This window comes from Vombatus ursinus, unplaced genomic scaffold (assembly GCF_900497805.2).
Source record: "Vombatus ursinus unplaced genomic scaffold, bare-nosed wombat genome assembly UNPS02014768.1, whole genome shotgun sequence".
NCBI lineage: Eukaryota > Metazoa > Chordata > Mammalia > Diprotodontia > Vombatidae > Vombatus > Vombatus ursinus.
In genome coordinates this window covers 34,797,275-34,941,453 of record NW_020954546.1, presented here as the reverse complement: position 1 = coordinate 34,941,453, position 144,179 = coordinate 34,797,275, and the positions used below count along the sequence as shown (strand labels likewise).

The window sequence follows — 144,179 nt, the reverse complement described above, 5'->3', positions numbered from 1 at the left end:
GGCAAGAATGGAGGGTTATAGTAATAATTTTTTAAAATATTTTCCCAGGTTTTGGAGCTATGGTTTTGAACAGTAGCAATTATCTAACAAAAGAGATAATGATAGCACCTACTTCACAGTGTTGTTGTAAGGATCACATGAAATAATACACACACATATATTTGTGTATGTATGTGCGTGTGTGTGTGTGTGTGTGTGTGTGTACATAGGGGCAGCTAGGTGGCACAGTGGATAGAGTGCCAGGCCTGGAGTGAAGAAGACATCTTCCTGAGTTCAAATATGGCCTCAGATGCTTACTAGCTGTGTGACCCTGTGTAAGTCTCAGTTTGCCTTAGTTTCCTCATCTATAAAATGAACTGGTGAGGGAAATGGCAAACCATTCCAGTATCTTTGCCAAGAAGACCCCAAATGTGGTCATGAAGAGTTAGACATAACTAAAACAGCTGAACAACAAAGTATATGTATATATACGTAAATGAATATATAAATATATATGCATATAAACTTTTGCAAACCATAGCACCAAAAGGGCCAGAATTTAAGAATACCTCGAAGGACCAAGCTGTGTCAATTGATAAAGTTAAAGCAAAGAAAATAGTGATAGTAGGATAAAAAAATTTATTTCAGAATTTTTATATCTGTTTGTAATTATTTGTATTTAAGGTGCATTTGTACAGATAGGAGAAAGAAAATATTATCAAATATATTTCCTTGTAATCACTTATTTAGGAATCATATTTTGCGTATTTTTTGTGGTTGTTGCTCGTTTGATGCAAATAGGTTTTGTTGTTGTTTTGGTTTGGGTTTTTGGTTTGTTTTATTTTCTTTTGTTTTGCCAATGAAGCCTACATCTCTGGTTCTATTCCTACACTTGGTAGTGTCACAAGCATATCTCCTTTTGGCTAGAAGAACACCAGTGTCTTCAGTCTTGGTTGCTATAACTTCCAATTTGCCACTTGAAGAATTGGCAATAAGCCCCTCACCTTTTAGATGTATTCTCCACAGCTAATGTTTGAATTACAGACTTTAAAAATATATATTCTCCATGTGTTTGAAGAGAACATGTGGAACATATACATAGGCCATCTCTTACTTGCTGCTTTCACTGAGTAACTCCTTGCTATTTAGTTAAGAACGACAACTCCTGCCTTATTCTTTTGCTACAATAAAATTATGCCGGGCTTTTCCTTAGGGTTGTCCTCTGAACATCTGGATGGAGGGTCCTCAGTAAAGTTCTAGACTTGGATCTCTTAGAGATCAGTGGTCTGAAGGTCAGGACCACAGGAGGCTTCTCTGGAAATTTCAAAACCAGAATTTCTTGCACTAGCCTATATGTCTTCATTCCTTCTGAATATTCTGTGCAATTATGATGACTAATCATAACTGTGCTGCGCTTTGGCTTTGCAAGTGTCAAAGAAAGATCCAGGGATCTTTAGGTTCCCTAGTAACATTGCTTCTAATATAATCTTTTCTCAAGCAAGGGACTGTGTTCAACAAGAATTTGTTTTTGGTGTCCACTGTTGACCAAATTTTCAGGCCAAATTTGTCTGGCTTGTTTGACTTATATTGAATAAATTTACAGGTGGAGAAAATCATGCAACCATTCTGAGTGGGTCCGCTACAAATTTATGTTACATATTCTCTATTGGGCCCTCATGGCTTCTAGGCAACCCTACTCTGCCTCCTTTTATCAATTCACTATCCTACTCTCACAATGGCTCTTCCAAACCTTTTCATCCCTCTTCAAACTTCCACCAATAATACCAAGAGTAACAGTAAGACTTTTGACCCAGCAATACAGTTACTAGGTCTGTATCCCAAAGAGATCAGGGACAAAAGAAAAAAGAAACTATATGTAAAAAATATTTGTAAGCAACCTTTTTTGTGACAGCAAAAAAAAATTGGAAATTGAAGGGATGTCCATCAATTGAGGAATGACTGAACAAGCTGTGTTATATGATTGTGATGAAATACTACTGTGCTGTAAGAAATGACAAGCAGGATACATTCAGAAAAACCTGGGAAGACTTATATGAGCTGATGCAAAGAAGTGAGCAGAACCAGGAGAACACTATACATAGTAACAGCAATATTGTAATCGTGATCAATTGGGAATGACTTACCTCTTTTAATCAAACACAGTGATCCGAGAGAATTCCTTAGGACTTCTGCTGAAAAATGTTGTCTGCCTCTAGAGAGAGAACTGATGAACTCTGAGTATAGGTTAAAGCTTAATTTTTTTCACTTTATTTTTCTTGGGTTATTTTTTTGGGGGGAGGTGGAGTTGCAACATGACTAATATGGAAATATGTTTTGCATTATCTCACATATGTAATTGATATCATATTTCTTACTTTCTTGATGGGTGGGGGAGGAAGAGAATTTGAAAATCAATTTTTTTAATGAATGTGAAAAATAAATACATAATAAATTTTTTTAAAAAGAGTAACAATAAGACCAATGAACTTTTCTAATTCATCTAATGTAATGGATCACTTAGTGTTACCTGTTACTCATTGGCCCTCAACATTTGTACATTTCTGAATGTTTATAAGCATTCACTAAATAAATAAGGATTTATTTAAATTAATAAATAAGGATTCACTAAATAAATTTCAAAAATAAGAAACAGGACTTTTCTTAATGAGATGGATTATAGAATATGCAGTAGTATAATAGTATTTAGCTGTTGCAAATATCCTCACACTGCTTGAGAAGAAGTAGCTTGTTGTCAAGAAGAACCCTATTTACCTTTCAGATAGTGTGGCTCCTCATCTCTTTTGTCATGAACTTATATCAGACAAGAACTATATTGCTCATTACCTTTTAGATTGTCAGGTGCAGATAGAACTTCACTGATGGAATCTTCACTGATGAGTCACTCCTGTTACTGGAATCACAAGGAATACTCTTTCTTTGCCTTACGAATTGCATTATGATATTTACGCCATCAAATTCATCATCTGAAAGTTCACCATTGGACATTTCTTATTAGGTCTAAAGTCTGTTCATCAGAGTCTCTGAAACATTTTATCAGTAAGGGGGCTATATTATGACAACCAAACTATAAATTCTGAAAATCTGAAAAACCAGAAGAAAAATTAGTAAAATAGTAGAAACTACATGGAAAGATAAAGTTTTATTTTACTTTATAAATAGGTTATTCACAGGTTTTATAAATGTTTGATGAAATCTCCTGATTCTCCAAAGAAGAAACACTACTATAGGCAAAGAAGTAACCCAAAAGAAATAAATGCTGGAACATTTTCTCATATTTGCAACACAAGTACAAAGTGTTTAAGCATATGCCTTATTTGATGCATCTGGTCCTTATTGATAAAACCACGTGATTTATTCCTTTTGTTATTTGAAAAGTCTTCTTATTGATAACGAAGATATAGAAGAAAAATCATGAAGTATCAAGTACAAATACCTAATCTTTTTTTGAATTTCAAATGTCTAAAAAAATTGTATCAATTGATATACCTGATCCTTCTCATTTTTAAAGTGCTATATACATGCTTGTTATTGTTGTTATTATTATCGTTATTATTTCACTTCAAGGGGGTTATTTGGATCTCCAACGCAGCATCTTTGTGGGACCCTTAAAGTGTTCCCAGCCATCGACTGAAACATTATAACCAGTAATTTTATAAGGCACTGAACCAAGGAAGACTTGGATTTAAACTTCCAGTTTTGTCTTAAATCTGGCACCTAAGCGCTCTTCCAAAAGGATCCTGACATTGTAAGAAACAATGGAAAAGAACAAAGAACAAATTATTAACATAGTTAAAAATAGGCCCCGAAGGGACAAGAAATCCACACTAATATCAACTTAGACAGCAATTACTTGTTCTCATCACCTTAAGTTTAGCTGTCTAAGTCATCTGCTTCTGAGAAGCATTTTGCCCTGGTAAATCTGAGTCAGAGGGGCTCTGTCCTACTCTGCTGTCCACAAATTGTCTGACTCGATCCACTTACAATGAGAAAAACATTTCCATGAATCAACATCCTGGAGTTTTAACTTCAGTGTCAGTTGTTAATAGTAGCTGAGATGGATAGACACTCCCACCTTGTTTCTAAGGCAGATTTGCAGAGGTATTTCTTCCTGTAGATACCCTCGCCAGGTTCCAAATTGTGCAATCACCCTCATGGCGATTTCCTAGGTAAAAAATATGGAATACTTCATGAGTTTTCCTATCATCCTTACCCAGGTGCCATGCTAATTTTCTCTGTATCATTGCAATTTTAGTATATACGCTGCCGAAAAAAGCACTGAATGTACCATTTTTTTAAAAGCAAGTGGTATGTAATCCTTCTTATGTGTTCTACTTTGTTTATAGAAATGCCCTTTTTTTGGTGTTTATTAAGTTCTCAGAGCCCATGATAAACATGTTAAATTTTACATAAATACTTTTGGAACTAACAGACCTCATTTCACAAAACAATAGCAAAGGCTGAAAATGTAACTTGTTTAATATGAGTAAAAGTGGTTTATCTCTAGATAGAGCCTATGAAATGACTAAGATTGAAGAGCAGAATCAAAAAAGCACTCCACGGTCAACATCTATATAAAACCAATGAATAATAAATCATCCAAGGAACATTAAAAATTATGGAATTGTGCAGATTTCTTTTTAGATGTTGAGAGATTTAAGATAGCAATTTGAGATCAGGTCATTGCTACCAGAAATTATAGAAAAGTTATCCTCCAAGAGCCCAGATGTGTTCTTTTTTAAAAAATTTATTTAAATATTTATTTTTAGTTTTCAACATTCACTTCCACAAGATTTTGAGTTCCAGATTTTCTCTCCATCTCACCCTTACCCCTACCCCTAGCATGCATTCTGCATACTCCCCCTAATCTGCCCTCCCTTCTACCCCCCCATCCCCTTCCCTTTCTATTTTCCTATAGGGCAGTATAGATTTCTATACCCCATTGCCTGTATATCTTATTTCCCAGTTGCATGTAAAAATAATTTTAACATTTGTTTTTAAAACTTTGGGTTCCAAATTCCCTCCCTTCCTCCCTCCCCACCCACTTTCATTGAGAAGGCAAGCAATTCAATACAGGTTATGCATGTGTAATCACGCAAAACACTTCCATGGTAGTCATGTTGTAAAAAACTAACTGTATTTCCCTTCATCCTATCCTGCCCCCTGTTTATTCTATTTTCCCTTTTGACCCTGTCCCTCCTCAGAAGTGTTTGCTTCTGATTACCCCCTCCCCCAACCAGATGTATTTCTTGATTCAGATTACATTGTAATGAAGTGGTGGAAACTGTATAACATACTGCAGGTTCTAAAAATGTAGGACCTACCAATAACTTGTTCATCATTTGTACTCAAAAAGGACCAATGACATCAAGAGGGTGATGTCTCAACTTGGACTGAAGTGAGGCAGAGCTGCTCAAAGTTGCCAACCTCACTCTGTCCTCCAGAGTCATCGAAGTTCAGTGACAAGACAAAAGTCAAGACAACTGGCAATGGCCCAAGATGAAGTGGATGACCTTGACCTTTCTAAATAAAGGTCTTTCCCAGGCTTCAGTTTGTCTCAGGCAATGCCCATTCAATGACTAGAGGCTAGGTAATATTTCTTAGCTGTATGACTTTGGGGGACCCTCTCTAAACCTCAGTTTCCTCACCTGTAAAATTGGACTGAGATAACCTCTAAGTTACCTTCCAGGTAGGAACTGATGGTAAATGTTTAACAACTCTCTTTCCCAACTCACCAGGAAAAATGTTTACTTTTTGTCTGGTGCAGATGATTTCATATGATGTATTTTATGCAGAGGCTAGATGATTATCTGAAAGGTATAATAAATTAGAGAGTCCTTCCCTCATTTCCCTTAATACTCAATTAAAGTATCAGCTAGAGCCTTTCCTAGTGCTCTGAGATGCTAATGTTTTTATTCCCTCAAGGTTTTCTTGTATCTTCTTAATAATGATGATGATGATAAAGACTGGGTGTCCCTATATCATTCAGGCTAGAAGTACAGGGGCTTCTCACTAGGCTGATTCCACTACTTGTTAGTATGTACCATATTAATGCCAAACTTACACCAGATGGACATGGTCTACTGCAGCTCAGAATTCAATCATCAATAAACATTTATTAAGCATCTACTATATGCCAGGTACTGTGTTAAGGCTGGCGATACAAAAAGAGGCAAAAGATAATCCAGTAACTTAAAAGACAATCAGTTGGTTAATATTGTACATCATAAACTTTCTATCCTTCATACATTATTGGATGATAAATCACTGTACTACAGACACATACCCAAATTATCCTTGAAAATTCAACAGATATATTTCCTTAATAATTAACAAAAAATAGGTATATTGGGATTTTGTATTCTGTATATTTTTAAGCTGATCTTGTGATTATATATAGTATACTATAAAATGTATGTGAAAGCTTGACCTATCTGTTGGCATGCCCTTATTAAGGATGTTCACAATGCAAGTGTAGAATTTTTAAATTTGGCTATTAAAATAGCAAAATGTTTATTAAAAAAAAGAAATTAGTATTCCTCTAGTTTTTTTTTTCTTTTAGTTAGGCAATGGGGGTTGGGTGACTTGCCCAAGGTCACATAGCTAGTGAGTGTTGTGTGTCTGAGGTCAGATTTGAACTCGGGTCCTCTTGAATCCAGGGCCGGTGCTCTATCCACTGCGCCACCTAGTTGCTCCCCTCTAGTTTTTTTGTGTTTGTTTTGTTTTGTTTTTAGTATATCTTTACTTGTTTAATGAGTGTTTTGTAGTTGTGTTCACATAGTTCCTTCATATTTTGGCAGGTAGACCCCCATTTATTTCTGCTTGTTTTAAAATAATTATTAAAATTCCTTTGTCTCTTCCTGTTGGATTTTTGGTTATGTACAGAAATGCTGATCATTTGTTATATCCTACAAATTTGCTGAACCTGTTAATTATTTCAATAGTATTTTGGTTGACTCTAGCATTCTCTAAATAAACCATAATGTCATCTTTTTCAGATGACAAAAAGCTAGAATAAAAAAAAAAGAAAAAAAAAAGAAAATTCAACAGATAGTACTAGAACTAGAGGATCATTACAGACAGAACTATTAACCACAATCTCCTGAACCTAACATTGATCCACAAGAACTTAAGAATAATGTTTTCAATAGACGTCACCATACCAAATAATGATGATCCCTAAGCTATGTGGAATGCAAAACTTTCAAAATATGGAAGAGGTCAGAATCACATGGGAACAAGATGAAGTGCATATCATCCCTGAGTGCTGTCTGCTATTAGAATTGTCTCAAAGATGTTTTCAGTGGGTCTGCAGAAGATGAGCTTACATTCCAATTCTTTTATTACATAAAGCAGTCATTTATCAACCTTTTCAAGATTCCACAGATCATGATAATAAAATAGTAGAAAAGCAACTTGTTCCCAAACTGTTGAGAAGAGTGTGATAACAATGATGACAACAATAAAAATGACAACAGTTTTAGAAAGAATACAAAAAACAACTCTCACAATAGTAACAAAATATCCAACCTACCACCCTATGGTAGTTATAGAAAAATTAACACTTACTCTTAAAAAAAAAAAAGACTGATAGATGTTCTCAGAGTACATGACAAACAGGTGAAAAAATTTCAGAAACATTTTCAGGACACCACTTCACAGAGCAATAGTAAAGGTTGATATAACTGTTACACTTATAACAGATATAAATAGTCAGTTTTATTGAATGTAACTGATATTAGTCTGCTAGTAAATGAAGCTTATGAAAAGTCTAAGATCTAATAATGGAATAAAAAAGCTACCCATTGGCAATATCCGTATGAACTCAACTATATGTCAACAAAGAAGCACGGAACAAATGACTGAGTAAAACAAATTGGTCTACAAGAAAGGGTTCATGATAATGATATAAGATTAAGCCATTGCTACCCATCAGTCAATAAACATTTATTAAGCTTCAACTATGTGCCAACCACTAAAATAAATGCTGGCAATGCAAAGAAAGGCAAAAGACAGTCCCTGCTTTTAAGGAGCTCGCAGTCTAAGGGATGAGATGATATGTAAACAACTACGTACAAATGAACTGTACAAGCAATAAATTGGAAATAACAGGGAAGGTACTAGAATTTAGAGGGATTGGGAAGGGCTTCCTATAGAGGATGGGATTTTGGTTAAGACTTGAAGGAAACTAGAAAAGTCAGGAGGTGAAGATGAGAGAGTACTTCATGGATGGAGGAAAGCCAGTGTAAATGCCTGGAGTTGGGAAATGGGGGTGTCTTGTTTGAAGAACATCAAGGAGGCCAGTGTCATTGGAGCAAAATGTATGTGGGGTGGGTGGGGGTGCAGGGTGCTATAAGGAATAAGAAAATTGGAAAGGTAGAGGTGAGAGCAAGTCATGAAGGACTTTGCTAAACAGAGGATTTTATATTTGATCCTGGAAGTGATAATGAGTCAATGGGGTTTATTGAATAGGGGAATGATATGGTCAGACTTGTGCTTTAAGAAGATCACTTTGGGCCTTGCCATACCAGATCTCAAATTGTATTTAAAAGCAGTAATCATCAAAACAATCTGGTATAGGCTAAGAAATACAATGGTAGATCAGTGGAATAGATTTAGGTATACAATACACAGTAGTAAATCACCATGGTAATCTAGTATTTGATAAACCCAAAGATTCAAACTTTGGGGACAAGAACTCACTATATGACAAAAACTACTGGGAAAACTGGAAAACAGTTTGGCAGAAACTAGGTGTAGACCAACATCTCACACTGTATAAAGATCAAAATAGTGATACCATAAGCAAATCAAATGATACCATAAGCAAATTAGGGGATCATGGAAGAGTTTGCTTGTCAGATCTATGGATAAGGGAAGAATTTATGACCAAACAAGAGATAGAGAGCATTATAAGATGTAAAGTGGATCATTTTGATTATATTAAATTTTTAAGTTTTTGTACAAACAAAACCAATGTAGCCAAGATTAGAAAGAAAGCAGAAAGCTGGGAAACAATTTTTACAACAAGTAATAAAGTAATAAAGTAATAAACAAGTAATAAAGGCCTCATTTCTCAAATATACAGAGAACTGAGTCAAATTTTATAAGAATACAAGCCCTTCTTCAATTGATAGCTAAAGGATATAAGCAGACAGTTTTCAGACAAAGCAATAAAAGTTATCTATATTCATATGAAAAATGTTCGAAATCATAGAGAAATGCAAATTAAAACAACCCTGAGGTAAAACAACCCCATCAGATTGGCTAATGTAACAAAAAAGGAAAATAATGTTGGAGGGGATGTGGGAAAATTGGGACACTCACACACTGTTGGTGGAGTTGTGAACTGATCCAACCATCCTGGAGAGCAATTTGGAACTGTGCCCAAAGGGCTACAAAATTGTGCATACCCTTTGACCCAGCAATACCAGTACTAGGTCTGTATCCCAAAGACATTTTTTTTACTTCTTTTTTTTCTATTTCTTTTATTTTTAGGCAATTGGGGTTAAGTGACTTGCCGAGGGTCACACAGCTAGTAAGTGTCAAGTGTTTGATCTGGGGCTGGATTTGAACTCAGGTCCTCCTGACTCCAGAGCCAGTGCTCTATCCACTGCACCACCTAGTTGCCACGACATTTTTTTTTAAAAAGGAGAAAAGAACCTATTTGTAAAAAAATATTTATAGCAGCTCTTTTTGTGGTGGCAAAGAACTGGAAATTGAGGGAATGTTTATCAATTGAGGAATGGCTGAACAACTTGTGGTATAAGATTGTAATAGAATACTGCTGTACTATAAGAAATGATGAGCAGGGGGCAGCTAGGTGGCGCAGTGGATAGAGCACCGACTCCTGGAGTCAGGAGGACCTGAGTTCAAATCCAGCCTCAGACACTTGACACTTACTAGCTGTATGACCTTGGGCAAGTCACTTAAACCCATTGCCTAGCAAAAACAAAAAACAAACAAATGATGAGCAAACAGATTTCAGAAAAACCTGGAAAGACTTACATGAATTGATGGAAAGTGAAGTGAACAGAACCAGGAGAACATTGTGCACAGTGACAGCAATATTGTACGATGCTAAACTGTGAATGACTTAGCTATTCTCAGTAATACAGTTATCCAAGACAATTCCTAAGGATTCATGATGAAGAATACTATCCACCTCTACAGAAAAAACTGATAGAGTCTAAATGCAGATCAACACATACTATTTTTTTTGCACATGTATAACCTATATCAAATCGCTTACCATCTCGGGGAGGGGAGAAGGGAGAGAAGGAAGGAGAGAGGAAGAGAATTTGAAACTCACTCAAAAAAATTTTTAATTGTTTTTATAAACAATTAGGAAAAATAAAATATTGGGGTTTTTTAAGTACACTTTGATGGCTGGGTGAAGGATAGACTGAAGCGGGGAGAGACTTGTGGCAAGGAGATCAACCAGTGGGCTGTTTCAAATAGTCCAGGCATGAAGTGATGTGAGCCTGCTCCAGGGTGTGGCAATATCAAAGGAGAGAAAGGGGTACATACAAGAAGTGTTATGAAGGTAAAAATCAATAGGCCTTGGTAACATATCAGATATGGGGGATGAGAAAGAGAGAGAGAGAGAGAAGGGGGAGGGAGGGGAAGAGGAAGAGAGAGAGAGAGAGAGAGTAAGGAGTTGATGGTGCCTCCAAGAATAATAGGGAAGTTTGGAGGAGGGTAGAGTTCAGGAGGGAAAGATAATGAGTTCAGTTTGGGGACATGTTGAGTTTAAGATGTCTATGGGACATCCAGTTTAACCTGTTCAATGGGTAGTTAGAGATTAGAATCTGTAGGTCAACAGAGATATTAGAGCTGGGTAAGTAGACCTGAGAATAATCAGCATAGAGATAATTGAATCCATGGTAGCTAATGAGATCTCCAAGTGAAATAGTACAGAGAAAGAAGAGAAGAACAGAGAAACCTATTGGGCACCCACAGTTAGTGGGAGAAGGAGCAGTCAAATAGGTAGGATGAGAAACAGTAGAGAGGAATGTCATGAAAGCCAGAATTTATGGAATGTTTATTCTTTAGAAGACTAGACTTGTAAATGAATACAGATTTTGGGAAGAAAAGTAAAAAACTGTGCAACATATTACTGAAAGTTGCAAAAAAGTTAGCACCTACTATATGTCTAGAAAGACATGATTGAGTAGCCAGTTTTATATGTAAGAAGCTTGCTAATCTTCATAAACTAACAGGTGACAAATTGCCATACTACAAATGCAAACCTCAAAATATCCCAAGAATTCAACAAATAAATCACTAAAATTGGAACATCATTACAGATAAAACTTTCCCACAATTGCCTGTACATAACATTGACCTACAAAAATTTCTAACTGTTTTAAATAGATACTGCCATTCCAAACATTCATAAACTCCAAACTACATGAAACCAAAAGCTCTTAAACTATAATAACCTAGTGAAAGAAATCAAAACCATATGGGAACAGTATTCATCAACTCCATTCTCCTTGTCGGCTACAAGAGTTGTCCCAAAGATGCCTTTAATGAGTCAACAGAAAATGGGCTTTCAGCTCAACACTTTTCTTAAATCACATAATCAATTATTTTCTCTACTTTTATTCTATAGTTCACTAAACATTAAATATAAAACAAAAATACCAGTATAATAACTTGCCCTGGGACTACTTCTATCTGAACTTCAAACATAATTATGAGAATTTATCATCGTCATTATTAATCAGCTATTTTTAATTAATTGATACACACCAGCTATTATTATCAATAATAATAATAGCTGATGTGTATATAATGATTTAAGATTTGTAGAATGCTTTACATTCATTATCTCCTTTGAACCTAATTTTGAAGCAATTACAATTTTAATTCTTATTCATGAGGTTTCTAAGCACACAGTTGTATTTTCTATTAAGGTATGATCTACCTATAGGGAGTCAAACATCACAATTATCCTAATAGGAGTATACATCTTACTTTTTTTTTTTTTTTTTTTGGTGAAGCAATTGGGGTTAAGTGACTTGCCCAGAGTCACACAGCTAGTGTTACGTGTCTGAGGCCGAATTTGAACTCAGGTCCTCCTAACTCCAGGGCTAGTGCTCTATTCACTGCACCACCTAGCTGCCCCTCATATCTTACTTTAAATGAAGCCACATTATAATCTAGTTTTAAGACAAAAATCATATCCGGATTTACAGTCACAAATGGTATCATTCAAAATCTTAATTTTCCAAAGGGCCATTAGCTGCCAGCACCTCAAATTATAGAGCACACACTCCTTTCAGTCAGCTGAGTTCCAAAGATTTATGGAAATTGTAAGCACGATGATATTATGTCTGTATATCCCTCATATAAAGATTGGAACACATCCTTCTAATGTCTTTCAAGGACAGAATTTTAGTATGCTATACTCAAATATAGCAGCAGCCTATTATTTAGGGGCAGCTAGGTGGCTCAGTAGATAGAGTACCAGGCCTGAAGGCAGGAAGACTTATCTTCCTGAGTTCAAATCTGACCTCAGATACTTACTAGCTGTGAGGCCCTGGACAAGTCACTTAACTCTGTTTGCCTCAGTTTCCTCATCTATAAAATGAGCTGGAGAAGGAAATAGCAAACTGCTCCAGTATCTTTGCCAAGAAAACCTCAAATAGGATCACAAAGGGTTGAACACAAGTGAAATTATTGAACAGTAACATGTTATAAGGGCTATTAATTTGCAGATAAGAGCAGCTAGGCTAGTTCTAACCCACTCTGACTAATCCCCAGGGTTAAGGTGTCACACAACTCCTAGTTTTCTGGACACCCAGAATTCTCAGTTCTAAGACCTAGTCTGGGACCAGGGGTGACTTGACTATGTTCCACCCAAACCCTTAGGATACTCACCAGGTCTCTCTGTGCTAAATAATCCTATATAGGTCACTCCCAACTGCCTCAATCCTGAAATCACAGAGACTTAGTCAGCATCCATGGTCCAGGTGAGCCTTTTGTTTCTCTGTTTGACTATCAGGGAGTCCCACTTGTGACAACATATTGTTGATCAAGAACAAACCCAAACCTAAGAAAAGTTTTAGAAAGAAGTTCAAGTCATCTGGGGAAAGCCAAAATAGGTAGCACCACTCCCCCAGAGCCTCTGTGTGTTTTACATTATATAGAGTTCAAACAAAGAAACAACAGCTGATTGGCCAGCATAGAGGCAGTTTCCAGAATGGGCATTTGGGTTGTTTGAAATGTATAATGGGAGGAAACTCCTTACATTCTTTGCAACAATCTCCAGATTCCCAGGTTTCTGGGGTCAGCATGACCCTAAATTAAGCAACAAATCTGATTTCTAAACAACAAACAATTTGATCTCTAAGCCATGTAGGGTTAGGTCCACTCAATGCAATAAAATTTTCCCACAGAGCTAATGCTTATAAATTTGAATCAGTTAACTACATATAGAATAGAAATGAGACCTTTATCATAGAATCTTACTGCAAAGATTTTTTCCCATTTACTTGCTTCTCTTACTGTTTTAGTGAAATAAATTTTCTTTGTGCAAAAATTTCTAATCAAAATCATCCACTTTAATTCCTGTGAACCTCTCTATCTCTTGTTTGGTCATGAATTCTTCCCTTCTCCATAGATCTGACAGGTAAGTTTTTCCTTGCTCCTTTAATTTTTTGACGTCACCTTTTATATAAAAAATCACTTACCCATTTTCCCAAATAGAAATTAATGACTCCATAAGATAACAAGAAATATTTTAAAAAATCAAAAAAAGTGGAAAAAGAAAGGTATCTCAAGGCAAAAGCAATTGATCTGGGGTGGGGGGAAGCTCAAGGAAAAGTATTTTAAAAATCATTGAACTACCTAAAACGTATGATCAAAACAAAAACAAAAACAAACAAACCTAGACATCATATTTCAAGAAATTATAAAAGAAAACTGCCCAGATCTCTTAGAACCAGAAGATAAAGTAAAAATAGGAAGAATCAACTGGTCACCTCCTGAAAGAAACCCCAAAATGAAAACTCCCTGGAATATTATACCCAAAACACAGAGCTTCTATGTCAAAGAAAAATACTGCAAGGAGTCAGAGAGAAAGAATTCAGTGACCAAGGAGCCATAGTCAGGATCACACATGATTTAGCAGCCATCACCATGAAGAAGCAGAGAGCTTGGAATATTAGATTCTCAAAGGCAAAGGATAGTAGTCTTACAACCAAGAATAATGTACCCAGAAAAACTGAGTATAGTCTTACAAGGAGGAAATGGTGTTTTAATGAAATAGAAGGAGATAACGTCTAAGCATTCCTGAGGAAAAAACCCAAGTTGAGTAGAAACTTTGACGTTCAAACAAGAGGAACATAAAAAGATAAACATAAGCAAATAATCAAGAATAACTAAACAAGGATATACTATTTACATTCAAAAATGGTAGTACAAGTGTCCCCTCAGAACTCTAATTTCATTAGAGGACATAGGATTCTAGAAAGATATAGATTTTGGTAATGATTTTTTTTAATGTTTTGATCTTTAAAAAAGAAAGAAAAAAAGGTGTGGGAAAGCAATACATTGGTGAGAGGGCTAAGGGAGTGGAAAGGTAGGGGAAATTATCTCAATTAGGATACACAAGTAGAAAACTACAAACAGGGAGGAAGGGGTGGGGGAGTGGGCATCACTTGAACATTATTTTCTTCTTTCCCTTTAAATTCTTCCTACTGCCTACCTTTTCTACTACTGTAGAGAACAAAACCATCCTCTCAGTTCCTTGGTCTCACAACTCAGGAGTTATCCTGGATTCTTCACTGTCTTGTCCCCCATATCCAAGTTGTTGCCATGCTCTGTCAATTTCCCCTTTGCAAAATCTCTCAAACATACCCCTTTCTCTCTTCTGATACTTGCATCACTCTAGTGTAGGCCCACCACCTCATGCCTTGATTGTTGCTAACCTGCTGGTGGGTCTGCCTACCCCAAGTCTCTCCCCATTCCAATCTATTCTCCATTCAGTCATTAAAGTGATTTTCCTAAAGCACAAGTCTGATCACATCAAACTCACACACACACACACACACACACACACACACACACACACACACACACATACACACATAAACACACATTCAAGCTCCAATGACTTCTGACTGCCTCCAGGAGCAAATGCAAAAATTTTCTATTTGGCATTCAAATCCCTTTATTACCTACACTCTTCCTATCTTTCCAGTCTTCTTGCACTTTATTCCCCAACATGTATTCTTTGACCCAGTGACACTGGTCTTCTGGCTGTCCCACAAATAAGACACTCCATCTTTTGGCTTTGGTCATTTTCTCTGATTGTCTACCATTCCTGGAATGCTCTCTGTCCTCCACTCTAAATACTGACCTCCCTGATTCCTTTAAGACCCAACCAAAATATATATATATATGTGTGTATATAATATTTTATTATAATAAACTTTATTCTTAATTTATTATTATAAATTATTATATATTATATATATTTGTTTTCATGTTGTGTCCCCCATTAGAGTGTATTCTCCTTGAAGGCAGGGATTGTCTTTTGCCTCTTTATATCCTCAGTGCTTAGCATGGTGCCTAGCACATAGAAGGGGCTTATTATATGTTTTTGATTGATTGACCTGAAGTGATCCAAGGAGGGAAGAATGCACCCAGAAATAAACTTTACTTAATAGGGAAGTAAAGAGGAAAGGGGAGAGGGGAAGAAGGGAATAAGAGGAAGAGTAGATTAAGGGAGCCATTAATCCTAAGCAACACAAACTAATCACAGAGGATAGTGTGCTGAGGTATTTAAAAAGAAAGAATGAAAGGATAAGAACTTTAGATTGGGCTCTGGGAGGGCAAAAAAGAAGAGGGGTAGGGAAACAGAAGTAGATTGCAACAAATCTAGAGCACTGGTGCTGAACACACTCCTTTCTCATTACCTTCTTCTTTATAAAAAAGAGAGCAGGAAACAAAGAGAAGGAAAAGTATAAGAAAATATGATGGAAGGGAATACATAATTAATTATTATAACTGTGAAAGTAAATGAGATAAACTCACCAATGAGATGGAAGCAAATAGCAGAATGGATTGGGAAGCAGAGTCTAACAATATTTTCTTTACAAGAAATACACTTGAAATATAAAGATTTACACAGGGTCCAAATAGGGTACAGGAGCAACATCTACCATGTATCAACCAAAGTTTAAAAAAAAAAGGCAGGAGTATCACTCATGATCTCAGACAAGGCAACAGCAAAAAAAAAAAAAAAAAAAAAAAAAAGGTTTAATTAAGAGATAAAACAGGGAAACTACATTTTGCTAAAAGATACCCTTGATATTGAATTAATTTTAATATTTAACATATATGACATGAATGGCATATTATCTAAATACTTAAGGAAATGTTAAATAAGTCATAAGGAAGAATAGACAGTACAATTATAACAGCAGGGGACCTTACCCCAATGCAGCCAAAATTAGAGGAGAAGCAAATAAATGGTAGGGCCAGCTAGGTGGCACAGTGGATAGAGTGCCAGGCCTGGAGTCAGGAAGACCTGAACTCAAATCTAGCCTCAGACGTTTACTCGCTGTGTGACCCTGGCTAAATCACTTAACCCTGTTGCCTCAGTTTCCTCATCTGTCAAATGAGCTGGAGAAGGAAATGGCAAACCACTCCAGGATCTTTGCCAAGAAAACCCCAAATGAGATCACGAGCATCAGACATGACCGAAAAACAACAAAAGTAATTGGGTTGAGGGATGTAAGTCTTCGCAGCAGATTTCTAAAAGTCTCATTTCTAGGATACACAGAGAATCTAATGGCCTTTTCTCAATCTTCATTCTTCTTGACCTCTCTGTAGCCTTCAACACTGTCAATCACACTCTTCTCCTAGATAATATCTTCTCTCTAGGTTGTTGCGATGTGCCTTTTCCTGGTTGTCTTTGTACCTGTGTAATTACTCCTTGTCAGACTCTTTTTTCCAGATCTTTATCTAGGTCATGGTCTAACTGTGGGCATCCCCCCAAGGCTCTGTCCTGGGACCTCTTCTCTTCACTAGCTAAACTATTTAACTTGGTGGCCACATCATTTTCCATTGATTCAATTATCATCTTTATGCAGATGACTCAGATCTACCCATCCAACAGTAACTTCTCTCTCAACCTCCAGTTTCACATCTCCAACTGCCTGTTGGACATCTTGAACTGGATGTCCTGTAGACATCTTGGATTCAACATGTTCAAAACTGAATTCATTATCTATTATACCCCCCCACCATCCCCACCAACTCCTTTCTTCCTAACTTATTTATTTTTGTCAAAGCTACCATTATCCTTCCAGTCATTCAGGCTCACAACCTAGGTGTCATTCTGGACTCCTCACTTTCACCCTCCATATCCAATCAGTTGTCAATCCTTTCATTTCTACCTTCACAACTTCTCTCACATATGCTCCCTTCTCTTCTCTGACACTGCTACTATAAGTGGAGGGCCTCTCAATTCTCTGAATCTTCTTGAAGACAAAGTCTGACCATGTCATCCCTTCCCCATCTAAGAAACTCCAGCAACTCCCTATCATCTTCAGGATCTCATAAAATCCTGTTTGTCTTTTAAAGACCTTCATAACCTAGCTCCTTCCTGCCTTTAAAATCTTCTTACATCTTACTCCCTTCCAAATACTCCAAGATCCAGTGACACTGGCCTCCTTGTCCTTACAAATGACACTCCATCTCCCAGATCTGAATATTTTCACTGGCTTATCCCTAGGCCTGGGTTTCTGTCCCTCTTCATCTCAGTCTCCTGGAATTCCTGACTTTCTTAAAATCTCAGCTAAAGTCCTACCTTTTACAAGAAGCCTTTTCTTATCCTACTGCATGCCTCCCCTATCCTTTGTTTGTACTCAGTATTGGTTTGTTGGGGGTCTTGGGGTGTTTTTTGGCACATTATCTCCCCAATGGCATGTGAGCTTTTTGAGAGCAGGAACTGTTTTTTGTATTTTTTTTATATCTCCATGCTTATCATAGTAGTTGACCAACTGAATGACTCAAAAATTTAAGAATAAGAGACATTTGCCAATTGATAAATGATCAAATGACATGAACAGGCAGTTTTTACAGGAAGAAATCCAAACTTTCTACAGCTACATGAAAATGCTTCAAATCATTAATAATTAAAGAAATTCAAATTAAAATACCTCTGAGATTATACCTTGTGCCCATCAAATTGGCAAAGTTGGCAAAAAAAAAGAAAATGATAAATGTTTGAGGGGCTATAGCAAAAGAGGCACACCAAAACACTGTTGGTGGAGCTGTGAATTGGTACAGTCAGACTGGAAACTAATTAGAAACTAAGCCCTTTGGGCCTATACCCCAAAAATTAAAAAAGAAGAAAATGTCCTATATCTAAAAAAATATTTACAGCAGCTCTTTTTGTAATAGTAAAGAATTAGACACTAACAGGGTATCCATCTGTTGGGGAATGGCTGAACTGAAATGATGGTAATATTAATCTAATGCTCTACTGTCATGCTGTAAGAAATAATAAAAAGATGGTTTCAGAGAAACCTCAGAAGACTTGGATTTGCTGATGCAGAGGGAAGTGATTAGAATCAGGAGACCGATTTATACTCTAACATCAATATTGTAAAAATTAACAATTTTAAAAGATTTTGAAAGAATTGTGATCAACATAGTGATGAACCATGATTCCAGAGAACTGATGAAGAGGAATGCTATCCACCTCCTGAAAAAGAGGCATTGGGGGTAGCTAGATGGCGCAGTGGATAGAGTACCAGCTCTGAAGTCAGGAGGACCTGAGTTCAAATCCAGCCTCAGACCAAACACTTAATACCTACTAGCTGTGTGACCCTGGGCAAGCCACTTAGCCCCAATTGCCTAAAAAAAGGAGGTGATGGACAAAAAAATGCAGAACATTTTTGGATATAGCCAATATTGGAATTTGATTTTCTTTCTTTTTTTTTTTTTTGGCTGGGCAATGGGGTTAAGTGACTTGCCCAGGATCACACAGCTTGTAAAGTGTTATGCGTCTGAGGCTGGATTTGAACTCATGTCCTCCCGAATCCAGGGCCGGTGCTCTATCCACTGCACCACCTAGCTGCCCTGAATTTGATTTTCTTGACTAAGCTTTTTTCTTTTTCTTTTTTTTTTTGGTGAAGCAATTGGGGTTAAATGACTTGCCTAAGGTCACACAGCTAGTAAGTATCTGAGTAAGTCTGAGGCCGAATTTGAACTCAGGTCCTCCTGACTCCAGGGTCAGTGCTCTATGTACTGCACCATCTAGCTGCCCCCTCTAACCAAGCTTTTTTGTTAATTTTTTTTTCTTTTTTCTTTTCCCAATGAGATGATGGTGGGAGGGAGGGGAAATACTTGATAGTTAAATACAATAAAATTTAATTAAAATATGTTTTAGGGTGTCAGAAGATGGAGAACATCTGAAAACTCACAACCAATAAGCCAGCTGAGAAAGAAGTTGAGAGAGACCTAGCATCTAGCATCAGGGGTGTGCTGAAGCCAGTTTGAACCGGCTTGCAATAACCGATTGTTAAATGTTCAATGTAGGTATTTACACTTTGAGAACTGGCAAATGGTATAAATCGTGGCTCAATTTATTATTTTGTTGATTGTTTAGACTTAATAAAATGATAGAAAAAATATTAATAATACAAGTTAAACTTAAAAGTGTATCAAGTGTACATTTTGTCCCCCAAAGAACAGGCTGTTAAATATTTACCAGCACCCTCCTGCTTGGCACTGAGAAAAACAGTAGCATGATGCTCAAGTTTGTTGTCGTAAATTAGAGGGAATAGAGTCTGTGTATCAGCTCTTGACACCTCTGGAACACACGGGATGGTGGACCGATAGTGTTCCTATACCAAGCAGTTGAGAAGTAGCCAAATTAGTCCCACAGAGTGGACAGAGCCCTACAAAGACAATGTTATCTCAACTACGTGATACCCATAGGGGAACTAGTTGAACTACCAATCAGAAAGGAGGAAGTAGTATAAGACAGCCAAGGAATGAAACCCCATTAAAACCAGTTGGAGATGGACAGCTGCCCCAGGAGGAAGAACCACATTGAAAGATTCTGGACCAAAGTCCTAACCGAGGGAAAATCAATTAGAAAAAGCAGAAGACTGCCAAAGCTGCACATAGGACATGCATATTTGGTTAGAGAAGAGGGACAACTCAGAATCAATCTACCTTCTGCATGCTATTCCATCAATGGAGATCCCAAAAGGACAGAAGCCCACTCACCTAAGGACAATATATTGCCCTGTTTGCCCTCAGTCACCTATAGGCATAGGCACAGAATTTACACCACCGTCTAATGTGCCTGAAGATAGTTTCTCCCTCGCCAGGAATGGAAGAGCATTTAGAACATTCGGAAATGTCAGCAAATCATAGTAGAGGCATTCAGATTATAGCAACAGCAGCTAAGCTGGCATATGAATATGATATAGAGAATGCTGGAGGATGTCGCATATAGCACCCAGTATCTGTTAGGACAGAGCAATGTAGGTAAGAAAACACTCCACTATTAGTAAGGTAAATTGACTGTGCGTGACCACTGTTTATTGTGGATTGTGTACTATGAAATTGAGGTTTGAGAATTTACTGACATTCTGGAATTTGTAAGTCAGAGGGACATACATTCCTTCTCACCCCTGAGAGAAATATGAACTATCACAATCTTTGAGCTAGAAGGTAGAGTTGAGTAGCTTTGGAAAAGGGACATGCAGTTTGGGGGAGAGTGATTAAGATAAAGAATTTGGCATGAGCTGAGCAGTAGCAGCAATGGCAGCCTCTTCAGCACCTCTTGGGATTAAATGAGCCAATGACAGAAGCATCAACTGAGTGGACAGTGGATGATCAAAAAGAGAGAGAAGAGATGAGCTGGAGAGATCACTGTGGGAGGTCAGGTCCCTGCAGGTGTTTTGGAACAAAGAACTTGGACTGAATCTACTGGTTATTATTATTACCTCTTCAGGACTGAAACAAGTTCCAAAAGGTCTATTCTTTCCCCAACTCCCATTCTCATGCCTATCTGATAACAAATACTGTTACATGCCTTTTTCTTGTTATGTACCTTTTCTCATCTTCAACTCTTCATTCTTACTCAACCCCCATATCTTATCATTTTCCAAATCTTGCTAATTCTACTTCCTCAACATATCTTACAATTGTCCCTATCTCTGGCCTTAATCACCTCTCATCTGGACTACTGCAATAGCCTCCTAATTTCCTTTCTTCTAGTTCCCACCCCCCCATTTAATCCATCCTCCATATGGCTGCCAAATTGATATTCCTAAAGCATAGGTCTGACCACGTCACTCGTTGGCTCAAGTTGATGTCTTTCATTCATTTTAGGTTAAAATACAAATTCCTGTTTGTCATTCAATGCCCTCCAAAATCTGATTCCAGACCGTCTTTCCAGGCGGATCACATATTATTACTCACATTCAATCCCCTCACACATTCAATGACTCACTTTTTGTTCAACATGCAAGAAATGCCATGTCTCACCTCTTTGTCTTTGTGCAAGTTGCCTTCAGTGTCTAAAATTTTCTCACTCCTTACCCCCAGCTCTTGGAATCCTCCCTTCCTTCAAGGTTCAACTCAAGCATACTTTCTTCAAGAAGTCCTTCCCTATTCCTTTAGGTTTTGGTGTCACCATGAATTCATCATGTGTTTATTTTGTATATAGCCTGTATTTATTTACCTCTGAATGTAAACTCTTAGAGATCAGGGATTTTTATATTTATATCCTCAGTATCTACCTGACACATAGGGCGTGATTAATAAATGTTTCCTGATTGATTGATAGTTTGAACAATACTCAGCTGTGAACCAGTATGTTCAACCACCCATAGTACGCAATGGATGCAGCTGTCTCCGGGTTGTGTTGTACCGTCACTCTTCCTGAAGTTCTTCTCAGCTCCCAGCAGAGGGCTCCAAGCAGCCAAGAGGCCAAGCGGGGTGCTAGTTGTTTGCCTCAGCTTCTCTAATAGAATTTCTGTTGTATTCTCTTGCTACCTCAACACAATCTATACCCTAACCCTCCCTCCAAGTGAAGTTTTCTCTCAAGGGTAGAAGAATGTTCCCAGAGATGCTTTGTCTATTCCAGAGACTGGGATTTCCCCTCATTCCTGCATCCAACTCTAGCACAATGCCCATGAGAACACCACTTAGTGTTTTTCCTTGTGACACAGCTCTGCTAAGTGTTTAGTTCAAGGGTGTAAGACCAGTCAGGTCTGAGGCCCACTATTCCTTCCCACCAACTGTTTGTTTCCTTCCAGCTCCATCTTCTGTCTCAGCCTCCAGAAATCTTTCTTCTTGGACCTTGCATTTCCCTTGGGTAAAGATAAACACAATCTCATTCCATTTCCTAGGATCCTACCATATATAGAATGTAAAGGATTAGTGGAGAAAGCTGAGATTAGTTACTCCCTCTCCCAAATCCAAGATCCTGTTATATATAATTAGAGTACATTCATAAAAGTCTCATATCCCCCTTCAAGATTAAAAGCTCCACCAGGGCAGGGATCCTGTTTCATTTTTTCTTCTTCTAGTGATCCCATAATCCTGTCCTTTGCTACTATTGTAGTAAATGGTTGTTGAATGAATGAATTGAATGTTTCTATCTAGTGGAAGATAGGAGAAAAATAGAACTGGTCATCTAGGGAGAAAACAACTTCATGTAGCTGGGAAAATCAAATCAAAGTTCCTTCTTTTTTTTTTTTTTGGTGAAGCAATTAAGGTTAAATGACCTGCCCAGGGTCACACAGTTAGTAAGTGTCAAGTGTCTGAGGCTGGATTTCAAGTCAGGTCCTCCTGACTCCAGAGCTGGTGCCCTATTAATTGCACCACCTAGCTGCCCCCCAAATCAAAGTTTCTCATCATCATTGCTATCATCCCCTCTTCCTTCTTCCCCTCCTCTTCCTTCTTCTTTCCACCCTTGGTTTTGGCTCCCTTCCCACATATCTTTCTCCCACAAAGGATTGAGGGCCACTTTGTATTTTTCTTTGATTCATGACTTATTCTAGCTAAAAAAATTTATTACCAAGTAGACATTCTACTGGTGATAAACTTCTCCTTAGTGAGATTAGTCCTTAGACATCAGGTTCAGTCTGTCATTGCAGCCACACTTGAAACCTATTTAGCTTGATAGTGCTTTCTTTTATCTTATATAGATACCAAGAACCTAGGGTCCCCTCTATACCACAATGAGGCATCCTAATATGATGTTTGTGGAGGTTCTTTCATCATTGTTCTTGATAATAGCAGTAAAAAGCAACTAAGTCTATCCACATTTGCCACATTCAATATCCATTAGTCATCTCTCCTCTGAGTTTAATATTGGTCATCTGAGTTCAGCTTAGGTGGTGTTTTTATTTACATTTCTGTAGTCATTATGAACAGATGGCCTCATAAAACAGTGGAAAGCAGGGGAAAGAGAAACAAGTGAACAGGAAACTTGGCTTGGAACCCAACTCAGCCAGATTCTCTCGGGAGCATTTATTTATAGATGAAACTGGAAGACAACAAATATGAAATGAAGTAAATTTAATAGAATTACAATAGTGAGTTCTCATTATGGATGATAGTAGACTACATTTGGTCCCCAATACATCAGTACCTAACATGTCAGGGAGTAAAAAATGGCACTGAAGGGGGCAGAGCCAAGATGGCAGAGAAAAGGCAGAGATTCAGCTAAGCTCTCCCCAAAACCACTCCAAACAACTTTAAATAATGCCCCCAAAATAAATTCTGGAGTGGCAGAACCCACAAAAGGATGGGATGAAACAATTTTCCATCCCAAGACAACTTAGAAGGTTGGCAGGAAAGGTCTGTCACACTGGAATGAGAGTGGAGAGCAGCACAGGCTACATCCAAGTAACCCAGCATTAGGCCTTGGGGTCTACTGAGTCCGGGATGGCAGTGGCAGTTTCTGGACCTCTCAGCCCACAGATGGTAAGGAAGTCAAAAAACTGGTCAGAAGGAGATTACAGAGGTCCCTTTGCTGGCACTGGGGACAGGACTCTGTTTCATTGTCCACACTTGGATTTGGGTCACACTCCTGGGTCTCAGTCCCATGGCGAGGAGAAGCACTAGCACCAGAGCTTATGGTCAAAGGGGAGCTGGGACCCTGGTCAGAAGAAAGTGCTTGTGGTCACTTACAGACCAGAGTATGGTCCAGAAGAGCAGTAAACACACGTCTCCCTAGGTCATAACACCTTGGAAGAACCAAAAACTTACAGGTCCCCAGAATTATCTCTGACAACACCTGCACAAAAAAGCCTGAAGCTTGGGACAGTGCCCCCTCTCATCTAGAAGCAGAGCTCCACTTTAGCATAGAGTTAAAAGTCAAGAAATAGGCTGGGAAAATGAGCAAACAATCGAAAAAGATCCTGACTCTAGAAAGTTACTATGGTTACAGGGAAGATCAAAACACAAAGTCAAAAGAAGACAACAAAGTCAAAACTTGTACATCCAAATCCTCAGAGAAAAATATGACTTAGTCTCAGGCCACGGAAGACCACAAAAAGGATTTTTAAAATTAAGCAAGAGAGGTAGAGGAAAAATTGGGAAGAGAAATGAGAGTGATGCAAGAAAATCATGACAAAAGAGCCAATAGCTTGGTAAAGAAGGCACAAAAAAGTGCTGAAGAAAATAACACCTTAAAAAATGGAATAGGCCAAATGATAAAAGAGGCACAAAAATCCAATGAGGAGAAGAATGCCTTGAAAAGCAGAATTGGCGAAATGGAAAAGGAGGTACAAAAGCTCAATGAAAAAACCAATTCCTTAAAAATTAGAATTGGGCAAGTGGAAGCTAATGACTCCACAAGACATTGAGAAACAATAAAACAAAATCAAAAGAATGAAAAATATAGAAGAAAAATGTGAAATATATCATTGGAAAAAACAACTGACCTGGAAAATAGATCCAGGAGAGATAATTTAAGAATTATTGGACTACCTGAAAGCCATGATAAAAAAAAAGAGCCCAGACATCATCTTTCAAGAAGTTATCAAGGAAAAGTACCCTGATATTCTAGAACCAGTGGGTAAAATAGAAATAGAAAGAATCTACTGATCATCTCCTGAAAAGGATCCCAAAATGAAAACACTTAGGAATATTATAGCCAAATTCCAAAGCTCCCAGGTCAAGGAGAAAATATTGTAAGCAGTCAAAAAGAAACAATTCAAATATCATGGAGCCACAGTCAGAATAACACAAGATATAGCTGTTTCTACATTAAAGAATCAGAGGGCTTGGAATATGATGTTCTGGAGGGCAAAAGAGCTAAGATTACAACAAGAATCACCTACCCAGCAAAACTCAATCTAATCCTTCAGGGGAAGAAATGGACATTCAATGAAACAGAGGACTTTCAAGCATTCCTGATGAAAAGATCAGAGTTGAATAGAAATTTTGACTTTCAAATACAAGATTCAAGAGAAACATAAAAAGGTAAATAGGAAAGAGAAATTATAAGAGAGGTAATAAAGTTAGACTGTTTACATTCCTACATGGGAATTGATACTTGTAACTCCTAAAAACTTTCTCATTATGAGGGCAGTTAGAAGGAGTATACATAGACAGATGGCACAGGTGTGAGTTGAATATGATGAGATGATTATCTAAAAAAAAAACAAAATTAAGAGATGAGAAAGAGGAAAAGGGAAAAGGGAGATAGAATCGGGTAAATTATTTGACATAAAAAAGGCATGAAACAGCTTTTACAGGAGAGGGAAAGATGGGGGATGTAGTGGTGAGTACATCAACCTTACTCTCATCAGAACTGGCTCAAAGAGGGAATAACATACACACTAGTTGGGGATAGAAATCTATCTTACCCTATAGGAAAGTAGGAGGGGAAGGGGATAAGAGAAGAGGGAGAAAGAGATAGCAGGGAGGACAGAGGGGAGGAGGTAAAAGTCAAAGGCAAAACACTTTTGAGAATGGACAGGGTGAAAGTAGAGAGAAAGAGTAGTACAAACAATGGGAAAATAGCATGGAGAAATACATGGTAATTATATCTGTGAAAAAATAGTACAGCAAGTTTCTCTGATAAAGACCTCATTTCTCAAATACATAGAGAACGAAGTCAAATTTATAGAAATAAGAACCATTCCTTAACTGATAAATGGTCAAAGGATAGGAACAGACAGTTTTCAGATGAAGTAATCAGTTATCTATAGTCATATGAAAAAATGCTCTCAATCTCTATTGATTAGAGAAATGCAAATTAAAGTAACTCTGACCTATCACCCCACACCTATCAGATTGGTTAGTATGACAGAAAAGGAAAATGACAAAGGTTGGAGGAGGTGTGGGGAAATTGAGACACTAGTACACTGTTGGTGAAGTTGTATACTGATCCAATGATTTTGCAGAACAATTTGGGAATTATACCCAAAGGGCTATAAAACTGTGCATACTTTTTGACCCAACAATACCACTACTAGGTCTGTATTCCAAATAGATTTTTTTTAAAAGGGAAAAGGACCTATTTGTACATAAATATTTATAGCAGCTCTTTTAGTGGTGGCAAAGAATTGAAAATTGAGGGGATGTCCATCAATTGGGGAATGGCTGAATAAGTTGTGATAAATGATCGTAATGGAATACTATTGTGTTACAAGAAATGATGAGCAGGATTCTCTTAGAAAAACCTGGAAAGATTTACATGAACTGATGTAAAGTGAAGTGAGCAGAACTGGAAGAACATTGTATACAGTAACAGCAATATTGTATGATGATAGACTGTGAATAACTTAGCTATTCGCAGCAATACAATGATTCAAGACAATTCTGAAGGACTTATGATGAAAAATGTTATCCATCTCCAGAGAAACAACTGATGGATTCTGAACGCAGATTGAAGCATACTTTTTCTTTATTTTTCTGGGGGGGTGGTTGTCTGTTTTCTTTCACAATGTGACTAACATGGAAATATGTTTTGCATGACTGTACATGTATAACCTATATTAAATTGCTTGCCTTCTCATTTGAGGGGGGAGAATTTAGAATTCAAAAATTTAAAAATATAAATGTTAAAAGAAAGAAAGAAAGAAAATTACACTGAAGAGGACAACAGAAAGAGAAATTGAACCCAGACCAAGTACACACTATAAAAATTTGTGTTGGGGTTAACCAATTTGGAAAGCACTGCAGGATTAATTTTCAAGATCAACAAAGAGGGGAAAACATAAAATGACAGAAAAAAATTATAGTAGGTTTTTAATAAGTGTTTGCTGAATTCAATTACCAAAAATTGATCTAGAAAGGACCTGCCTTCTGAGGCTCTCTATTAATACCTTCATTTTATAGATGAAGAGACCACAGCTTGCAATGCAACTTGTCCAAGGTCACATTGCTAATAAGGATCAGAATTGAGATTTGAACTGAGGTCTTCTTCACTCCAGCACAAGGCCACTTTCCACTGACTGTACTTTTCCACTGTACCATAGATCAACAGCCATCAACTTGGGTACCAACTTTCAATAAAAAAATCCGTAAGAACTATTCTAGAAAATAATTTGGAATTATGTGAGAAAAGTTATTTAACTATTCATACTCTTTGACACAGCAATCTCACTACTAAGCATTTACTCCCAAAGAGATCAATGACAGAAATAAAGATACTGTATGTACCAAGATAGCCATAGTAACACTTTCCTGTGAGCAAAACACCTGGCAAGAAATTGCGTGCCCATGGATATGGGAATGGGTGAAAACACTGCAATAAATAAGTGTAACAAAATATTATCGTACTATAAGAAATTAAAGATATGAGGAATTCATAAAGATTTGGAAAGATTTAACAAAGAAAGATCAGATAGATGATAAAAAAGCATTTATTAAGCTTACTATGTGCCAGCCATTATGCTAACAATGAGAAATACACACACACACACAATTACTAAATTAACGTAAATGAAACAATGCTGCTTCCCTTTAACAGAATGACAGACTGATAGGATTCAGATTTTTTAATCTTTTAATACTAGGGTTGGAAGGGTACAACTAGGGGAGCAATCTCTACATTGACCACCAGATGGCGTTCCAAGCCCCTAAACCACAATTAGTCAGTCAACAAGCATTTTTTATTAAGCTCTTACTATGTGCCAGACATTGTGCTAAACTCTGGGAATACAAAGAGAGCACACACACACACACACACACACACACACACATACACAGAGTCCCTGCCCTCAAGGAATTCACAATATAATGCGAGTGACTACTTACTAACAACTATGTACATACAAGATATGTGTTGTTCATTTGTCCTTCCTTTTTGAAGAGGACTGATGACATAGTGAGGTGACATCTTGACTTGCTGGTGAATTGGATTTAAGTGAGGCAGAGTTGCACAAAGTCTTCAATGTCGCTCTTCCATAGTCATTGATGTCCAGTGGCAGGACAAAAGTCAAGATGACTGGTGATGGCTGGAGATGCACTGCCTTCAATGTCTGACCAACGTCTAAGTACTCCACAGCACCTGCTTCAGTTGCCTTCATGGCTCCTGGAACAAATTATTCTCATCTGCCCATTCTGCCAGGGAAAGTCTTCACATGCTTGAGGTAGACCTCCCCCTAACTCATTGATGGGTTTGAAGCCTGTCGTTTAACCTCAACCTGGTTTAGCCCATCTGCAGGTGTGGCCACTGTACGTGTTATAGCTACTTGGAGCCATAGGTGAGAGTTAGGTGGCAGGTGAATAGTTCTAAAAAGGGCTCGGTAAGCGCTCATATGAGAGGTTACAGTCTTTCCTGAATACCCCAGACACCCCTACAAGATATATATAGTATAAATGAAATGTAGTCTCAGAATGGAAGAGGAATTAAGCATGCTCTGTGTCCTGTGTTTCTTTTCAGTCCCTTTGCCCATATGTAGATAGAATCTGCCTAAATCCTGTGTCTCTCACCCTTTTCTTTTATTGCCTTAGCCTGAGTTGTTTGTCTAACTCATATTCCAAACAGTAATTAATCATTTATTAGCTTATGTTCACACCCATTCCACCGAGAGTCTTATCTCTTTCACAATTTTTAGTAATCCAAAAAATTACTCATTCAGAACTGATGCTGAGGGAAGTGAGCAGAACCAGGAGAACATCGTACACAATAACAGCCACAATGTATGATGACTAACTTTGATAGACTCATCTCTTCTTAGCAATGCAAGGATCCAAGACAATTCCAAAGGACTCATGATGGAAAATGCTGTCCACATCCAGAAAAGGAACTATGGAGTCTGAATGCAGATCAAAGCATATTATTTGCTCTCTCTCTTCTTTCTTTCTTTCTTTTTGGTTTGTTTTTTCTTTCTCATGGTTTCTCCCAGTGGTTCTAATTCTTCTTTACGACATGACTAATGTGAAAATAGGTTCAATATGAATGTGTATGTAGAACCTATATCAAATTGCAGGCTGTCTTGGGGTGGGAGGAGAGGAGAGATGGGGAGAAAATTTGGAACTCAAAATTTTACGGAAGTGAAGTTGAAAAATCAAAATAAATAAATTTGAAAAAAGAATTACTCATTCAGGTTTAGATTAAATAAATTCTTTAATGCAAGGAAAATGAAATTGACAAATGAAATTGACCCCAAGAGTGGTCCAACCATTCTGGAGAGCAATTTGGAGAGCTATGCCTGAAAAGTCACTAAACTGTATAAAGAAATTTGTGAAACCACTGTCTCTGAGCCCTGAAGGAAAAATGATCAGTCCTTCAATGTGCCAGAGGAAAAGAAAGATGATCTCTGCTAGCTTTAACACTGTTCTGAAGAATTCTGTAGATTAATCCCTGGTGTAAGAAGAATCCTGGTTTTTTATCTCAGCCTCTTATGGACACAGGACCTCCTGTGTACTCCTGTCAACTTTAATGAGTCAACAAGGAAACCAGAGAGTTCTGGCATCATTGAAGGGCTTCATTATGTCTCTTAATTAGAAAACTGAACAGGGTCAGAGGATAAAGGAGGTAGGAATAAGGAAGAAGCTTTAACCAAATGTCTCCTTTCCCATCCCCAACCTAAGTCTCTTCCCAAGGCCCATGTACCCCACAGGTGAGGCTAGAAGCAATCAATCAAAAAGAATTTATTGACAATCTTATTTCTTGACCCTGACCCACCTTGATTTGATTTACATATCATAGGTTGCTAGTTACTTAGCTGAGGTTGCTCCTGGTATGTATGGAACAGGGTTTGGCACATTCTCAAACAACCTAAAATGGCATCATCCATGTAGGAAACACTTGGGACCTGTTCCTGGCAGATGGGAGACCTGGAGCATCCATAAACATTTGATGGTGGCCCACCACATAGTTGGAAGCATCTTTTTTCCATTGACTGTGTAGTTGCAACTGGCTGTCTTTAAAAGTACCTGACTGAGGTTGTCTGACTTCCTGTCTGAAGGTGAAGGACTCATTCCTTCTCAGCAGATGACGCCATTCAGTAAGGGAAGAAGGTCATAGGTCCCAAGCATCAGCCTTAGGGTTTTGGTTTGTCCTGTTCAAGTTAGTTGCAAGGAGTGGATTCCTTGAGCCAGGATTTCAAGGTATGGGAACCTTGAAGCTCAGGAGTCTGTGCATGATATTTTAGCCAGTGCAGTAGGGAAGCTGTAAGTAGCAACAGTCCAGGAAACTAGGCCAGTGTGGCTTGGGACTTGAGCTTGGTACCTTGAACTTGATAACCTGCAGTCACCTGGCACTGTCATCTGATCATCTGACTTAACCTCGTGAATTTAAGATTAAGAAACTAGCTTTGATGGTACTTCTATATAAAGTCCTTTGAGTGCATTTTCCTCCTCCACTTCAAAAAACCAAAACAAAACCAAAAAACTATGATGGAGTGAGGTACCTGAAAATTCAGACTTTACTAAAAGTAGGTAAGGTATTCCTGCCACTTGGATGTTAAGGATGTTACCCTTTAGTTTTCACTATTGTAAATGCAATTTAGACTACATGCCAATTGAGGGAATTCTTTGAAGGCTATTCTGAGGAGGGAAAAAAGACTGGGATCCATTTGAGTGGGGGAATAATCTTCAAGAGATTTATGAATTATTAGAATATCCACACTCCTAAAAATAACAGGGCAGGTAGGGGGCGCAGTGGATAAAGAGCAGGTCCTAGAGTCAGAAAGACCTGAGTTCACATGTGACCTCAGATACTTACTAGCTGTGTGACCTGGGCAAGCCAAAATGAACTGGGGAAGGAAATGTCAAATGTCACTAGTATCTTTGCCAAGAAAACCCCAAATGGGGCCACAGAGAGTCAAACATGACTGAAATTACTGAACAACAACAAAGTAAAAGGAGCAAGGGAAAACACCGAGTAGTATAAAGAGGCTGGGATATGTTGGACAATTACTTATGACTACATAGTAGAAGTGAGATGGCATTACAAGTTTTGGGTGCCACCCTGGTTGAGTTAGCAGATACAGCACTTGGTTTTTTTCTTTTTAAAATTGTCTTTTATTTGGCTTTTCTCAAAATTATTTTAACATTTCTTAAAATTTTGAGTTCCAAATTCTGTCTCTCCCTCAGTCCTTTCTCTTACCTATTGAGAAGACAAGCAATACAATATTAATTATACATGTGAAATCATGCAAAACATATTTCCATATTAGCCACATTGTAAAATCAAAAAGCAAGAAAAATAAAGAATGAAAAATTACACTTCAATTTGTACTCAAAGTTCATCAGTTCTCTCTCAGGAAGTGGATAGCATTTACTTGTTTGTTTGTTTTGGTAAGGTATTTGAGGTTAAGTGACTTGCCCAGAGTCACACAGCTAGTAAGTATTATGTGTCTGAGGCTGGATTTGAACTCAAGTCCTCCTTACTCCAGGGCCGGTGTTCCATCCACTGTGCCCCATGGATAGCATTTTTCATCAATAGTCCTCTGATGTAATTGTGGATCACTGTATTGAGGACAGTAGCTAAGTCTTTCACAGTTGATTGTCATTACAATATTGCTGTTACTGCGTACAATGATCTCCTGGTTCTGCTTACTTCACAGATGTAAGCACTTTAAGTAGCAGCTCAGACCTCTTGGTGCTAATAGGAAAGATGATACTCTGTGGGACCCAAACTATATTGGGGCTGGGGAGTGGTTCAAAAGTAATCTGAAATGGTAGAGGAAAAGTTTAATATATGTCAGGAAAGTAAAGGGTGTAAGAATGTGATACAGAGAAAGAAGGGAAGAAGAAACATTGAATCTCCAAGGCTTTTCCCATAGACGATGAAGGACCCACTGAGGAGGGAGCAGCATTTCATGCTGTGATGAAGGATGATGAGGATTTACAGCAAGGCAGAGGTCTCCCAGGGTCGCAGAGAAGTGTGAGAGATGGGTCTTGGCGCTGGGCAAGTCCCTGTTGCAAAATACCACACTGGTGTTGTGTGTCGCCTGACCAAAACTACAGGGAGCCATGCTGTGTGCCTAGAACATGTAGCTGCAAAATGATTGTGAGCTGCTTAAGATCAATTAAGCCAATTCATGGCAATTTACATAAGCACAAATCAGGTTGCCAGAAGGAATCTTGGGGGAATTGCCAGGGATTACAAAGTCCAGGATGAGAGACTAAAGAATTTAGTAACATGGGTAGTGTTTTCATTATCGTTGCCAATTAAAAATAATGATTTAAAAAGAGATAGCCAGATTTGAGTAGTGAACAGCTGGTTGAGAAGATAGTGTCTTAATTAGATTTTTTTTTCTTACTATGATTTAAGATATAGGAATTGCTTAAGTTAACTTAGGTTAAGGAGAAAGTGTAGCTAATGGAGGCCAGTGAAAACTTTTTTTGTAAAAGATTCTAAATGTAAAGGATTTTAAATAGTAAGTAAAAGGGAAGGGGAAATCTGCCTATATAGATATCTTTAGATGTAAATATGTGTGTGTGGTGTTATTTGCTCACACATCTGGCTTGGCAGATAGACAGATCTATAGATATATAAATATTTCTACATAGATAACTCTATCTCTCTGCCAAACCAGAAGCCAGAGAAAATAATAGATGTGACATAGGAGCAATATCAGTGAAGAAATAGCATGGCACAGTGGAAAGACTGCCAGGAGAAACTTGGTTTTGAATGTCACCTTGTATACCTGCTATATGATAGAAGGGAAATAATTTTACTTTTTTCTGCCTCAGTTTCCTCATCCTCAAATTTAATACAACATAGTTGTTTTGAAGCTAATACTTTCTTAAAGTACTATGTAAGTATGAGTTATTATTAATTAGAAAACCATTAATTCACAAGAGATAATAGTCAAGAACACAGGCAGCAATAAACCATGCCCTCAAATGACTATACATTGATTTGCAAAGTATATTAATAAACAAGACAAACAAGAAATGTTCAAACAGGAAAGCAAATTCAACCTTATGGGCATTGATAAGACTTGATGGAATTTGACTCATGGCTAAAATATGGCTATGGAAGAACATACTTTATTCAAAAGTAACATATTAGGTTAAGGAACTATGGAATAAGATTATATATTAAAAGATATACCCCTGGGAAGAAATCCATGAACCAGAGTAGAGAAGCATGGTAAAGAACGTCAGTGTGAGAATTAACAGAGGGAGAAAAGGAAGTAACATTGAGATGGGATTGTAGTGGAATCCATTAGCCAAAAGGAGGGAATGGATGAAGAACATGGTGAGCAGGTATGATATGATAGTGTTGAGGAATTCTACTATCTGAGCATCTGCTGAGAGCAGAGCAGCAGATAAATTACTGTTTTACCTCAATGATCATTTCATTCCTCAAAAGAGGCAGCTAAGTGGATAAAGTTCTGAGCCTGGAGTCAGGAAGACTTGAATTTAAATCTGGTCTCGGATCCTTATTGGCTGTGTGACCATAAGCAAGTTACTTACCTTCTGTTTGCCTCAGTTTCCTCAACTGTAAAATGGAGTTCACAATGGCACCTTATTTCACAAGGCTATTTTGAGAATCAAGTAAGATAATATTTAAAAGGTGCTTATCACAGTGCTGGCACACATTAGGCACCTAATAAATGTTTGACCCCCCAAAAATGGAAGAAGCAATAAGATGAACTACCATTCTAGACCTGATTCTGACCAATAAGGAGAAACTTGTTGCTGAAGAAGAAATGATAGGAGCTTTGGCAGGGACTGACAGCTCTACTTTACAGCCAGATATGCATCCTAGATTTAGTGAGCGGATTTTGTAGACATTAAAAAAGGGGATACTTTCAAGGATGAAATTCTGCTTATACAAACAATTCTGACAAAGAAGAAAGGGGGGAACTACTTACAGAGATACATATGGATATATAAGGAACTCATCCACAGGGATAGATAGAAACAAAATCAATTAATATCAGTAACACTAAAAGAATGAGCTGAGGCTAGTGAAAAAAATTCATAATAACAAAAGGACTATTTTAAACCATGTTGGGGGAAGATTAAAGACAGAATGGGACAATGATAAGAGAAAACTGAGAGAAGACAGAACTTAACTCTTTTTTATATTATTCTTTTTAAAAAGCTATATCATTTTTATTGATTCCTTTTATTTTTATATCACATTGATTATCAAATATTTCCTTCTCCCTTCTCTACCCAGAAAGCCATCTCTTGTAACAAAGATTTTTTTTAAAAGAGGAAAAAAAGCAGCTCAGCAAAACTAATCAAGCTATAGACTATGTCTGACAATATATGCAATGTTCCATATCTATCTTCCCCCACCTTATAATGAAAGAAAGGAAATGCATTTTTTCATTTCTTTTCCAGAGCCAGGCTTGGTCATTATCAATTCTTATTCTGACTTTGTCTCTTCCACCATTGAAAGTCCAAGAGAAGCATACTAATTTGCTGTTGGTGGAGCTATGAGTTGGTACAACCATTCTGGAAGGCAATTTGGAATTATACATTAGGAAATGTAGGTAAGAGTTTTTTAAATGATGTCAGTAGAAAATTATCTTTTAAAAAAAGGCATGGTGTATAGAAGATATTGTAACTTGATAGTGCTACTGTACCTTGTCTTGGTCAGACTGTATCTGGAGTATTATGTTTGTTCTGGGCACCACATTTTCAGGAAGATGTTAACAGATTGGAACATATCCAAACAAACACAATCAGGATAGGAAGACTAGAGACCATGTCTAAAGGATCAGTTGAAGGAACTAGAGATATTTACCAAGGGGAAGGGGAGACTTGAGGAGGCATGACAACTGCTTTCAAGTATTTGAAGTGCTGTCTTTTGGAAGGGAGATTAAATTTGTTCTGCTTAGCCTCAGAGGGCAGAAATTAGAGCAATGGTTGGAATGTGCAATGAGTCAGATTTTGCTTCAATGTAAGGAAAAATTTCCAAATGATTAGAACTGTCCAAAAGTAGAATGCGTTGCCTCTGGAAGTGGTAAATTACCCATGACTGGTGCTATTTAAGCAAAAGACAGATGACCATGTGGTGAGAATGTTGTAGAGTAGGTTCTTGCTCAGATATCAATTGGGATAGATTCCCTTTGTGGTTCCCTGCACACTTCCAACTCTAAGAGTCTATGGCTGTATAACACCAACTAGTTAGCACCCTAATGCCTCAAGCTCAAATAGATTACATCTTACCTTTCCTCCAGCATTCTCTGGTATCCTTAAGGGGATTGGAGGTGTCTAGGCTCTCTACAAATGGCTCCATTTCCCACTGCTGGAATTCCCCCAACTGTGGGGAAGTCCTCTGTACCCTGGCTCCATTTAATCATCAACAGGTTAGTTTTCATAAGAAATATTTACTTTAAGGGGCCAGGATAGTCATTGTTATAATGGAATAACACTTCTATGTGAAGTAGAAGGGGTATGGGCATGTGTGGTCGAATGTCATTCCTTGAGAACCAGGGAATAGGAGAAGTGGGTAAAGGATTTCAAGGACAACTTCTGTGAGATGTACATGAGAAAGCTGTTGAGAACTGAGTGAGGGAATTGCCAAGCAGGAGTAAGAGTTTAGGTGAGGTTGGACAGGCTGAATCTGGAAAGGACCAGACTAGTCTCCAGACTGGCTGAGGGGCCCAAGGATAGGAGCAGAAATGGCAGTTAGTAAGAGTGATCCAGGGTAGGCACAGTAGGAAGTCAGGGAAGTGAGGATTTTGAGACTAGTGAGAAAAGCCTTAATCAATTAACAAGTATTTATTAAGCACCTATTCAGTTAGTTATTCAGTCATATTTGAATCCCATGGACAACATGTCCAAGGGGTATAATTGGCAAAGATACTGAAGTGGATTGCCATTTCCCTCTCCAGTGGATTAAGGCAAATATAAGTTAAGTGACTTGTCCAGCATCACACAGTTATTTAATTTCTAAGGCTGGATTTTAACTCAGGTCTTCCTGACTCCAGGCCTAGTGCTCTATCCACTGAGCCATCTATCTGCCTCCTATTAAGCACCTACTATGTGACAAGCACTTGTGGATACAAGGCATTGGGGATATAAGAACAAATAATTAAATAATTCCTACTTATAAGGAGCTTACGTTTTAATGAGGGAGTCGACAAATAACATATAAAAATCTGTTTAACATGAATATAAAATGAATAAATAACAATACATACAAAGTAAGAAATGCAAGATGGTTTGGGAAAGAAGGTTCTAGCACTTATCTAATGTCTGGAAAGACTACATATGGAAGATAGTGCTTGAGCTGAGTTTTACAGGAAATGATGGACTCTATTACAAGGCAAGGTAAGGAGGGCCTTCCCAAGCATGATGGACTGCAGGTGCGAAGGCATGGGAAAGGTGACAGAGCATCCTGTGTGAGGAACACAGAGAAGGCTGGATGGTGGAGTGTGGGAGGAAGAATAATGTCCAGTGAGGCTGGAAAAGTGGACTAGGGCCAGATTGTATAGGTCTTTCAAAACTAAATAGAGGTTAGACATTAGGTTGGGAGCACAGTATAGCTTGGAGTAAGATAAAAATCTGGGAGAAGGGACAAGGGTTGAGTACAATGTAGTAATAACATGGTTCAAGTTTGTTGGAAGGTTGATCCTAGAAATCCCCACCCACTTCTGTAAAGGGACAGAGTCTCAGCATGGGACCCAGGCTAGGAATTCTTCTGTCCCCATTGTATTCCAGTTGGGCAGTATACACAAGAAGAAAGAGAAATGACAATATAATGACATAATTGGGTTAATGACAAGAATACCCTCTAAAGACAGCAACAAACTAAGGTTCTCCTCCTCTTGCTAACTGATGCTAAGCTTATTTTCCTTCTCCCTCTTTCTAACAGTTTGGAAAGATTTTTTCCCCTCTCTCTCTTTCTTTAATTTAAAAAAAATCTAATCAGAGCCCAAATTCCTGAGCTGATATCAAGAAACCAAAGCCAAGCGAAGCAAGATACAAATTGAGTAACTGTATGAATGTGTTACTGTATATCTGTAGTTCAGTGATTGAATGTTGCCCAACATGTCCAGTCAGTGTTTCCCAATCACTCCCTCTTGTTGGGGGTTTTGGCTTAGACCACAAGGGGGGGAGGATTACAAAAGGACAGAGTTACGTGGCTAACCGAGCTACAAATTCTATTTGGAATTCTTTGGCATGCCTTTTGGTATTCTCTCTGGAATCTGGATGGAGCACTTTCAGAGGCCATCACATTTTTCCCCTAGCGTGATGGAGTAGAAAGAATGTGAAACTTAAAGTCAGTGGACCTGGGCTCAAATTCTGTCTCAGACATTTACTTGTTGTGTGAACATTGGCAAGACACTTCTCCCTCAGCCCTAGTTTCCTGATTTATGAAATTGGGAAAATTATACTTGTACTACCTGCATCATAGGGTTTCATGAAGAAATCACTTTTCAAACCTTAAAGTTCTATGTAAAAGTTTAGTTATATTATTTCTCAGCTCAGAGAAATAAGAGATCTTTTCTTGAGGATGCCAGCTACTCCACCATCTCCTACTTTCATAGGGGGAAACTGAGGCATGTGGAAAAGAAATTAACAATCTTCTTCCCTTCCACATATGAGAGGCAGTATAAGGTAAGAGAGCCAGTCTCTGAGTTAGGAAGACCTGACTTCTGCCTCTAATTCATACTGGCTGTGTAACTCTGGACAAGTCACTGAAACTCCCAATACTAATGTGTGACAGGTAACCCACTAAGATTATCCAGGACAGAACTGGAATTTGCTCACCACAGGAGCCCACTGCACTGACAAATCCCAGGTCTGGATCATAAAACATTCCTTCCCTCAGCTTCAACTCATACATCCTTGCAGATATTCCCTAAACCTGTTTTGCTAGTATTTACCTTTCTTCTGAACTCCAAACTTAAATCTCCCCCTACCTAAGGAAATCTTCACTTAGTGTCCAAACTCAAATTCAACATGTCTGAAACCAGATTTATTACCTTTCCCCCTCCAACTTCTTTTCCTTCCAATTTCCTTAATTCTAACAATGGCTCAATTTCCAGTGTTCAAAACTTTGATGTTATCTTTGACTCATCTCCCTCCTCTTGTGCTCTTTAGTTCTCATGATCAATCAGTTACCAAGAACTGTTGATTTTACCTCTGCAACATCTTTGGCATCTATCCCCTCCTCTTTATTCTTACCGCTATCATCCTAGTGCTCATTAACAGCTGCCAGAACTATGAAAAGATCTTCCTAACAGGTTTTTCCACTTTTATTCTCTTCCCACACCAATCTACACTTCATACTACTGCCAGATTAATGTTCCTTACAGATGCACATCTTTTTTATTCCTCTGCTCAAAAATCCTCAATGGTTCCCTGCTTCCTACAGAGTCAAGTTCAGATTCCTTTGCCTGCTATTCAAGGCAGTTTGACACTATCCTACTTTTGTACTTGTATCTCACAGGAGACAAATGGTATAGTGAAAAGAATCTTGGACCTAGAGTTGGTAGATTTAATTAGCCAAACTAGAACATGCCCCTCATTTTCCTACCTCATTGCCCTTTTTCTTGAAATATCCTCTCATACTTTTCTTCACGTGCTGAATTTCTAACCATCGTTTAAAGCCCAACTCAAATGTTATATCCTCCATAAAACCTTCCCTAATCTCCCATCAGTAAGGATTTTCCTTCTCTTACTTCACATATCACTTTGACTTGCAACTCATTAATGTATTTAGTGTATTATGTAATATATTATCGCCATCTATATTTGTGCCTTGTCCCCATACTAAACTATAAGCTCCACAAGGGCAGGGGCTGATCATGTCTTTTCTAAGCTTTGTATCTTTCCCATTATCTAGTCCATGATAGATGCTTAAGAAATATTTGTTGAAGTTGTGGTATATAAATGTAATGGAATACTATTGTGTTATAAGAAATGATGAGCAAAGCAGACTTCAGAAAAATCTGGAAAGACTCATATGGACTGATGGTGAGTGAAGTGAGCAGAACCGAGGAGAACGTTGTACACGATAAGAGCCATATTGTTCTCTGACTAGCTTTAATAGACTTAGCTCTTCTCAGCAATGCAAAGATCTAAGACATCTCCAGAAAGTCTCATGATGGAAAATGCTATCCATATCCAGAGAAAAAACTATGGAGTTTGAATGCAGATGGAAGCATACTATCTGCTCTTTTTTTTTCTTCTGCTTTGTTTTGTTTCTTCTTTCTTGTGGTTCCCCATATTGGTTCTAATTCTTCTTCGCAACATGACTAATGTGAAAATATGTTTAATAAGAATATATATGTAGAGCCTATATCAGATTGCACACCATCTTGAGGAAGGAGATGAGGAAAGGGGGGAGAAAATTTAAAACTCAAAAGCTTATGAAAGTGAATGTTGAAAACTAAAAATAACTTAATTAATTAAAAAAAACTTAAATAAAAAAAGAAATGTTTGTTGAATGGTTGAGTGAATCAACAAATGAAGCTGCCAAAAAGAAATGTCTTCTGGTTATTTGTCTGAAATTCAGAGCAAGGGTGAGAAGTAAGTCAGGAAAGAATTGATGTATAGATGGAAAGAAGAACCAGCTATTTTTATGAACTCCCAAAGTCACCTAACAGCCCCTTCTTTCTGCCCTCTCCCTCCAATACTATAATAAGCACAGCAGTGCTAAGGAATTAAGTCTCATGGTCTTATTCTTAGATTATTCCTTAGACCTCACCCTTAACCTTTTTGAGATGTTCTTTAGACTATGAGGCCATTGAATATATCATGCTTAGGAATTGAAGCTGAGAGCCTTTATCATTGGAACTAGTCCCACTTTGTTATAGTATTTTGGAAATAGTTTTCAAGGGAATTGGATTTAAATAGTCAAGGATTAAAATTGTTCTGGATTAGGGCTCATACTATGGAAACAAAGCCCTGCTACTCTTTTGAGCTGTTCTGTGGCTCTTGGGCTCAGGATGATTTCTAGCAGACTGAAATTGTTGAGGGCTGTAGGGGCACTGTGAGGACCTTGGCTTGAAGGGAGACCTTGAACCTGCTAATCAGTGGATTTCATCAGTGTATCCCCTCTCACCTACAGATATTCTACCTGGATTCATTTCCCAATGAATAACATACTCCTGCCATCTCTTACTCTTTATCCCAACACTGAACTCTAGTTTACCAAAGAACAAATATTTCCCCCCCAATCCTAGCTATCTGATTCCTCATTCTCTTCCACTTCACTCCTACTCCCACAATGTCCTACAACAGATCTGCCTACCCTTTCCACCTTGCCCTCTGGGACTCCCACTCTATAATTAACAAACTTCTTATTTTAGACCTTTCCTTATTCCTTTCATCTTCTGGAATTCATTGAAATCAGGGTCCTCCCAGATGGCACTTTATCCTTTGTATCCTTTCCAGTATTGTTTGAACCTTCACTCATATTCTCCTAATCACTGGCATGGTGGGTAGGTGGCAATACTCCTCGTTCCAGATCGCTACATAGTGTTCTTTCCCTCTACTCACCATTACTGAGGCAGTTGACAAGTCAACAAGTATTTATTAAAGGTTTATTATGTGACAGGCACTGTGCTGAGTGCTACAGATACAAAGAAATGCAAAAATGCATCTTTATCTCAAGGAGCTCCCAATCTAATGAGGAAGCAATACAGAAACAACTACGTATGAATAAGATATACATACCATTATCCCTTCCACATCTCGGCTTTCTCCATTGTGGGTTTTTTGTGTTGTTTTGTTTTGTTTTCTGGCTAGGCAATGGGGTTAAGTGACTTGCCCAAGGTCACACAGCTAGTAAGTGTTATGTGTCTGAGGCTGGATTTGAACTCAGGCCCTCCTGAATCCAGAGCCAGTGCTCTATCCACTGTACCACCTAGCTGCCCCCCATTGTGCTTTTGATACATCACAGGTCACAAGAAATTAAATGGGTATTTTGGGGGAGTTTTGTGGAAGCCACAAATGACACAGAAAAAGTTTAGAAACTCAGAAATGCATGTATATGTATATTTATATGTATAGTATTGTATAATATCAGCATATTTTTTCTTTTAATACCACAAATATATAAAATTTCTTTTTTAAAGTTAAAATAAGTAAAAAGTCAAAGTTTGTGAAAAGAATGTGAAAGCCAGCAGATGATACACAGATTTTCCAGCTCACAAGGGTGCTATGCCCCTAACTTCCATGGTGTAGAAGAGATAACTGTACACACACACACACATACATACATATGTTATATATATGAGATAAATTAGAGATAAAATAAAATATAGAGATAAATTGGTAATCTTAGAAGCAAGGCATTAGCATTAAGATAAATTGGAAAAGGCTTCTTGCAGAAAGTGGAATTTTAGATGTTAGCTGAGACCTAAAAGAAGCCAGGAGAAAGCGAAGAGGAGAAAGAGAATTTCGAGTATCAGGAACAGTCAGTGAAAAGGCACAGAATTGGGAGATTAAGTGTCATGAGCAAAGAAGAGTAAGGAAGCCAGTGTCACTGGATCATAAAGTATGTGGTAGGGAGTAAGGTATAAGAAGACTAGAAAGATAGGAAGGAGCCAGGTAATGAACAGCTTTGTTTTTTTGTTGTTTTTTTTTTTTTTTAGTGCTTTCCAATTTCTGAGATGTAAATGTTAGAATTGAAATGTTAACAACTGGCTTTTGAAAGACAGTTTGAACTGGTTCCAGCATCTCCTTACAGACAGGCCATTCATGTAAATAAAATCAAGTTAAATTAGTAAGCATTTTTTAAGCACCAACCACGTGTCAGACACTATTGTATAGATAACAGGGAGAGTTCATGTATTCTATTAGGACTCATATAATGTCAAGATATGTAGAGGAAGGAAAGGGTGACACAGGATATAGAAGCATGGATGGATTGTGATCTGCTCCATTAAAGGAAGTGTCCACATTGAGATCACAGATTGATCAAAGTTTTATGAAGGACATAAAAGCCAAACAGAAGATTTTATATTTGATCGCAGAGATCCCAGAAGCCAGTGAAGTTCATTGAATGGGGGGTGGGGGGTGATATGGTCAGAGCTGTGCTTTAGGAAGATCACTTTGGCAGTTAAGTAAAGGATGGGCTGAAGGAGGGTGAGACTTGAGGCAGAGACCAATCAGAAGACTATTGCAACAGCTTAAGCACGAGGTGATGACAGCCTGCACCAGGGTGGTGGCAGTGTCAGAGGACAGAGACAGAGGTATCTACAAAGAAATGTTACAAAGGTAAAACCCACAGGTCTTGGAAATAGATTGGATATCAGGGTGGGAGGGTTTGAGTCGAAGATGACACCTAGATGGTGAGCCTGGATTCCTGGGAAGATAGTGGTACCTTTGAAACTTTGACAGTAATAGGAAGTTAAGAAGAGGGGACATTTTTAGAGGAAAAATAATAAGTTCAGTTTGGGATATGTTTTAGATGTCTATGGGACATTCAGTTTGAGACACTCACAAATGTTATACTTCCATGTTCAAGAATGCCCAAATTCTTTTACCTAATCAAAATTTTTCTCATTTTATTTCTCTTAATCCCTTACTTTTTTGGGGGGGGGCAAGGCAATTGGGGTTAAGTGACTTGCTCAGGGTCACACAGCTAGTGAATATGATGTGTCTGAGACTGCATTTGAACTCAGGTCCTCCTGACTCCAGGGCCAGTGCTCTATCCACTGCACCACCTAGATGCCCCCTCCTTACGCCTTCTGAATATATATTTTTTATTCTTAACATCTCTTCATTCCTCAATACTTTCCCAGGACATGAACTCTGTTCTGACTACACACTCCTCCTTTCTCATTCACCATCCCTTGCTGAGCCAGTTCAATACTGCTTTAGCTTCTACTCTCAAATCCCTAGATTTTTTTATCCTATCTCCAGTTATGACCTTCCAAATTTTAACCTTGGATTCTACAGTCTGCCTTCTCCACTCATATTAACATTTGTAGTGGTGATTAGTCCACTACAAATTTATGTCATTTAAGCTCAACTGAGCCCTGGCTGGAGCAAGGAAATCTTTCTTCTCCTCTCCAATTAATTTTCTATTCCACTTGCCATAGTAGCTGTTCCAAACTTTCTCTTATCTCAAGACTTTCCCAGAACTCCATACTTCTTCCCTCTTGGCTGAAGCCTTAGCCTCATATTTCACTTGCTCTGATCTTCCTCCTCATCTCAAAACCCCCAGACATCATTGCCTGATGTTGACTCCTTCACTCCACTTCCTGATGAAGTTACACTTTTCCTTGCAAGGCCAACCTCTCTGTTGTTGTTATTGTCATTGTTGTTGAGTCATTTCAGTCATGTTTGATTCTTCTTGACCCCATTTGGGGTTTTCTTGGCAAAGATAATGGAGTGATTTGCCATTTCCTTCTCTAGCTCATTTTACATATGAGGAAACTGAGGCAAACAAGGTTAAGTGACTTGTCTCAGATTATACAGCTAGTAAGTATATGAGGTCACACTGAACTCAGGAAGATGAGTCTTCCTGACTCCAGACCTGGAGCTCTATCCACTGCCCCACCTATCTCTCTATAGGTACCCTTGATCCCATTCTCTCTCGTACTATCGAGTAACTGTCTCCACCATCTCTATACTCACAGTGTTTTTTATTTTCAGTCTCTTCCCATGTATTGATTCTTTCTCTGCTAACTACTACTCTCTTTAAGAAATCCTCACTAGATCCTACCATCCCTGTCATCCATCATCCTGTATCTTTCCTCCCATTCTCAACTAAACTCTTCGAAAAGGCTGTCTACACTAGGTGCTTCCATTTCCTCTCCTCTCATTTTCCACTAGACCTTCTGTAATCTGACTTCTGACCTCAAAATAGAAACGGCTCATGGTCAAAGGATACGAACAGACAGTTCTGAGATGAAGAAATTAAAGCCATCTATAGTCATATGAAAAAATGCTCTAAATCACTATTGATTAGAGAAATGCAAATCAAAACAACTCTGAGGTACCACATCACACCTATCAGATTGGCCAACATGACAAAACAGGAAAATGATAAATGTTGGAAAAGATGTGGGAACATTGGAACACTAAGCATTGTTGGTGGAGTTGTGAAATGATCCGACCATTTTGGAGAGCAATTTGGAACTATGCCCAAAGGGTTATAAAAATGTGCATACCCTTTGACCCAGCAATAGCACTTCTAGGGCTATATCCCAAAGAAATTGTACAAATGGGAAAAGGACCCACATGTACAAAAATATTCATAGCAGCTCTTTTTGTGGTGGCAAAGAATTGGAAATTGAGAGGATGCCCATCAATTGGGGAATGGCTGAGCAAGTTGTGGTATATGAATGTGATGGAATACTATTGTGCTATAAGAAATGATGAACAGGCTGACTTCAGAAAAACCTGGAAAGACATGTATGGTCTGATGTTGAGTGAAGTGAGCAGAACCAAGAGAACGTTGTACACAGTAATAGCCACTGTGTGATGACTAATATTGATAAACTTAACCCTTCCCGGCACTACAAGGATGTAAGACATCTCTAGAGGCCTTGTGATGGAAAATGCTATCCACACCCAAAGAAAGAACTATGGAAGCCAAATTGCTATTTTTTTTCTCTTCTGTTGAGTTTTGTTTCCTCTTCTGATGGTTCCTCCTATTGGTTTTAATTTTTACTTACAACATCACTAATGTGAAAATGTTTAATATGAATATAAATGTATAGCCTATATCAGATTGTGTGCCGTCTTGGGGAGGGTGGTGGGGAGGAAGGGGGAGAAAAATTATAAACTCAAAAGCATATGGAAGCAATTATTGATAAATCAAAATAAATTAATACAAAAATAAAAAAATAGAAATGACTCTTTCCAAAGTAACAAATGATATTTATTACTAAATCTAATGGCCTTTTGTCATTCCTCATCCTTTGTGAGGATCTCTACAGTATTGGGCACTCTTAACCACCTTCTTTTCCTAGATAGTCTTTCCTCTCTGGATTTTCATGACATTATTATCACGTGGTTCTCCTCCTACAAGCTTGAACACTCTTTCTCAGTCTCCTTTGCTGGATCTTCATGTCCACTAACTTTGTCCACCTAGGACTTTTTCTTGAGACCTTTTCCTTCTCTTTTCTCCCCCTATTATCTCACTTGTTGATTCATCAGTTTCCATGTGTTTAATTACCATCTCTCTGCAGATGACTCACCAAGTTATCTAGATAGCTAGCCCTTGTCTCTGTCGTGAGCTCCAGTGTCACATCATCAACCACTTATTAGGGCATATCCCACTGGAGTAGTCACAGGCCCTAGGCTGTGTAATGATAGAAGGACAAGTACAAAGTTGATGACTTCCACTTCCTTTCCTCTCACTTCTCTACATCCCGGCTTCCACTCTCCTGTTTCAATTGATAGTAATCTCTCCAAAGTTACTAATGAACTCTTCATTGCCTTTTCTAATGGCCTTTTCTTAATCCTCATTCCTGCTTTACTGCTGCGTAGCCTTTGACACTATTGATCACCCTCTTCTTCTCGATACTCTCTTCTCTCTAGGTTTCTATGTTGTTGCATCAGTTCAGTTGGGTCTGACCATTTATGATCCTATTTGAGGTTTTCTTGGCAAAGCTACTGGAGTGGTTTGCCATTTCCTTCTCAAGTTCATCTGACAGATGAAGAACTGAGGCAAACAGAGTTGAATGACTTGCCCAGGGTCACATAGCTAGTAAATGTCTAAGGCCAGATGTAAACTCAGGAAGATGATTCTTCCTGACTCAAGACCTGGCTGCTGTATCCACTGTATCTACCTACCTAGAGTTTCTATGACACAATTCTATCCTTCTCCCTGTCTGGCCACTACTTCTCAGTTTCCTTTGCTGCAATGCAGTCCACTAAAGGTGTTTTTGTTTTGTTTTTTGGTGAGGCAATTGGGGTTAAGTGACTTGCCCAGGGTCACACAGCTAGTAAATGTCAAGTGTCTTGTTTGATACTGGTTTTGAACTTAGGTCCTCCTGACTCCAGGGCCAGTGCTCTATCCACTGCACCACCTAGCTGCCCCTCAAAGGTTGTTTTGTCTAGGGTCTTCTCTTCTTCTGTAATATTTTACTTGGTGATATGAGCTCCCACAGATTCAATTATCCTGTTGCAGATGATTCTCAAATCTACTTTCTTTTAAAACCAACAAAGCCCAGGAATAAGTTGTTCTCACTGTTTGGTACAGAGTAGCTCACACACAATGACACCAGTTAAAGTGTTTTTTGTTAGTATAAAACTCATTTTGTGCCAATTTTCACATGTTTATTTAAGTCTAAATGAGAAGTGAAAAGTTTTTTTTTTATACACTGAGATGCAACCAACATGTTCAAATGTTTGAGATCCCACAATGTTAGATCAATTTCAAGTGTCTAAGGCCAAATTTGAACTCTGGTCCTCCTGATTCCAAGGCCGGAGCTCTATCCACTGTGCCACCTAGCTGCCCCCTGGCACATTATCTTTTGAGAGAACTGCAGTTTCCAAGATCATTCAACATAGTTTTAATTCACAAGGATAGCTCTATTTTGTAATAACACATAAACATTTGATCACTATATTTCTCACATCTTTTCTTGCGAGCACTAAATTATTTTTTCTTATCTTAGTAGCATTTTGTTTTAAAAATCTGTCTTCATATGAACACTCAGCAGCAAAGAATTTGTTCCCTGCTGATTATCTATTAACAAGAAGTCTTTAATTTGTAGTTTTAAAGATTAACTCCCAAAGTTTTCTTCATGATGCTTTGACTATTTTAGGTTGTTCTGTTTCTGTTACTTTTGTGTGTCTGTGTTTGTGTGTGTGTGTGTGTGTGTGTGTTTTGTTTGTTTTTACTTTTGCATTTAAGACCGCTAAATTTGATTTTTTTTTGCTAAAAAAAAAAAGAAAAAACCCTCTATATTCTCTCTCTCTCTTTACCCCAACTTGCATATCCAACTGCCCATTGGATGTCTCAAAATGGAAATTACATTGAGACCTTAAACTTGAAATTTCCAAAACTGAACTTGCTCCCAAACCCTCCCAGTTTGCTGTGGAGGACATCCCCATCCCCCTAGTCATCCAGGTTTGAACCATCCAGGTGTCACCTTCAATTCCTCACCCAACCCCCCCCAACCCCCATATCCAATCGGTGGCCAAGTCTGTTGGTTCTACCTTCATGCACTCCCTTCTCTCTTCTGCCAGAGCCAATACTCTGGTGCAGCTACTCACCATCTCATGCTTGACATATTACAATAGACCTGTGGGTGGTCTTTCTCTCATCACTCCTCACTTCAAACCATCCTCCACTCAGCTGTCAAAACTGACTCTCCCAAAGCTCAAATCTGACCATGTCACTTCCTTATTTAATAAATTCCCATGGCTCTTCCAGGATCTTAAATAAATTCCTTTGTTTGGTATTCAAAGTCCTTTATAATCTGTCCTTCTTCTATCTTTCTAGTTTCTTTTCTTTTTTTATAATTTTTTTAAATAGTCCGACTTCCAAAAGCTTATATATATATATATTTTTAATGTGAGGCAATTGGGGTTAAGTGACTTGCCCAGAGTCACACAGCTAGTGAGTGTTATATTTTTCTGAGACCAAATTTGAACTCAGGTCTTCCTGACTCCAGGGCCAGTGCTCTATCCACTGCACCACCTAGCTGCCCTAATCTTTCTAGTTTCTTACACCTTACCCCTGGGGAACTCCGCAGTCCTGACACTGGCTGGCATCCTGGCTGTTCCTTTCACAAGATACTCAGTCTCCCAACTCTTGTGTCTTTTCACTGGCTGAGCCCCAGGTCTGGAACTCTCTCCTGTCTGTCTCTTGGCTTCCTTGGATTCCTCTGAGTCCAGCTAAAATCCCATCTTCTGAAAGAAGCCTTTCTTAGTCTTTAATCTTAATGCCTTCCCTCTACTGCTTAAAATGTATATATGTGTGTATGTGTATATATGCATATAAATATCTGTGTATATATGTGTATGTATATATGTATATTTTGTGTATAGTCATTGGCATGTTATCTCCTCATTAGACTAGTAAACTCCTTGAGAACAGGGGCTGTTTTTTGCTTTTGTTTCCCCCACTGCTAAGCACCGTGCCTAACATAGTAGGTACTTAATATGTGCTTGTTAGCTGATTGATAAAAGAAAAAAAAAGCAGTAGCTACATGCCTTTGACACCAACCCTAACTCTAACATATGGTCCAAAATCAAGAAGTAAAGCTGAAAGAATGAACAAACAAACAAAAGAACTATTATAGTGACAGGTAGTCCCAAGATATAAACCCAGAATAAGAATAACTCCAAAACATCTACAAACAAAACCTCAAAGAAAAAACACAGTTTCGACAAAGGTTCAACTAGGTTTTTGGAAGAAAAGGTGAGATAGTTTAAAAAGAGCCAAAAAATTACTTTATAAATGAAATGAGAATGCTAGAGGAAACAAGTGGAAAAGAAACAAGAGTGCTAGGGGAAAGAATTGGACAATAAATGAGAGGTGGGTTAATTAGTCATTAACCAAATAGAAGTTAATGACTTCATGAGACAATGAGAAATATTAAAACAAAGTTAAAAGATTAAAAAAATAGAAAAATGTAAGGTATCTTATAGCAAAACCAATTGACCTAGAAAACAGATTGAGGAGAAATAATTTAAGAATCATTGGACTACCTGAAAGCCATAACCAAAAAGAAGTCTAGAGATCATAATTCAAGAAATCATAAAAGAAAACTGCCCAGATCTCTTAGGATCAGAGGGCAAAGTGAAAATAGAAAAGATTTACCTCCTTTAATCTTTCTCCTGAAAGAAACACCAAAATGAAATATCCTAGCACCATTATAACCAAAATCCAGAGCTCTTAGGTAAAAGAAAAAATACTACAAGCAACAAGAGAGAATTCAAGTACCAAGGAGCCACAATAAGAATCGTGTGAAACTTTGTAGGCACTATTATGAAAGAAATGGAGATTTTTGACCAGGATATTCTATAAGGCAAAAGATACAGACTTACAACCAAAACTAGCTTATACAGCAAAACAATTGTTTGTCCCTCGTTTTCAAAGAGGATCACTGACATCGCAGGTGACGTCTTGACTTCTTTATGAATTGGATTTAAGTGAGACAGAGCTGCACAAAGTTGTCAGCCTCATTCTCTCTTCTAGAGTCACCAAAATCTAGTGGCAAGACAAAGGTCAAGATGACTGGAGATGGTCTGGGAGGCAGTGGATTAACTTGGTGTCTTCTATGTCTGACCAAGCTGTAAGTGTTCCATATCACCTGCTTCAGTCATCTTCATGGCTGTTGGAACAAATTTTTCTTGTCCATCCATTCCACCAGAGAAAGTTTTTACATGCTTAGGGTTGACATCTCTCTAACTTACCAACAGGTTGGAGGCCTGTCAGTTACCCTCAACCTGATTTTGCCCAACTGCTGAAAAGGTTTATTGGAGAGTGGCCGCTACGCATGCCAGAGGTGCTGATCCAGGCATACCTCACAGGCCCCCAAACAGTATAATCACCCCAAAACACCCAGCAAAACAGGATAATCCTACAGAACTATGGATCTTTAATAAAATAGAGGACTTCTAAGCATTCCTGATGAAAAAAGCCAGAGTTTAGTAGAAACTTTGAAATACAAAAGAGAAACCTCAAAAAGGTAACTATAAACAATCATAAGGGACTAAACAAGAATAAAGTGTCTATATTTGAATGTAGGTAGATATATAGATGGTACACATGTTGCCTCAGAGAATCCTATAATCATCAGAGGTCATGAAGTGAATCTAATAACAGAGAGGGCTTGGGAGTGGTTTTTATATTTTTATGATCTTAAAAGGAAAAAAAGGAAAGAGAGGGGAAAAAGAATACCTTAAGAGTGAAAATGTAAAGGGATGGTGGGGGAAATTAGCTTTCCTAATCTCGTTAAAGAAGTAGAAAACTACACAAAGAAGGAGGAAGGGGTGGTAGGAGTGGGTCACATTTAAACCTCACTTACCATCTGAGTGAAGTTAGAATCTCACTCACCATCTGAATGAAGTTAGAATCTCACTGGTCAAAGGAGGGAAGAATTAATTCATACACACAGAGCTGGGTGCAGAAATACATTTCACCCAATAGGGAAGTATGAGGAGGAGAAGGAAAAGGGGTAATAAAAGGGAGGGTAGGTTTAGTCCTAAGCAAAACAAACTTTAATGACAGCCAGTGGGTAGAATTCGAAGAGAGATTTAAAAGGAAAAAACAAAAAACAAAAACAAACAAACAAACAAGAAGGGAAAATTCTGGGAAAGCAAAAGAGAAGAGAGGCACAAACCTAGAGCAGGGATGCTAAGCACATTCCTTCTCTCTTACCACCTTCTTCACAGAGAGAGAGGGAAATTGATCAAGACAATGACCAACCACAATTCCAGAGGACTCATGGTAAAACATACTACCCACCTTCTAACAAAGTGGTGATGGACTCACGGTGCACACTGAGATAATATTGTATTGGACATGACCAAAAAGGGAATCTGTTTTGCTTGACTATAACTATTTGTTGCAAAGTTCTGGTTTTCTTTCTTTCTTTCTTTTTTAATGAGGGGAGGGGCAGGAGAGAAAAAAGGTAGATTTTCATCAGTTGAAAAAACAAAATTAACTTTAAAATATTTGTAATGGGATGGCTCTCTTAAAAGAGGAAAAGAAATACTGAGAGAAATATTGGCGATGTAAAAAACAAAATATATTAATAACAATTTAAAAAAAAAAGATTCAACTCAAATATCACCTTCAGTAGGGAGGTTTTTCCTAATCTCCCTAGCTGCTGGTGCTGTCCACTGTAAGGTTACTTTGTATTTACTTCATATGTACCTTGAATATACCTATATATTGGCTACATTTACTATATTTTGGCTACATTAAAATGTAACCTCCTTGAGCGCAAGAACTGTTAATGCTTTTTTTTTTTTTTTAAAGCGCATCGTCTGGGCAGAGTAGGTGCTTAATATTTGTTAACTATGCTGAGCACTGTGCTAAGTATTGGGGACACTACAGAAAGGTAATAAATGGTAGTTGACTGATTAAAAACTGAGTTAGTGTTGGACACTGTAGATAATAAAGCTTAAAAGACAGGTTGCTTTTCCTTTGACTTGAAATCCAGAAAGGTCAGAGAGCAACCCCACCCACTCCCTGGATAAAGCCCATATTTACCTAGTGAGCTAGAGGAATCTGATCCAGGAACTAGAAGCTCAGAAAGTCTACTCCCCTTCTCCAACTTCCTGAAGGGCCTTTGGAAGGTATAAGGAAAGGCTTTTCCTTATTTGGAACCCGAAGTTACAAGAAATAAGCATAGACGTGTATGTATGTATATATATATATTTGTGTGTGTGTGTGTGTGTGTGTGTGTGTGTGTGTGTGTGTTCCATGGGGAAAAACAATTAACAATAATCCCTTAGAAAGAGATGAACAGGACTTTGCTAGCAACCCTTTATCATTGTTAAAGGGTGTTTGAGGGGACGTGGGGCTTTTAGGAGCCCAGCCATCCTTATCTAGGTTCAAGTCACTGAGGTTCTATCTCCTTTCTAGCTAGGAAGGGGGTGGAGTGGCATCAGCTGTTTGGGTGCGTGAAAGAAATCTGCTCTCCAGAACTGTTTTGACAGCTTAGAAGAAAATATTGTGTAGAAAGAATCTGTTCTCCTACAATTTCATCATAAATGGACATTAATGGTCTTTCTTTCCTTTTCTTTCTTCCACAGTATTATTTCCAATACAGCCATCTCCTCTAAACTTTGAACATGTGGGCTGGGCCTACAACCCAAGAAGTGGAGTCTTTGGGGTGGGGGAGGAAACTCTGTGAGCTTTGAGATCAGTCTTTGTCCCTTGCTCAGGGAGTGACCCTAATTATGCTGGGAAAAGCAGCTGAGAATTTTTTGTTCTAGACAGCCCCCATGGTATGTGCCAGATTTTGTTACTGTTGCACATAGTGTCAGCTGATAATTGAAAAGGGGTAGAAACTTGGAGATAACATGGCAGATTTCCTTTAAGAGGAAGCCAAGGGAAAAGGAAAAAAAAAACAAATAATGTCATAGTGGCAATAAATAATAAAAGGCAAGCAGGATTGGAGATTATTTTAATTATTTCTCTTCTCATTGGGAAACTGAGTAACAGAGCATTGGACAGCTAGACTAAACACCTGGATCTCTAAACCCCTGATCAGTGATGTAACTCAATTTAATTTATCTATAAAATAGGAATGACCATATATATATATATATGTATATACATATTATCAAACTACACAAGGAATGGAGATAGAGGGATGGGTAGGTGAGGAAGACTAATTGACTTGAAAGCTTACTGAGATTTTTAGAGAATGGAAGCCAAGTAACCTTCCAACATTATTTCCCCAGGTTATGTCCAGGATAGAAAATTTTACTCTGTCAGACAAGCCCCAAGGCTTTTGTCTAATGACAGGTCATTATCGTTATTAAAGAATAATGTATTTGTAAACAACAAATAAAGAGATAAATCATAAATTATATGTTAGGAAGAGGTCAAGGCAAATTGTCCCACCCCTCTGACTATTTCATCATTTCCATCTTCCTACTTTAAGTTCTTAACACAGTATGATATGCCCATAATACTGAAAAAGCTTCATAATTAGTCTCCTTCCCTTTAACATGATTGTACCAATCCTCAGACTAATTTTCATAAAAGAATTGTGATGATTACAGTATTTCTCTACTCAACAATCTGCAATGCCTCCCCATTCCAACTTGGTATTTGGAATCTACTATAGTCTGATCCTTTCTGCCTCATCTCCCACTGGGGCTCCTCAACATAAATGGGCAGCAAAGTGGCTCAGTGGATAGACTGCTTGGGCAAGAATCAGAAAGATCTGAGTTCAAATTTAGCCTCAGACATTTACTAGCTGTGTGACCCTGGGCAAGTCACTTAAACCTCTGTTTGCCTTAATCCACAGGAGAAGGAAATGGCAACCCACTCCAGTATCTTTGCCAAAAAAACCCCCCACAGGCAGTATTGGTGTGCTATGGTCCACGAAGAGTTGGACACGATTGAACAACAAAACCAGGCTGCTCTATTTGCTATTCTATGATAGAAACTGCATTTCCCTGCCTCTGCTCAGCAGGGCTCACCACCCCCATCCCTCACATCTTCACCTTTCAGAATCTTAGCAAATCATCATGAAGCAATGTAAAATGGTTCTCTAAATTGCCTTTTCCAGCTTAAAATGATCCCTCCCTCTTCTGCACTTAATTCCTGTCAAATAAATTCAGCGTCCTATCTCCATGTGTGTGGTTGGGTCTCTGCTTCTTAAACTCCTTAAGTTTTGTAAAAATCTTGAAGACGGCCCCAGGCTTTAAGGCTCTACTTACACAAATGAGCCGGCATTTATTCACACAGCATCTTTCCTCTCTTTTACCTCCCCTAGCTCCACCTCAGGAGAATGGAATCTCTTTAAAATCCGGAGCTGTTTTGGTTTTTATCTTTATAGTCCCCTCCCCCCACCCTAAACCAGTGTTTTACACCTTTCTTGGGTCCAAAGGGTAGGGAGTTTCCAAAGAGGAAGTTTATGCAGATTGGCTTCTGTGCTGCAATTTAGAATGCTGGAGCTAAGTGACTTGTCCAGGAGTCCCCAGCCAGAGTTAGAACCAAAACTTGATAGTCTCAGCTCCAGATCTGGCTCCTTACCCACCGCATCTTACAGTCTTTCACATAGTAAGTACTTAATGAATGCTTATTGAATTTGTTGTATCAGTTTGTCCTACATGTACGACCTTTTTTTGAGCATATATTTGCATTTGGGTCTTATCTTGCTTCCTAGATTTTAAGCTCTTTGATGGCAGAAACTATTTCATGCAACTTTATGCTCCAAATGATGCCTTGCAGAGATGCTCAATAAATATACATTTTAATAATATTTTATTTTTTCCCAATTACATGTAAAAATAATTAAATATTTTTAAGTGGGTAAATCAAGGTTGAGTTTTGAGCTACCTTGCAGATGGCATTCTCTTTTAGAAGAAGGTTGAGAAATCACAATATCATAGATTTAGAACTAGAAAGGACCTCAAAAGCTAGCTCAAGTCCCTCATTTAATTGGCGAGGAAAAGGCTGCCCAGGGAGATGAAGTTACTTGCCAAAAATCACACAGGTAATGCCAAAGGTGGGATTTGAACTGTGTTCTCTGGTTCTAGAGCTGATTGGTATTTCCACTGTACTATATTCAAACTTTAAAAAAAAAAAAATCAGTGTTGGAAGATTTTTTCAATTCTTTACTTTTTTCTTCTTATTCTAGCTTCATTCATTTTAATTGTGCCAATGCACTTCATTTCCCAGCTCTAAGAATTTTCTCTGATTGTCACCCATAGAAAGCTCTCGTTTCTCATCTCAGCTTACTGGCTTCCCAGGCTTCTTTCAAGTCCCGGGTGAAATCCCATCTTCTAATCTAAAGGAAGCCTTTCCCAACCCTCAATTTCATCACCTTCTCTCTGCTAAGTATATTCTATTTATGCTCTATAATGCTTGCTTCATATACAATTGTTTTGTTTGTTTCCTTCTTTAGATAGTAAACTCCCAGAGGGCAGGGGACTCGCTGACTCTTTTTATAACCCTAGCCTGCCACACACAGTAGGCAGTTAATAAATGTATATTGGTTGCTTGAAAAGCTGAGACTGTCTCTACCGTCTTTCCCCCAAGCAGTTTGCAATTTGTATTTATCCATTTTCCCAACTCTTTCAGATTTTGACCTCTATAAGGGGCTGGTCCCCTTCTATTTTAAAAGTGTCAAAGTGGTGGTGGTTTGTAGACTGAATACTTGAGGAACAGGTGATAGTGACTCAATATTGGCTCAGTTTTTCCGTAGAGGTTCTGGCCAAAGGGTAAAGGGTGGGGTTTCTTATGGCTTGTCTTTCGTACACATTAAGTGTTAATTAAAGTGCCACATATTGTATAATATGTGCACCACGTAAGTTATATATCTATATAGTGAGGATTTTGAGGATATTATATACTCAATTATATACATGTTTATATTTATAATTGGCCATTAATCTAAGAGTTTCCTCTTTTCTAGTCTGAGTTAATTCTACAGTGTCCCACGCTTAAAAAAAAAAAAAAAGAAAGAAAAACAAACAACACTTTGTCTTTCTAACCAGTGGTCTTATCTTCCTGGGAGAAACCTGCCTCAGGACCAGACCTCACCTTAAAATCAAATGCAGAGCTTTCCTCCGGTCACCACGTGGGGCAGAGCCCAAGGCTGATGGCCCTAATTGTTGTATCAAGCTTCCCCTGGAATGCAGAGGCTTTGTTTTGGTCCCAGCCTTGAGAAGGGAAGGACTTTACTCTTCTAGTTACTTGGACACACCTTACTCACCTGAGAGGAAAGCTGGGGGGTTGGGAGGGAGTCCGATTGTTTCAGTGAATTCTTGGTTTCTGAGCTGGCATTTCCTATATTCCTCTTCGGGCTCCCTAGACCCGAGATTAAGACGTTTCCACCTGGGAGCTGTTTGTTTCATTTCTGTTTTTTTATTCCCAGTGCCTGCCTAATCCAATACCTGGCCCACTGTAGGTGCTTAATACATGCTTGTTGATTATTGATTGATTTATTTGCTCAACATTTTTTAGATCTAGGAAAACATGCTGTTTAACAGCAGCATTTTTCAACAAGTATTTATCCCCCCTGCCCCAAATCTCTCCAGAGTGAGATATCCTTCTCTCTTCATGGGGCATCAATCAAATGAGTTAAAATATTTAAAGTGCTTTGCATTTAAAGCGCTATATAAATGCTAGCTATTATTGTTGTTGGGATCATTCAGAGCCTTTCTTGGACTCTTGGGGGGAAAAGGATGATTTTGAAGTAGGCCAGTAAATTGCTCCTGACACAGCGGTGGCCTCGCCCTCCCCTCCCCCCAGCAGTTATTGTTTCTATTATGCCGTACTCCATGTAAACTCGTTCTTCCACGTTTCCTTTTCTTCTCTATGGAATCAAAGCAACCTTATCCAAAGCAGGTTTAGTAGGGAAACGAGCTTTGTAGGGGCTAGGACCCTTCTATTGGCCCTTCCCTGAGGAAAGAGCTTTTTATTGTCCTATGCTTCATTTCTTGTCTCAGCTAGGCTTAGATGGCTGGTTTGAGGTTAAGAAAAAGGAAAAGCTGAGGAGGAGTAGGTAAAAATTTTCTGCATGAGGTGAGAAGGAAGTATTTGGGTTTTCATAAAGGACATTTTAGAAGAGTTGGGGTTTTTTTTAATTTGTTTTTTGGGTTTGTTTGGGGCTTTTATTCGGTATTGTTTTTTTTAGCTAAGGTGAACCGAAGTCAGAGGAGGGAAGAAATTCTACTAGGGATTAATGCAGAATTTCCTAGCTGGGATAAACGAGGATCTGCGGCTCATGGTGAAACCTTTTTTCCCCCTAGAGTTGAGAGGATGCTCTAACCTGCAGGTTCATCTGGCTAAGGGAAAGGGGGAGGAGGTGGGGGAGCGGCATACTGGAAGCTTTCAGCTACTCCCCCAAAATGGCCTCCTAGTAACTAGCCTCGCCCCCCCCTTTTCCAACCGTCTCTTACCACGTGACTCCACCACCACCACCACCACCACTACCACCTCCTCCTCCTCCTTCTCCTTCTCCTTCTCGACCCTCATACCAGACCCCGGGTATCATTCCAGGTCTACTGCAGGCCCGCCTAGTGTGGGGCTCACGGGCCAATCCTAGGAAGCGTAGGGCGGGGCGGGGCGGTGGTGGGCCAATGGAGGCGGGGGAAGGGGCGGAGTTCGGCGGAGGGGAGTAACAGGTTGGAGAGGTAGGGGAGGGGGTTGGAGGGAGGAAGAAGGGGGAGGGTGGTGGAGCCGCGCGTGCCATCCTGCAGCCCAGCCCAACCCGAGTGGGAGCGCTCAGCCTGACGATCGGAGCCAGGCCGGGCCAGGCCAGGGGTGAGTGACCAGGGTAGAGCCCAGAAGAGGGCAGCTCCGGGAATTTGATCCCATCCCCGCGGCGGACAGTCAGGTGCGGAGGAAGGCAGGTGGGGGAGGGCTGGGCAAGGGCAGGAGCAGGTGCGCTGGCGACGTTATTCTCTGGGGCTAGGGTTCCGAGCTGGATCCGGGGGAAAAGTAAGTAATCGGAGGGCTTTTCCTAACAAGATTCCCCCTGCGCCAGGTGACCGGGGCAGGACCTTGGGCAGGTGCCAGGTGAGGGCGCCGGAGGGGAAGGATATGCCTCTGGCATGGAGGAGTCTTTTAGGACTAGATTTCTCTTGACTTTGGGAGCAGGTGGAGAATCTCTGGGGCTTAAAACGAGGACTGGAAGTTAGGAAAGTGGAGAGGAACTGAGGGCAGCTTCGTCTCGCTGCAGTCCTGCTCCCACCCTTCAGGCAGAACTGGCCACTGCCTTTCCCCTGGATGTGGCTGCTGGTTCTTCCCTCTTTCCGGTGAGATGGCTCGGTCATTTCCCCCTCTCCTGGCCACTCAGAAATACATACCATCTACACAGCTGCAAATAAGGGACCCTGAGACATCAAACAAGGCAGTGATCACCTCTTTATCTCCTGTCCCCGTATGGGGGTAAAGCCTTTTGAGTTTCTGTCCAAGTTTCCTCATCTGTAAAATAAGGATGATTGGACTAGACGGTCTCTACGAGCTCTTCCAGCTGACAATGATTCTGTGATTCTTTCTGCCAGAAGGGATGTCGTCAAGGTCACTGGTGGAATAGGAAGGCAACTTAGGGTCCTGTTGAAGGATGGGGGGACGGGAAACCATATCTTGTCATCCACCGCCATACTAAAGTCTCTGGTCTTGCCCCTTTCTAATCTTATTCTCTCTTTACTCTCTTACCCGTCTGGCCGAGGTGGATGCCTCAATTTTGTTTTCCAGCCAAATGTAGCTTTCCCTCCCATCTCTTCGAGGTATACCATGAGAAGAGCCTAGATAATTACAGATCATAGAATTAGTTCTAGAAGGGACATTTGAAATCATCTGCTCCAGGGATTCTTAACATAGGGCCTGGGAACTTAAAAAAAATTATAACTATTTTAATATTAATTGATTTCTTTTGTAATTCTATGTATTTTCTCCTATACATTAAAAAACATTCTTTCTGAGAAGCAGTCCATAGGTTTCACTAGATTGCTGAAAAACCAGACATGACACAAAAAAAGGTTAAGAAACCACTGATCCAGTCCTATCCTTTCCTTTTACAGATGATGAAACTGAGACCCACAGAGGTAAATGGACTTTCTCAGAGCCACGCTAGTAGTATGGCAGAACCAGAATTTGACTCTAGATCCAGGGTTGTTTCTTTTGGGGGAGTTTCCCCTGGGGAAAGGTGTCAGGGTGAGCACCTATTAGATGGCTTCTGAGGTCTCTAGATTTATGATCTTATGACAGAGGTTGGGGATTTTTCCCCCTTCCTTAGTGTCCTCTTTGTTTCTGGATTCATCTGCTGGGTAAAGCCCTTGGTATTAGGGGACCGATTGGCTACCCAGGGATTTGTAGGTAGTATTTAGAATCTCCTGTTTTCTGAGATCCCTGGCCCCAGGCATCAGTACTTATCCAACTGTGCTTCTGGCTGGATAGATTACACACTGATAAAGTGAAAAACATTTGGGAGTTTTATAATCATAAACTGTGAGGATAGGAGAAACCAAGTCTTCTAAGTCTGAAGTATCTTCACTGAGCTGCTGAAGAGTTCCAAGTTTAGCTTTAATGGAGTGATGAGCAAGAGAACACAGATTTGGCTTCAGCTTAGTCTCTTGGATGCCTTGCCTCAGGAAAGTTGCTTTAATTTGAAAGTAATTAGGAGCCGCTATTTTGGAGTCAAGCTGCCAACACTCCAGCCTCTTCTATTTCCCCACGGATATTGGTGATGTCCATGGTCCAGAGAAATACTGGCAGATGAGAGTCATTAACCCAGGTCAGGTAGTTTTAGTTTATGCCTTCCTTCTCTGTGTTTTCTGCACTTCCTTACAATGTCCTTGACTTTATGGAGGCATCATGGTCTGGAGGGAAAAAAATAACTCAAGATAACCCGGATTCTGAGTCAGGTGACCCGGCTTTGAATCTCGTCTTTGCTACTCAGTATCTGTATGATCTTGGGCAAATCATTCTGTGTCCCAAGGCCTTAGTTTCCTCATCTTTAAAATAAGAATCACTGGACTAGATTGAATTTTCAATTGGAAGAGCCCTTAGAGATCTTCTAGTGCAGAGGTAGGGAACCTTTGGCCTTGAGGCCTTCAGGTTCCCCACCTTAGTTCTAGTCGCTAGTGACTAGGTGACCTCTAAGAGCTCTTCCAACTGAAAAGTCGATGATTCTGTGATTGTTTCTGCCAGTGGGAATATTGTCCAGGTCACTCGTGGAGTAGGAAGGCAACTTTGGGCCTCATTAAGGGATAGGCAGAAAGGGGACAATATCTCATCTTCTACCGTCGTACTAAATTCTCTGTTCTTGCCCCTTTCCAGCCTTATTCTCTCTATTTCCTGTGTTATTTGTGGGCTGGACAGAGCTGTTGCCCAGGGTCCTTGCCCCTTTACTCTTTCCATTGTATGGACTTTCTCTGTTTTTGCTTTCCTAGCTGCCTATGTGTTCCCCGTGTCCCTCCCCCTTTATCTTGTTTTCCAAACCAGTCCATCAAGTTTGCAGGGGCCCAGTTCCTTGTTGTGGTGTTGTTTTTGTTTTTTTTTTCTTCTTACCTAGTGGCCGAGCAATTCTAGCCTGGCTCTCCAATTTCAGCATTTTCTCATTGGACTGTCACAGGCCCCTCACATTTTATGAAGTTTTGGCACTTGACCTAAATGTGGGGAATCTTCATGTCCCCATGGCTTCTTGTGTCCTGAGGGTGAGCAGAAAGGTCAGAATCACCTAACTATCATTCTTTGACATCTAAGTCTATCTGTAAGGGCCCAGAACCTGCTCCCTGTGGGTCCTAGCTTCACCTCTTAACTCCCATGTAAACCAGGCCTTCCTGCCAAGAGTCCAGGGACACTGTCACTCCCTGGGTGCTGGACTCCTGCCATTGGTCTGTTGTGAAGGAACTGGGGCAGGGCAAGCTAATGAGTAACTATAGAAGAGGCATTCTAAAGCAGCTTTCATTATTCTCCTTCCTCGTAAGCAGGAATAGCACAAGTGAGATTGACTTTTAGACTTGTCCCTGGAGAGTATGTAGCTGGTGAGGAAAGACCTCTCCTCTTCGTAAGGTCTAGGCAAGGGAAGGTCTTATGGGTAGGATCTGGGATAGAGAGGCTTCTGGACTCTGTGTCGTGGGTCGCTGCTGCGCAGTTTACCTGTCGCTAGGGGATTGCACAAGGCTCCAGAGTCTGCCCTCGTCTCTAGTGACTCTGCCCTCATGTCTGTGTAACTGTAGGCGTGTAGGTTTCAGGTTTTCCACCTTGAATCATTTAAAGCTCTTCTTTCTGACCTGCTCTGAACTATCCCTCCAACCCTTCCATCCACTTACTGATACTCAGATGGCCACACGCCATAAGATGGGATGGTTGAAATAGAGGGGATGGGCTTGTTATTACCTCCCAGCAGGTTAGGTGGTCTTGGGTAAGGTGCTGACCACCCTTTCTTGCCCAGGCCAAGAATGGTAACTGATCTGAATCTGGATGATCAGTAGCTGCCTCTGGAATGCAAAGTAGCCTTATTAATAAGTCAAGTGATTTTTGAGGCCTAGAAGCATAGGCATCGTTTCCTTCAACTAGATCCTAAGACATGAATGAGAGGGACAAGGAGATAGACCAAGCTCGGAAATGACCATTACATCTTGACATGTTCAAAACCCTCCCCAAACCCTTCCCTCTTTCTAACTTTCCTATTACTGTTGAGGGCACCACCTAGGCTCACAGCCTAGCTCTCATCTTCAGCTCTTCACTCTCACTCACCCTATATATGTCCAATCTGCCACCAAGTCCTGACTGTTCTGCGTTTGGGTCATCTCTTGTAGACATCCCCTTCTCTTCTCTGACAGTGCACTGCCCTGATGCCAGCCCTCATCACTTCATACATGCACAGTTACAGTAGCCTTCTGATTGCTCTCTCAGCCTCAAGTCCACTCCAGTCAGTCCTCCACTAGCTGCCAAAGTGACCTTCCTAAAAATGCAGAGCTGATCATGTCACCCCCACCTCCATATTCAATAAACTCTAGTGGGTCTCTATTACCTCTAGGATCAAATTCAAAATCTTGTTTGGTTTTCAAAGCCCTTTACAACTAGTCCCCTCTCACCTTTCAGGTCTTCTTACACCTTCCACTATTTCCTTCCACTTACTCTCTGATCTGGCAACATCTTGTTGTTCTCTGAACATGACCCTTCATTTCTGACTCTGCCTTTTTGCTGGCTCTCATCTCATGCCTAGAATGCTCTTACCTCCTCCTCCTAGCTTCCTTCAAGCCATGGCTCAAATCCTACCTTCTGTAGTACACCTTTCCCATCTCTCTCATTGCTAATGCCTTCCTTCTCTCTGAGATCACTTCCAATTTATGCTTTCCATATCTTTTATGGACATTTATTGTTGTTGAGTCGTTTCAATTATATCTGACTCTTCGTGACCCCATTTGGGGTTTCCTTGGCAAAAATACTAGAGTGGTTTGCCATTTCCTTCACTAAGTCATTTTACAGATGAGGAAACTGAGGCAAACAGGGTTAAGTGACTTACCTAAGGTCACACAGCTAGTAAGTGTGAGAGGCTGGATTTGAACTCAGTTTTTCCTGACTCCAGGCTAGGTACTCTATCTACAGCGCCTCCTAGCTGCCCTTATTTATATACATAGTTTTTTGCATGTTGTCTCCTCTATTAGGGCATAAACTCCTTTAGGTCACGCACTATGTTTTTGCCTTCCTTTGTATTCCCAGCAAGTCGCATACCTAGTAAGCATCGGTACATAGTAAGCACTTCATAAATGTTTCTCGACTTTACTTGACTTGAAAGTTACTGTGAGTGGTACCTCAGGGTTTCTGTTGGTTACTTACTTCAATCTGGCCTTGGGATCCCCAGAAGGACAGACTATTGTCTCTTCTCTGCCCAGTCCCCAGCTGTGTGTGTGTGTGTGTGTGTGTGTGGTCAAGATGAGATTTTGGCGCAGTGATGGTGCTCAGGTTTGGCAAGCTGAATTAATAAATTGGGGTATTCAGTTTGATCACCTTTGTTTTCCTTTCAAATTTTACCCCTTCATTTTCTCTCAGCTTTGTTTCTTGTTTCACTGCTCATTCCCAGTGTAGGAGAGGATAAAAGCAATGCCATGTATTTCTCAGTTTCCTACATGGCCACTGGGAAAAGAAGACCCTCACACTAAGTTCAGCATCTCTAATCATCACACACACACACACACACACACACACACACACACACACACACACACACGTGTATGTGCATGCAGAGACACTGTTCTTTGGTTGGCTAGTCCAAGTAATTAGATTGGTTAGTAAGGGAATAAATAAATGATGTTCTCTAGTTTTACCCTCAGTTTGAGTTTGCCGGTCAAACCCAAGCTTGTTAGACTAGCTAGCAGAAATGTAAGGAGACTCCCATTTTACCATTTTCAGGATTGTAGTTATTCCTACCTTAACTCCTCCTCTCTGGAGCTGAACTCCCCCCTCACTTTCTCTGACCGAGCTTTGACCCCACCCTATTCTGAAGGCTGTTAACATGAGTGTGGTAGGGGGTAGTGCCAAGTCTCCCCAGAGTCAAGTTCCAAGGTAGGAGTGTTTAATGGGTGTTTGTTTTTGCATTTGGGTCTGGCATATTAATGCCTCTCCCCCAGCTTGGTCCTGGTCCATCGTGGAGATTAACATGGGAGCTGGACAAGCTGGATATTTTTGTATGCCTAGAAGAGAACCTCCCTTCCTTCTCCTCCTCCCTGAGGCTCCCTGTGCCAGCACATACCAGGAATGTTCCTCTTATTGCCTCTTACTTAAAGCAAAGAAGGGATCACTCTCAGTCCCAGGGAGTGGAAAGGAGACATCTTAATTCTGAACCAGGAGTTGTTTGCCTGCTATTGGCCTCAACATTATAGTCTCTCTTGTACTGGGGTTATTGTATATAGCATGGCACATTTGTGTATGTTGTGTCTTTCCCATTGGCTCTTGGAAGGACCTGCTTGGAGAGGCAGCCTTGGTGTATCTCAAGAAGTCTGAGGAGACCGCCATTCTGATCCTGCTTCGGAAACTTGCTTGTTATGTAACCACGGGCTGGTCACCCAACTTTCCAAACCTTCGTTTGTAAAATGGAGGTGATAATTCCTTTAGTGCCTCTCTCATAGGCTTGTCATGAGTGTGTATAGAGTACTTTGTAAAACTTGAAAGTGCTCTTTAAAATGTTAGCCCTTATTAGCACAGTTCTTTGCACGTTATATGTTCAATAAGTAGACGTTGATTGAATGAATTCCTCTATATATGAAGATAGTCCTAGGAGATCGATAGCCAGGGATGCCAAACAGGGGGCTGGCCAGCTCTCAGGGGAGAGGGCCTTCATCTAAGATCAGAATACTTTGGGAAAGAGGGAATCCGTAAAACTCTAACATGTACCAAGTAAGACCCAAGTTTTCTGCTGCTTTTCCTTCTCTGATTCAGTGGCTAGACCAGAAGTAGATAGGTGGCATACCTCCCCTAGGAGAGAGGAATAGGGACTGGACCCATGATTTCATTGGTAAAAGGAACTTTTTCGTAACATCCAGTCTTAGAGAGTCGTTTGGAGGTTAAGTGACTTTGCGTAGCCAAAATGTGTTCTGGCATATGTGACACTTCACCCTGAGTCTTCCTTGCTTTTTCTATTCATTACACCATACCGCTCACCCATAACTCAGATATTGGAGGAAAATGAGACTTTAGAGCTAAAGTAACTCAAATTGGATGGGGCTCCATTTTCATTCCGCTGACTTAGGTCAAATCTGAGGGACAGGAACTGGATGATTTTTTTTCCCTTTCTCTCTTCCACAGGATCCCCTCATGTACATGGAGCGGGCAACAGCCATAGCAGAGCCCCGGGCACCAGTGGACCACGGTGTGCAAATCCGATTCATCACAGAGTCAGCTGATAGCGCACAGACAGCCCCTTTCCGCCGGGGTGGCCGTCGCCCAGCCAAGGACTCTAGAGCTAGTTCTTATGGTGTAGCGGTGCGGGTGCAAGGCATTGCCGGGCAGCCCTTTGTGGTGCTCAACAGTGGGGATAAGGGTGGTGATTCCTTTGGGGTACAGATCAAGGGCAGTGGCAGTAGAGGAGCCCCTGATTCACTGAGCTCAGACTCAGAGCTTCCCGAGAATCCATATGGCTCACCTCGGAGATTTGTTGGTTCCTATTCCCAGGGCAGTACCTCTGATGAGGAGGCTGGGATTGAGCAAAAGAGCAAGCTTCAGCGTTCCCGTTCCCATGCCTCCCTGTTGGATTCTGCTCCTGGGGGCCCAGGTGTCCTGACTGGGAGCCTGTTAGAATTAACCCCTCCACATGGGGATGCCATTGACACAGCACCTCTCTCCTCGGTGGATTCACTCATTAGCAAGTTTGACAGCCAAAGGTCCCAAGCAAGGGGCCGTACTGGCTACCGTACACGACTGTCCCCAGAACATCGCAAACGGAGTCAGAGCTTAGATAGTCGCCCACCTCGAGATACCACAGAGGAACGGGACCGGGGAAGGGAACGAGAGCGGGAGCGGGACCGCGACATCAGCAACTCCTCCTCCTCTAATTTGAAGCAGACCAATATGATGGGTGGTCTAAATCAGGTTCAGGCCCCATCAAATGTCATCAGTCGATCTCGACAGACCCAGGAATGGGTGTTGCAGAGCTTTGAGGAGCCACGGGGGAGGGCACGGGACCCTTCTCTAATGCAGGTGAGGTTCCCCAGCCTATCACCACCCAACCCTTATATTCCCTCAGGCTCCTGCCATTAAGCCAGAATACTATGGGTAACCTTATCTAAAATTGTTGTTAGGAACAGTGATTCTCAGTTTCTGGTTCTTAAAACTTTTATACTACCATAGGTCCTTCTGGAAACATAGGAAACATTCCAATTACTCTCTCCATTTTCCCTGACTCCTACTCCACCTATACCCCTGGCTCCTTCCTTCTGACTCCCATCCCTGCTCCATCACTGAGAACATTCTATTTTGTGTGTGTGTATTCCATAATTTTTATTTTATTTTCCTGGATTCTTCTTCAACTGTTAGCTTCCAATCATTCTTCTGAGTCAGACTCATTCTCTTGCTTATCATCTCTCCATCACTCCAACCTTCACCTTAAGGTTCAAAGTCCCAGCTTCTCAAAGTCCCAAACTCTTTGAGCCCCTTCAATAGTACGGGTTCTGGAAGCAAAAGGAATCAATCAATCAAGAAGTATTTATTACAAACTCACTAAGTGCCAGGCACTGGGGATGCCGATATGAATATGAGACAATCCCCTTTACTGAGAGCATTCTTAGTGAGCCTTTAGAAGACAGAGCAGTCTGTCCACAGCAGAGAATTGAGATATTTTACCTGTCACTAAATAGTTTACTTTGGGTTAGGAAATAACATAGCAAGCAAGCATAGCTTGTCCAGACATTCCTGTTCAAGTCTCTTCCTCAAATTCCCAGTAGCAATCCCCCATTGATCTACCTCTAAGCTGGCTTATCTGCTTTCCATCCCTGTTTGGCAGGGCCCCCACCCTCCTCATCCCTGTCACTGCCACCTCGTAGCTGTCCTAGCCTAACTTGTATCTCTTCTTCCATAACTCCAGTCTTGCTGTTTGGTCCTTTACAGTTCAAGTCAACCCCAGACCTTTTGAGGGACCAGCAGGAGGCCACAACCCCTGGCAGTGCTGAACATGCTAAAGCTACCATCTATAATATCCTACGAGAGGGGTCAGTAAGTTTGAGACTGGTAGAAGGTTGCCAAAGGGATAGTGAAGACTAGAGTCCTGGGGCAGATGGGAGGGAGGCAGTCTCTCTCTCTCTCTCTCTCTCTCTCTCTCTCTCTCTCTCTCTCTTTCTCTCTCTTTCTCTCTTTCTCTCTCCCTCCCTCTCCTTCCTTCTCTCCTTCTCTCTCTCTCCCCCTCCCCCTCTCCCTTCTCCTCTCCTTCCCTCCTTCTCTCACTCTCTCTCTCTCTCCCCTTCCCCCTCTCCCTTTCCCTTCCTCCCTCCCTATCCCTCTCTCATGCTTTCTCTTTCTCTCTTTCCCTCCCTCTCCCTCTTATGCTCCTTTTCCCTCTCTCTCTCTTTCTCCCTCTCTCTCTCTCCCCCCCTCCTTCTTTCTCCTTCTCTCCCTCTCCCCCCTTTTTCCCCCCATCATTGGTTTCCACTCATTTTTGGTCTTTACCACTCCTTCCTTTCAGCCCCTTACTTTGTACCTTCCTCTCCTACAGGAGTTCAGAAAGTGAAACATCTGTAAAGAGGAAGGTCAGCCTGGTGTTGGAACAGATGCAGGCCCTAGCGGTGAGTGGGTACCTTGGGGTAAAGTGCCATAGGGTTTGAAGCCAACTAGGGAGCCACACTCAGGGTTATCTGTCCTCCCTGCCCCTAGCAGGTAACCCCTTCCAATATCTCACAAGCCATGGCAGTACATCGTGGGCTGGTTCAGAAGGTGGATGAACTGCAGCAAAAGCTGGATGAGGAGGTAAAGGTGTGTAACCAGGCCATGAATGGTAATAGCTAACATTCATATAGCGCTTTAAGGTTTGTAAAGCACTTTGCAGTATGTCCTGTTTCATTTGCTCCTCATAAAAAGGTAGATACTGTTATTATCCCCTCCAATGTAGGGTGTTATCCGCTGTTAGGATCCCCATTTTACAGTTGAGGAACCTGAGGCAGACAGGTAAAGCGATTTACCCAGGATCCCATGGTTAGTGTTTGATTGAGGTTTCAAACTCAGGTCTTCCTGACTCTATGTCCAGTGCTTTGCGCACTATGGTGCCACCTAGCTCCACTGGAGAGAAATAATTTGGGAAGGGGAGAAGGAAAGAAAAATGAGGAAGCAGAAATGATTGAAGCCTAGGCAGAAGAGGAGAAAGGGTTTAAATCCCAGCAAGTCTCTAGTCCTTTGAAATGCTAACAAGCCAAGAAATGAGGAAGGAATCATGGCAGCTGATCCTATTTCCACCCCATCTCCCTGGAGGGTCCCCCTCCATCCCCTGTTTTCTCTTCCTCTTCCAGAAACGGCAGAAGCTGGAGGTCTCTCGTGAGCCATCCCGGATGGGGCTGGAACGGCAACTGGAGGAGAAGGTGGAGGAGTGTCTGCGACTGCAGGAGAAACTGGAAAGGAAGAAGGCAGAGATGCAGCGTAGCACCCAGGAGTGAGTAGGCCCTGGGGAAGGTGTGAGGGTGGCTGAGGCGTCAAGCCAGGAGACAGCAGCTCTTCTGGCCTGATGCCTGGGGAGCCAGCCAGTGGAGACTGGCTTCTTCAAAGGCTTGAAGACCCAGGGATCGTCTAGAAGGGGGACCGAAGCTTAACATTGCCCTGTCTGCCTGCCTTTGCTGCTAGGCTCCAGGACATGAAGCTCCTGCTGGATCAGGGTGAGAGGTTACGGCACGGGCTTGAGGACCAGCTGAGAGGGGTGCAAGACAGGCTGAAGCAGGGACAGAACCCTGAGGCTGCAAAGGAGGCGCTGTTGAAGGTAGAAGGGATAAGAGATGGCTCCCTAGCACCTATCTCCAGGGCTGGTCCAAACAGGGTTCACCCGGATCTTTCTTTTTCCTCTCTGCCACTTGTGAGGAGGGACTGGGATCTAGAGAGTACCTAGGACTTGGCTCCAGGCAGAGACCAATTAATGGGCCTCCAAAAGGTTGGTGCTTAGGGCAGCTAGGTGGCGCAGTGGATAGAGCACCGGCCCTGAAGTCAGGAGGATCTGAGTTCAAATCTGGCCTCAGACCAAACACTTGACAGGTACTAGCTGTGTGACCTTGGGCAAGTCACTTAACCCCAACTGCCTCACAAAAAAAAACAAACAAAAGGTTGGTGCCACTTTCTCTGCAAGCCTCAGAGGGGGAGGGACTTGGAGAATGGTTCTTAACCTCTATTTCCTCTTATACTAACTAAAAAGTGATGTGGAAATGGTGAAATTCAGTCCTTGACTCCTAAGAACAGCCCCTTGTCTGATTCCTCTCAGGACCTGCTAGAGACCAGGGAGTTACTAGAGGAAGTACTGGAGGGGAAACAGAGGCAGGAGGAACAGCTCCGGCAGCGGGAGCGGGAACTTACGGCTCTGAAGGGGGTGCTGAAAGAGGAGGTGTCCTCTCGGGACCAGGAGGTGGAACGTGTCCGGCAGCAGTGCCAGCAGGACATAGAGCAGCTGCGCCAGAACATGAAGGATGTCTCCCAAGTAAGTGGGTTGGTGGGAGGGAGAAAGGGGTTTTTGGATTTTGGTATTCAGAGTCATAGTATCCCATATGGAGAACTCTGGGAGAGAAAAGAGCCAGGAGAGAAACCCAGGTGTCACTAGAGTCCATGGCCTTGTCACTTATGAATAAATCAACAAAATTACATAATCCTAAAGAATGAGTGGGTCAAAGAAAAAAGTCATAGAAACAGTCGACAATTTTATTAAAGAGAATGACCACAATGAGAAAATATATCAAAATTTATGGCATTCAGCCAAAGCAGCCAAAGGGGAAATTTTATATCTCCAAGTGCTTACATCAGTAAAATAGAGAAAGAGCAGACCAACGAATTGGACATGTAACTAAAAAAAAAAAAACTAGAAAAAGAAAAAAATAAAAATCTCCAATGAAACACCAAATTAGAAATCCTGAAAATCAAAGGGGAGATAAATAAAATTGAAAGTAAGAAAACCACTGAAATAACAACTAAAAACTAGGAGCTGGTTTTATGAGGGAAAAAAAGACAATAAACCATTGGTTAATTTGATTTTTAAAAAAAATCAACACTATTAATGGGATGTGCTATTGCCAGGCCTCCATGATGTAAAGGAAGAGAGGTGATATTGCCCAGCCCTTGCTTTCCCTGATCTCCCAACCTAATAAGGCACACATGTGGCAACCACTTTCACGAGAGAATGTTAAATGGGGGAAGCTTCCTGGAGAAGCCAAGTTTTAAACAGAATTTGGAAGGAATGGGACATGATTTGATGGAGAGGACATTGTTTTGAAGGCCTGGTGCTACAGCAGAGAGGGCCAAGATGGAAAGGACTTAGATGCCGTCCTACCTGCCTCCATCCCCTAGCATAGCTTCCTTGGGATTCAGGCTTATTGACCTCTCTTTATATCTTCTACCAGGATCAGGCCACCCTGGAGGTGGAAAGGCAGAAAGTGTCAGCCCGAATTCGGGGCCTAGAGAGGGAACTCAAAGAGAGCACTGAGGAGACCGGCCACTGGCAAGACATGTTCCAGAAAAACAAAGAAGAGCTTCGTGGGACCAAGCAAGAGTGAGTTATGCCCCTGACTCCAACTTGCCTGATTGTCATTTCCTACCTGTGTTCCAGAAATAAAATCTCCATTGTCTCTTCCCATCCAGGGGACTTGGTGGCCCCAGGTTCCATGGGAAGGCTTTTGGGATGCTAATAGGAAGGAGAGGGAGCCTTTGTCTCTCTCAGGTAGGAGAGCCAAGGCACCTCCATTTCCATTCTGTTTCCTCCATCTGAATGCAGGTTGTTACAGCTTCGGCTAGAGAAGGAGGACATGGAGGAAGAACTCAGGGAGCAAATCGGGGCTCTGCAGAAGGACCTAGAGCACGCCCGAGCCAGTGCTAAGGATGATCGTCAGGTCGAGAACCTCAAGAAGGTACCAGGCAGGAATGGGAGCATAAGAGAGCAGAGATATGTCACAGGGTGATAAGCCCATAGGATGTTTACTCATTCTGGCAACTAACTGACCTCAGGTTTTCACTACTGTGTGGGTGAAGGCTTTTCTCCATCTCTCCCGATCTAATCTCTCCGACCTTCTTTTTTCCATTGCATGGAAATTCATGCATGCATTCTGCATGAATCCTTGAATCCAACTGAACTTGTCTTTTTACTCTGTCACTTTTTTTTTTTGGTCCAACCCTATGATTTTACTCATGTAGGGACTATTAATTCAGATCTGCGATTCACAGAATTGCCTGAGACGCTAAGATTTTAAGTGACTTATCCAGCGTCAGACATCCAGTATGTGTTAGTAGCAGGATCTGAACCCAAGTCTCCAATGTCAGGAGCTTCCTAACTCTAAGCCATCTCTAGTCACTGCACCAAGCTCTCTCGTCAGTTACATATCCTATGCAAATTCTTCCTGCCTAGCATCCCCTCCTTCCGGTTTTCCATCTAGCCAATTCTGCCCCTCTCCCAAGACCCAGCCTGAGTGTCGCTTCTTCCATGAAGCCTTCCCCAGGAGTTTTTTCATTCTTTGAAATGGAACTTACAGATGATATTATTCTACTCAGCATATGATAATCTGTAGCCATTTATTACCAGATTATTAGAGAACAGGAATCTGTGCCTTCTTCTCTATCCCTTGTGGTATTTAGCATAGTGCAGGTCACATCAACCAATCAACAAATATTTGTCAAGTTCTGGTAACTATGCCAGATGGTCTGGAGGCAGTGACGAAACAGAAACGTTTCCTGTTTTCAGGGAGCTTCTATTCTATTGGTGGAGAGTCACCAAATAAATACTTGTTGGTTAATTGACAGTAACAGGGAATTTGGTATTGCAGCACTAGCCAGGGGCCATGTTTCTCTGATCTCTTAAGAATCTACCTAGGTGGGTTACAGAACTCCTCCATTAGCACAGTGGTACAGCCTCGAGACTCCCGGCCCTCAGAGAACTGGGGTATGTGAATCAGGGATCTTTCCAGGCCCCTGCTCCTCAACATCTCATACCCTTCTCCCCCCAGGAACTGCAGCGGGCCCAGGAGGAACTGCAGGACTTGCGAGATCTTCAAAGTCAAGAAGCTGCTGCGAGGAATCGGGCTCGGGACCTGGAACAGGAGCTGGCAGCCCTCAGAGAAGAGGCTGAGCGGGGAAAGGGGGCTGAGCAGCAGCAGCTACAGCTGCATAAGACCCTGCAGCAGCTTCAGCAGGACTATGAAGAGACTGCCAAGGCAAGCAAAGTGGAAGGGGGGCTATAGGAGAGGGGCCATGGGATCTGGAAGACCCACCGAGTCAGGAGGAGAGTCACACGCTTACGCGCGTATATTCCTGAGACTCAGGGGTGCTTGGGAGCATGGTTTAGCCAGCCAGGGTGGATCGGAAGCCTCTGGCCTCGGTATCTCTTTGTGTTGGGTTGGGGCACAGTCTGAGCTGCCTCCGTGCTTCCCCAGGCCAAAGCAGCAGCTGAAGCAGAGGCAGCCATGATGGGGCAGCGGCGGGTAGCAGTGGAGTCGACGCTCCTTGAAACCCAAGAGGAAAACGATGAGTTCCGACGGCGGATCTTGGGCCTGGAACAGCAGCTGAAGGAAGCCCGGAGCTTGGCGGAAGGCGGAGAGGCTCTTGAGTCGAGGCTTCGGGACAAGGTGCAGCGGCTGGAGGTCAGTCAGTGCTGCTCAACCATTAGCTTTTCCCCCTGCCCCTTCTATTCCCCCTTGAGCCTCAACTCTCCTCACACATTAGGTAACTCTGTTTATGGCCTCCTTATGGCTCGTCAGATTTTTCTCCCTCAAAAGCCTCTGTTTTGAGGCTTTTGATTTTGCTTTGATTTTGTTATCTGTGCTTTAATGTCTATGTTCCAGCATCTAAACCATTTCTCTTTGCCTCAGTTTACCTCTTTTCCCATCTTGGACTTACTTGTTCTGTTCCTCAACTTCCCTCCTGGTCCTCCCAGGCCCGATTCCATTGAGTACCTGTGTCACACATCTTCCACTCTCTTACCTTCGGACAAGTTAAGATCCAAGCTTTGCTCCTGCCCCACCGATCCTATTTCCCTACCTACCTTAGCCCCATCTCCCCTCCCTGCAGGCAGAGAGACAGCGGCTCGAGAAAGCCCTGAGTATATCTCAGGAAGAGGAGGAATCACTGGCCGTGGCGAAGCGGCTGCTGGAGGGGCGGCTGGAGGAGGCGCAACGAAGTCTGGCACGTTTGGAGCAGGAGCAGCAGATGTTAAACCGAGCCCTGGAAGAGGAGGGAAAGCAACGGGAAGTCCTGCGGCGGAACAAGGCTGAGCTGGAAGAGCAAAAACGGTTGTTGGACAAGACTGTGGAGAAACTGAACAAGGAGGTGAGGGGCCGAGGACAGTTCAAATAATTGGAGTGATAGTCTAGCCCACAGACACATTCATTCTTTGGGCAAGCCCAGGGTGTTTGGGTATTTGGAGACCCCTGACTTCTATCCATCTCTTTGGGTGACACTTTATTCTATCCCTCTGAGCAAAACCATAAAGTAGGGCTTTCTTACCCCTCCTCTTATTTGGGGTGTGGGGTGTGGTGTGGCATCCTGTGGTCTTTTACCTCAGGGCTTTTATAAAAGGTGTTGGCAAATCAGAGCTGAGAAGTCTTAATGTATTATCTTAGGCAGGGGTATTTATTATGAAAAATATTTAACACCCAAATAAATGAATCTCTAATGGCAGATTTGCAGGCTGTTAGGGAACATATTTTTGTGGAGGAGAGTTTCCTTGGTTATCCTTCAAATTAAAGTGTTCTTTTTATCAGGTCCCTTTTGACCATTCTGGCAAATGAGAATGAAGGCCTGCCTTGATGGGGCTTTGAGGCACAGTTCTGGACACAGAGGTTATACTGGGATGCCATGGTGGTGAAGAGGCCTCTAGGGAGAGTCTTAGAAATCAAGTTCCTAAGGAGGCCATTAGGATATTTGTTAAGGAAGGTGGCACTCCAACTTGTGTTCTTTTTCCACCTTTCAGTTGGAGAAAATTGGAGAAGAGTCACAGAGAGCCCTCGGGCAGCTCCAAGCCCAACTGGAAGAATACAAAGAGAAGGCACGTCGAGATGTAGCAGGTGCCCAGCGCCAGGCCAAGGAATGGGCCACTGAGGCGGAGAAGGCAGCTGGAGGGCTGGGCCAACTGCAGGAAGAGGTAGAGTCATGAGGGGATGGGGCAATGAAGATGCTGAGGATTTGTCTCTAACCTGGAAGGGTTGAGTTAACTCCCAAGGATGTAAGGTTTATCCTTCCCTTCTCTTCTGACAGCAATTAATCGTATGTCTGGCAGGGTTTGGAGACTGCTTCTAAATGCCCCTTCCCTCTCTTCCTTTAGGCCCAGCGACTGCGCCAGGCCCTGCAAACGTTGCAGGCTGAGAGAGATACAGCACTGCTAGACAAGGACCTGTTAGTCCAGAGACTACAGGGGCTGGAGCAGGAGACCGAAAGCAAAAAACGTTCCCAGGATGACAAGGCCCGGCAACTCAAGAACCTAGAGGTGAGCCATGCTGCAGGATTCTATGATGACACATTCAACCTCAAATCCCAGTGCTTCTTTGTAATAATAATAACAACAACACGTTTATACAGTGTTATGTTAAGGTTTACTGTTTTCTTCACAACAGTCAGAATCAGTTAGTACATTTTTATTAAGCGCCTACTATGTGCCAGGCACTGGGGATACAAAGAAAGGCATAAGACAGTCCCTGCCTTCAAGGAGCTCAAAGTCTAATCGATTACTATAGCCCTGTGAGGTAGGCAGTACAATATTATTTCCATTTTATGGTGAGGCACTGTGGCTTAGTTGTCAATAGAGCTGGCCTTGGAGCCGTAAGACCTGGGTTTAAGTCCTCCTTCTGACCTATTTGCTCTATGACTGGACATCTCAGTGCTCCAGACAACTGTCTTAATGATATGAGTAACAAAAGCGTTGCTGATCTGCTTTTGGAGAGACACTGATCTTATGAGGGAGTTCCCTACACCGGTGAAATCATGGGTCCAGAACAGAACAAAAAAAGTGGATGAGGGAGTAGAGATTCAGAGAGGCCCCAGTGCTCACTCACAGTTACATAGTTGCCAACTGGTCACGCCAGGCTTCAAATCCAGGCCTTCCTACTAAATTCAGTGGTCATTTTGACCCAAAATATCTGGGGCTTCCTTCCATGAATTCCTCTCTGTCATCCTTGTGACTCAGTTTCAATTTTCCACCATGCCTGATTATTTGGAGCTTTCTTTTCTTTTCTTTCCTTTCTTTTTTTTTTTTTTTTGTTTTGTTTTGGCAAGGCAATTGGGGTTAAGTGACTTGCCCAGGGTCACACAGCTAGTATGTGTCAAGTATCTGGTCTGAGATCGGATTTGAACTCAGGTCCTCCTGATTCCAGGGCCAGTGCTCTATTCACTGCACCACCTAGCTGCCCCTGGAGCTCTCCTGTTACCACATTTTTGCTTGTGAAACCAGACTTGCCCTTGGCTTAACCAGTTTAACTGTTGTCTTGACCTTGACGGTTGTCTTCCTTTTGTATCCTGAGGAATGAACAGAACTCTTTCCCTCCCTTTCCTGTGACCACTTACCTGGCCAGCAGAGGGCACTGTCCCCATGGTACCTGCTGGCAACTGTAAGTTGAGTTTGAAAGAAGAAGGCTTTGGTCCTGGGCTACAGAAAGAGCCTTGGAGAATGTCAGGGAGGGCCTCAACAGTGTCCCACTCTGGCAGAGAGTTAACCCATCATCTCCCTATTAGGAAAAGGTCTCACGCCTAGAGGCAGAGCTAGATGAGGAAAGAAACACGGTGGAGCTGCTGACCGATAGAGTGAACCGTGGGCGGGACCAGGTAATATGTTGCTGCCTCTCTCCCGTTTTCCCTTCTCTGATCCTAAAGTATTGGGCCATGCTTGCTAATCCTCAAAGCCCCTTCCCCCTTGATTTGTTGGCCATGGATGCTTTAGGACCCGACTGTCCACTTGTATCAGTGCTACTCACTCTCCAGGAGGGGGCGATGTTCCTCTTTGGGAGATGAGGTTGATCGTGTGGGGTGGGAAGAGAAGAGAGTGTCTGACTGGGTCTCTGCTTAGACACATTACTCTTCCCTTCTTGGTAGTTTTTCAATCACTTGAGGTTTTTCTAGTCTAGATTTCTTTTGGGAGGTTCCTGCCTCTCATGATCCCAGGGTCACAGCAGAAAAACAGGGTCCTGGGGGTGGTCCCATGACTATGAAAAAGTCCCCTATCACCAATGGAGTTCTCTCCCTTGGGTATCCTTGTTCCCTATCCATCCCCTGTGGAATCTTTCCAACCCCAAATCCAGATTGACCAGCTGAGAGGAGAGCTGCTACAGGAGAGATCCAGCCGGCAAGACCTGGAATGTGACAAGATCTCTCTGGAGAGACAGGTGAGAGGCTTATGGCAGGGGAGGAAGGACAGGTGCTGACAGCCTGTGACACTGGGGACAAGAGAACCTCCCACTTTTCTGAAACACTTTTAAGGTCTTACATAACAACGTCTTCACGGATAGTTCTGGGATTGAGTTCAGTGGCCGAGGGGCAGCAGGAAACACGCCCTGATAGAAGGCTTGGTCTCTTCCTCAGAACAAGGATCTGAAGAGCCGACTGGCCAGCTCAGAGGGTTTCCAGAAGCCCAGCGCCAGCCTCTCTCAGCTGGAATCCCAGAATCAGGAGCTGCAGGATCGACTTCAGACGGAAGAGAGGTAAGTAGATAGAGCAGCTGCCCCGGAGTGGCCTCTGCGGTCTGTGGTGAACTACCAGCCAAAAAGTTGTGAGGTAGCTGGGTGGCCCAGTGGATGAAACACCCGACCTTGAGTCAGCAAGACCTGAGCTTGAATATTGCCTCGAATGCTTATTAGCTGATGTTGTGACCCTGGGTAAATTCACTTAATTCTCCGAGTCTCGGTTCCTTCATCTGTGGAGATATGGGGTTAGTTTCAGTGGCTTCCATCTCTAAAGCTATAATATCTAATACCCCTTAGGCAAGAGGGATATAGATTCTTGCCATCCTACACCCTTCCAGATCCCACGGCTGCGTTTTCCCTGTCTAGTATTAGCTCCCATGACCAAGTGAAGCTGTTATAGGAAGACAGAATAGGGGTGGAGGGGTGCACCACGTAATTCTCTTACTGGTGGTAGCTCTGAGCAATCCCTACCCATCCCTTAGGGAGAAGACACTTCTGCAGACCACGAACCGAAAACTGGAGAGGAGGGTTAAAGAACTTTCCATCCAGATTGATGATGAAAGGCAGCATGTAAATGACCAGAAGGATCAGGTATGGACACAGGATGTAGACAAGGTCAAACGTGTATATAAAGCACATAAATGCATATCCCCTTTCTAAGCAAAGAGGATCTTTCCAGAAGTGGTTGGTGTCCTTTCTAGCAGTATGTTCTCCCAATTTTTCCAGGCCTATCTTATTCTGTGTATTATGAAGGCACCCATGCGTCAGAGTGTGTGTGTGCTTATGGCTGGTAGCCCATAGAGTATGAGCTAAACCACCAGCAGCACATGGAGTATGAGCTATGAGCAGTGGCAATTTTCCGTCCTATTGGAAAAGGCGGAGGGATCCACTTCCGGGTGGCAGATGGTCTTCTAATCCATGGGTTCTCCCTAGCTGAGCCTGCGGGTGAAGGCCCTGAAGCGACAGGTGGATGAGGCAGAAGAAGAAATTGAACGGCTGGATGGTTTGAGGAAGAAGGCCCAGCGTGAGCTGGAAGAGCAGCATGAGGTCAACGAGCAGCTTCAGGCCCGGGTGAAGGCCCTGGAAAAGGATTCCCGGTAGGTTCCACAGGGGAGTGAGAGGTGGGAGAGAGAGATGATGGAGGAGAAGGTGAGGCTGCAGTCAACACCTGGGTTCTTGCTGGCCTTGTAAGGAAGAGCACCCGTAGGCGCCCTGTTGGAGAACTTAGGCCTTGGTTGACTGTACGCATGATAGGTCCACAGTGCCTCTGGCTCCCTGGTTTGGATCTCAGTAATAGAATCATCTCTAGCATCTAGGCGGCACAAGTGGATAGAGCGTCTGGACCTGGGCTCAGGGAAGCTGAGGTCAGCCCCTGCCTCAGACACTTATTAGCTGTGTGTCCCTAAGCAAGTCACTTAGCCTCTGTCTGCCTTAATTGTCACAACTATAAAATGGGGATAATAATAGCACTCACCTCCTAGGATTGTTGTAAGAATCATATGAGATAATATTTGTAAAGTGCCTGGCAAACCTTGAAGTGCTATATATGTTAGCTGTTATTATAATGATCTTACCTGAGGTGAGAGAAGATTTTAAAAGCAAGGTCTTTTCGATTCAACAAGCATTTATTAAGTGCCAAATGTACAAAATACTTTGCTAGGTACTAGGGATATAGAAAGAAAAAAATTAGGGAAAATGGTCTTTTTTCCCCAAGGAGATTACATTCTAGTTGTTGGCTGGGCCAGCTTAGGCAAAAGAATTGGGTTTTGACTGCAATCAAATATTCATCATTTCTCCTGACTAATGGTGTGCTCTCTCTCTCTCTCTCTCCCTCTTTCTCTTTTTAGGCGTAAGGCTACTCGATCAGCAGCCGAGGCATCCCTCAAGCATGATGGCCTGAGCTCAGATGAGGAATTTGACAATATCTATGACCCCTCATCCATTGCATCACTGCTCACTGAGAGCAACCTCCAGACCAGTTCTTGCTAGCCAGCAGTCAGCAAGGAGTCTAGCGGCCAAGTTGCAGAAGGTCCTTCCCTCCTCTAGCCCTCGGCTCCCTTTCCTCTAGTCCACCAAATGACCCTGTTAGAGGTTGGGTCCGAATGGTGCTAAGGGGAATTCCTGAGCGTGGGCCAGAGCAGGGCTGTGGAATGGACTTTCCCTCCCCTCCTCTCCATGTGAACAGAGTTTGATGGGAGTAGGTAGGTGGCAGAGGAGAAGTATTAAGAGATTTAAACCTCTAGAGCTTGTATTTTTTTAGCCTCTTTATCCTAAGGCTCAGGGACATTCCCCATGTGATCCCTTTACCCATCCTTTTCCTGACTGGGTAAGGAGGCTTGGGAGAAGGGAGACACCATGGGCTGTGGACGCGCTGGCGTGGTCCTGCCTGCTTTTCTTTGCACAATCCTCGGGGCCCCTGGGGTACCCCCATACCTCTAGACCCTCCATTTGTCCTTTACCTGCTTTGAGCCAGCAGCTCCAAGGGACCATTTCTCCTTTTCCCAAGAGTCAACCTTCTTACCTTTTTCTCGGTGCCTTAGCTAGGGGAGGAAACGAGGTGGTTCCCCACACACAACCTCCTCATATAGCCATCAGATTTCCCTCTTGGTCCTCATGCTCATCCTTACTCCCCAGGTAGCTGGTTAAGAAAGTAAAACAACGCAAGTTGTCTTTGGTTCCTGGTGAAAGGAGAGCTGAAAAGGGCCTGTGCTAGGGTAACATGGTGCTGTGGGAAGGACTTCTTATGTTCATAGGCTTCCCTTGGCGGCTACGTGGTTATGATTTGGTTGAGACCAGGGAGCTCTGCCAGCTATCTAAATACATTTAAAGATTCACAGATCAAAGGGCCTCTTCAGGTCTAATGGTTCTACTGCAGCCTTCCCACAGATCTATTCCTGGCTTCAACAGGGAATCCAAGGATCCCTCATTTTCTCAGGAGCCTGGTCCTTAATGCTAGCTCCTCTGCCTCAGGCTGGGAATTCTGCCTTGGAATGGAATGGGAGGAGGAAATGAAGACCTCCATCCTGCCTTTGGCTTTTTAGGACAGACCCAGCCCCCATGAATCATCTCCAGGAGCCTGGGGGAGGGAAGCATGACTACACTCACCAATGACTTGTAACTTTGTGATTTTTGTACCTCTGTTCCTTGGGCAAATCAGATATCTCTCTTCCCCTCCAATTTTTTCTTCCTCGATTTTATTTTAAATTAAATACATATCTTTATATTGTGAACCTTGTTACCCCCTCATCTTCCCTGTGTGGTTGCTTTCCTATGAAGTAAGACCCTTTTAACCGCTGGAGTTCACAGCACTACATGATGGGGCAGGGGAGGGGAGGGGGTTGAGCAGCACAAGCTGGGACCTGAGAGAAACCCAGGAGTCCTGGCAGTACAACCTATCCCATTCTCCACTAAATTCGAGGGAAGTGCAAACGGCATGGAGGTTGTGGAGTCTGATAGGGGCTGAGGGGCTTTGAAGGGGTGGGAGGAATGATTGGGCAGATATAGAACCAGTTCTCTTATTCCCTGAGGCTATCAGGACAAGGAGAAAGGGAACTCCCCAACATCCATCTCTCAGGTACAAGGGTCCCCACCCATTTTTACTTGGCATAGGGCCCAATCCCTGCCTGGGGTAGCCTGGAGTGGTGGGGGGTGGGGGTGGGGGCGGGGGCAGAGTTTCTGCCAATCCTGTTCAAGTGTCTGCTTTGAAAGGGGAAGCCACCCCAAAGCCTATCTCCAGGCATGGGGCTATCTAGTGCCCGTTCATCTCCGAGCTACCTTCCAGGGTACCTGGTGGATTTGAGTTTTAGCAGCACAGGGGTGTGACAGCAGCAAACTTGCCAAACATGTGCCTGAGGCCACCTGCAATCCTTCCAATGCCACTCTCATGGCTCATTCTGAGGAGGAGCCCTAACTTCCCTGTGACCCAGTGTGATAGTCACCTGCCTAGAATAGTAGAGTGCCTGAGCTAGGCACTAGAACCTCTGGGTCTCATGCCAAAGCTTCACTCTCTTGTCTTCTCTTCCTTTGAGATGTTTAAGTAGAAGAAAGAGGGTTTTGCTCACCTGTCTTTGCAATTTCTTCTTGCCTGTTCATACTTCTTGAGCTGTTGTTGGAAAATTGCTATCAACATGAAAATTGTGATACGCTTGCCTACAGTCCTTTGCTATTACTTGTCTGCATAGTAAGAAACTTCATAAAAGGACATTGGTGAACTAGAGTCCATCCAGAAGCATGCAACCAACTGGGTGAGAGCCATGAATACAAAGATCATTTGAAGGAACTGGGGCTGTCTTGCCTAGAAAACAAGACTTAGGGAGGAGCCTGACAAGAGCTAACAATAACAGCTAACACTTATTTAGTGCTTTACGGTCTGCAGAGTGTTTTACATATATTATCTCATTTGATCCTCAACAACCCTGTGAGGTAGGTGCTATTTTCCTCATTTTTACAGATGAGAAAACAGACTGAGAGAGATTAAATGATTTGCCTACAGTCACACAGCTTAGTTATCTGAGGCTGGATTCAAACTCGAGTTTTCTTGACTCCAAATCTAGCACTGTCCTCTATGCCACCAAGCTGCCTTTGAATGATATTGCTTATCTTCAAATACTGAAAGGAACGTCACATAAAAGGGAGGCTAGATTTATTCTAGTTGACTCCAAAGGGCAGAATCCAGCAGAGGCCGATAAGGAAAATGAAAAACTACAAGTTGGCGTTCTCCCAAAGTGGAATAAGCTGGCACTGAAATATCTGGTGATGCTCATCACTGAAACCCTTCAAGTGGAGCATTGACTTTTTGTTGGGGGAATTCTTAGTCTGCTCCAGTTTGGACTAGATAACCTGTGAGATTCTTTCCAATGGGGAAATTCTACAATTTTGTGAAGCATACAAGATGGCTCCCTGGGATCAAGTTACAAGACTAATGAGGGAGGGCAAGCCCATCCAGTTCCTGGGAGTACAGATGCTCTTTGGCAGTTCAGCCCACCTGTATCGCCCATAGAGGAGAGCAGCTGCAGTTGAGTCTAATAAGCCCCGCCTGGGCAAAAACAAAACCAGCTGGCATTCACGGGCAGGTTCTTGCCAAATCAGGGCACCTGACAAGCAGGCCTAAACCCAGCTTTAGTGAGGTGGACTTGCTGACATGATAAACTACAGAGAGAAGGGAAAGGGGCCATCCAGCCCCACAAAGCTCTCAGACTCACAATATTATAGGGTTTAGAGCTAGAAAGGTCCTTTTTTTCCCCCCAGCCTTTTGCAGATGAGGAAACTGAGGCTTGTCCAAGTAGCAGAGTCTCCAAGTCGAGAGTCTGCAACACCTTCCCTTTCCACTGCTTGACTGGATTCCTCTCTGGAGTTCTAACACCTCCCCCACCTAGTACCCTTTAGTTCCATCCATCCAGAACAGCTGGGAACTGATTCTTTGCTTGGGGCCGGGGAAGGAGTCGGTGAGGAAGTCCAGATGGAGAGGAAAAAGAAGTTGACTTGAAAGTCAGATGACCTAGAATCTACTTTATTTACTATCTGTCTGACTTTGGATAGGCCACTCCCCCTCTCTGGGTCTCAGTTTTCTTAGCCGTTCAATAAGGCGGGGCTGGACCACATTTATCTCAGCGCTCTGTTGCTCTACAACTCTTCCTATGCTCCCGGGCTGGTAAAGTAACACGACTGAAATTAACATTGGAGACCTGGGAAGTCCCTCCTGTGTGGCGCCATAACCCCGCCCTTTATGCAAATAGAAACTGCCGCCAGAGGGCGTGGCCAGGCTCCAATTGCCCTGGCACGCCCCTAGCTGCTTCCCCGCCCCCCCTTCTTTGCCCTCTTCCAGTTGGCTGAGCTTAGACGGAGAGGAGGCGTGGCTTCCCCGGCTGCCCGTAGCCCGATGCGCCTACATATAGGGGGGCGTTCTCAACCTCCCGCCTTCTTACTCGGATCTGGACCTCCGCGGAGGTAGGTGCTGGCCTTTTCGGAGCCGCTCCGGCGCGGTCCGGGGCCAGAAGACAATGAACGGGACGCGCTCTTGGTGTGCTCTGGTGGACTTGCACTCCGAAGGGGAGAGCGAGGTAAGAAAAAGGGGCAGCGGCCGGCCAGGGCTCGGTCCCGTCCCCCATCGCTTCTTTCCCTGCCCTGCTCCCTTTCCCCGCCCTATCCCCAGTTTCGCACGGTTGTCTTAGGCGTTTCCTCCCACTCCTGTGCCCCTTCTCCTTCCACCCCTCATCCTCCCGCCGGGTACCGCTCTCGGACCTGGTTCGGGAGTATCGGGCCCCCTGCGCTTGGAGGGCGACAGCCCGTCCTTGACTCCTCGGGACACTGCCGGTGGCGGTGACGACTTTAGCCATCCCTCGTCGACTGAACCTTGCGAGAGGTAGGGAGGATATACTTGGATTCAACCTGTCTTCATGGAGCCCTTGGCCATATGCTAGGTGCTTCAGCTAATTGTACGTGGGAATAAAGGGAAGTAAAGCCTCTGCCCTCCCAGAACTTACGTTCTGCTGGAGAGCGGCACTTGAGTACATAAGGAACTTATAATACCAGGTAGTTTGAGAAGAGAGACAGAAATAACCATTGAGGGGAAATCAGGAAAGGCTTTATAGAGAGGGTGGCAACCTTAGCTGATGATCCTCGAAGGAAGTTGGAGATTCTTTGATGCCGGTGAGGAGCCAGAAGATAATAGGGGGGGGGAAAGAGTCAAGTGGATTGGGAGTCCTAATTAAGATCTTAATTGCTGTGTGAACCTGGAAAAACTGATGAGCTCCTCTGTTCCTTCAGTTTTTCTCATCTGTAAAATGGGGATTATAATAGTATTTGCTTTCCCCACCTCGCAGATTCATTGTGAGGCAAATCACTTAGGTCTACCTAGAAGTGCCATGTTAAAATTTGATGGTGTGATGCATGGTGAAAACGAATTTATGTGACAGGATTGTGAATCCAGGGAGGTCCTGCTTTTTATTTACTCTGTATCTGATTATCTCTCAGTTTCTGGTTTCTCTTTGTGTCCTGTAGCATCAGAGATGCACCTGAGCTCTTAAAAGATTGATGCAGGGTACTTTTTGGACTAACAACAACAAAAAAGACTGGGACAGCCCTTTCCCCTTCTTATTCAGGTTCCTGAGGTTTCTCCTGTAGAGCAAGATTCAAATGAAAACCACCCAGAGAGTCATGTCTTTCTTTGAGAGAGGGGCTTTCTCCCAGGAGAGCCTCTCATAGGACTATGCCTCTATCCTCATGCTCTGACCCCAACCTATTTCTGGTGAGACCCGAAGCCTGTTTTAGTTTTACTTCCGTCTTTGATCGCCAAGTCTGCGGGAGGCCAGGGAGGAGGAGGAGGAGTTGGGCACTGGTCCTTTGCTACGCGGGACCCAGAGATCTCCCTGCCCCAATTCACGTGTGCCCCACCACTTCTTTGTCCCCTCTCACCCCACTACCCAGCTGTTCCTAGAGTTTCCTGGGGAGAGGAGGTGAAGGGTTAGTTGTATGGTTCAATGTTTTCTGGCTCCTCTAGGGAACTTTAACCCAGCGTGGGTGTGTCTGGTTTCATAGATTTTCAAGCTGCTATGGTGTAGAGTGAAACAGGATAAGTAATGTTTGTAAGGAGGTGTGTCTCCCTTCTCTCTGGATTTTATTCTCTTCTTCTGTGACTGCCCGATGCATTGTCCTTGAGATGGCCCTTGTCCAACTCACATGTTAATTCAGTTAAATTATATTTGTGTGGTGGTGATTTCATATAATTGGCATTGGAATTCACCCATCTTTTCCTTTGTCTCCTGCCCCCCAGCAAGGGAAATCGAGTTTCTTTCAAGCAAATAGATGCCTTGGTCCTGCTCCCACCAGACCATGTCTCCTTATAGGCAGTGGTTACTTTTCTTTCTTTATCCTATCCCAGTTTCTGGATTCTTAACAGGAGGACATTGATTCTCTTTTGTTCTTTGCCCTAGCTAGCCTTACGATTTGTTGCTCCTGATTCCTTATGAGGGCAGGGAGAAGGTGTGTGGGGGGGGAGGGGTTCGAGGGGCAGGGAATGAACAGGAAGAAAGATATTCAAGTCTCTACAGATGAAGAAATTGAGTCTCAGAGATGACACTCCTGAGGTTATTAGGCCAAAGCACTGGTTTTGTTGAGAGTGGATCCCTGTTCCTTCAGTCTCATTTTTTTTTCCCTTGTCTGGTAGAGCAGAAAAATGGATAAGGAAATGGGGAGAATGGAATTCAGACCATCTTCTACTTTCAGAAAGAATCTGAAACCAGATGCCTTTGAACAAAGGGGAGGTAGAAATTCCCTCATGCTTTTTGTCCATAGGGGTCAAAGCAAAGGTTTATCTTACACTGAGATTAGGGAGAAATAAACTGGCCAGTTACTAGCTCTTCCTGAAACTTGAAGGAGGTGGGTGGGGATGAAAAGCAGGAAATCAGAGAAGGCTCCCCCACCCCCCACCATGATGTTCTGAATTTTTCTCTTCTGACCTAGCCCAAGTCAAGCACCTAGGATTTATGACTCTCTGGCTGGTCTCCAAAAATCCGTTAATACTTATTGATGAATTCCTTTGTGGGTGGGCAGTGTAGCTAGCTGAACCAAAACATGGAATCCAGGAGGGGAATAAAAAACCAGGATGTGTTTTAGGGTTTTCCCATCTTTGCATGTCTAAGAACACATGTAGACATGATTTATATGAGCCTTAAAACATCCTCTGACTTCCCCTTTCTCTGTTGAGGAGGACAGCAGTAGGGATGAAGGAAAACAGCGGATAACCTAAATGCCTCTTATTTAAATGAATTGAAAGGCATTTGTTAAATGCTTGCTACGTGCCATGGTCTTTGGCATGGATTCTCTGACTTTGCTAAACTTCCCCCGCTCCCAAGATTCACCTTCCTGCTTCTTGTTATCTACTTAACCACTTTTCTTTAACCTTTTTTTTTTCCTTTTCGGTGAGGCATTCAGGGTTAAGTGACTTGCCCAGGGTCACACAGCTAGTGTGTGTCAAGTGGCTGGTCTGAGATGGGATTTGAACCCGGGTCGTCCTGACTCCCAAGGGCAGAGCTCTATCTGCTGTGCCACCTAGCTTCCCCCCTTAACCTTTTTTTGAGGGGACACTTGTGCCAAGTCTGGTGAAGCCAGTGGGCCCCCTCCTCACATAATGTTTTTACACATGCATGAAATACATAAGATTACAAAAGAAACCAATTATATTGAATTATAGTTATCAAAATTTTTTTAAAAAGAAAAAAACCTAAGTTCATGGATTCAGGCTAAGAACTCCTGGCCTTAAGACTATTATTAGAAGGGGTTTTCATTCCTTGCACGTAGCAGGATGGGAGCACGCTAGACAGGGAAGAGCTGACCCAGAATTTAAAATTCTTTATACGTCAGCTATGCCTACATAATTGAGCTGGCTTATAGATGAAGTGTTTGGAATCTTATCTTGCTCTGATTACATTCTTCACCTTTTTCTCATCCTTGGTTCTGTCTTCCTTTTCTTGATTCCCCTTTAAGTGGGAGCGGGAAAGAAGAGATTTGAGAGGAGCTAAGAATGGGTACAGAACTGTGGTTTAAAAAAAGAACAACCCAGGATTTTCTATAATTGTGACATCTCAGCCCCACTAGGAAAACTGAGGCCACATTTTTGTGTCTTGGTAGAGCACTGAGCCTGTTTTCTCTGCCCTTCTCTTCCTTTTCAGCCCCTTCTCCTCACTTTGTGCCTGAAGCAAGACATATGTGATGGAAAGAGCCACGCACGTAGAGGACCCAGGACCTGGGTTCAAAATAGGGCTCAGTACCTATCCGTGAGGCCTTTGGCAAATTGATTTTCTCAGTGTCTCAGTTTCCTCATCTGTAAAAATGAAGAGGTTGAGCTCGGAGGCCTCTTCCAGCTTCAAATCCTTTGGCCTTATGGCACCTCTTATTTGTTCTGCTCAATGAGAAAAGAAATCTGATATACTAATGGATACTACAGGGTTAATGACTTATCTTTCTGAAGTATATTTTCATGTTAAAAGGAGTCAGGTGGAAGATAATGCTTAACCCAAAGGCATGGATGTCCTATATCGGTGGAATTTCAGGCATCCATGATAGGTAGATGGAGGAGATGTTTGGAGGATGAGTTTATTGCTTCCTGGCTAAATGACTGTCTATTGTACCTATGCCTTGGACTCTGCTGCCTTCCCTGGGTAGTCTGTTCCTTCCATTCTGGTACCCTAGAATGCATAGATTGTTAGAACTAGAAGGAGATTTAATTTAGAAGTTGTCTAGTCTCACCCTCTAATTTGGCGGATGAAGGACCCAAGAGTCCCATAAGCAGAGAGTGACAGAGCCAGAGGCTTGACACCGTGTTGCCATTTTCATAAATGCATCATTGGCCTTGTTAAGTTTGTCAGGATTTGGAGCTAATTAGGCCTAGGCCCTGCAGAGAGGTGAGAAGAGTGTGTGCTGTAGTAGAGAGTTCAAGCCTTGGAATTAAGAAGACCTGGGTTCAAATCCTGCCTCAGATACTTATTATGAGCAAATCACTTAAACCTCTCTGAGCCTCAGTTTCTTCATCTGTAAAAAGGACATAGCATAAAGATAACGTGAGATAATGTTTGTGGAGGGCTTTCTAAACATCAAAGCACTTGTGTCAACCTGAATGTTGTTCTCAGGTCTCTTGTTGTATTACATAGAGTTCAGATAGAACCAGTCTGAGGACAGATTGTATTGTTCTTTTATAATTAATGTTCAGAAGATTATTGCACAGGTGGATAAAATTATGTTCTTTGTGATTGATTATTATTAGTAGGAATAAGAATGATAATAATGAGGAGGACCAGGGAAGGGAGGGTTACATAATCCCTAGGTATGTCCTCAGGGTGGAGGTGGGGTGTGCACCCCAATAGTTTCGGTTCCAGACACATGTACTACTGGTAATTGTAGTGCATGGTTCTCTGGGTCGTGGCACTAGAGTCCCTTATGAAATAGCATAGTTTCCTGGGGTGGGGGATGGGGTGGAGAAATCCATAGCTGAGATTTGATGGTGGTTGGTTTGGGAGGGGGGGAGGAGAACAAAATAGTCATGGGATCATGGAGAAATGAATAGGAGTAGTCTTCCAGGATTTCTGGAATCTTTGAAGAAAGAAAAGAAGAAGGCAGTGTCCTTCCTGACGTGGTAGAGAAGAACAGAAGAAAATAACCAGTTTCCTACTCTTAGCTAGAGTGACATGAAACATCTCTTGGACCATCTCCCAGCTATCGCTGGAGAAAGCATTTTGGCAGAGGAAAGTTGAACACAATCCGTCAGGCTCCCTTTGGCTTGGAATGTGGGACACAGGTAACCTTCTTCAGGACATACTCACAAACTTTGAAATTGTGCGTCAACAATAAATTGTGGTTGAAACTCTCTACAAACAGTTCCTTTTCTCTTCTGTTTCTGTGATCCCAACTATCTCCTATACATATGTCTCTAGAAATGAGAGGAGCTCACCTGTGCCCCTACCATCTTCCTTTCCCATTTCCCCTGTACCTTTCTTTTTTTTTTCTTTTTTCTTTTTTTTTTGTTTTGGTGAGGCAGCCAGGGTTAAGTGACTTGCCCAAGGTCACACAGCTAGTGAGTGTAATGTTCTGAGGCCAGATTTGAACTCAGGTCCTCCTGACTGCAAGGCCAGTGTTCTATCCACTGCACCACCTAGCTGCCCCCCCCCACCTCTTTCACCAGTTCCTCATTACTTGGGGTGAGCCCACCCAAATAATCTAGTGCTGTATTTGCTCCTAGGAAGATTTGGGGGTGGCTAAAGGAAAATCAGGCAATCAACAAGCATTTATTAAGTGTCTGTTATGTGCCTGGCACTGTATTAATTACTTGGGACAGAGGTGGTACTTGAGCTGAGTGTTAAAGGAAGAGAGGGACGTTGTGAGGCTCAAGCAAGGGGGAATGCATTCTAGGAATTGGGGGGGGGGACGACAATTGGTGCAGAACCATAGAAACAGGAGATGGCCTTTCATGGGTGAGGGATGGAGAGATTAGTTTGCAGGATACAGGAGGGGGATGAATATCCATGGGGGGGGCAGGAGCAGAGGAAGATATATTGGGGTCAAGTGATGAAGGCCTTTAAATGTTGAACAGAGGAGTTTGTTTCTGTTTTATCTAAGATGTAATAGGGAGCCATTGGAGTTTGTGGAGTAGAGAAGTGACATGCCATGGTCAGATATCACTTATGGTCTTCAGTCTAGAGCAGGGTCCCCACCCCTGCTCTAGAGGATGGACTGAAATAGGGGAAGACTTGAGGCAGGGATACCAATTCAGAATCCATTCCAATAATCCAGTCAAGAAGTGATGAGGGTGCCAACCCTCGGTGGTCACTGTGTGGGTAGAGAAAAGGGGTCAGATGCAAGAGATGTGATTGACAGAAAAGCCAACATTGGTGTCACTAACTGTTCTGGGTGTGTAGTTGTGAGCCATGAAGGATAAAAGCTCTTTGTGTGATCGAGGCTAAACAAAGGGCAACTTCTGCCCCGGTGAGCCCCGGAATGGGGACAAAGGTGGACAGTCTTTAGTAGGTGAGTAGGAGTGAGAGAGCCTGGGCCCCAGGGGTTTCTGGCCCCCTAATAATCCCTTGTGTCTTTCTTCCCTAACTTTATGGAGCTATCATTATACTATAACTCCTGGGAACAGGAGCGGAGCTAGACAAGTGGGTGATTATCCCCATTTCTTAGAGTGGGAAAAACTGAACTGACCACAAAAGCAGCTGGTGAAGTGGCAGGATCTGATGGGACAGCTGAATCTTGCAGTTTAGAGACATCTGCATCCCCAGCCCTGAGTTTTTCCTTAAAAACGAGCATTTTCTTATTGTATCCTGTAAACCTCTTTGTTCCCACACGTTCTGGACCTGTTAGCTTTCGAGCTTGGAGAAGAGGAACCCAGGCTTGGTGTCCCTCTGCCTGTACAAATTAGAGTTTTTGGTTGTGAGAACCCTCTGGGGCCTCATTGTTTATTTCTTCTCTCCCTAGTCAGAATCCCTAACCTCTTAGCTATGTGTTTACCCCCTCCCCGCTTCTCCCTCTTTGGGGACTGAGTCATAGGTTGGAGATTTGTTTGAACAGAGCCAAGAGGCTGTCTGTAATTTGAGGGTGGCTACGCTTCTCCCCGAGAATGTTTACAGGGCTACCTGCCTCTTGATTAGCCCCTGTGGATTTTCCCCTCAAAAAGATACTTCCACTCTTTGCCTTGGAGGTATGGGATCATTGGCCCTTATAGCTAATGGACAATTGTCCCTAAAACTCCAGGTTGGGACGTTCTCTGTATTACGGTCATGCACCATCTGCTTGAGAATATGCATGTAATATGATAGTACAGGGATTATTGCAGAGTTGGGTACTTTTGTGTTTGGGTGAGTTGTTTTGGGAGGGGGGAGATTAGGGAAGAGAGTTGGGGTGTAGCTTGTTAATAGAATAGAGTCTTCTCTGGATTATCTCTGATCCTGAGGGATGATGATCTCTTTCTAGCCATTTGTTTCAATACCTCTTGTTACTGTTAAGTCATCTCAGTCATATCTGGCTCTTTGGGACCCCATTTGGGGTTTTCTTGGCAAAGATACTGGAGTGGTTTGCCATTTTCTTCTCCAGCTTATTTTACAGGTGAAGAAACTGAGGTAAACAGGCTTAAGTGACTTGCCCAGGGTTACACAACTAGGAAGTGTCTGAAGCCAGATTTGAACTTGGGTCTTCCTGCCTCCAGGGCCAGCACTCTATGCACTGCACCACCTAACTGCCCCAAGTTTCAATGCCTTTGTCCCCCTAAACCCTCCTTGTATCTGCTCTGCAAATAGCATCAAGGGGTGGTAGGAAATTAACCAAATTTGAATTCAGAAGACCTGGGGTTCTATAATCTTGCATGAATCAGTGACCTCCCACCAGCCCCAACCCCCATAGACATCCTCCCAGTTCCCTATCAGTAAAATGAGGGAATTGGATTAAGTCGTTTCCAAGGTCTCCTTTAGCTGCAAATCCTATTGATCCCATAAAAGCAAACGGATGAGGTTGGGTCTGTCTCGTGTAGAGGAGCTGGGGAATAAAGAGGTAGCCACAAGGAAATGGAAACTCTTGGATTCTCCCGAGTCTGGCCCTCAGAGTGCTTGCATCTTGCACTGCATCTGGCCTTCGTGGCAACGGCTTCTGTGCAATCCCCATTGCACCTACTAGTGGGATCTGGCCTGGTAGGTAGAAAACTCTTGCGACCCTTCTATCTCTGTTAGCAACTCCTTTGGTGACACCAGCAAAGTGGGTTTATTTACCAGCCATGAAAGATTAACCAAGACAAAGAGGGAATAGAGAACATTGTTTCAACTTCTAGGTTAAGGATAATGAATGAGGAGGGGGTGGATACCTCTTGAGAACGAATGAATAGATTTTAGGGTGTAATTTGAGACTTGTGTTGAGAAGTCCTGAATAATAGGGAGGGGGAAGGGAAGTTAGACTGGATTTTGGGGGCAAAGGAGCAGTTGGTGATATTGATAGAGAAGCTTCCTAGAATCTTATCTTTTCTTGATGCCCCCCCCCCCAATTTAAATGAGACAGCATGACAATAACAAAACATAAAAAGTTGGTGGACAGAAGTTGGGGAATATTTGGAAACCCGAGCAATTCTCATCCTTCTAGGCGATTTTAAGTGTTGTATCCTGACCAGAATCAGCAGAATGGATGGGGTGACCCCACAGGGCCCCTCCTACCGCATGTGTTCCTTGCTTTTCTAATCCAGAGGGGCTGGTTGTGGACAAAAAAATTGGAGTTGGCCCTGGTGGCTGTCAGATACCACTTTTGTTTTTTCCTGCTGACTGGGGATGCCCCGGCATTCCCTAGCTGCCGGAGAGCATGTTTGTGTCCGTGGGGGAAAAAGAGTTGGCGGCAAGTTTAGCTACTTTGAAATTGTTTCCTTCTCATTTTTTCATAACTAAGTTTATGAACTGGAAGTCATAGCTGAACATTAGACATTGCTAGTAAGACCACAAACCAATCTGAGAGTTGGGCAGGACCTTGGTGGCCCATAGGGACCCAACCTAGAAGCCTCTCTCTTAACCTCCCTTGTGATTGATCCTTTGCCTCTTTGGGAATCCTAGCCTCCATTGATGGGGAACCCCCTACCTCCTGCATTCCGGGGACATTCAGGGATTTGACCAAGAACCAGAACTTAGGACTTGTGATTGTCCGTGTGTTGCTATTTTCAGCATAGCGTGTTGTTCTCTTCTGTCACCACACTCTGCCTTTAGTCTCTCAAACACTATCCTCTTACCAATCATTCTGCACTTACGTTATTTCTTAACTCAAGATTTTGCTGAAGTAGCTTTTTAAATTTTTCTGTATTTGCATAAAAAATGCTAGTTTGGAGAGAGGCTTGATTCCTAAAGAAGTCATTCAATTGTTCGCTAGGTTCATTATTGTTAGGATAATTTCTTTTTCTGATTTGATGAATGTCTCCCCCTCCCAAAAGAGAGACCATTTCCATATATAAAGTAGAATAGAAAAACAAGATTATATGTGAAACAGTGAATCTTTATTATGTACAGCTTTTCAAAATCTATAATAAATTCAGCATGTTATTTTCAAAATTGTCCTGCTTATCTGTTTCTTCTGAACTTCCTTCTTCAAAACCATGTTTCAATGACCCTCTTTTCACTCTTTTGTTTTTGGGGGAACCAGCACTATGGCTTCTTTCCACTAAACCCCCCCCACTAAAATAAATAACGAAAAAATCCTTGTAGCAAATAAAATGGTCAAGTACAACAAATCCATACATTTGTCATGTCTAAAAATGCATGTCTCATTCTGCACCTTGAGTCAGTCACTCCTCTGGTGGGAGCTGGGCAGCATGCTTCATCATTGGTCCTCTGAAGTCATGGCTGGTCACTGAGCTGATCAGAGTTCTTAAGTCTTCCAGAGTTGTTTTTCTTTACAGTGATGTTATCACCATGTAAATTGTTCTCCCAATTCTGTTTACATCACTCTTTATCAGTTCATGCTGCTCTTCTCAGGTTTCTTTAAAACTTTGTTTTACGTAGGATGATTTCTGTGGCAAATGATGGCTATAGGTATCACATTCAAGTGCCCCCTATTGTTTTAATTTAGAAATATTCTTAATGTCTACACTCAATACCATTTCAATACCTTCTGTTGGGATGGGAGACTCAATCCAGAATGGTGAGAGGGCCAGAACATTTCCTTTCCTCGGAACATCTGTCAGGTCATGGAGATGAACATAGTGACCTCTCTCAGAAAGGCCTTCCACCAGCCATGTGGTTTCTGGAAACTGGTCTGAGTCAGGGCTATATTGGAGCCATGTAGTACCTGATCTCTTCCATTAAGGCAATGTGAACATTCTCAGACTCGCTCTTCAGAATGATCCGTGAGGTGATCTTCTTGAAGACATATTTTCAAGACATATGTCTTGAAGGCAGAGAATATCTGGGGTTCTAGCAGCCACATTTTCCTCCCTTGTCATGGCCCAATCTCCTTCCTTCCTGATGCTGTTTCTTTTCCCTCTGTCCCTCCATGACTGCATAGAAACATATCTGCTATTGTGGGTTCAGGATTACTTTCCCCTACAAACACTTCTAGTCAAGCCTCAGGAAGACCATGTTTTTGGAAGTAGGGGGAGAAGCCTACCAAAGGAAAATCTGAATCTGTGATTTCTATTAATTTTTCCCAACAAGTATCTTTGCTGATGTTGTTCAGTTTCAGTCATGTCGACCCTTTGTGACCCCTATCTTTGCTGATCCTTGACATATTATAACCTGATCTTCTAGTGGGAAGGATGTTGAGCTTGAGTTCCTCCATTGAAATGACTTTGACATCTTGTTGAGATTCTAAAATTGACTTGATGTTGTTTCTTTGGTGAGGAAAGTAGAAGAATATTTTAGATATTTTTGAAGAAGAGATTTTCTACATTGGTGTTATGTTGAGAACTATCTATCCTGTGCCAGTTAATTTGCTTTGGTTATGTTTTATTTGAACCTCTCCCCTTCTCTCGCTTTAGGCAGTTGGGAAGTCCTACCCAATGGTGTCTAGCAGATCAGTTGGTCGTTCCCTGGCATCAGAGCTGGTAGAGTCCAATGATGGGCACGAGGAAATCATCAAGGTAAATACTGTCCTCCTTCCCTATCACCCTCCCTTTTCTCCCCACTTTTCACTGAAGGTCAGAAAAATGGCAAGGGGACTGATGTTGCAAAAAGCAATCTTGCGGTTAGAAAGTGGGAAGAACTTCCAGGATCAGAGATGCTGGAACAGACAGCCACCTCCTCTGGAGATCTCTAAGACAAGGGCCAGTGGTGACCTGCCTGGCATGACTTGGGTGTAGTACGTGACTGTAGCAGGGGAATGTATTAGATGACCTTCCCAAGTTCCCTCCAAATCTTACATGTTTATTGAAAAACAGGTACTGGGGGGCAGTTGGTGGGCCTGATTTGACTGTGATTCTTTGTAATTAGAATGGTTTCATTCCCCAACTATAGGTTTACTTGAAGGGGAAAGCTGGTGACAAAGTCATCCATGAGAAGAATATCGATCAGCTAAAAAGTGAGGTTCAGTACATCCAAGAGGTAGGCAGCCTTTTCTTCATTGTGGAGAGAATTGTTTTCCATTGAAGTTCTACCAGACTGAAAGCTCCTTGAGAGAAAAGCCTGTCTTATACTTTATACTTCCCACCGTACCTACCACAGGATCTCATGTTAAGTAGGCACTTAATAGATGCGTATGGAATGAATGAATGAAAGAACCAGCTTGGCTCGGGGCCAAGCACAACCTCCCACTGTCTGTGCCCCACTTGGCTTGTTTGTTTTTAGTCTTTCTTTCCTCTTCCCAACCCTAAGTCTTTCAAACTTGCATGAGCCTGTCAAGTTCACTATTTGTGGTGTTGAGTGTTTTTAGTGCTTAGCTGCTTGATTCCCTTCTCTCTTGGGTGATGATAAACTTTTTCTCCCTTCCACTCCCCAAATATCCCAAATCTGTAAGCTGATACTCTCTCCCTAATCAAGTAAAAGCCATGCCTGTCACTTTTGACCCTGCAGAAGTCAAATTAATCAGTAGATGTTTGTTGAGTATTCAGTCTGTGCTCAGGATTATGCCAGGCATATATTATCTGGCTATTGGTTTATGCTATCTTTTTGTTCTCTGTAAAAATCATTTTTTAAAAAGCATGGATTAAAGGCTTGGGTTATTTTCTGAAAAGAACTGGGATGAGGTTAGATGAGAGGCATCATTGGAACTTGAGAATGTAATTTAGAATAAGTCATTTCACATTATCTGTGTGTGGATAGGGGGCAGCTAGGTGGCAAAGTAGGTAGAGCTCAGGGCCTGGAGTCAGGAAGACTCATTTTGCGGAGATCAAATCCTGACTCAGACACTTACTAAGCTGTGTAACTCTGAGCAAGTCACTTAACCCTCTGTACCTCAGCTTCCTCATCTGTCAAATGAGCTGGAGAAGGAAATGGCAACCCACTCCAGTATCTCTGTCAAGAAAACTTCAAATGGCATCACGAAATGTTGGACATGACTGAAAAACAAAAATGTGTGAATAGAATGTATGTTCCCTGAAGACAAGAACTGCTTCATTTTTAGCCTTCTATCCCCAGCACTTAGCACAGTGCCTAACGCAGAGTAGGCACTTCATAAATTCTTACTGATTGATTTGATTAACTAGCTTTTGTTGTTTTAGGTAACGAGTGGTTGATTTCCTCTATACCTTATCATGTTTTTTTCAATCCCTGCCCCATTATTAGTCAGTTTCCAAGGAATGCAGATCTATTATAATGACAACTCAAGGTAAATCTGCCTAAACTAATCCAGGGTGATTTTTTAAAATTATATTATTTTGGTTATTATATTTGGGATTCCCTACAGCATGGCTTCCCTACTCACCAGGCTAGAGAGTCAAGAACTGACTTTTTGTGAGTCAGTGAAGGTATTGGGAACTTCGTATATTCCCTATATTCCAAACGTACCTAATCAAAATATTTGTGCCCCCTGAGTGTCTCTGGACGACATAGGCGTTGTGGTGAATGGGTTGGGAATGGGGACCCTATCAGTGGACAGATCTGAGCATTCTGTTCTCTCCCTCCCCTCAACCTTCCCACTTCCCCCAGCTAAAAATCACTTGCCCTCCCCACCAGGCTAGAAGCTGTTTGCAGAAGCTCCGGGAGGATATAAGCAGCAAGCTTGAGAGAGACTCAAGGGACTTTCCTCAGCAACAGGAGATGCAGGTAACTAATGGGAAATGTCTCCTAGCTCACTCCTAGCAGCTAAGTTCTCAGTGGAAAGATGGGGTTGTATATCAGTAAGTATTTGTGGATCATCTTCTGTGAATCATGTGGTGAGAGGGAGATGAGAATGTAGGCAATTCCGTCCTCAGGGAACTTACAATCTAGGGAGCCAAGGCAAATGTATGCACGCATGCGCATACGTACACGCACATACGTACACACACACCCCATGCCCTGTCTCTTTCTGCATTCAGGTACATACACATAGCTAGGTGTACCTCATTATGCAATGTACTGGTTTCTAAAACATTATATAAAAGTTTAATTTTTGTAAACTGCGTAATTTTCAAATTCACTAGGGAAGCTTGCTATTTAGAGAAATCCTATAATTGCTGTAAAGTGATGAATTTGTTCATATAGTAGAGAATCTCTCCTTAACCTGTTTTCCAAATTCAGATTTTCACATAGTGAATATATAAATAATGCAAGACCACTGGTATAGTTACAGAGCTATTTTATTCATTCATTCATTTATTTATTTTAATGAATTGGTAAAGAGAACTGTCCCCAGGAGAGAAGTCCTTCCTCCACTATCTAGCCCTCCATCCTCTTAATCGGAGTCCGGTTTCGGTAAGAATAGCTGACACTTGTGTATCCCCTTAAAGTTTACAGAGTCAACTCTGCAAATGATCTCCTTGAATTCTCACAGCAACCTTGTGTGAGGTTGATACAGACAGGTGTTACTCTCCCCATCTAGGTTCAAGGTTAAGTCTGACTTGGCCGTTGGTCACCCAACTAGGAATTGGCAGAAATGGAGTTCAAGCTCAGGTCTCCTATGATAATAATGATAATAACGTATGTAACACCTAGATATGTGCCAGGCATTGTACTAAGCACTTTAAAATTATCTCGTTGGATCCTCACAACAGTCCTGGGAGGTAGGTGCTATTATTATCCCCGTTTGACAGATGAGGAAACTGAAGCAAATAGAAGTTAAGTGACTTGCCCAAGGTCGCACAGCTAGTACATGTCTGAGATGCATCTGTCCATCACTCCTCACTCTCAGCTGTTGTAACATCTTGGGTCCTGTATCCATTTAGCCCCCTTTGGGGGCCGATTCTATCTAGGTGGTCTAGTCACCAGGGAAGCTGTACCCATTAGAATCGTGAACTTTCAGAGCTTGAGGGGAGACTTAGAGATGCTCTCTGGTCCAACCCCCTCATTTCGTAGAGGAGAAAACTGACGCTTGGAGAAGAAGAAGGTCTTAGCTGAGGTTTAACAGCCAGTCAGCTCCCCTGACTCTTGTCTGACAAATCTCACCTTCGCTAACGGATGGGAGACATGGAAGGGATCATCAAAACCATCCAAAAAAAGCGGATAATGACAAAATAATTCCTGCTAAGTGTGGACATTACATATATGTATGTGTCTGCAAACACACGTAAAATACATATGTATGATAGATTGTAGAATATGTATGTGAACACATTTTATATATGGTATAGATTGTAGAACATTTGTGCAAACATGTGTAGAGTGTGTATGTATATTTACATGATAGAGATGAATATATGTGCACACACAATATATAGCATATATCATACAGATTGTGGAATATATATGCAGATACATGTGTGTGTGTACATGTGTGCATGTATATGTGTGTGTATGAATGTATGAATGATTCAGATTGTAGAATGTTAGCTCCTTGAGGGAACTGACTGTGTCAGTTTTTCTAACACATACTTATTGCATGTTGGTTGCTGAATTAAATATATAATGCACATCCAGTCCAAATAGGAATATGTGTACATTGCGTGTATATGACTATAATCTGAGATAAAAGCACCATGTTCTCCTGATTACATGTTGTGTAGAGCACACATCTGGCTGCTAAGGGCAGTGGGTAGTCTGGTGCTTTGCAGGGAGGTAGGAAGAACCTAGCCTGGGCCCGAAACTTGGCCACAAGAATTCACCAGCAGATCCCTTTCAGAGCTGTTAACTTGTAAACCTCCCCCACTGCCCCATGTTCAGAAACTCCCAAAGCTCTATGGAGGAGATACCAGGCAGCGGGTTAGAAGGCTGCAAATGCCGCTTTGCAGTATTCTCTTCTCTCGGTGTGTGCCAGACTTTCTCGAAATTCCGGGGGCAGAGGAAAGTCTGAGTATTGGCTGCAAGCAGATGCTTGTATTCGGTGAGCTTCAGGGATTGGGGCCAATTCATAGTTTCTGAGCTGGGAAGGTTTTTGCTGCTTGTTTTTCTGAACGTACCAGTAAGCAATTAGGTCATCCTGCTCTGCTGTCAACACCACCAACCCCCCACCCCTCGCTTCTTGAAAGTCTAGAAAGACTTCTGAAGTCTTGGAGGTCTCTGATGTCTCTGAGAAGGCTGCTCCGTGTCACGGCTGTGCCAGCCGCCTGACTGCCTTTTTTTCTTTGGACAGGTGCTGTTGGAAGAGCCAGATGGCTTCAGGCAGTCTTCCGCTACTCTGTACAAGACCCCCTCTGAGACTCTGGTAGGTAACAAGAAAGGGAAGCTCCCTCGGAGACCCAGACACTGCTTCTTGCCTTGCTGGTGCTGGGGGCACAGAAAGGGCTCACCCAAGGAGCTTGGGGAGCCTTCCTTGTAGAGTGTTAAAAGACATTCTCTTCTGTTGGGTCATTATAGGAAGTGGCCCTTTGTAGATGCTGGGGCATGAGCCACATGCTCTGGTGATGTCCAGTTTGAGGATGTGGTGAGTCTTTTCACCACCCTTAAACAGGAGGCAGGAAAAGGAGGGTAGAGAGTAAGCGTTTATGTAATGCCTACTATGTGTCACACTAAGCACTTTTGCAAATTTTATCTTATTTGATTTGATCCTCACAACAACCTGGGGGTTGGGGGTAGGTGTTTTTATTAATCCCATTTTAGTTGAAGAAAATGAGGCGGACTAAGATTAGATGACTTGCCCAGGGTCACACGGCTAGTAACTGTCTGAGGCTGGATTTGAACTCGGGTCTTTCTGACTCTGTGCACACCACTATGCCACCAGCTGCCTGAATGGGCTTTTTGGAGCCTCTCTCCTCATCTCCTCCCTCCCCCAACTCCCCTTCATCTCTGCATTTGACAGCCGTGTTGGAGTAACCAGTTATAATAATACCTTTTATTATTTATCTAGCCCCTTTCTTCTCACAAGCTCAAAGCTTTGCCAGATATTATCTCACTTATCTTTGTGGTAGCCCTGTGAGGCAGGGAAGGGCTGGTGTTCCTTCTCTCCATTTTGTAGATGGGGAAACTGAGGCTCAGAGAGATTTAAGGGACCTGCTCCTTGACTTGGAGCATCAAGGACTAGAGCACAGGGTTTTCTTCGTCCGGCTGAGTGCTTGAGGAAGGAGACCCGACTCCCTAGCAGCCCCTCGGAGGCTCAGGGCTAAAGACCCTGGCAGTGGGACAGCATAGTTTGGGCTCATGATCTTACATGCCAGCTCAGCTCTAACCACCACCAACCCACGGCTGGGTGTGGCCAAGCTCAAGCTAGGCATTAACCCTTGATGGGTGAGTGTGGAGGAGAGGGAACGTCTCTTACTTCATAGCTAGTCACCAGCCCTCGAACTTCACCGAACTGGCTGTTGGTAGGGGATGAAAAAGGCTTAAAAGACAATGCTGTAGGTCAGGGGTGGGGAACCTGGGATCTTCAGGCCCATGTGGCCTTCTAGATCCTTAAGTGTGGCCTTTTGACCGAATTCGGTCAAACAACATGATTAAACATGTGAGGTCATGCGAGCCCTATTTCCATTTTAGCTGAGAAAATAATACTTGACGTGTGATACCTTAAAGTTTATAAAACTCTATGCCTCATCTCATTTGAGCTTCACACAGACCTTGTAAGGGGAGGAGGCATTGTTACCAACAGTCATTATCTTCATTTTACGTGAAACTGAGGTGGAGAAAATTTTGGTGACCTGCCCATAGTCATACAGCTGGTAAGTGTCAGGCAGGATTTGAACCCAGGCCTTCCAGACTCCAGGTCTAGCTTTCTGGTCCCTCTGCTGTGCTATCTCCCTTATGAAAAAAATCATAAGCATATTTCGTAAGAAATCCTTTTGTAGGAACAGTTCAATGCTGTGTTGAAAATGGATCTAAATGCTCAGGATAGCTGGGGTGAAGGGGCAACCTGGAGGTGGACTGGACTAATTGAGGTTTGAAGGGAGCCTGCTTTGGTCTGTCTGGTGTCTCTGGCCAGTTCTTTTGTTGGGGTGGATGTCCTTTGTAGGGGGCAGGCTGGCCAGTGCGTCTGTTTCCCCCAAGTCTCAAGGATAGTTGTGTTAACTTTTGGGCTTCCCTTCCCTTAGTGTCAGTGATTGGTTACAGGTGCAAGGTTATCAAAATGAAGACTCCGAGAGCTTGAAGAAAACCATCCAGGATCTGCGTGATAAGCTGCAGGAGGCCGAGAGGCAGCAGCGGTCAGACAAGGCGCATTTCGAGGTGAGTATTCCATAGCCCGCCTGCTGCCCATCTCTCCAGCCCACGACTTCCCTCTGTCTGATCTCCATCTTGCTCGTTTCCCCCCCATGCATCATTCCATCCTCTGCTTCCATGAGTTTGCACAAATGGTCCTGGCCCGTGTCTGGAATGCACCCCTTGCTCACCTCAATTATCAATGAGCCCAAAATCATGGAATGAATGCAGCTTTGGGTTCGGAACCTAGCTCACAGGCTGCCTTCTACACAATAATTTTCATGATTCCCCCCCAGTTGTGTTACTATTCTCTTTCGGATGAAATTATCTTGTATGTACTTTCTGTGTGTAAATGTGTGCATCCCCTTCCCCTCCGGTAGAAGGTAAACTTCTTGAGGGCAGGGACTGGTTCCCAGCATGCCTGGCAAAGTGCCTCGGGTACATGTTGAAATAGACGATGTTGCTGATCACTTGTTTCTGACTCTTCATGACTCCATATGGGATTTTCTTGGCAAAGATGCTGGAGTGGTTTGCTATTTCCTTCTCTAGTGGATCAGGCAAATGGAGGTTAGGTGACTTATCCAAGGTTGCACAGCTAGGGAGTATCTGAGGCCGGATTTGAACTTGAGTCTTCCGACTTCAGGCCCAGTGCTCTGTCAACTGAGCTGCCTCGATGCCTCCAGACAGAGCATTTCTTTTCTTTTCTTTTCTTTTTTTTGGTGAGGCAATTGGGGTTAAGTGACTTGCCCAGAATCACACAGGTAATGAGTGTTGTGTGTCTGAGGCCGGATTTGAGCTCAGGTCCTCCTGACTCCAGGACCGGTCCTCTATCCACTGCATCACTTAGCTGTCCCTGGACAGAGCATTTCTTAAGTGCGTTCTATGTGCCAGGAAGTGTGCTAAGTAATGGGACTACAGACATAAACAAGGACAATAGGACTTGAGGACTCCATTATAAGATCTGAGGAAGTAACTGAGAGTGATGGGTCACCTGCAGCAGGTGATGGGGGTGGGGGGCGAGCTTCCACAGTATCTGTCATACCCTTCTCTTGCCTGATGCTACCATATTGAAAATCAGGGGAATGATATGAGGGGTGTCTGCCCTATCCCAATTTTCCTTCTCTTAGGCAGGTATGGTCACAGTTTCCTCAAGGACCATGGTGCTGCTTTGATAGTCAACAGTTGAGTCTGTGCTCTTTGAAGGGGAGGGATCAGTAACAAGGAATCATCCCAGACAGCGGGTAACCCAAAAGTCATTTCTGTTTGACACAGGTATACATTACAGTTTTTAGCAGACTTTTCTTTCCAAATACATTTGACATAGACTAATATGAAAATGAGTTTGCAGTTCCTGTGCACAAAGTCGCTTGGCATTGGGCTTGGGCCATAGGTAAGGTTGCCAGGTGCCACTTCCCCAGATCTGAGGGGACCAGGCGTTAGGTCTAGGAATAGGCCAAGAGTTAGAGCTGCTTCTGCAGGAAAATGAGACTCAAGAATCCAGCTTCAGGCTGAGTCAAGAGAACTTCAGGGATTCTTGCTGACTTCCCAAGAAACTCTTGTCTAACACAAGCCAGTAAGACTGTCTGTATTCTGGGTGCCTGACACCAGGCTCCATTCTCTCCTGGACAGATAGATCAGTGCTGACCAAGGGTCTAAAAACTGAGCCCTTGGAGGTCCTCATGGAATGAATGAATGAATGCAAACGTATTTAATAAGCGCTTGTTAGGTGGTGTACTTGATAGAGATTTGGTCTTGCAATCAGGAAGACCTGAGTTCAAATCTGCCTCAGACACTCATGAGCTATATGATTCTGGACAAATCACTTAATCTCTCTCAGCCTTAGTTTGCTCCTCTGTAAAATGGGAATAATAGCAACAGCACCTACCTCCCAGGGTTGCAGTAAAGACCAAATGAGGTAATGTAAAGTGCTTTGCAAACCTTAAAACACTCTAGAGATATTTGCTGTACTTTGTGCCAAGCACGGTGCTGAGCCCTGGGGATATAAATGCAAAAGCAAAGATGGTCCCTGCCATCTAGAAGCTTATATTCTGATGAGAAAGACAGCACACATAAGGGAGTGGTGGTCTGGAGGTACACTTTGGTCCTGGATATTAGAGATTGTGAATGGGACTGTGAGAGAGAAGGTTGACATACCCCTTCTGTGTGTTGACACACAGTGGCAGAAGTGATTTGATCATGGTTATAGAGCTGGAGGTAGGAAAGAGGGTAATAGAGTATCACGACTGTTGAGAATGGAGTGGACACTGCCCATTTCTGCTTATGGGAGAGTTGGGGTTGTCCTCCATGCTTATTGGATTCTGCTGTGGCAAAAGTTCCAGTTTAATGAAGAGTAAGGGAACTATTAAGGAGCTGACTTCTGCCTCAGTTTCCCCTCTCTCTAAAATGATTTTTTTTTCTGGAATGATCAGAGATGAATATAAAGTTTTATTTGTGATTTCATTCTAAACATAGAGATTTTTTTAAATGGTGCCAGCTTGTTTATGAGGCACCAGTCAGATTTTGCTTACACCGTCTTAAAATGGAAAAGGCAACCCAAAGGGGCAGAGCTCTATAATCTCTAGGGTCCCTTCTATCTTCTCCACTCTCTTCTGCTGTTTTAAGGGTAGAGAAGGGATGAAGCCTGGGGCTAAAAATTTGTTGCCCATAATTCCGAGCGGATAACCAAGAGTTGATTATGTATCAAGATGACTATTTATTAATTAGCTCCTCTGAGCATAGCACCAGAAGGAAGAGGAGTCTGAGGCTCCATGGACTTCTTTCCCTGGGAGGGATTGTTAAGCCTTGTCTGTTACTGGTGACCAAGGGAAGTTGGGGATTATTTAGAAGAAAGAGAGCTTAATCAGTTTGGGCCCTGTAAGCATGGGAGAGGCCTCTACCACGGCAATTTTTCTCTGGATTGACAACCCTCCTTGGACCACATAAAAGTGTCTTGAGTGAAAATGCCCGGCTCCACATTGGCCAGCAGCTGGCTTTTTCTTTTGCAGGCTCAGTGTTGACAGAATAATTCAGACACAGGGTTCTATTTATACACCAGCAATAGAATGTGCTCTTTCAATGATATATTTTCAGTGATGGGGATGGATTTGTGAGTGCTCTTTGTGACTTGATGACAGCCACTGGGATTGAGAGTGAAGCGAGACCTTGGAATAGAGATATTTCTTTCCTTCATGTGGGACTGTGGGCTCCCCTGGTATTAGATCTGTAACCTTGACCTTGTCAACACCATTTAGTGCAATTCTGGAAGCATGTATTAAATCTCCACTGTGTGCCCGTCACTGCTAGGTGATAGGGGTACAAAGACAATAAACGAAAGAATCTTTGTCCTCAAAAAGCTTACGTTCTTTTAGAGGGGCACAAGAGGTATATGAAATAATTTGACGGGGAGGGGGTATGTAGACAATACCAACACCTAGGTGGAATCAATGTAGGTGGCACAGTTTAGAGAGCTCTGGGATTTAAGTCAAGAAGACCTGAGTTTGAATCCTACTTTACTCAGTAAACATCTATTAAATGTCTACCAAATACTATTCACTGTGCTAAGTGCTGGGGATACAAAGAAAAGCAAAACAGTTAATACTCATTTGGTTACAGACAAGTCTAACCTCTCTTTTAAGCCTTAGCTTTTACCCATCCATGAAATGGGGACAATAGTAACACCTACCTCCTTAGTGGTAGTAGTGGTAGTAGTAACCTCAGTACTGGTAGTAGTGGTAGCACTAACCTCAGTAGTGGTGGTAATAGTAACCTTAGTAGTGGTGGTAGTAGAAGTAATGGTGGTGGTGGTGGTAGTAGTAGTAGTGGTAGTAGAAGTAGTAGTAGTAGTAGTAGTAGTAATGGTGGTAGTAGTGAGCTTAGGAGGAGGTAGTGGTAATAATCTTAGCAGTGGTGGTTGTGGTGGTGGTGGTAGTAACCTTAGTACTAGGTAGTAGTAGTAGCTATGTTTGTAGTAGGGGTGGTAATGGTAGTATAGTAGCATTGGTAGTAGTAATAGTAGTGGTAGCAGAAAAAGGTCTTTTATTGGGAGGTGGCACCTGAGTTGAGACTTTAAGGAGCCCAAGGATTCTGGCAGCCAGAGGTGAGGGAGGAGAGCATTGCAGGCATGAGAGATAGCCCTCTAAAGAGCCCAAAGGCAAGAGTTAGAATGGCCCGTCCAGGGACTAGCACAGAGGCTGGTATGACTGGGACGTAGTCTATGGAGGGTAGTAATGTGAAATAAGGTTGATAAGAGAGGGTCTGAGTTACTGAGAAAACCAGGCCAGATGTTTTCCCTCCAGAAGTTAGAAGACAAGAGAAACTTATTTAAGTCATGGTCATTTGCTAGTTGTCTCACTCTACTATCTGGTTTGAATGATGCCCCAACCTTTTCTAACAAAGACACTTTCTTGGTTTGTTTCTGGTTCAGAGAACGGATGGGACGGGAGAGAGAAAGAGTGTGTGTGTGTGTGTATGTGTGTGTGTGAGATCAAGGTGCACAGTCATCGTGAAAATCCAGTAGCATTCATTCACTGTTACCAGGTGGGTTTTGCTATTGAAAATATTTCCTTGATAGCCAAAAACAGGGGAGATAACATGGCAAAAGAAAACCACCTGGATACCCAGCCTCTTTCCCCTCCCTAAACTTGACCTGGGGAGGAGCTGGCCCTGCCTGTTATTCCACTTTCCCTGCTTCTGGCCAGGTCCTTCAGAGGCCATGTGGTTCTTTCCCTTTACTCAGCCCAGCCTGGGTCATTTTATATCAGAATTTCGGTGAAGTGTCAAGAACCTTGAGCTGGGAGTCAGGACATCCAGTTTCTATGCCTGACTGTGCCTATCAGTGATCATACTTAAGGCAGGTCACTTCATGTCCCTAGGTGTCAGTTGTTCTTTTATCTTTTGGGTTAGAACAAATGAGCTTTCCAGTCCTGAACCAGTCTAAAATATTGATTTTTCTCTTTTGCTTTAAAAAGAAAGAGGAAAAAAAAGAAAGAAAGGAATACCCCTTTCTACATCATTCCCCCACCCACTCAATCAATTCTTAGGAAATTCTTCCTGGTATATAATTTCAGTCTTTCCATGTGCTGTTTTGGAATTGGAAAAATACTGTGAGGGGCAAGTAGGTGGCACAGTCAGGAGGGTGCGAGTTCAAATCCTGTCTCAGACACATAACACACGACACTTACTAACTGTGTGACCCTGGGCAAGTCATTTAACCCTGATTGCCTAGCCAAAAAAAAAAAAAAAAGCACTGTGTAATTTAGACATGGAGTAGGAAGCATGCTAAGAGGGGAGAAGAGGGTGGCAGAGAGGAGAAAAAGACTTGTTGGAATCTGTGGAGGTAGGTAGTGAGTCCCAGAAGTAGAATTTGAACCCAGACCTTCCTAATTCCAGGTCTAGCGCTCTATTCCTTAGACATGTTCTCCCTCATGAAAAAAGACTTAAGGACAGTTTGCATGAGATGCCTCAGTAGGTATAGTTGAACCTGGTGCCAAGCATAGACTTAGGGCATGGGGACCATTAATGGTGGATTAGGTTCGTTGGGGTTTGTCCGGAAGGGGAGTCAGTCTTGATGTTCCAGTGTGGATTCCCCGGATGGTCCTAGCCTGGCTTATCTGCCTCTGAAGCAGAAAGGGAGCTCTTTATTTTGTTTCCCCAGGGGGCAAGTCCGCCAGTATGAGCATTGGTGGAGTTTGGGGAGTCTGATGTGTTTGTATATGTAGCTGAGAATGGGTTTTGGCTAATTAGCAGACTGCTACTATTTAAACTTAATCTTAACGTGGTGGGTATTGGGGAGGGTATGGCTCGGGGAGGAGAACCCCAGAAGTTTGTGTTCAGGGATACTTCTTGAGGACAAGAATTGTTTCAATTTTATCTTTGTGTTCAACCCCAGTGCCTAGAACAGTGCCTGGCATAGTAGGTATGTAACAAATGCTTGTTGATTGATTGAGCTCAGCTCTAGCCCGCTGAAGTTATTGTGAAATGGGTAGGAAAAAAGTTTTGTTTCTCTTTTGTCCCATCCTTCCAACAACTGCCATGCAATTTCCTTATTCAGGCTTTACTTTTTCTGTTAAACCTTCCCCTATTTTCTCAATAACGCAGGTTTATCTCCTCAGTTCTTCTTGACACTTAGCCATTCCTCCGCCCTACTGTATCTAGCCAGTTACCCTATATTGAGTTTTAGCCACCTCATTCTCATCTCTTTCCTTCTTTCCCCTTTCACTGTAAGGATCCTGATTCAGGACCTCATCACTTCTTGCCTGAACTATTACAAAAGCTTCTCAACCAGTCTAATTGCTTCCCTCCTCTTCCCCTTTTCAGTGCATCTTGGACACATGTCTGACGATGTCACTTTCCTCTTGTTAGGTGGCTGTCTCTAACTCTGCAGTGTGGTGTATAAACCTGTGCCATAATCTGGCTCCCACCTGCCTTTCCACACTAACATTACTCTCCTTCATGTACCATATTCTAGTCCAGCTGGCCCACTCCCTGTTCTCCAAACTCAACATGCCATCTTTGGACTTCTTGCCTTGGGCTGGAATGCACTTCTTCCTCACCTCCTCAGTATCTCTAGCTTTCCAAGGGGCAAGGGACACACACACACACACACACACACACACACACACACACACACAAATGTGTGCTACCCTTTACATAGACAGACTCCTCCTTCCCTTACCAGTTGTTAGTAAATTATATTTACTTGTCTGTGTCTATGATGTATCTCCCTAATAAAATGTCAGCTACTTAACGGCGGGGACAAGTTTATTTTTGTCTTTTCTGTCCTCTAGTGTTTAGCACAGTGACTTGGACAGAATAGGCACTTAATACATACTTTGACTTGAGTGGAATTCTACAGCACACCCCTGCAGATGGCTGTGGGGTGAGTTTTTCCCAGTTACCAAGTGACCATTCCATATTTTAGGCCACGCTTAGCCAGTACCAGAGAGAGGCTGAGACGAGCAGTTCTGCCCTTCAGAGAGTGGAGAGCAGCTTGGAGCAGAAAGATGCAGAAATTCTCAAGCTTCAGAGGTGCATGTTGGGGATGGAGAAGGTGACTATTGAGTTCTTTTGGATTTCAGGTCCTCAGAGCTAGGAGGCCCCTTAAGGTATGACCCTAGTCCACCCCCCTGCCTTAGGGCATTTCTGCTGACCTGCACATTCAGAGAGAGCTATCTTATTTTTAAAGGGTTCCAGAAATGGACATCCCCCAACCTCCTTTGGTAGATGCTTCCTTGTTTCTTTCCATGTTTGAAGGCCAGGAAGTTCTTTCTCCTGTCACACTTTAGCCTCCCCTATTACTGGTGAAGCCTCTTTATTTCCAGCTTGTACATCTCCCTTATATAGGCTTGGAGACTGTTCTGAAGTTGGCACTTGCTGCTGGGGCAGTGGCAACCAGAGTTGGCAGATGAATCTGCCCTGGATTCATCAGGGCTGGGTTTTCCCGGAGGGCAGTAGGGTGAGGCCGGGAGGTTTCCGAGCCCAGTTACTAGAGGAGGGTGGGAGGGACAGGTTCTTGATTTCAGCAGAGGGCACCCCATGAAACTAGCTTGGCCTGCCTGCTCCTGTTTGGCAGCTGGCCTTAGTCCCTACCGTAGGATTCTCCCTGGACCAACTAGGGAGACAGACGCCTTCCCCTCATCCCAACTTTGCCTTCCTCTGCTCTGCCTAGGAGCAACAGAACTTACTGGAGAAGGTCAGGGAAGGGGAGACGGCCCTGGAAGAGCTTCGGACTCAGACTGCTGACTGCCTCGCAGAACAGGAAAAGTAAGGGCGCCTGCTTGCTCACTGTGCGGTTGGGGCGGGGGTGTTGCACTGCGGTGGCTCTCACAAGGGCCAGATTTGGGGTGGGAGCTGCTGCTGCAGCTGCTGATGTCACACCTTCCTAGTCTGACTCATCCACATGCTTCTTCAGGGTGTGGCCTACTCCTAGGGAGAGGACACTGCATCTGGGAGCCAGCACCATCTTTGGGGAGGCAGTTGGCTTGGGAGTCACTAGCTCGCAAGGAAGCTCTGGTCATTCGAGCCACGGCTAAGAGTTATTGATTAACTGCCGAGAGTTTAGTTAGGACATGGGCCTACTTGTTATAAACCTAGCACAAAATAAAACCTGATTCGTGCATAAGAGAGGTGCAGAGTAACGTATGTATCATCAACCCAGATGTTAAATACCTATCGTGTGCAACACACCCTGCCAGGTGCTGGAAGAGATGCAAAATTTGGACATGATAGAGACCCCGCCCTCAAAGAGTTTATAGGGTGTATGAGGTCCACAGGGAGCAAGGGCACCACTGACTGGGGGGAGTCAAAGCAGGCTTCCTGGAGGAAGTGACATTTGAAATTGGCTTTAAAGGAAGAAAGCATAAGTTTTTAGCAAGAAAGGGGTAGAGGGCAGGTAAAGTACAGATCACGTATGGGATACAAGTAATAGTCCAGTTCAGACCAATCATGGATAGAGAAAGGAGTATCCTGAGAAAAATGTAGAGAGGCAGTTGTTTTTGTTAAGTCATTTTTCTGACTCTGACCCCATTTGGGGTTTTCTTGGCAGAGACACTGGAGTGGTTTGCCATTTCCTTCTCTGACTCATTTTCCAGATGAGGAAACCGAGGCAAACGGGGTTAAGTGACTTGCCTAGGGTCACACAGCTAGGCTGGATTTGAACTCGGGGAGTCTTTTGTCTCCAGGCTTGGCGCTCTATCTCCTTCACCACCTAGCTGCCCCACAAAAGGACACTACTGAACAACACCACCAAGGGCAGTTGTACAGGGCCTTATGTTCCCAGGCATCAGAATTTAAATGTTGATTTGGTGAATTCATTGAAGGATTTTGATTAATGAAGTGGTGTGGCCAGATCTTCACAAATGAAAAAGGAGTTTGACTGCAGACTAAAGGACGATGTTAGAGGGTGAATGTGAGTGGAAACAGCAAGACTTGTTTATGGAACTCCCTGTCACTGGAAGGGTTCCAAGGGAGATTAGACGGGTGACCTGAGGCGGTGCGATAGAGTGGGAAAGGGGAGTCTTCATTTGCAATCCTGGCTCTGAAGCTTAATAGTATGTGGTCTTGGGCAAATCACTTGATCGGTGGTAATACAAAGCCTAAAATCTTCCCTGAAGAGTTTACTTAGCAGAAAGTGGGAGGAAGCACGGGCTGGGTTGGTGTGGTAGACTTAATATATGCACGGCCATACACGTACAAAGTCATTTCAAAAAGGAGAGGGAACTGACAGGTTGGGATTAGGAAAGGCCTCATATAGGAAGCAGAAAATGTGCAGAGCCTTGAAAGAAGCTAGAAAAGGTATATTTAACCAGCAGAGAGGCAAAAGAAGGGATTTCAACCATGATTGGGGAAGTAAATTCAAATTATCTCTAATTTAATTAATAATAAATAATAATGAATAAACTACCATCTACTTTCCATATAATCAGGGGGACAGAGAAAGCCTATATCGTTGAAGCATACCAAGTAATACCAAATTAGGCCACTCTGAACCCTAGGCCACTGAGGAATTTCTGGCCTCTTTGTGCTATCGGCCATAAACGGTAACAGAAATAAACTCTCAACTAATGAAACTGATGAATCACAGATCCAGTTTAATGTTGTTATGTTGGATATGGTCTAAACTATAAATTTTTTTTTTTTTGGCCATTACATCATAATTCCCATCACAGTCTTTGAGGATAGAGCTTTCTTGAGGCTTTTATCCTGGTGTTACTGGCTCTAGATTTTAAATTTAGGTCAGCCATGGAAAATCTAAACATTTTATTTTTAGGCCTTTGCTTTTGTCATGTGCCTCTCTGACCTAATCTGTTTCCAGAGTAGGTCAGAAACTCAAAGATCTAGGAAAAAAAAAAGAAACTCAAAGATCAACTAAGTTATTTTGGGTTATTCCCTTTCCTTTTCTTCCTGTATTGGAGGCTTGAGTTAATAGAAGCATAAGAGGAAGAAACCAAAGGGCCTGTATAAATCTATATATGATTATTTGGTTATTAGGGATTTTAGGAGAAAGAAGGGAGGGAGAGAAGGAAGGAGGAAAGAAGGAAAGGGGAGGGAAAGAAAGAAAAAAGGAAGAGGGAAAAAAGGGGAAAAGGAGGAACGGAGAGAGAAGAGAGGAAGGAGGGGAGAGAAAGAAAAAAGGAAGGAAGGGAAAAGAAGGGAGAGAAAGAAAAGAGGAAGTTCCTTTTAAATTGTTTTAGTTACTTTACATATTGTTTTGTTGGCTCTGCTTACTTCACTCTGCACCAGTTTATATAGATCTTTCTGTGCTTCTCTGTATTCATTCATTACATTCATCATTTATTTTTGGGTTTGTTTTTTTTTTTCAGCCCAAGGCAAGGTTTATTAGAATATCCATCATATTGGGCAGACTCTTAAGGAGCCTGAACATTAGTGAGCTATTGGCTAGACTTTAAGAATGTGAGCAGTGGCTAGATTTTAATAATCTAAGCCCATCATTTCTTATAACACAATAATATTCCATTACATTCATGTGCCATGATTTGTTTAGCCATTCCCCAACTGATAGATATCTACTTTGTTTCCAGTTCTTTGCTATCAAAAAAAAAATTGCCACTTTAAGTAATTTGGTATTTTGGAGACTTTCTTCTTATGCTGTCCTTGGGAGATAAGCCCAGTAATGGAATCTCTGAGTCAAAAATATGGGCGTTTTAATAATTTTATTTACGTCATTTCAAATTGCTTTCCAAAATGGTTGTACAAATTCACAGCTCCGCCAGTAGTGTAGCGGAGACTCTATCTTTCCACAACCCCTCCCAACATTGATTGTTGCCATCTGTTGTTATCTTTGCCAATTTTCAGGATGTGAAGTGAAACTTCAGAGTTTTTTGATTTGCTCTTCTCTTATTATTAGTGAATTGGAGCATTCTTTCTTGTGGATGTGAAAATTTGCAGTTTCTTCTCTTGAGTGTTCTCAAGATGTTCATGCCCTTTGACCACTTATCTACTGGGGAATGGCATTTGGGGTGTGTGTGTTGTGTGTGTATGTGTTTATTATTGTTTGTTTATATTTATCTTGGATGCTAAGCCTTTATCATAGAAATTTGGTACAAAGATTTTTTCCCTACTCAACCACTCTCCTTATTCTAGATGCATTAATTTTGTCTGTGCAGAAGTTTTTTGTTTTTATGTAGTTAAAGTTATCTATTTTATCTTTTGTAATTGTCTCTGGCCCTGGTTTGGTTAAGAATACATCTCCTATCCATAACTGTGAGAGATATTTTAATTGGTCTTCCTTCCTCTCTGTTTTCTCTCTCCAAATCATCCTTGACTCCGCTAGCAAAGTGATTTTCCTAAAGCATGGGTTTGCCCAGGTCTCCAACACACACAACCCAATCAATAATTCCCGAGGGCTCCCTACTGTCTCCAAGATCAAATATAAATCCTCTGTGGCATTTCAAGCCCAGGGGTGGGGGGAACCTTTGGCCTTCTAGATCTTTAAGTGCGGCCCTTATAGTCAAAAGGATCTAGAAGGCAGAAGGTTCCCCACCCCAGAAGCCCTTTCCTTCATTTCAAGTCTTATACTTTACTCATAATCGAACTCCAGTGGTCTGCTTACTAGTTCTCACCAGAGCTAGTGTTCTATCCACTGCCATTTAGCTGCCTACATGTGTAAAAACCACTTATATTACAGGCTATGTAGCTTATATAAAATCCGATCTGTAACATACATGTGGAATAGGCACATGCCCAGCAGGCTGCAGTCATACTTCACTCCCCCCTCAGCCATCTTCTCTGCCCTGCTCCTCCCCCACTCTCTAGTTCTGGGACTATAATCAAATCAACTCTGCCCTCTAGCAGGGGTGTGTCACCCTACTCATCATCCTAGTAACTTTCTGGACCGATTGGGCCCCCTCCCTGGCCACCACTCCCCAAAGTGTAGTCTACTCTATGAGAATGTAAGTTCCTTAAGGGCAGGAATTAGCTTTCCTTTGGCATGTGTAACCCAGGGCTTAGCACATAAAGTGCTTAATAAATGCTTTTTTATTCATACTAACATGTGATTAAACCATTTTAACAGTTAGCCGTATAAAATGCAGATTTTTCCAAATAAAAGAAATTTGAGAAAGAGAAGAATAGAGAATTAAGGTAGAAAAAGAGGAAGTTTTTGGAGCTTAAACCCCTAGGCTTATCTTGTCTTTGAGACAGAATCTTAGATTTCTAGGTTTTAGGTATCCTTCGCTGTTACCCCAAAAAGAGGTTGGGGATGCAGCTACAACATAGTGGAACCTTCCATCAGGCTGTCTAGTTTGGTTTCCCAGTAGAGTTGGACTCCCTCACCTTGTAAAAAAAAAAAAAAAAAACCAGTCACCAGCGTTTGTGCTTCTGAGACCTAGGAAAATAGCAGCAGCAAGCTGGAGTCTCATGGAACATTCTTCTCAAGTGTCTTGGCCTTCTGGGGATTTTTGGTTCTGTCTGCTTTGAAGATATCATGTGATACAGTAGAATATCTGCTGGCCTAGAAGTTAGAAGCCTTAGGTCAGTCTTGGCTGAGCCTCTCAGCTTTATGACCTGTACTTTAATAAGTTACTTCTGATTAGACCTCACTTTCCTTGTCCAAAAATGAGGAAGAGGAGGAGGCTAGGTCCTCTGAGGAAGGAAACCGTTGCTGGTCTTCCAAGCAATAATATAATAGAACAACAGCAGCTATTGGGTGAGAGATCCTCCAGGAAGGGTCAGAGGAAGAAGTGGTACTGAGGCAATTGTTGGTTGACCTGATAACTACCAACAATAGACCTATTTTCTTCCTGGGGGATGTATCCTATGTGTCCAAGATATAACGAAGTCTTCCAAGACTTAAGAAAATGGATGACTTAAAAGATAACAATAAAAATCTTTTTAAATTCGTTTTAGCCAATTTAAAAAAAAGAAGAAAAAAGATGACTACCACAAGTTCTTGTGATTCATTTGGGCACGCATGACCCTGCCATAAGGAACCTAAAAATTATTGCCAAGATTGTGAAGTATCCTGGTCAAGAAACTGAAGACCTCAGGGACCCAGCTTGTGTTTTTCATCACTGCTGCTTCTTGAAGGCAGGGGATGCAGAAAACTATAATTAATTTAGGATTTTGAATGACAGACTAAGAAGGTGGTGTCTGAGAATGGGATTTGGCTTTTTTGGAGCACAGCTCCAAAATATAGGGATGGCAGATTCCTGGTCAGGAATGGAGTGTACCTCATAAAGCCTAATAAAAATGTATGTGTTTGCTACCTTACAAATTTAATCAAAAAGGCTTTAAAATAAGTATGGGCAGTGAGGAAGCTGCCTGCATGTATCTACCAAGTTCCATTACATGGAAAATACATAGCTACAGTGAATGAAGAATGATAGTTAAGACACCCAGAAGTTTGTAGTAGAAAATGTCCCTCAGAAGAGCCATTAACTCAAATGTCTATACAGAAATGACCAGTGTTTAAGGCACCAAGAGGAACTAGGTAGGCCTTCTGTAAGGAGGCATATTTGATTCCAAAGGTATTTTGAGATTTGATGGGCTAAAACTCATGACTAGAATGTGGCTTTGGATGAACATACCTTACACAAAAGAAATGGGGAGAGAAAATGGAGTGAGAGCGGGGTGGTGAAGAGCGTTAATAATAATAATAGTTAATGTTTATGTAGTGTTTTAGAACTGCTTTACGTATATTAACTCATTTAATCTTCAGAATAATCCTGTGAGGTAGGTATAATTATTATCCCCATTTTACAGATGAGGAAATGAGGCTGAGAATTTAAGTGATTTTCCCAGATGCTTCTAATAGGAGGCTAAGGCAAAATTTGAACTGCAGTCTCCTGACATCAAGTTGAGCTCTTTATCCATTTTGCCACCCAGCTTCCTTTGGGAAGTTCTGTATGTTGAATGTATATTCATGTGAGGAAATCCAGAAACTGTGGGTGGGGAAAGTGGCCAGGAAAGGATAATGAAAAGAAAAGCATTTGGATAGAAATCATCAAAGGAAAAACCAGGGGCTATTTTGTCTATCAATAAATAAATAATAATAAACATTAAACACCTACTTTGTGCCAGGCACTGTGTTAAACACTGGGGATACCAAAAAAAAAAAAAAAAAGGCAAAAAACTGTCCTTGCCCTCAAGGAGCTTTCAAGCCAATGGGAGACTCCACGTACAAACAAATACCAAGCAAGCTATATACAGGACACCAGGAAATAGAAGGAAGGCACTGGAATTGAGAGAGATTGAGAAAGGCTTCCTGTAAAAGATGGGATTTTAGTTGGGATTTAAAGGAAGCCAGGGAGTCAGTTGTTGGAATAGAAGAAGGAAAGCATTCAACATGGGGGACACCAGAGAAAATGCCCAGTGTTTCTTATTCATGGAATAGCCAGGAGGCCAGTGTCACTGGATCAAAGAGTAGTCAAGGAGTGAGGCATAAGAAGACTGGAAAGGTAGCGGGGGCAGGTTATGAAGGAATTTGAATGTCAAACAGAGCAGTTTGTATTTGATCCTGAAGGACATAGGAAGCCACTGGAGTTTATTGAGTAGGACATGGCCAGACCTGTGCTTTAGGAAAATCACTTTGGTGGCTGAATGGAGGATGGATTGGAGTGGGAAGAGGCTTGACAGGCAGACTCACCTGCAGGCTATTACAATGGTCCAGGAGTGAAGTGATGAGGACTTGCAGCAGAACGGTGGCAGTGTCAAAGGAGAGAAGGGGGTGTATTCAAGAGATGTCCCTGAGGCGAAATGAACAGGTATTGGCAACAGATTGGACACGGAAGCTGAGGGAGAGTGAGGAATCCAGGGTGACTCATAGGTTATGAGCCTGAGGGACCAGACAGATGGTGTCGCCCTCTAGTTATAAGAAAGGTAGGAGTGGGGGAGGTTTGGGGGAAAGATAATGAATTATTTTGGGCATGTTTAATTTAAGATGTCCACTGGACATCCAGTTTGAGATGTCTGAAAGACAGTTGGAGTTGAGAGTTTGGGGCAGGATAGGTAGATCTGAAAATAATTAGCACAGACATGGTTATTAAATCCATGGGAGCTGATGAGATCACCAAGTGAAGTAGTATAGAGGGAGAAGAGAATAGGGCCCAGGATAGAGCCTTGGATACCTATGGTAAGAAAGCATGATCTGGAAGGGGATCTAGCAAAGGAGACTGAGAAGGAGAGGTCAGATAGGTAGTAGGAGAACCAGGAGCCTGGTGTTCTGAAAACCTAGAGAGAAGAGAATATTGAGGAGGAGAGGGTGATCAAGTGTCAGAGGCTACAGAGATGTTAGGGAGAATGAGGACTGAGGAAAAGACCATTGGATTTGGCAACTAAGATCATTGGTAACTTGGGAGAAAGCAGTTTCAGTAGAAAGGTCAGATGCAAGATTATAAGGGTTTAAGAAGCGACTGAGGGGAGAGAAAGTAGAGACATCTATTATAGCCTTTTCAAGGAATTGAGCTACAAAAGACAGAAGAGATATAGCACAGTTGCGGGGGTAGGAGGGTCCAGTTTTTTCAGGATGAAGCAGACATGGGCATATTTGTGAACAGGGAAGGAGCCAGTAGAAAGGGAGAGATTGAAAATAAATGATGGAGTAAGTATGACTGGAGGCAATCTGTTGGGATAGATAGAATGAAATGGGATCACTTGAACAGGTAGAGGGGTTAGCCTTGGTAAGGAGTAAGGCTGCCTCATGATGTGAAATGAGTGAGGGAGAAGAGAGGGGAAGAAGGCACCAAAGTGATAGATGAGGAAGGTGCGCATGGCAAATGGCCTCAATTTTTTCTGTAAAATATAAGGCAAGGCTTTCATCTGAGAGTAGGGGAGGGGAAGCCATGGGAGGTTTGAGATGGGATGAGAAGGTTTGGAAGAGTCCCTGTGGAGAGTAGGTTAGTTGGTAAGGGAAGGTGTAGAAGGCTTGCCCAGCAGCAGTGAGGGCCCAGTTGAGGTTATATGACAAATTTGTAGTGGACCCAGTCGGAACAGTTGAGTGATTTTCTCTACCTTCATTCAGCAGCACAAATGTAGGAGCAGCGAATGGTGTGAGTGATCCAAGGCTGAGGCTTAGCTGGGTATAACGGGTGTAACTTTGTCTCCAGAATATACACTTGGACAGAAAGGAGAACTAGGTTGGAAAATAGACCACACATTTGACATTTGGGCATGTTAGAGAAGTGATGAGGGATTTCAGTTGTTCAGACATCTGCCAGAATGTTCTCTGTGTAACTGACAACTTCATTTGTCTTAAAGGTAATTTCATCCTTTAAAAGTATAGGAACCAAGAAGGGAGAATTCTGGGTTGGATTCAGTTCTTACTAACTTGGAGGAACCAGTTGCTGGGGTAGAAATGGGAAAATGGTGGTGGGGGGTGGGGAGAGTGACCACTTGTGATAAGGAAATTAAAGAAAAGCTAGGCACACTCTGATATACACCCTTGATTTAGGGAAAGTAAGATTTCAAGGGTTACAGAGGAGTTCTTAACCTAGGGTCTGTGAATTAAAAATTTTTTTTTTGGTAACTATATTTCATTATAATACATTTCCTTTGTAATCCTATGTATTCTATTTTGTGCATTTAAAAATATTATTCTTGGAAGGAGTCCATAGGTTTAACCAGACTGCCAATAAGTCTGTGATACAAAAAAAGATTAAGAACCCCAACTTCGCAGGAAAGATAGGTATCCCTTGGACTAATATTCTACAGGAGTCAGGCCAGGAAGGATGGGAGGTGCTTGGTAATGAAATTCTGACAACACAGAGGAGGAAAAAGCAGAGTTTTCTGAAGAAACCAATGTGATTGTATAGGAAATTACCCAGCCAACTTAGATTTTTTTTTTTTGTGGCAAGGCAATTTGGGTTAAGTGACTTGCCCAAGATTACACAGCTAGTAAGTGTCTGAGGCTGGGTTTGAACTCAGGTCCTCCTGACTCCAGGGCTAGTGATGTATCCACTGCGCCACCTAGCTGCCCCCCAACTTAGATTTTTAAAAGATACACATATGCATCCATGTCTCTCTCCCCCCTCCATATATATGTGTGTTTGTATCAATACACACACACACACACACACACACACACACACACACACACACACGTGCATGTGTGTATAAAATGGAAAGCAAAGACAAGTGATAGGAATGGATATAAGAAACCCTATAAAAATGGCCCTATAAAAAATAGTATCAGGAATGCTAAATCTCAGACAGCTAAAGCTCAATGAGAGTATGAACTTCTTAAGAACGTGGATTATCTTGCTTTTCCTGTTTGTATGCCTAGTATTTGGCATGTTGATAGGTACATAGTATGTGTTTAGCAAGTGCTTTTTCATTAATTTATTCATTGTGATGAAGTTGGCAAGAGAAGCTAAGGACAGTGAAAAAGGGTGAGTTTTTGAGATTTTTTTAAAGCTCTGTTGGGGGAAAGAATCAGAGAGAGGGGGAGAGAAGGGCTGATGCTTGGGGTGGATGGGATGACGATACCTGAGCAAAAATAGAAGATAATGCTGCCCAGTCTTTACTTATGCATTTTCCACCAAAAAAAAAATGACAACACAAATAACCTATAGGCAGTTAATGCCTAAGATAAGTAAGAGAGTACTTTGTTACCCAGGTGACCTTGATTAATTCAAGTCATCCAAATGAAGCATCCTTAGGTACTCAAAAAATGGGTGGGTGTGATTATTGAGCCTCTGTCAGTGATATTTGAAAGACTGGAGTTGCTATTGGACTTTAGAAGTAAAGGATAGAAAAGGCTGTGATTGGCAGAAGTTTGTCTGAAAAATATCTGGGGGTGTTAACGAACTGAAAGCTTGATATAAATTTGCAGGGGGTGGGGGGTGGGGAAGCCAGTGAGATCTTGGTGTGCATTGAAAGGCAGACTTTCCAGAAATAAACTGCTATCCAGAGATTATCCCAGTGCTTCTTCTGTTCTGCTGTGTCAGACTACATCTGGAATACTGTGTTCAGTTCTGGGCGCCATAGTTTAAGAAGGGCATTGAGTGAAAATGTTTAATATGAATGCATAAGTAGAGCCTATATTAGATTGCATGCCGTCTTAGGGAGGGGGGAAGGAGAGGGAGGGGGAGAAAATTTAAAACTCAAAATCTTGTGGAAGTGAATGTTGAAAACTAAAAATAAATAAATTATTTTTTTAATTAAATTAAAATTTTTTAAAAAGGATGTTGACAAGGATCTAAGACATCTCCAAAGGTCTCATGATGGAAAATGCTATCCACATCCAAAGAAAGAATTATGGAGTTTGAATGCAGATCAAAGCATACTATTTGCTATTTTCCTTCTGTTTTGTTTCATTTCCTCTTTCTTGTGGTTCCTGCTATTGGTGCTAACTCTTCCTTACGATATGACTAATGTGAAAATATGTTTAATAGGAATGTATATGTATAGCCGATATCAGATTGCGTGCCATCTTGGGATTGGAGGGGGAGAAAAATTTAAAACTCAAAAGCTTATGGAAGTGATTGTTGATAAATCAAAATAAATTAATTAAAAAAAAAAAAGAGGGCATTGAGAAGCTGGAAGAGTATCTGGAGGAAGACAACTAGGATGGTGAAGGGCCCTAAGTCCATATCATGTGAAGATGGGTTGAAGAAGTGGCATCACCAAGATTTAAATGCAGGTCCTCTGACTCAAGCTCGAGTGCTCTTCCCACTACATGGGTTCTCTCAGCCACAGAGGACAGAACCTGGAGCAACAGGTTGAATTTACAGAGGCAAATTTAGATTTGATACCAGCAAAGACTTCCCAATAATTAGGTCTTTGCAGAGGTCAAATGGTCTGCTTGGGAGGAGGTGGTGGATTCCCCCTTCTTGGAAGGAAATCTTCCAGTAGAGTTTAGATGACCACTTGGCAGTAGATTGTAGCAGGAATTCTTAGAGGATATAAGTGGCTTCTAAGATCTTTTCCAGTATAAAACTCTGGGATCACTGCTTCTTCCCACTTCAAAATGTCCTACACAAAGCTGCCAAGATAACCTTCTTGAAGCAGAGGTCTGAGCATGTCATTCCTGTTCAAGAGTCTTAATTGGCTTCCATTGTCTCTAGTATAAAATATAAGCCCTTTGGGTTTGATATATAATCAATAATCAAGGGCCAGTAAACATTTATTAAGTGCTTACCTTGTGCTAAGTCCTGTGCTAAGTGCTGAGAATGCAAATAAGAAAAAGACAGCTCTTGCCCTCAAGGAGCTTACAATCTAAAAGGGAAGACAATACACAAAAGGAGGCTAGAAAGAGGGTGCTGCCGGAGGATACCCAGGGGGAGAGGGGAACATGGGAACATAATGTGTGTAAAGTCGAAACCAAACAGAGCAACTGATGGGAAAATATAATGATGTAAGCCTTTTTAGTAAGTCGTAGCCTTCTTTCTAGATTTATATTTCCTTAATTACATAAGTATGGTAGAATATAAACTCCTTAAGGGCAGAGGTTGTGTTTCTTTTGTCTTGGTATTCCCAGTGCCTTGGCACATAGTAGGCACGATAAATGCTTGTACTGGAATTCCAGCTCCAGAATGTTATGAGTCTAAGCCATAGGGATAGCTGTCAAAGATGATAGTGAAAAAGAATATTAAATAGAATCTCCTCTCAGAGCAAAAAGAAACAGAATTTAACAGCCCTGGAAATCCTGCCTTCTCTCTTGTAACTGGACAGAGAGAGCATTTTTCCTCTCTGCATCAATCCTCTGGTCCTTTCTGTCTTCAGGGCTGCTCAGCTAGAGAAGGAAGTCGCTGCCCTTCGGGAGAAGATCCATCACCTGGATGACATGCTGAAGAGCCAGCAGCGGAAAGTCAGGCAAATGATAGAGCAGGTAAGAGTAGACATCACCACCCTCTGACTTTTTCCCTTCTAAAAATGCCCCAGCCCTCACTAACCTATGGAATTGTTTTTGCCTGTCAAGTCTGGGCAGGGAAAATCCCTTTGACCCGCTAGGAGATCTTGCCTGATATCCAGAGATTTCTGGTCAAGTGCTTATAGCCTACTCTTGGATTATCCAGCATCCTTTACTCTCCTGGTTTGTTTTTTTCCCCCCTTTACCTTCCTTAGATGGTGGGGAAGGGAAAGAAAATGAGCCAAAACTGTCTCCTCCGTTTCTCCGTGAGTCATTCTGAGAATACTGTTGTCTTTGGAAATAAAGAAGTAAACTCTCTGCTTTGTCTTTGTGAATGACCTAGAGCAAATTTTAAATCCTAAACTGGATTCCACTCAGACACATGCTCACTCACACTGGCATATTTCAGGGTTGTCTTCCCCTGTTTGTGGTTTAGTTTGTACTCAGAGAATGCAGACTCTTTTTCCTATGAGCCTAAGCAAAATATAATTAGGAAGCTGCATCTACTGCACGATTGAATGTGTATGTTCCAAGGCCAAGTAGAATACATTGCTTTGAATCATTTGTCCTCCTGCTCCATTATATTGATCTAAATCGTTATATTGATTTAAGTGTCTTTTGTATCAAAAAGCAATCTGAAAGCATGCTCTTAAAGAGCTGAAAATTCATCTTTCCATACATTCTCTAGCAGCCAGAGGTGAAAGTCATTTGACCTGTGTTCATTTTTTCAAATCGCCCATTGTTTGCCCTCACAGCTTCAGAATTCTAAAACCGTGATTCAGTCAAAGGACACAACCATCCAAGAGCTCAAAGAGAAGGTTGCCTACTTGGAGGCTGAGGTATGACTCATGGGAATCACTTTGGAGGGGAATCTGGGCTCTTTGGGCCTGAGAAGATTAGGAGGTTTGTGGCAAGAAGGCTTCAGGAAGTGAGGCTTTGGGACAATGAGTTAATCAGCAGGTTTTCATTGTTGGGATGGTAACCGTGGTCTGCAAAGTGCAGTTGTGTTTACTGAATAATTTCTAACTTTGCTGCAGGGCCTTTACAGTCTTTTGGGTAACTAATAATTATTGAGCAGCTGTGTCTGCAGAAGACTTGAGTGAGTGGTACATAGAGGCAAAATAGAGAAGGAAGAGGGGGCCTTCTGCCCTCTGGCTGCTTACGGCCTAGTTTGGGAGACTTGGACACGTGTAACCGTGTACACATAATATGTACCCAGACTTAAAAGACTACCTAGACAAGTTTATCCAACAGGGACCGGAGTGTAGAAGTGATAAAGGGATGTCACAGTAAAGGGATGATCATTGTTGGATGGGCAGATAACCTGGAAAAGAAGGGGTTCCACTAAGGAATGGTGGATAGGGAGGGAGAAGGCCTTTCACTTGAGGAAGGAGTAACAACACCTCCAAAGGGAAGGTGGGGAGATGGCAAGAGAAGATTAATCGGTAGGTGGGGGCACATAACAAGAGAAAGGATGTGCTCTCACTTTGGAACGTACATTCTAGAATTTAGAGATGCATGACCGAATGGAGCACCTGATAGAAAAGCAGATCAGTCCGGGCAATTTCAGTACCCAAACCCGAACCAAGAGTGACAACCTGGGAATGTGAGTATATATACCTATGTATGTGGGGTCTGTGTCAGAAAAAAGGAAAGGAGGAAGAGAGAACAATCTTGGCTGTAAGAGGACTCCTCTTTACTGAGCTCCATAGATAACCTTGGTATTGAAGGGACGACTTATAGAACAGGTCTTCCTTTAGACCATACGGGGTTCTTAACCTGGGTCCTGTGAACTTTTTTTAAAAAATATTTTAATAAATCTACTTAATCAATTGGTTTCCTTTGTAATCTTATGTATTTTATAAATTCAAAAACATTATTTTATTGGCTTCATTTGGCTTGGTCCATCGGCTTCCCCAGATTGCCCGAAGGGTCCTTGACGCAGCAGGTTGAGAACCCCTAATTTAAGCCCTGTTTTGACCTGATTTCCCACCCTGATCGTTCCTTATCTGTCAGCCTGACACCTCCCGTTTCCCACATCTCTGCTTTCCACTTCTAAATTGCCCTCTCGTCTCCTCTTTCCCGATACCATCTATGGGCCAAGGTTGAAGATGTTTTATGGGATGATTGGAGAAGAAGAGCATGTGTGGATATAAAGAACAGCGTCAGCTTCATAGGACTGGAAAGGGTCTTGAAGCCATTATCTCTATCTCACTGCTTCACTAAAGGGCACCAGACTTCTGAGAGGTGATTGGCAATCCGGGTTTTAAAAAACTGGGTCCCTAAGAATAGAATTACTGGGAAGACTAGTTAGCACTGAAGGAGTAGACCAGAGAGAAAGAAGTAGAGGATGGATGGGGTGGAGGAGGGGGCATCGTAGCTGATGAGCAGGACCTATAAGGCATTAAGTGTTCGTGTCTTGTGTCTCTTCTTTTCAGCGTTAGGATCTCCCGGCCTCCAAACCCTAAGCCCTTGCCTCTCATCCGGGTGGTGGAAACCTGAGCTGCAAATGAATATTGCTGCTTACGACCCTTATTGGCCTAAAGAGAAAACCCACCTACCCTGTCGCATCACAGACTTTTACTTCTTGACTGGTCCTTGGCTCCCCCCTGCCCCGGGCCTCATGTTTGTATGCCTAATTCTCGAGCTCCTTTCTTCTGTCTGCCCAGCATACAGAGGAGGGGGAGGGCCTTCCTCTGGAGACCTGGAGCCCTTTGAAGGAAGCTACCGACAGAAGCCCCTCTTTGCTGAGGCCAGGGCAAGGGTGGAGCCAGTGCTGACACCCATAATACCATGATTGTTGCTGATCTTCATTAAAGAGGAGATTTTTCCTCTGAAAGTGGGTGTTGAGCTGCCCTGGCAAGGGTTACCCAGCAGGACCGGGATGGGGTGCCCTGACTCAACGTCTGCCCTGACACATGGAGAAACAAATATCCGCTTGGCCTGGCTGTCATCCTGAGGGACAGAACCTCTTTCTTCCAGTGTTGCTCGGCTCCTAGCAACGGTCCCCCACAAACACTTAGTCCTCTTCCCAAGATGGCAGGATGCCTACCCAGCTTGGGGGCTGCCTGGCTTCAGTGAGGATGAATCTCACCTTTGGTTAAGTCCATTTTCCTGGGGAGGAGGGTGAGACAAAAACCCCCATTCAAAGAATGGATTTGTAGCAGGAAGGGGTCCCTAGGGACACTGACAGCCATGCCTTAGTCCTTGCTGCTTTTGTCTTCTCCCACAATTCCCAGAAACCCTTGGAGTGTTCTTGTTTGTTTTTCTTTCTTTTTTTTTTTCCCCATTTAAACTTAGCCCAAGAAACACCGCAGTCTTCCTGGTCCCAGTGCCTGGAGGAAGGCTTTTCCACCAGATTGCATCAGTCCCAGAGAAGTAGCCATGCCTCCCCCAATATTTATTTTGCTAAGTTATTGGTGTCTTTGGTTATGTCTTGTGGTTGTTTTAATACCAAAGTTTTGGAACCTACCTATAGAGTTGCTTGAAACTGGGAAAAGCTTTTTGTGTGTCTTTCATCTTTCTCCTATCCCTGTGTCTTCCTCTCCCCTTTCCCCATGCCTAATTTGTGGACCAGGTAGGGAATTGTATGTGTGTTTATGTATTCAGGCTACAGGTGGGGGGGGGAAGTGGATGGGAAAGGAAATGTATATTGATTGTACAGAAAATTCATGAATAGGACCCTTTGGGAAAGGACTTGGTTCTTCCTTGAATCTCCCCCTCCCTGTCCTTTTGGGTATACTGCCTCTGAATGATCACATCTCCTCTTGGTCCCTGACTTGTACCCTCAGGTGATGGAGATAAAATGTCAGAGGACTAGCATAGTCCTGTAGAAAAATATTAACAAAAAGCAAAGCTCTTATTAAGTTACTTAGCTCTTCCTGGCTCAAAAGTAGAAGGCTTAAGTTTATCTGTGTCTGTGTAGAGGAAGCCTGGGTACTAGGCCTAGTCCTGCCCAGAACTTGCTCTGCCACTGCGGGCAAGTCCTTCCATGCTCCAGTTAACTCATCTGTGAAGTGAAGGGCCTGAACTAACCTATTTCCAAAGTCCCTCCTAACTCTAAAAGGTGTTTCTGGCCTATATTCTTTATATGGTGAATCGAATAAATTATATTGATGCGCCTCTCAGATTCTGGTCTGGTTTTTGTCTATTGCTTGAAAAAACAAGGGGCAGCTAGGTGCAGTGGATAGAGCACCAGCCCTGAAGTCAGGAGGACCTGAGTTCAAATCCAGCCTCAAACCAAACACTTGACACTTACTACTAGCCGTGTGATCCTGGGCAAGTCACTTAACCCCAATTGCCTAAAAATTTAAAAATTTAAAAAAAAAGAAAAAACAAAAACACCTCCTCCTCTAGCCTCCTGAAGGAGGCCCTTTCTTTCACATCTGGAGAATCCTCATGGGGACAGATCTTCCTCTTTTGTATGATTTGCATCCCCTCAACCCCAAAGGCTTTGTGGTTTCTTTGATTAAGTGCTTTCAGAGTGTAGGGGCTGTGGAAGGGGAGCTCAGCTTAAGCTGTCTGTGCTCTCATTTAGAAAGGATAGGAGAGTTTGGGGCTGGCTCCTAATTCTGGCTTTGGGCCTTGCCTGGTGTGGAGGCCTTGGCTGAACCCCTGAATGTCTCCTGGCTTGGGAAAAGGAACTGGTAGGGGATGGAGGTGCTGTGATTACAGATATAGCCACCAACTAGCACCGCAGGGTACATGAGTAACTAACTGCCAAGTCCTTTGCAGAAATGAAAAGCTCTAGAAATGCTGACTTCAGCTGTTTCAGAGTGTTTGAGGCTATCTCTGAGCATCACTCAATTAGCACCAACTCTTTCTTTCTGGCAGGGTATGCAGATGGCTGCAGGGCTGAATGGGGACATGGCTGAATTTACACTAATCCTCTCTGGACCAGAGAAACCTGAAACCCCACCCCCACCCTTGTCCCTCTCCTGCCACCCAGTTCAGAGGAGCCTGAGCTCCCATTGTTTTTCTTCCCCTCTCTCATTTTTTCAATAGATTCACACCCAGGGGTGCAGAAGGCATCAGGAACCTCTTTCCTCCTCCTCGAGCTAACCCACCTTTCTTTGCCTGGGCTGGGTATCTCTTGTCTTTGTTTTCAGAATTATTAACAGGGCACCAAGCAGGGTGGACTGACTAAGGTGCCAGGAAGACTTCCCATTAGAAGGAGAAGAAAGGTGTGGGGATAAGAATATCCTTCTATAAAAAGGAAAGGCTTCTTTTTGAAACCCAATCTTTTGATTTGACTGAGATTTATTAAGGACCTATTATGTTCTTAACAAAAATGAAAGTTCATGCCCTCAAGGGGCATACTTTTCCTGGGGATAGGGTAAGGGAATGTGTGTTCAGATAAGCAAAGCAAATATGAGGGTTTAGAAGACTCCATTAGAACTCGTGTCAAGAAAAGCCTCATACTGGAGTTAACAACTGAGTTGAGCCTGGAAGGAAACTGGATTCTAAGAGGGAGGAGGAAGGGAGTACATTCCAGGCACAAGGGGCAGGAGGTAGAATGTCTTGTGCCAATGGAAGAGCAACTAGATCAGTTTGACTAAAACACAGAATGCATAAATGGAAGTATGTACGGCAAATCTCTTATGTAAGGTGACCTGTTGCCAAACTGCAAAGGGATTTCTGGAAAGAATCATTGAAAAGAGAGGCATGATAAGTAACAAAATGGACCATTTCAGAGAAACCTGGGAAGACCTATATGAACTGATGCAAAGTGAAGTGTGCAGAACCAAGAGAACAATTTATACAGGAGCATTACCAAGAAAAAAAAAACTTTGAAAGCCTTAAGAACTCTGACCAATGCAATGACGAAAAAAAAAAATTCCCAAAGGACTGAAAATGAAGAAAGCTACCTGTTTCCTGTCAGAGGGGACAGATTTAAGATGCAGACTAACATATTTTTGAATGTGGTCAATGTGGGAATTGCTTTGCTTGATGAAACATTATTGTTAGGAAAGTTTACTTTTTTTTTCAGTTTGGGGGGATACAAATTTTTTAAAATTCAGAATGAGACATTTTTGGAAATGGCCATTATGCCGATTTGTTTTGCTTGACTGCATATTTGTTATAAGGGTTTTTTTTTTCCTTCAAGCGGGGTCTGGAAGGAGAGAAAATAAATGCTTGTTAATTTATAAAAGAAAGGAAGAGGTCCACCTGATATAAATAGCTCTCTTGGTCTTCCAGATAAGAGTGGTTGATTAATAATTGGGCGTGTTGTAGCTCAATCAACAAGTATTTATTAACCTGCTATGTACTAGGCATTGTGCTAAGCATTAAGGAGACAAAAGAGTTTATAGTCTATAGGGATAGACAACATATGTATATATATAAAAGAATATACAAGATATGAATGGAATAAATACAATGTATTTTATGTGTGTGTGTGTGTGCATGTATGTTCAGTCATTTTAGTTGTGTTTGACTCTGTGATCCCATTTGGGATTTTCTTGGCAAAGATACTGGGGTGGTTTGCCATTTCCTTCTCCAGCTCATTTTCCAGATTAGGAAACTGAGGCAAACAGTGAAGTGGCCCAGGGTCACCTAGCTAGTAAGTGTTAGAGGCTAGATTTGAACTCAGGGAGATGAGCCTTCCTGACTCCAGGTCTGACATTCTATTCACTATGCCACCTACCTGCCTTACACACACACACACACACACACACACACACACACACACACACACACGGGTATGCACAGATGACCCTGAGCAAATCTCTTAACCCTCTTTGCCCAAGTTTCTATATCTGTCAAATGAGCTGGAGCACAAAATGGCAACCACTCCAGTATCTTTGCCAAGAAAACCCAAAAATGGGGTCACGAAGAATCAGACACAACTGAAACAATCAAACAACATTATTATATATAGTAATAAATACATAATACATACACTGTGCATGTGTGTATATATTATATATCTGCATATGTCTGTATGTGTGTATACAGAGGGAGAGAGAGAGAGAGGGTACAAAGCCTGATGCAGAAATGAAAAGATGGAATTTGTGCTTTATCTAGGAGTTGAACTGGACAGTCCCTGGGTTCCCTTTCAGCTGAGTCTTAAGGCTCTGTGTTTCTCCATGTAGGTGTGGTGCCCTTTCTGTGTAAAGTGGAAAATTTGACATAGGGAAGGGGCACCAGGGTTGGTAGGGAGAGAAAGGCATCTGAGTCTTGGAAACTTTTCAGCTTGAGAGGTGGAAGGAGGGAGGAAAGGAAGTGAGATCGACAGAGCCCAGTGTTCTTCAGGCTGGGCACGGTGAGGTAAGCTGTTCTTGGACTGAATGCGCTATTTATTTCCTGTGTTTTGTCATTTTTGAGCCAGCTCTTCTGCTGCTTTCACATCTTGTGGAGAGAGGATCAAGCCCTATTCCCCGGAGCCTTTGCTGGATCAGCCTGTTTCCTTAAGCTGGGTGTCAGAGCTGCCCAGACATGCATTCCTCATTAGCAGCCTCCTGTGAGCATGGAGCAGTTCAGCCCCAACGTGGGAAAAGAAACTGGGGAGACCTCTTTCCAGGGGTGTTCTACTAAATGTTTAACAACCAACCCTGGGGGCAGGGAGGAATGTACCTTGACACGTTTTAAAATTTTAATCTGCATTATTAACATCTTTTCCATCAATTTCTGTAAGCCTAGACATTCAACAAAACAATAGATCAAGCCCTAATTTCTATCCGTTTGCCAATTTCTGAAATGTAAATGTTCACACTGAAAATTTATTTAATAATGGTATTGCTAGGTCAAACCTGGCCCAAGCACACCTTTCCTTTTTCCTTTGATTATTTGTTCATTTTCTTCATCCTCCACCATGACTAAGTCAGATATGAAAAGGGTTAACAGAGACATGGACACCTCAAAAAACAACAACAAGAAGGACATTAAAAAATAATTAACTTTCTAACAAAAGAATTGACTGGCTTTCTTTCAGTCCTACTTAATTGGACCTTTTTAGCTAAACTACTGGAAGACTCAACCTAAGAGAAAACCCTGTCATCCCAAGAATTAAACGGCTTAACGTTGACCCTGGAAAGGATTCTGGAAACAAGAGTAGACAAGGAGAATACCTTCTGGGTTGGAATTAGCAGCTCTATCTTTTTAATCAGCTAAACAATATGTTGCTGTTTATTTTCTTTTTTTTTATTTCTTGCTCTTCCTTCCTTCCTTCCTTTTCTCTAGTAATTCCCAGGGTTCCCTCAGTCCTCAGAACTAAGTATTTCTAAATATGGGACTGAGCTTGGTAAAACTGACCCAATAACAGATGTTTGACTTGGGCTCTTAGCCTCTTGTTTTGTGTTCAGATAGAAGAGTTTGGCATTCACAAATAAAAGTGGTTTCCTCCCTTCCCTGACTCAGTTCCAATCACCATGGCGTCTCTACTCAATTTCTAGAATGACCCAGTTTGACACCCCCAAATTGCCCCACCTACCTTTCTCCAAGGTCTCTATGAATAATTTTATACCAGCACAGAAGACAGGAAAGTGTTTTCTTTAGAAAAAAGCCTGGAAGAGTGTTGGCTCAGCATGCTCCCCAAACAATAACTCATTTGTACAGCCTTTGAGTTTTACAAAGTAATTTCCTTACAACACCTCTGGGAGGCCCATCTTCAATGACACCTTCCTTGCATCTTCCTAAACGTATGTGGTGGACTATCCTTTATGTCGGGGGCTCTTAATTTGGAGTCCATAAACTTAAATTTTTTAAAAATTTGATAACTGTATTTTGATATAATTGATGTCCTTTGTAATACTGTGTATTTTATTCTATGCCTTTCAAAGAATTCTGAAACAGGGTCCATAGACTTTGCCAAATGGGGTCCATGACTCAAAAAAGGGCCTTCTCTAGGGCCTTTTTAAAACCCAGAATCCTCTGGTTCTTGGATTCTGAGGGCAAAGAGGATAATTAGCTCTTTGCAGCTGGGTGGCAAAGTGGCTAGAGTGCTGGGCCTGGAGTCAGGAAAACTCGAGTTCAAATCCAGACTCAGACAATTGCTGGCTGTGTACCCTTGGGCAAGTCACTTAACCCCTTTGCCTTAATTGCCTCTACTGTTAAAAAAAAAAAAAAAAGGATAATTATAAGCACCTTCCTTCCGGGGTTGTTGTAAGGATCAAAGGGGATAATAATTGTAAGCACCTGGCACATAGACACTTAATAAATCCATCCTTCCTTCCCTTCCTTTATGCTAACCCACTGTGGACAAATACGTCTCCAACTATTTAACCTCAGGAATGCTGCTTTCATTGTGTCAATTGGGGATACTTAGTCTGAACAAGAAAAAATTAAGGGAATGCTTGGACTTGGTGACTGTTTATTTAAGAAACAATTATTAAACATCGCTTACGTATCAAGCACTGTGCTGTGGGCTGAGGGAGTTACAAAGGCAATGAAGACATGGTCCGTGCAGTCCATCTGAGTTCGCATGCTACAATAGATCGACAGTAGGAGAGAAATGAGTCAAAGATGATTCCAGGAAATCCTTTACAGGGAAGGGGAAGGGAATAAGCATTCATATAGTGTATGACAGCTCATGCCTTTCCACTACTAATCAAGCCCATACTGATCTCTCTCTTGAATCCATTAAGCAATACATACAATAAGTACCGTAACTTTTAGTTACATAGTGGCTTGCATCATTATTGAATTGTTTCCATGTGCATTAATCACTTTTTCTGCTAAGTAATCTGCTCCTTGAAAATGGGAAGTGTATTGCATATTTTTTTCATATCTTTACAATTCCTAGGACTCATGCTAGATGTTCAATAAATGTTTGATTGAGAATGTAGTTGAATTCTCCTTAATGTTGAAGCATTATTGCTTCTTTTTCTGAGTCATCTTCATCTTCTACCTGCCCAAACCCCTTGATACACATCCCAGTAGAGCCTCGAAGGGTCAGCTCTTGGGTGCCAAAGCTAAGTGAGGGGCCTGCTTGGAAAATCCAACCTCTTGTAAGAGCCAAGTATTTAATATAAGGCCAACATCAACACATGCACCTGATGCCATATAGCTGATCCTCAGATGCTTGTCTGCCTAGGAGCCAACATAGAATTTCAGGACAAGAATGACCTTAGAGATCATCTCTTTTAATTCTTCACCTTATAGATGAGAAAGTTGAGGCCCAGAGAGGTAATTTACCTAAATCTACACCGGTAGTTTGTGTCAGGCTAGACTAGAGCCCAGGTCTCCTAACAACATAGCATTCTTTCCTCTACCATTATGGTGATTTGCAATCAGCTAGCAGTAATAAGATGAAATTTAATAGGAATAAACATAGTCTTACACTTGGGTTCCAGAAATCAACTTCTCAAGGACAGGATGGGACAGAAGTTCATCTGAAAAAGATCTGTGGATTTTAGGAACTGAAAATCCAGAAGTCCACAGAATCACTGTGTAATTTTTTTAAAGCCCTGAACATGATCTTGAACTGAATTAAGACAAGCACAGTGTCTAGGAACAGGAGGTGATACTCTGCCTGGTTAAAATACCTCTGTAATGTTTTCCCTGACATATTCACCTGCTGAGTATTCTTTAAAATAGCATTCCTTTTGTTATCTATTTTATTTTTCAATTAGTAAGCATTCATTTTCTCTTCCTCCTGCCCCACCCCCCCAACTTAAAAGAAAACCAAAACTTATGACAAATTTGCATATACAAATACACAAATAAAACAAATTCCAGCATTGGTCATGTTAAAAAAAAATGTCTCTTTCTACACCTTGAGTCTATCACCTCTCTATCAGGAAGTACATAGAATAGTTCACTGCTGGTCCCTGGAGTGATGGTTGGTCTTTGGGCTGATCAGAGTTGTTAAGTCTTTCAAAGTTGTTTGTCTTTACAACGTTTTATTGTTTAAATTGTTCTCTTGGTTCTGCTTATTTTGCTCTGTATTAGGCCCTACAAATCTTCCCAGATTTTTCTGAAACCGCTACTTTCATTTTTTTTTTTTTTTTTTTTTTTTTTGGTGTGGCAATCAGGATTAAGTGACTTGCCCAGGGTCACACAGCTAGTAAATGTCATGTGTCTGAGGCTGAATTTGAACTCAGGTCCTCCTGACTCCAAGGCAGGTGCTCTATCCACTGGGCCACCTAGCTGCCCCAACTTTCATAATTTCTTAAGGCACAGTAGTATTCCATTACGTTCTTATACCACAATTTCTTTAGCCATTCTCCACTTGATATACTCCTTTAGTTTCTAGTTCTTTATGACTACAAAAAGAACTTTTGTATTTTTGTATGTATGGGTCCTTTTCCTCTTTCTTTGATCTCTTTAGGATAGAGGCCTGGTATTAGTGTCATTGGACCAAAGAGTACATACAGTTTAGTAACTTTCAGGACATAGTTTGAAATTGTTTTCCACAATGGCTATACCAATTCTCAGCTCTACCAATTACATTAAATGTGTTTGTTTTCCTGAAATCCCCACATTTGTTATTTTACTTTTTTCCCCTACATCTTTGCCAATCTTAGGGATGTGAGGCAGAGCCTAGGAATTTTCATTTGAATTTTTCTAATTATTAGTGATTTGGATCATTTTTATATGGTTATTGATAGCTTGGTTCTCTTCCTTTAAGAATGGACTTTGACCATATCCTCTGACCATTTATGAAATGGAGAATGGCTCTTCGTCTTATAAATTTGAATCACTTCTTTATATATCTTGGAAATGAGACTTTAGTCGGAGAAAATTGCTGCAAAGATTTTTTTCAGTTACCTGCTTCCCTTCTAATCTTAGGTGCATTACTTTTGTTTGTGGAAAAACTTTTAAATTCTACATAATGAAAATTGTCCATTTTATCTTTTCTTATCCTCTTTATCTCTTGTCTGATTGTGAGCTCTTCCCAATTCATAGATTTGAGGTGATTTCTTCCTTGAGTCTCTAATTTGTTTATGATTTTACTCTTTATGTCTCAGTCATGTATCCATTTAGGGGTTATCTTGGCATATGGTGTGAGATATTGGTCTGTACCTAGTTTCTGCTAGACTGCTTTCAAGTTTTCCCATAGTTTTTGTCAAACAGTGAATTCTTATCTTAGTAACTGGGATCTTTGATTTATTAAGCAAGAAGCTAATGTGTTCATTTGCTTCTATATGTTGTGTACATAATCTGTTCTAGTGATTGATCTCTCTGTTTCTTTTTTCTTTTTTTTTCTTTCTTTTCTTTTTTTTTGGGGGGGGCAAGGCAATGGGGTAAAGTGACTTGCCCAGGGTCACACAGCTAGTAAGTGTTCACTGCTCTATCTCTCTGTTTCTTAACCAATACCAAATAGTTTTGATGATCACTATTCTGTAGTATAGTTTGAGATCTGGTACTTTTTGGCTGTCTTCCTCCCCCCTTTTTTTCAATATTCCTCTTGAGTTCCCTGACCTTTTGCTCTTCCAGATGACTTTCATCATAAGAAAAAGAAACTCTATAAAGTAATCTTTTGGTAGTTTCATTGGCATGGCACTGAATAAGTGAATTAATTTAGTTAGTATATTCATTTTTATTTTATTGGCTTGGCCTACCCATGAACAATTAATTTATTTTATTATTTAGGTCTGTATTTCTATAGAGTGCTTATAAGGTTCCTCTGTATGTGTTGGTAGATAGACTCTCAAGTATTTTATACATTCTGTAGTTATTTTAGATGGAGTTTCTCTTTTTATCTCTTTTTCAAGGATTTTGTTGGTAATATACAGAAATCTTGATGCTTTGTGCGGACTTATTTTATATTCTGAGATTTTGCTGAGGTTACTCCTTATATCAATTTTTTTTTTAGTTTGATCTCTAGGTTTCTCTAAACAAACCATCATATTATTTATGGAAAACGATCATTTCATTTTCGTGTTGCCTGTGCTTATTCCTTCCAATTTTTTTTCTTATTTAATTGCATCCTTTCAGGTAGTAGGTAGAGATGCTACTACTACCCAAGATTGTATCCACTAGAGGGCGACAGGTCTTCACAACCTGGGCATTTGGGTAGAGGTGTAGCATTAGCCAGTCATACCTTAAGCCTCTATCTGAAACCTAAGTTCTTAGAGTTTTCTCTTAGGAAACCTCAGAGCTCAGGTCTTAAGTATAAAAGAAGGCAACCAAGAAAGTAAATCAAATTATTCAAATTAATCCTTGGACCACCAGGAATTAAGGCTAGGCCTAAAATAAATCGGATTTGTGCCTGGCAGATATTGTATGAAAAACCAAAAATCTATTCCTATCTTAATTCAAGTTGACATTGAATACATTCAGAGGTAACACTACTAAGAAAGGCTGGGGCCATTGAGGTATCCCGGATAGGACTGTAGAAGAAATTTACTTCAACCACCTCCTTTTACAGAAGAGGAAACTGAGGCTCCCAGAAAGGTCAAGTGATTTGCTCAAGGTGATTGAAGCCATGTCCTCAGTCTCTAAATCCATTGTTGTTGTTTCCCTTAGTAGAACATAAGCTCCCTGAGTAGACACACTGCTTCATTTTTGTATCCTTTGCACCACTACCCTCCCAGTGACCCAGGCACACAACCTAGAGGTCCTTCTCTGCTCCTTTCTTTCACTCCCCACATTCCATCTGTTGTCAAGGCCTAGCAATTTTACTTTTGTAAAATCTCTCATGTATGCTTCCTACTCTCCTCTGACACTGCTACCACTCTGGTGCAGACCCTCATCACTTCATGCTTGGGCTTATTACAAGAGCCTATTGGGGGGTCTTCCAGCCCCAAGTTTCTTCGCTCCAGTCCATCCTCCACTCAGCTGTCAAAGTGACCTTCCTAAAGTATGGATCTGACCATAACATTCCCCTAGTCGATAAATTCCAGTGGCTCCCTATTACCTCCAGGATCAAATATAAAATCCTTTCTTTGGCTTTTAAAGCCCTTTGTAATTTATTTCCTTCCTCCATGCTAGTCTTCTTCCACCTTATTGCCTTCTATGTATTCTCAGATCCAATGACATTGGCCTTGCTTTTCCTCACTCATCACTTCCTTATCTCTTGAATCTGAGCATCCCCCGTGCTTGGAATTCTTTCCCTCCTCAGCTCTGCCTTCTGGTTTCCCTGGATTCCTTCAAGTCTCACCTAAAATCCCACCTTCTGTACTCCTTAATCTCAGTGCCTTCCCTCTGAGACTACCCCGAATTTATGCTGTCTATAGCTTGTTTGCATGTTGTCTTCCCCATTAGACTGAGCTCCTTGAGAGCAGAGACTTCTTTTGCCTTTCTTCATATCCCCAATGCTTAGCATAGTAGCTAGCACGTAGAAGGTACTTAATTAAGGTTAGGCCTAAAATAAATCTGATTTGAGCCTGGGGAAGTATTTTACAAAAAACTGAAAATCCGTTTCCTAACCTAATTCAAGCTGACACAGTATATTTAGAGATAAACACAACTAAATAAGACTGGGGCCACCAAGGGGTCATAAAGGCTAGTTGACTGCCTGGATTGGGAAAGACGGAATGTAAAACGGAACAACTGAGCTGTGCTCTGAAGGAACCTAGTGACCATCAGCATCAATGTTTGTGACAGGGGTAAGGATACAGTGCCATCACAAAACAGAAGTAAGAGCAAGCCCAGGCTACGGTCTATCATCTTGGCTGGATTAGCACCATACATTTGCAAATCAAGATGTAAATAAGTATGAGAATAATGTCCAGGGGCAAAACATATCCATGCTTTGGAAGATGCCTCAAGGCTAGCATCTGTTTCAGTTGCAACAAGACGGATTGAGGCTAGATATAAAAAGCTTCCTGAGAGAGGTTAAACCATGGGATTAAAGAGCAAGGAAGTGGTAGAATCTATTCCTGGAAAATCTTTAAGATTAGAAATTACCCCTTTGTCAAGTATGATTTTGGTAAAGCAAGTTGGAGGCAATAGGATTGATGAAAATAGGTGAGTCTTGACTTCAAACTCATATCTAGGAATTGGACAGTCCTCTTAACTGGCTCCTGGTCATTGGTTACCAGAGAAGTGAGGACTCCTGCAGTCACCAAGGGCTGCCATTTCTTCTCTTTTAGTCCTCCTCATAGCTTTGCTTCATTTGCAAACAGCTGTGAGATTTGTAAATATTAGTACATATGTGTTGACAGTAAACAGACTTGGTGAGAGCTGCCAACATCCAATGGTGCCTTAGGCTCGTACTTCTCCCTGCTTCTTTGTCTTCATCTCCAGGGAATGCTTAGGATGCAAAAGTTTCTGAACAAGGGGATGTGGAGGGGCTGGTCATCTGTGAAGAATACCAGAGAAGGCTAAGGGAGAGGGAGTAAGATGCAGTCACCTTCAAGAGGAAAAGTCAGGAGGTCATAAGGAACATAAAATCATAGATTTACAATTAGATTTGCAGAGATCATCTAGCCCAATCCCCTCATTTTATGGGTGAGGAAACTGAGACCCCAAAAGGTCAAATGACCTACCCACAGACACATGACACCCAAGTGGCAGAACAGAATCACAACTTGAAACTCATTCATCTGATTCCAGATCTAGCACTTCATAGTAGAGTTTATCCAAAGCAGGAATTTTCCCAGAAGATGTTTTGGGATATTATTCGTGGCTACTATACATGGCTCCTCTTTACTCAAAACAACTGTGGCTATAGAGGAAAAGGACATATGCATCTCTGGAAGGCTTGGGGACAGTGTAGAGGATATGATAGCCGAGGCTGGGAAATATACCACCCACAAACAGAAGTGGGGAAAAGTCCAAAATTTTAGTTGCCAATACTAATATTATACTTAAGTAGGTTAATAATTTTATCATAGGATTATAGTTTCAGAGCCGAAAGGGACTTTGGAGAGCATTGAGTTTGGCTCCCTCGTTATACAGATGTGAAGCTGAGGCTTAGGAGAGGTCAAGTGACTAAGGTGACAGAACAAGTAAGTCAAAGAGTAGGAATTTGAACCCAGGTCTTCTGAGTTTAAATCCTGGCTCCAAACAACTATAAAGGAGAGGACTGGTTCAATTAATCACCCCTACCTCAGTTAATTTATTATTATATTTTTTGTTTGGAGGCAATGAGGTTAAGTGACTTGCCCAGGGTCACATAGTTAGTAAATTGTCTGAAGCCGGATTTGAACTTAGGTCCTCCTGACTCCAGGGCTAGTACTCTATCCACTGTGGTGGTATCAAACTGGGTATAAAAAGTCCTTAATTTAGGAAACTTATTGGATGAAATTATTGAAAATTATTGGATGAAATGAATGATGCTACATAGAAAATATATTGGGATTGGTTGAGGGCAAGGGGAAACAAGCATTTATTAAGTGCCTACTATGTACCAGTCACTATGCTAAGCACTTTATAAATATCGCCTCATTTTATTCTCATAACAACCCTGGGAGGTAGGATTATTCCCATTCTGTAGTTGAGAAAACTGAGGCAGACAAAGATGAAGTGACTTGTTCAAGGTCATACAGCTAGTAAGGGTCTCGGGCAAGATTTGAACTCAGGTGTGCCTGACTCCAGGTCCAGTAGTCTATGTACTGAGCCACTAAAATGCCTCACTGCTTGAGTAGATCCAATCACTTTTTGGGAGACAAGTCAGTCTGGAACCTAACTTTCCAGGGGTAGACTAGCCTGAGAAAGCTACTTCAACTAAGCTGCTAGGATGGAATCTGTTGGGGGTGGGGGAGTGGAGTTGAATAGAGAAGATTGTCTATCTCATCTCCTTATTTCCTCAAGGGACCTTTTGAGCTTCAAAAGGTTGCAAGACTTTGTACTTTATGTGGGTATCCTGGCAGTGTCTCTGGAACAGCTTTGGCTGGTATCTGTGTCTTAATATCAAGCTGAGGACAAACTAGACATAATGAGAAAAGCAAGCTCTAGGACTCTTAGGAGGAGACCAGCAGAAAGCTACATTATATCTAATGGGAACTTCCTGATGACTCCACAAGGGTGAGAAAAAGGACTTCCAGCATCCAGGAGCTATGAAATTACCCCTATATCACATGTGTTCTCTAAGCTTGAGCCCACTTTTCCTCACTCTGTAAGTACTTATGGGAGAGTGTGTCCCGAGCTTTGAGGGTAGGGGATGTTTTGTACCAACTATGATTATGTCACCTTAGAAAGTACCTGTTTCTAAGAGCTAATTAACTCTGACTAATTGATATCAATTAATGATGAGGGAGGGACACACATCAATGTTTTTAAAAATTGAAATAATTAAACCTTTCCAATGTTGTTTTTGTAAGTTTGTAGCTTTTCCACTTTCTGAAGTTATCAGAGCTTAAAGCTGCACAAAGACTTTTGGGTACCCTGCATTAAAAAATGCTTTCATGGGGAACTTCAGCAATTTTCTAAAGACAGTATAGCTTGATCTCCCTTTCCTGTTCAAATCTGGTCCCAGATTATTGCCCACTGATACTGTCTATACCAGATACACACACTCTGGACAGATTCTATAGAACATCCATCCAAATGCATGTTGAAATCTGGGTGATAGTCATTCTTCATTCCCTTGGTCTATGCTGTGGGATTGGATAGGCAAGACTCCTTTGAGTGATTGAAGATCTCTTCTAGAAGGCTCTTTAATGTTCTGGGGCTTATTGACATCAGCAAAATGTCATTTACCTGTAGGAGCAGCTGGAGGGCATACACAGAGCATCCCTCTTTGAAAAACATTGTGCTGCATCTCTTCCATCTCAGTAGTGAATACCTTTGGCAAGCATTTGTCTCTGTTTTATGCCTTGCCTGATGTTTTTTTCAAGAGGGTCATTGAGCAGGCTTATTTCTGTTGTTATATATTCCAAGGAATTGTGAATGATTTTGATATAAAGGTGGGGACACCATGCCCTAAAAGCACCTGTAAGATGATGTTGTGTTCTACTGAAACAAATGTCTTTTTGTAATCAACAAACAATAAGTATAATGGGATCTTATGTTTGATTCATCTTCCAGTTAATTGTGAAGTGGTAAAGATGTGGCTCATTGTTAACTATCATTTGCAAAAGGCTGCTTGTTCCCTACTTATACCCTCAAGTCAAGGATGTACTACTCAATTAGTATATTATAGACAACTCTTAAAAGATTGGTACATAGTGGGAGAATGGGCTTATGGGTCAGTCTTATTGGTGTTCCCATTTAAAAATTTTAATTACTTGTTCAAATTGTTGAGAATTAAGTTGTTTCTATCATATGCCACATATTTTTCTTATCATCATTCTAGGACCTTGGGGCTATAGAAACAAAAACAGGCCCTGTCCTCAGACCTTATATTCTACTGAGGGAAATAAGTATACATATAAAACTAGATATAAAATACACACAAAGTAAATTCAAAAGAACTCTGGGGAAGGGAAGGAGAAGGGAACAAAAATTTATTTAAGTGCCCACTATGTACCAGATACTGTGCTAAGTGCTGTACAAATATTCTCTCATTTGTTTGGGGTGGGCCACTAACAACTAGGGTAATAAGGAAAGGCTTATTGAAGGTGGTGTTTGATCCCCAGTAGAAAAATGGTTGAAAGATATGAAACTGTCAAAAGAAGAAATGCAAGCTAACAACAAACATATGAAAAAACGTTCCATATCACTAATTATGAGAAATACAAATCAAAACAATTCTGGGGTTCCACCTCACATCGTTAAGATGACCAAAAAATGGGAAATGCATAGTTGTTGGAGCAGCTGTGGGAGAACAGGCACATGCACAAATGCACTCTTGGTAGAACAGTGAATACAAGGGTGAGAAGATTGAAGAGAGAAGAAAAGATTTGGAATAGCCACTGTGGGGAATATGGGAGAGAACTGATGACAGAGGAGTAAAAGAATTGCCTGGCAGTACGAGGGCCTAGTTGAGATTACAGAATATAAATTTGTAGTGGATCCAGTTAGCAAGGTTGCTACAACACTCTTCAGCAGCATGTGAATAGGAATGGAAGATGATGAAGTAATCTAGGGTTGAAGTTACAATACCTTGGAATCCCAGATTACAAATTAGCTTGCTAGTATTATGCAAATCCCTTAGGATTCAACTAAGTTCCCCAGTTTGAACAGACTTTCTGTCCTATGCGTCCATGTGTGAAGGAGGCCTTGTTAATACCTAATTCAAACCTCTCATCGATGAAATACATGTTTCTTCCTTCCTTCCTTCCTTCCTTTCTTTCTGTCTTTCTGTCTTTCTGTCTTTCTTTCTTTCCTTCTTTCCTTCTTTCTTTCTTTCTTTCCTTCTTTCTTTCTTTCTTTCTTTCTTTCTTTCTTTCTTTCTTTCTTTCTTTCTTTCTTTCTTTCTTTCTTTCTTTCTTTCTTTCTTTCTTTCTTTCTTTCTTTCTTATCTAGGTTAAGTAACTTGCCCAGGAATACCTAAATTCAAATCTTGCTTTGGACACTTACTAGCTGTATGACCCCACACCTAGCCTAGGCAATTCACTTAACCTCTGTTTGCTTTAGTCCACTGGAGAAGGAAATGGCAAACCACTCTAGTATCTTTGCCAAGAAAACCCCATGGACAGTATTGGTATGCTATGGTCCATGGGGTCACCAAGGGTAGGACTCCACAGGGCCATGAAGAGTCAGACATGACTGAATGACTGAATAACAACAACAACCCCTGCTTTAATAACCTTATTCTAAAAGAAAATAAGCTTAGTCTGGAATGACCTATGTTGAGAGAAAAAAATAATACTAATAATGTACTCTGTATTTTAGGCTCATCTTCTAGAAACAATTTTTATTGAACTGAACATTAGTCTATACCTAAATGATTTCTCCTTTGAAAATCTCCATACTGATTGTATATGTAGAGCCTATATTAGATTGCGTGTCATCTTGGGGAGAGGGGAGAGGAGGGAGGGAGAAAAAGATTCGGAATTCAAAATCTTATAGAAGTGAATGTTGAAAACTATCTTTACATATAATTGGAAAAAATAAAATACTATTAAAAAATCTCCATACTGACATAGACCTCCATGTCCTCTGATATGACTCTCTCTCTCTCCAAGACAACTCTAAGTAATATTTAGAGGAATCTTAAACAAAGAAAAGATAATAATTAAAATACAATTTTGAGTTAACATCCAAAGTCCTCAGCTTCTTCCAGGACCACTTCTCTTAAGGAATGAAAAATGTTCCCATCCTGAGATCAATATCTTAACCTCCAAATTCAAAAGAGAAAACACTGTCATTAGAAAGGTCATGACAATCACAGTTGAGCATGGGGTAATGATCTTATCTAGACTAGGGTTGAATTTGATTATCACCCTTACTCCATGGCAAAGAAAGACCTTAGCTTTTGTTCTTCCCATTTCCTTAAAGGGAATATTCTGGAACTGGTTTTAGGCTGAAAAAATGGTATTTCTTACTATTTCTAGAGAAACTAAAAAGGTGCTTGGTTTTTTTAAAATATGCTTCCATACCTTTTCTTAAAGACATGTTGGTTTTTTGTGATCATCTTTTCCTAGATGTTCAAACATCTCTCTCTTAAATAATCCATTCTAGAATTTTCCCAGGAATTGCAGTCAAGCTCATTGCCCTTTAGTTTGTAATCTCCATTCTCTTTCCTTTCTGGAAAATCAAGACAACTTTTTCCCTTCTCCAGTTCTGTGGTACTTCTCCCATTTCCCACAATTTTTCAAATATCACTGACAATGCCTCAGAGATTACAGGTGCCATTTCTTTTAGTACCCAAGGATGTAGTTCATCTGAGTCAGGTGACTTGAATTCTGTGCCTGTTTAGCAATCCTGCAAAGTATTTCAGGGGCAAACAGGTGCTGTTTTACTATCCCCTTAGTTATCTTGGGTCATAAATGTTCCTTCTGGCATAAATGTCAGTGGTCCTATGGTCCTCAGGTGATAGCTAGAGCAGGCATTTGACTATGTCTAGGCCTTGGAGCTCCACATACCTTTTCTGCTTTGTTCTTTTCTTTCCTGGCTAGAGGTGACCAAACAATGATCCCAGAATGGAAACATCTTGTCTCAGTAGCTACCTTGTGAGATTGAGAGGTTGGAGATTCTGGGTCCCTTGATCAGAGCTGACTGGTGGCAGGAGAAGCTTCTGATCTTAAAGAGGATGATAACCAGATTTTAGATAAGCCTAATTCCTGACCTGGCTTGCCAGAAGACACCTACCTCCAGCAGGACACTGCAAAGTGAGGTGAAATATGGTCATGCCTAATCAGCAATCCTGAAAACTGCTTCATGTTCTAATGTTCAAGTTTCAACCTCCCCAAGAGACTATAAAGATAGTTTTTACCTGCTGCTTATTTAAGTTTTTGTCAGTGCCTTCTTGGGAGAACCTTCTAGCATTTCGTCTTTAGTATTTGTCTTTAGTTTTTCTTTTGTATAGAGAAAATAAATAGCATTCCCATACCTGCTTTACATTGTACATCTTTTTACCATTCTACTCACTTGTTTCTCACAAAACTCTTACTCTTCTCTTAGGAAGACCCTAAAATGGAAATCTGAACTCACCTGATGATAGGACTAGTAGGTTTAGGTAAAAAAGAAAGCAAACTCAGAGAGAGAGAGAGAGAGATTAAGCACTTAGGGTTGATAGGAATTAGTTCCTCAGATCCCAAATAAGCCTCCAAGTGCAAAAAGACCTGCTGGTCCAGGGGGCTGGGACTCCCTCTCCCACTTAGTGATGGAATTCTAGGCTCCTATGAAATGGATTCAAGCCTGATGGAGCCTGACCTCTAGAGAGAGGGGTCAGATTATGTGTCATTGTCTTTTTATGCCCCTACCCAAGAGCCCTGGTGGGGGGTGAATCACTTAAAGATTAGGCGTGACTCGTGTCTAGGGTCTCCCTAAAAGGGATCATCAATAACGTCCCTTCTAGAAAAGTACTCAGTGTACAAAGTAAATTTATTTCCTCCACCCCAAAAGAAATGCTTATGTAACCAGAGGCCCAAAGTTCATTGGCATAGGATTCTCTTCTTCCTGGAAATCCATGCCCTGCACCCGGGTAAGGGTCAGGATGGAGCTGAGGAGAAAAGAGAGCTCTTCAGTTTTCTTTGAATTTTTGAGAGTCTCTTCGGGCTCTACGGTCACTTCAGGTGCTTCTGACTTCCAGCTTCAAGAGAGAAGATGGGCATTGCCAAACTCAATTCAAGTTGCTCCAGGAAAAGACTCTGGGAAGAAGCTGCCTTGAGAGGAGTTGGCAGTCTCCATCATGTTCCTATCCCCAGCTTGCTACACTAGAGATTTCAGGGAACTACCTCTTAGATGGGATCTAGGCCTCTCACTCTCAGAAGAGTTAAGATGCTCCCAATGGCAGAGTTCTTTCTCTCTCTCTCCTGTCTGGTATATATTCTCGTAAGTATACTTTCTCTGATTTCTGGGTTGTTTTTTGTTGTTATTGTGATTGTTTTGCTATTGACTTGGATAGATGAGTTTTTTGGCTAACTAATATGTATGTGTTCATTGTGAAACTGGTAATTGGTAGGAAGAGAGTAAAGCCTTGGATATAAGGCTTGGGATCCTGCTTCCCACATTAATGAAACAGTGATCAGAAGTTAGATTGAACCTGAAAACTATATTCCATAGACTAATAATTTAAGGGAACATGTAGATACAATTCTTGCCCTGGACCCCTCTCTGTGAGGAGTACAGAGTGGACAAACTTTTGACTCTTTACCCCCCTTGGAGTCTCCTTTGAAGAGGGGTAGGAGGAGAAAGGCTAAAGATGGCTATTCTGCCTCCCTTTGAGCCACACATCCCAATGTTACATGTGGGGGGCAACCCCTTGCCACACTTGACTCATAAGTACACATTGATAAAGACTTATAACATGAAATAATAACCCTTTAAGTTCTATTATGCTCTCCCAGGAGGTTGATACTTAAAATATCAAGACATGAAACAATTTACAGGACCATCAAATAGCCATTTCACCTTCACATTGGCTCTGCCCAGAATGAGCAACTCCCTTGGCTACATATCTTCTGGAAAGCTAGGATGTGGTTTGGGCTCATCCCCCTGGCAATGGTCATTTCTTCTGAGTAGCATCATCATAGCTGCAGGAAGTATCTCTTGCTGCCAGTCATCCGGACCTCTCCGTTACTCCAGACCTCCTTCCTGTTCCTCTGACAAGACACCCCATCTCTGGTTCCAAGCATCTTCACTGACTGTCCCCTATGCCTGCAATGCTCTTCCTCCTCATCTCTGCCTCCTGGCATCCTCCGGTTTCCTTCAAGTCCCATCAGAAGTCCCATCTTTTACAGGAAGCCTTTCCCAATCCCTCTTAATTCTAGTGCCTTCTTGCTGTTGATTATCTCCAATTTATCCAGCATGTAACTTGTTTGTACACAGTTGTCTGCACGTTGTTCCCCCATTAGACTGTGAGTTCCTTGAGAGCAGGGAGTGTCTTTTGCTTTTCTTTGTATCTGCAGCACTTAGTGTAGTGCCTGGCACATGATATATATTTATTGACTGACTGACTCTAGATCTCTTGAGCACCCAAGACTAGAATCGTCCATCTTGGGATTGCTGTTTTGCCACCTCTGCTCAGAGAAAGGAATGCAATGCGAAAGGTTCACTTAGAATAGGTCACACTCTCCTGCCACATGGAAAGAGCCAGTTGCCATAGCTGGAGTGAGGGAGAACGACTTCCTCCATGCCTTCAACTTTAAAACTATCCCATTTCCAAACCATATGTTTAGAAGAGAAGAAGAAATTTGTGGAAACTGACTCTCCCTTTAAAGTCTACTGAGTGAGAGGATCTTGCTGCAACAGATACCCCTACCTCTATATACAGCATGATATGGGGGTGGGGGAGGGAAGCAAGGCAAGGGGCTATATGGGGACTAATCAGAAGCCTCTAGTTGTGCATGCCTTTTGAGTTCACCAGAAAGGGTCGAGGTAAACGTGCCACCAAAAAGGGTCCAGCCCCAGGGAGAAGACAGGCAGTACTTGGAGGTATGCAGGTTCAGGCGTGCTCCTCCAAAAGGGGTTGTGCTCAGTTAGAGCAGAGCAGTGGGTCCTTTGATTGCTCCCTTACATTTGGGCTGGGTGAGAGAATCCTTTCAGTTTTTATCATCCCCTGACAGCTGGAACCAGAGCCTTGCAAATTGCCTGGAAGCTTTCCATTAACCCCTCATCCCTGTAGTAGGACTCTGCCTTACCCGCTCTCACCTGTCAGGCAGCAAGAATAGAATTTCCTGGTGTTAGACAGCTCTCCTAGCTTCAGACCCCCTAGCTTCAGACTCCCTAGCTTAAGATCTCCCTAGCTTAAGCTCCAGCAAGACTTCTGGGCTGCTCAATTCTACATTGTCTGCAGAATCAACCTTTCTTTTCTTTCATGGGTCTTCAATGGTTAGCCTTCCTATTTCCTTTTCTCTTGCCAAGGTTAAGAAGGTTCTTTTCTATGTCTCTCTCCCATCCCCCATTTCACTTAGACCCAATAGAAAACATCTCAATTAGGTGCTTAAGGGAGTCTAAGGATGCTTTAGCTTGAGCTCAGACCTATGTAAAACACTTTGCTAGTCTTTACATGCTATATAGATGACAGCTGTTATTGTTATTATCATGTAGCACTTAGAGATAACTCAGCCTAGTCCAGAGATGGCTGCCCTTAGCAGTGTAGGAAGAAGGGGGAGGTGGATAAGGACATTACATTGGGATGGAGTTGGGGGGGGCGAGTTGCAGTAATAATTTCAGCCTATGATAATGAGAATACTGAAGAGATTTTATGCCATACTATGGACTCTGAAGCAGGAATTAGATTTCCTGATTACCAAGAAAACAGGAATAGCAGAGAGTCACTGGTGGGAGGATGAAGTGTCTTTGAAGGACTTAGAAACATAGCAAGTGCTTTGATTCCTGCCACATTGTACAAAGTGTCAGTGATATCTATGTGGTCGCATTTAACACCTTTTATATTAGGCTCTTTAACTTGTCTTGTTTATTATACTCCAAATATTGCCTCAAAAAAAAAACCAAACCCAACAAACAATTTGTGCAAGGATCTCAAAAGGAAAATAGCATTAAAAGATATCAGAACTCAGATCAATGTAATGACTAATCTTGACTCCAGAGGACTGATGATGAAACATATTTCCCCTCCCTAGAGAGGTAGTGAG

General features: G+C 41.9%; 2 protein-coding genes and 1 non-coding gene across 11 annotated transcripts; 2 read left to right on the top strand and 1 right to left on the bottom strand.

Moving 5' to 3' along the window:
- Positions 1 to 4,169: 4,169 nt before the first annotated feature.
- Positions 4,170 to 4,276, bottom strand: LOC114043450. The gene has a single exon (XR_003569106.1). It is a non-coding gene; the product is annotated as a U6 spliceosomal RNA (small nuclear RNA).
- Positions 4,277 to 51,595: 47,319 nt separating this feature from the next.
- LOC114043237 (cingulin-like) lies at positions 51,596 to 78,989 on the top strand. Of its 6 annotated transcripts, none has more exons than XM_027862300.1 (21): positions 51,596 to 51,657; positions 64,244 to 65,134; positions 66,041 to 66,141; positions 66,642 to 66,711; positions 66,800 to 66,898; positions 67,429 to 67,568; positions 67,757 to 67,889; positions 68,382 to 68,594; positions 69,508 to 69,656; positions 69,879 to 70,011; positions 71,101 to 71,307; positions 71,527 to 71,733; positions 72,161 to 72,418; positions 73,062 to 73,232; positions 73,413 to 73,574; positions 74,816 to 74,905; positions 75,379 to 75,462; positions 75,659 to 75,777; positions 76,242 to 76,350; positions 76,693 to 76,856; positions 77,607 to 78,989. In XM_027862300.1, exons 2-21 carry the CDS (start codon positions 64,253 to 64,255, stop codon positions 77,746 to 77,748), a joined length of 3,633 nt encoding a protein of 1,210 aa, XP_027718101.1. In that variant the 5' UTR covers positions 51,596 to 51,657; positions 64,244 to 64,252; the 3' UTR covers positions 77,749 to 78,989. The 6 variants fall into 6 exon arrangements, with proteins under 6 accessions (XP_027718101.1, XP_027718099.1, XP_027718102.1 ...); XM_027862298.1 differs by lacking the exon at positions 51,596 to 51,657 and adding an exon at positions 57,178 to 57,250; XM_027862301.1 differs by lacking the exon at positions 51,596 to 51,657 and adding an exon at positions 57,199 to 57,323 and having other exon boundaries at positions 66,803 to 66,898.
- Positions 78,990 to 81,684: 2,695 nt separating this feature from the next.
- LOC114043092 (tuftelin-like) lies at positions 81,685 to 127,921 on the top strand. Of its 4 annotated transcripts, none has more exons than XM_027862022.1 (12): positions 81,685 to 81,818; positions 92,744 to 92,845; positions 93,219 to 93,305; positions 94,875 to 94,964; positions 97,408 to 97,479; positions 99,315 to 99,428; positions 106,321 to 106,449; positions 107,068 to 107,162; positions 119,079 to 119,184; positions 119,961 to 120,044; positions 120,711 to 120,811; positions 126,536 to 127,903. In XM_027862022.1, the coding sequence occupies exons 1-12, from the start codon at positions 81,759 to 81,761 to the stop codon at positions 126,669 to 126,671; spliced, it is 1,176 nt and encodes a 391-aa protein (XP_027717823.1). In that variant the 5' UTR covers positions 81,685 to 81,758; the 3' UTR covers positions 126,672 to 127,903. The 4 variants fall into 4 exon arrangements, with proteins under 4 accessions (XP_027717823.1, XP_027717824.1, XP_027717825.1 ...); XM_027862023.1 differs by lacking the exon at positions 126,536 to 127,903 and adding an exon at positions 121,644 to 123,332; XM_027862024.1 differs by lacking the exon at positions 126,536 to 127,903 and adding an exon at positions 121,310 to 121,451.
- Positions 127,922 to 144,179: the final 16,258 nt, after the last annotated feature.

What these genes read in the sequence shown, in the direction of transcription:
- LOC114043092 (XM_027862022.1), top strand. Translation starts at nt 81,759, where the DNA reads ATGAACGGGACGCGCTCTTGGTGTGCTCTGGTGGACTTGCACTCCGAA. An exon ending in CAGACAAGGCGCATTTCGAG is followed by an intron (nt 99,429 to 106,320) that starts GTGAGTATTCCA and finishes TCCATATTTTAG; the next exon opens with GCCACGCTTAGCCAGTACCA. An exon ending in TCAGGCAAATGATAGAGCAG is followed by an intron (nt 119,185 to 119,960) that starts GTAAGAGTAGAC and finishes TTGCCCTCACAG; the next exon opens with CTTCAGAATTCTAAAACCGT.
- LOC114043237 (XM_027862300.1), top strand. Translation starts at nt 64,253, where the DNA reads ATGTACATGGAGCGGGCAACAGCCATAGCAGAGCCCCGGGCACCAGTG. An exon ending in ACAAGGTGCAGCGGCTGGAG is followed by an intron (nt 71,734 to 72,160) that starts GTCAGTCAGTGC and finishes CCCTCCCTGCAG; the next exon opens with GCAGAGAGACAGCGGCTCGA. An exon ending in TGAACCGTGGGCGGGACCAG is followed by an intron (nt 74,906 to 75,378) that starts GTAATATGTTGC and finishes CCCCAAATCCAG; the next exon opens with ATTGACCAGCTGAGAGGAGA.